The sequence below is a fragment of the Anopheles gambiae genome, chromosome 3, assembly GCF_943734735.2.
Source record: "Anopheles gambiae chromosome 3, idAnoGambNW_F1_1, whole genome shotgun sequence".
Classification (NCBI taxonomy): domain Eukaryota; kingdom Metazoa; phylum Arthropoda; class Insecta; order Diptera; family Culicidae; genus Anopheles; species Anopheles gambiae.
In genome coordinates this window covers 57,615,748-57,759,926 of record NC_064602.1, presented here as the reverse complement: position 1 = coordinate 57,759,926, position 144,179 = coordinate 57,615,748, and the positions used below count along the sequence as shown (strand labels likewise).

Below are 144,179 nucleotides of genomic sequence, written 5' to 3'. Positions count from 1 at the left end.
CTTCTTCTTCTATTTGGCGTAACGATCTACGCGATCATGCCGGCTATATAGACTTTTGAGACTTATTCCGCACCACGCAGCCGGATAGTCAGTCCTTGTTTCGGCCTTTTCTTTTTCAATCCCGTTGGATTATATTTAGCATGTCAGTGGAACAGTGTTCATCATCCGGGTTGCATCCATGGAGGGTTATAAACGCCCTCATAAATTGATCTTAAAATTCTTTATTTTACGATTTTTGTTGATGAAAAGTGTTTGTTTCCTTAACACAACCGAAATAATACTCTTACATTCACCAAAAAGAAGAAGATTCAGAAATAAACAAAACTATCTTTTGTAAATTTTTCGTCTGAGATTCTGTCAAATTGTTAGAGATAAGTCTAACCATAAATTGTCGTTTGTTAACATTTTCTGGCTACATTTTTCTAGGCCAAAAACCTGAGGCTAGGTTAGCAAGTGTTTATGTATGGAATATCCCCCCGCTCTTCCCCACCCCACCACAATATTTGAAAAATGTGCGCAGGTTAAAAAAAGATTATTATTATAGATTAAGAGAAGAGTGTAAGTATGACATAAAATAAAATTTAACATGTTATGCTTAGTCGCGGATATAATGCAATAAAGCGTAAAGCCGAAAACTTATATATGTAAATACCTCAATATCAGCTTTTTTCCTCCTGATTAAAAAAATCATCCTATGGTTTTGCTTTTTAATTGTGAAATTGTATAATGTTGTTTATTGTTTATGTGTAATTATTTTTAGTAATGCGTTTTTTTTTTGCTCACTCGATTTTTTTTTGTCAAATGGCATCAACAGATTAAAAGGTAGAGTGAAATACAAAAGGCCACAGTCGATTTGTGTAAAATGTGTTATCGTTCGTATATTGGCTCTCTATTTCTCTCTGTTTAACCTCTCTCGCGAATGCTCAATTGACGCATGTCCTGCAGTATCCTTTTTGGAAGCTGTGTGTTCTTATTTGATGTCGCAAAGAGCAGATGTACGTGGAATGAAATTAACAGTGATAGCGCTCCGATGAGAGCAAGAAACATTTGTTGCTCAGCTTATACCAACTTTAGTATGGTATCAGGAGCTGACCATTGAGCGTTTTCTTTACGTGCTGCGTATTTATTACGTGAAAGTCTGTTTTGCATTGTACAAGTATTTCGGTAATAATACTTGTTGACAACATTGCCGGTCTTGTAGTCATCGGTAAAGGTTTTGATACCTTCATTTAGTTAATACACCGGTATTTTTTCGTCGTTCGAATGTTCGCAGTGAATTGTAAAACTATCACTTTCCGAAGCCTCTTTGTGTATGTGTTTGTGGTTGTTCAATACATGATTATAAGTGTACCGTAGTGTTAAAAATTTATTAAAAATAGTGTTTATACAAGATTGAGCTAAAACATGTGCTTTTGTTGAGTTTTGTTTGTTATTATGCTGTTATAATGATAACCCTATCATTGGAAGTGTATATTTAGCGAAACATAGTGGAAGCAATTGTGTTAAAACGGAATAGAGTACTCGCGTACAAGAAAAAGGATTATGGTTGAATTACTGTACCGATATGCATTAAAGCAGTGTGCGTGAAATAGGTTCTATTTGATAGAGTAGATGTGATTTACTGGCTTTTTCAAGAACTACAAACCAGATACCTGTATAAGTCTTGTAATATTTGTTGTTCATACGTTGTGTTTGAGAAAAGGTTTCATATATAAGGGTTTTATTTTAAGACACCAGAGCTACCATCTGTCAAGTTGCATTCCTATGGTTACCTCTTATTTAAATTCCGTGTTAATATATGCGTATATATGTAAATATATATATATATTTATATAAATATATATATATATATATATATATATATATATATATATATATATATATATATATATATATATATATATATATATATATATATATGTATATATATATATATATATATATATATATATATATATATATATATATATATATATATATATATATATATATATATATATATATATATATATATATATATATATATATATATTCCTGTTTTTAGAAATTCACATAAATAAGACATATTAAAGCATATTTGATGAGTATGAAAAGAAAAGCATACTCACTTGGTAATCAAATAAAACGAGATAATAATACTGAGTATGTAAAAAGAGAGATTCGTAGTGTAAAAAACTGAGAGTAAGCAGAATACTAGAGAAGAGTGAGAAATCAATCAAAGTTTTCCTGCTCTGGAACAATTCAAAACAAAGCTGTTTTTTAAACATTTGATAACACATTGCTAGATTTTGATATTAAATGCATAACTGTCTAGTGTTGACTGTAAAGTTTTATCATATCATGCCCGTTGAATCTATTGCGTGCTATTTAAGTTAATCAACCATTCACTAGCTTTTGCGGAAGAACTGCACAGGATTTGTTGTTTTTAAGTACTGCGCATAAATTTTACGATGCAAATGCACCGACCTATACTTTTATATACATGTTGGTACTTGGCTTCATAATCCTTGTGTTGATTAGCCTAGTTTATTTTCATTGGCTAGTTATTCGTAATTTATTGACTTTATCACTTATGACGGTGTTGCGTGAAGTATCCGATCCGTTTGATTCAATCGTGGAATAAGTAATAGAATAACAAAACGAGTTGTTACTTAAAATTTAATTGCAGGACAATATATGTGTTATATTTAAATTTATCAACAAATATGCGAACATTTATTTGTATCAAAATGTATCATTAAATATGCTAAAAAAACTTTTTGTTAAAAAATGGCTTTTCTGCATGTATTTAGACAGTAGGAAAGGAGTACTAAAGAGGAATATGAAAAAGTAAAGTGTTTTTTTTCAACAAGTACAGCGCTGTTGTTCCACTAACCAATACAGCTATAAAACAAATAAAGCAGGAACTGTCAGAAATAATAGTATTAAAATGAACAAAATTGCTTCCGGATATTGTGTCTTTAAATAAAACCTGTCCGGATACAAAAAAAACACGCACACACACAAAACCAACGTTAGGAAAAAATAAAGAAATATTCAGCAAAAATTGCTATTTGGTTTCTTCTGTTGTGCACTACAATTACCAAAATAACACAAATTTCCTCGACTTTTCCTATTTTTTTCATGAAAATAGTAGTTTACAAACCTCTGTTTGTTTGTATTTTATTGACACTTACTACGTTATTTGTCGATTGTTATCTTGTTTTTGATGTGGTTTTTCAGTGTGTCTGGAAGCGGGCTTGACCAGAAATTAGTAGAAATTTTATTGCATCAACATAAACGTATTATATGTTATATAGAGAGAAAAGGATGAACAAAAGCAGACATGGGGAGCTTTCACGATACTAGTGATTTAAGCACGAAAATTGAATTTTCAGCTTGTCAGTGGAAAAATGTTCATCATGGAGGTTCTATTAAAGGAGCCAAATGATAGATGTGTTCCGCCTTACAGGGTTTCACACTTTATCTGAAGACCGCGGGACCCCTTCCCGAATCTGTCTTAGCCAATGTCAAGACTGCGGTATGATGCTTGAAAACGTTGATGATACCTGAATTCATAGGATGCAATGCTGAATCTGCGGCACATTTCTCGAAGACTCTGTTCCGCGCCGAGGACATGCGGTCGAATATTTTTTTACGCGTATAACCTTTGTGTACATCAGTGTACTGAAAACACCCAATTATTTTTTTCGTTTCGTTCGCCATCGTCCGACATCGACCGGCGAATCAATGTGCGATATATCTCACATTTCGTGCGGTGTCGAAGTTTTGAGGATCTCAGCAGTCCGTGAAGCCCATAGTATGCACGATTCGCCTAAAAAATAAACTTCCGAATTTCGCTGCTGATGTCATTGTTCGAAGTAACGATCTCCGAAGATAGCTGAACTCCTTTACTACCTCGAGATTGTCGCCGTCAATTAATACAATGTCTTCTAGTTTGATCCTATCACGAGCTGAGCCTCTGTCAAGCAGGTATTTCGTCTTCGTCGCATTGATTCTTAAAGCAATTCTTGCTGCTTCACATTTGAGTTGGGTGTACGCCTCATACATCTTCGCTGTTGTCCTGTCGATGATGTCGATGTCATCCACGAAGCTAAGAAATTGGAGAGACCGGTAGAGGATCGTTCCAGGAGATTCCGTCACCTTGCTTCAGACCCTTGTGAGATTCGAACGATTCCGACATTCTAATTCTAATTCTAACTAATTCTCACCTTACACTGCATCCCGTTCATGGTGGCCATTAACAGCCGGATCAACTTCCCAGGAAAGTGGTACATGGTGTTCCGGTCTATGGTGTCGTTGGCCGCCATGAAGTCGATGAAAAGGTGGTACATGGGGATCTGGCGCTCTCGGCACTTTCGGAGAATTTGCCGTAGAGTAAAAATTTGGTCGGTGGTGGATTTGTCTCCAACAAACCCAGCTTGGTAGCTGTTGACAAATGTGTAGCAAGAGGCGCAAGTCAGCAGAACAGATCTGTGACAGAATCTTGTAGGCGCCATTGAGGACTATGATGGCTCGAAAAATCAAGCAATCCAGTCTGACACCCTTTTTGTTAATTGGATAAATGATATCCAGCTTCCACTCCTCCGGTAGTTCTTCCTGCACCCAGATTTTCACGATCAACCAATTTTGACGGTAAGCCTCTCCGGTCCCATCTTGAAGAGCTCGGCCGCCAGTTCATCACTGCAAGCAGACTTATTGCTCTTAAACTGCTTGATGCCGCCGGCAATCTCATCCAGAGATGTCGGGGCACCTCGTCGTCTGCACCAATGCTGTCGATGTTGTTACTGTTGTGCTGCTGCTGTGGTGGTTATCTTGTTCTGCTACTTGCACCAGCGTTTCTAGCCTCTGCTCCATTCAGGAGTCCTTCAAAGTAGCACTTCCACCTTTCGACCACCTCCCGCTTGTCTGTCAGCAAATTTCCTTCTGCATCCCAGCACATTGCGGTATTGGGAGCAAACCTGCACCGTGCCTCCTTCAATCTCCTGTAGAGCAAGCGGGTGTCAATGGACAAGGAATGTTGCTTCAGCAGCTGTTGCAGCAGCCTCTTCAAAACGGCGCTGCTTGGTCTGGAAGAGCAGGGTTTGCTGTTTCCTCAGTCAACTGTAGATTTCCACAATCTGGTTGCATGGTTCTCGGATACTGGAGCTATTGTTTTTTCTCTCTATCTGGTAAGCAGACAATCTTAAGTTCGACTGCAGCGCTGATAGTTCGTTTTACCATACGCCAGTGGTCTGCGAGGGGAATCGCTGCGATGTTGTTGTAATTAAAGCTATGAAACATAAATCTCAACAAAACAATTATCAAATGAGTATACTTTACCCAAACAGGATTTCGATACTCTTCCAAGTATTTTTTTACAAAGTTTTAGTAAATCGATGCAAAATAAAATCTTTGCCAGTTATGTGAAATTAATAAACATGCAATAGGACCTAACTCCAATAAAACAACAAAATATGTTGCCTACGCTACGATCTCAAACAAAATGTATAGTTGTATCATGTGATTGATGATATTTAGTTAATGTTTATGGTTACTGGTGTCATTCGTGGTGAATGTAAAATAACGTGTTCGTGTTCGATGGTTTATATTACCCGTGTTATACTATTGATAATCTGTTAGTGGCATTTCGGTCCTATGAGTGTAAAGTGTGCCACCTGTATATTGTAATAATTGAAGCTCAAAACTGTAGTCTTGGCGTATAGTAATCGTGGCGCTTATGACCCGTTGGTGGTGGTTTCGAGCATGTAATAATCCAAATTCACACTCCAGTGAAAATGGCAGCATATTGGCAGATGGACGAGGAGTCAAGAGTGCATTTAGTGGCAGAAGCTGTTTTAGCTGTAAGCTATGATTTAATACTTTTATATAATTTTATTTAATTTTGTGTTGACAATTATTATAATCATATGCAAAATTACTGGTATCATTGAATACATTCGTAACGGCGGCGTACGTCCCGACACTCATTTTAGCTAATTTTTCTGACATACTAGATGTATAGTACTTTACCGCGATGTTGTAGGACCGGGCACACGAAATGTGTTGCCATCCCTAGGATTTTGTGTGAGCGCCGCACGTTCCCGCTACGGACGAATTCAATGATACCAGCCATTAACATCACAAAATGTAATACATTAGCTGGCCCAGTAAACCTAATTTTCCTAATACCTAAAACATAATATTAGTTGACGATTAAGTATTATAAGTTGTAAATATAGGTGCCTGAGTACACATATATTTTTTTGTTATGTGTTCAAATCATTGAAGTTTATTAAACAAATAATATAGCACAGAACATAATTTGAAGAGTAAATTACAATTACAGTGGAGCGCCGTTTATCCGGGTACCTTTTATCCGGCTTCCGTTTATCCGTGCTGTTGAGAAATGACAGTTCAATACAAAGGTGACATTGTGTTATGAGGAGGATATTTAAAAAAGCGGTTATAAGAGCTCATTATCATAACAAAAAACACTATAATTCATGGCAAATTTTAAATATTCTCATGGGAAAAACATGAAGATAATAAAAACTGGGTTATTTTTTTATCAAAAAATAGGATTTTTTTAAAGAACTAATCAGAAATTGGTGATAAAATATATCATTTGACTCATCCGTGTTATTCGCTTATCCGGTCGAGGTCAAGTCCCGAGAAGCCCGGATAAACGGCGCTCCACTGTATAATACATTGATGTATTTACATGCTTTACAAATTATTAGTGAATAATTACATTACAACTACGCTAAAAATAATTACATTATTGTAATAAATAGAGAGCTTCTATTAATCTCTAATACTATCTCATGCAATGGAGCGCCGATTATCCGGGTACCTTTTGTCCGGCTCTCCGTTTATCCGTGCTGTTCAAAAATGACAGTTTAATATTAAGGTGACATTGAGTGCTGAGGAGGATATTAAAAAAAACGGTTACAAGAGCACATTGTTATAACAAAAATAGCTGGCACATTTAATATATTCTCTTTGGGAAAGCATGAAGTTAATAAAAACTGACTAGATTTTACCAAAACAGAATACACATTCAAAAAAATATCAGCTATTTCCCAACTGACATTTTCGAGCACGAATAATCGGGAATTCGAGCAAATTCCCTTAAACTGGAGCCTTAAACTTCCCTTAAACTGCACCAGTTTAAGGGAATTTAGAAAAAGTCCTTTAAAATCAAGTGTAATGCGGCTTTTTCGTTACTTTCTTCTAGATTCGCTCGGAAATGACGTTTCCCATCGTTTTAGTTGGCCATGTTCCCATTTTATACTTAAATAATATCTTTTTTTTTTTCATAAAATAACGTCACACAAAATTAGCTTTTGTTTTTCATCAAAAAACCATGACCATCAGCAATGAATGAAAAATGACCTCGACGGCATCGTCCATCGATAGAGGAACGTCTAATTTACGAACGCACCAAATTTTGAGGCTTTCAACCCACTTGATCACATACAAATCCAAAATTTCAAACGTATCTAGTACTAATCGAGCAGATGTGGGAAAACATTTTCGAGCAAATGTCACTTGGGTTGTAATAAAAAATATACTCTGACTCATTATTCGTGTTATTTGAGTATCCGGGCAAGTTGGGATCCCGATTAGCCCGGGAAACGGTGCTTCACTGTATAAATAGATAGGAAACTGCAGGATCTTTGCTTTGCTTTGTGATAATTGTACTGTGCCCGTATCCTCACAGTACCCGACCGTCGAGTGTAAACCACCAGGCATCAAGTGTCAAAGTACTCTATACAACAACAACTGTTGCTACGTGTGTAGTACTGGATTAAGTGGGTCGCAAACGGTAAAGATAATTTTACAAACTGTTGTTTATTCAAGCAGTTTTAAAATTGGTGGTGTCTTTCCGCGTTCTGATTTGCCCTGTTCTCGATCAGCTGTGCGAACTTGACCCTGGTTGAACCGCTTCCTGATTGGTCCTATTTTGGGAGAACTAGTTGTCGCACAAGCTAACCCTGTCGTCCCTTTCGGTGTATCTAGTACGCCATCTGTCGGGTAAAGTGGGAGTTAGGTTGATCTGCTCTTGACATATCGATGTTAACAAACATTACTTTCTGTTTAGAACGCATGTGGTCTATATCGTGCCAACAACAACAATTATGCTTTTTGTATAGGAGTTAGAAAATTGCAATTAAATTAAGTTTAGTTTAATATGAACATTTAAAACCTACTCTCATGCCACCATAAGGTGTGTGCAAAGTTTCGTTGAAAATGATACAGCCGTTTCGGAGGTTGCTGGTAACAAACACCGTGACAAAAGATGTATATACAGCGCCTACCACAACTATATGGACCAAGGACTGTGTAAGAACGAGGTCAAATATTAGCCAAAATCGGTTTGGCCATCTTGGATGCCATTTGACAGCAGAGAGCCCTTAAATATTCATCAAACACTCAAAACTTTAATATTCAGGGTGGCCATTCAACCGGGAAAACCGGGAAAACCGGGAATTAGCCGGGAATTTTATTTTTCCGGGAAAACCCGGGGAAAAACCGGGAAAAACCGGGAAATTCTCCAAAAAAGGGAAATTATCACAAACTTTTGCTATCACTGTTTACCATCGTACTAAGTGCATTTTCAATTAATGTTGAAATATGTTTTGTATATTGTTCCCAACTTACCACAGGCCAGCAACATCACACCAATGTGTAAGGACAAAATTTTCCGTTTCTCACATATGGTACTATATAATACCATATGTGCAATATATGTACTATACTTCTCATTCGCACTGGTGCAATACTTACGTTCACCGATATTGGTTCTTGCACATTTCGGGTGTGGTGTGCTTTATTCGTTCTACCTTGCATTCGTCTTTTATTCAACTCTCGTGAAGTTGCGGTCTTGTCGAATTTAACGGTGGATTTAGTGCGCGATCCCAATTTTTGAACGTAATTGATAATTTTTGTCCCCTTTAGCAATTTTAAGGTTACCCAATCACACATCACCTGTACATTGGCATTTTGCAGTTTGGTTTCGGGCCTGTACCTTCATTCTTCCCGGGTGACTGGGTTCCCACACTGGCACTGATGGTTGAGGTGGCGTCGCTTCTGCAGTCCGATCGTTGCTCCGTTGTTTTATTATCACATAAAGTACACTTCCCGTAAAACATATTCAAGAAAGTGTCCCAAAATTAAGAAACAAACTGAAATCTCCTGTATCTATTTGTGAGGTGCATCATCAGCGTCGTGCGAGTAACAGCATGCATGGCTGCTGTTTTACAGGAAATCCGTTCTTCGCAGATTTGTATGCTTTCTCCAGTGGCTGGTTGGTCCATGACTTCAGCTTTCCCTTTTTTAAGGTTGTGTGATGACATCTGTTAATCAAAAATTGATAGCAGATGAAAAATATCTTTGCCACGGGGTAAAGTCTTTACACGTTAGTGTCTTGATGCTAAACCACTAAAAAGCAATATTCGTATAGCTTTTTTTGTCGTTTTTTCATCAGTTGTTTGCTCATATAAAACTTCCGAAAATATAAAAAATGCATATTTAAATAGCTTAAGATCCATAGTAGCCAAAATAGATCCATAAACGCGAGCGCACGATTGAAAATTTGTTTGTACAAATTTGATAGAAATCATGCCAAAAATGGTTCTCAAATGTGTTGTCACACCTCTAGATTGGATATTATCTCTTCTTCTTCTTCTTCTTCTTTTTGGCTCAACGACCGTTGTCGGTCATGGACTTGACTTTCAGTGACATATTGATCCCCCCATAGCAGGATAGTCAGTCCTACGTATGGCGGCACGGTCCATTTGGGGCTTGAACCCATGACGGGCATGTTATTAAGTTGTACGAGTTGACAACTGTTCTACGAGACCGGATAAATTGGCTAGATTGGATATTATATTGTTGAATAATTCACTAATACTTTTATCCAGTTTTTATGACAAGTTTCCATCGTTCCCGTAATGCCCGTGGTTACTTACCATCCTCTTGATAGCGATTTTTGAAAACGTATTATAATTTGGAATCGAAGTACGATAAAACCGACACACGAAGCATAGTGAACTCCAAAAAAATCCGGGAAAAACCGGGAAAAAACCGGGAATTTAAAATCCTGATTTGAGTGGCCATCCTGAATATTACTAGAGGCATACACGGTGTACGATGCTGTCGCAAATATCCCAAATATCAAAGCAGAGATGACATGGTTTAATAATTTGGGAATAATTATTACAAAAAAAAGATATGCTATTCCGTTTTGGCATATTTGCATATAGACATACGTTCCAAAACGAGCAAGTATAACCCAACTGAAACAGCTTAATACTCTATGTGTTTCTTCAAGACCGATGTTGTTAGATGCTATTTGCTTCTATTAAGATTTATCAATTCGATCAGTTTAGAATTATTTTACCATACTGATTTTAATAATTCGATTTACTTTGTTGTTTTGTACTCAAAACTGTAGTCTTGGCGTATAGTAATCGTGGCGCTTATGACCCGTTGGTGGTGGTTTCGAGCATGTAATAATCCAAATTCACACTCCAGTGAAAATGGCAGCATATTGGCAGATGGACGAGGAGTCAAGAGTGCATTTAGTGGCAGAAGCTGTTTTAGCTGTAAGCTATGATTTAATACTTTTATATAATTTTATTTAATTTTGTGTTGACAATTATTATAATCATATGCAAAATTACTGGTATCATTGAATACATTCGTAACGGCGGCGTACGTCCCGACACTCATTTTAGCTAATTTTTCTGACATACTAGATGTATAGTACTTTACCGCGATGTTGTAGGACCGGGCACACGAAATGTGTTGCCATCCCTAGGATTTTGTGTGAGCGCCGCACGTTCCCGCTACGGACGAATTCAATGATACCAGCCATTAACATCACAAAATGTAATACATTAGCTGGCCCAGTAAACCTAATTTTCCTAATACCTAAAACATAATATTAGTTGACGATTAAGTATTATAAGTTGTAAATATAGGTGCCTGAGTACACATATATTTTTTTGTTATGTGTTCAAATCATTGAAGTTTATTAAACAAATAATATAGCACAGAACATAATTTGAAGAGTAAATTACAATTACAGTGGAGCGCCGTTTATCCGGGTACCTTTTATCCGGCTTCCGTTTATCCGTGCTGTTGAGAAATGACAGTTCAATACAAAGGTGACATTGTGTTATGAGGAGGATATTTAAAAAAGCGGTTATAAGAGCTCATTATCATAACAAAAAACACTATAATTCATGGCAAATTTTAAATATTCTCATGGGAAAAACATGAAGATAATAAAAACTGGGTTATTTTTTTATCAAAAAATAGGATTTTTTTAAAGAACTAATCAGAAATTGGTGATAAAATATATCATTTGACTCATCCGTGTTATTCGCTTATCCGGTCGAGGTCAAGTCCCGAGAAGCCCGGATAAACGGCGCTCCACTGTATAATACATTGATGTATTTACATGCTTTACAAATTATTAGTGAATAATTACATTACAACTACGCTAAAAATAATTACATTATTGTAATAAATAGAGAGCTTCTATTAATCTCTAATACTATCTCATGCAATGGAGCGCCGATTATCCGGGTACCTTTTGTCCGGCTCTCCGTTTATCCGTGCTGTTCAAAAATGACAGTTTAATATTAAGGTGACATTGAGTGCTGAGGAGGATATTAAAAAAAACGGTTACAAGAGCACATTGTTATAACAAAAATAGCTGGCACATTTAATATATTCTCTTTGGGAAAGCATGAAGTTAATAAAAACTGACTAGATTTTACCAAAACAGAATACACATTCAAAAAAATATCAGCTATTTCCCAACTGACATTTTCGAGCACGAATAATCGGGAATTCGAGCAAATTCCCTTAAACTGGAGCCTTAAACTTCCCTTAAACTGCACCAGTTTAAGGGAATTTAGAAAAAGTCCTTTAAAATCAAGTGTAATGCGGCTTTTTCGTTACTTTCTTCTAGATTCGCTCGGAAATGACGTTTCCCATCGTTTTAGTTGGCCATGTTCCCATTTTATACTTAAATAATATCTTTTTTTTTTCATAAAATAACGTCACACAAAATTAGCTTTTGTTTTTCATCAAAAAACCATGACCATCAGCAATGAATGAAAAATGACCTCGACGGCATCGTCCATCGATAGAGGAACGTCTAATTTACGAACGCACCAAATTTTGAGGCTTTCAACCCACTTGATCACATACAAATCCAAAATTTCAAACGTATCTAGTACTAATCGAGCAGATGTGGGAAAACATTTTCGAGCAAATGTCACTTGGGTTGTAATAAAAAATATACTCTGACTCATTATTCGTGTTATTTGAGTATCCGGGCAAGTTGGGATCCCGATTAGCCCGGGAAACGGTGCTTCACTGTATAAATAGATAGGAAACTGCAGGATCTTTGCTTTGCTTTGTGATAATTGTACTGTGCCCGTATCCTCACAGTACCCGACCGTCGAGTGTAAACCACCAGGCATCAAGTGTCAAAGTACTCTATACAACAACAACTGTTGCTACGTGTGTAGTACTGGATTAAGTGGGTCGCAAACGGTAAAGATAATTTTACAAACTGTTGTTTATTCAAGCAGTTTTAAAATTGGTGGTGTCTTTCCGCGTTCTGATTTGCCCTGTTCTCGATCAGCTGTGCGAACTTGACCCTGGTTGAACCGCTTCCTGATTGGTCCTATTTTGGGAGAACTAGTTGTCGCACAAGCTAACCCTGTCGTCCCTTTCGGTGTATCTAGTACGCCATCTGTCGGGTAAAGTGGGAGTTAGGTTGATCTGCTCTTGACATATCGATGTTAACAAACATTACTTTCTGTTTAGAACGCATGTGGTCTATATCGTGCCAACAACAACAATTATGCTTTTTGTATAGGAGTTAGAAAATTGCAATTAAATTAAGTTTAGTTTAATATGAACATTTAAAACCTACTCTCATGCCACCATAAGGTGTGTGCAAAGTTTCGTTGAAAATGATACAGCCGTTTCGGAGGTTGCTGGTAACAAACACCGTGACAAAAGATGTATATACAGCGCCTACCACAACTATATGGACCAAGGACTGTGTAAGAACGAGGTCAAATATTAGCCAAAATCGGTTTGGCCATCTTGGATGCCATTTGACAGCAGAGAGCCCTTAAATATTCATCAAACACTCAAAACTTTAATATTCAGGGTGGCCATTCAACCGGGAAAACCGGGAAAACCGGGAATTAGCCGGGAATTTTATTTTTCCGGGAAAACCCGGGGAAAAACCGGGAAAAACCGGGAAATTCTCCAAAAAAGGGAAATTATCACAAACTTTTGCTATCACTGTTTACCATCGTACTAAGTGCATTTTCAATTAATGTTGAAATATGTTTTGTATATTGTTCCCAACTTACCACAGGCCAGCAACATCACACCAATGTGTAAGGACAAAATTTTCCGTTTCTCACATATGGTACTATATAATACCATATGTGCAATATATGTACTATACTTCTCATTCGCACTGGTGCAATACTTACGTTCACCGATATTGGTTCTTGCACATTTCGGGTGTGGTGTGCTTTATTCGTTCTACCTTGCATTCGTCTTTTATTCAACTCTCGTGAAGTTGCGGTCTTGTCGAATTTAACGGTGGATTTAGTGCGCGATCCCAATTTTTGAACGTAATTGATAATTTTTGTCCCCTTTAGCAATTTTAAGGTTACCCAATCACACATCACCTGTACATTGGCATTTTGCAGTTTGGTTTCGGGCCTGTACCTTCATTCTTCCCGGGTGACTGGGTTCCCACACTGGCACTGATGGTTGAGGTGGCGTCGCTTCTGCAGTCCGATCGTTGCTCCGTTGTTTTATTATCACATAAAGTACACTTCCCGTAAAACATATTCAAGAAAGTGTCCCAAAATTAAGAAACAAACTGAAATCTCCTGTATCTATTTGTGAGGTGCATCATCAGCGTCGTGCGAGTAACAGCATGCATGGCTGCTGTTTTACAGGAAATCCGTTCTTCGCAGATTTGTATGCTTTCTCCAGTGGCTGGTTGGTCCATGACTTCAGCTTTCCCTTTTTTAAGGTTGTGTGATGACATCTGTTAATCAAAAATTGATAGCAGATGAAAAATATCTTTGCCACGGGGTAAAGTCTTTACACGTTAGTGTCTTGATGCTAAACCACTAAAAAGCAATATTCGTATAGCTTTTTTTGTCGTTTTTTCATCAGTTGTTTGCTCATATAAAACTTCCGAAAATATAAAAAATGCATATTTAAATAGCTTAAGATCCATAGTAGCCAAAATAGATCCATAAACGCGAGCGCACGATTGAAAATTTGTTTGTACAAATTTGATAGAAATCATGCCAAAAATGGTTCTCAAATGTGTTGTCACACCTCTAGATTGGATATTATCTCTTCTTCTTCTTCTTCTTCTTTTTGGCTCAACGACCGTTGTCGGTCATGGACTTGACTTTCAGTGACTTATTGATCCCCCCATAGCAGGATAGTCAGTCCTACGTATGGCGGCACGGTCCATTTGGGGCTTGAACCCATGACGGGCATGTTATTAAGTTGTACGAGTTGACAACTGTTCTACGAGACCGGATAAATTGGCTAGATTGGATATTATATTGTTGAATAATTCACTAATACTTTTATCCAGTTTTTATGACAAGTTTCCATCGTTCCCGTAATGCCCGTGGTTACTTACCATCCTCTTGATAGCGATTTTTGAAAACGTATTATAATTTGGAATCGAAGTACGATAAAACCGACACACGAAGCATAGTGAACTCCAAAAAAATCCGGGAAAAACCGGGAAAAAACCGGGAATTTAAAATCCTGATTTGAGTGGCCATCCTGAATATTACTAGAGGCATACACGGTGTACGATGCTGTCGCAAATATCCCAAATATCAAAGCAGAGATGACATGGTTTAATAATTTGGGAATAATTATTACAAAAAAAAGATATGCTATTCCGTTTTGGCATATTTGCATATAGACATACGTTCCAAAACGAGCAAGTATAACCCAACTGAAACAGCTTAATACTCTATGTGTTTCTTCAAGACCGATGTTGTTAGATGCTATTTGCTTCTATTAAGATTTATCAATTCGATCAGTTTAGAATTATTTTACCATACTGATTTTAATAATTCGATTTACTTTGTTGTTTTGTACTCAAAACTGTAGTCTTGGCGTATAGTAATCGTGGCGCTTATGACCCGTTGGTGGTGGTTTCGAGCATGTAATAATCCAAATTCACACTCCAGTGAAAATGGCAGCATATTGGCAGATGGACGAGGAGTCAAGAGTGCATTTAGTGGCAGAAGCTGTTTTAGCTGTAAGCTATGATTTAATACTTTTATATAATTTTATTTAATTTTGTGTTGACAATTATTATAATCATATGCAAAATTACTGGTATCATTGAATACATTCGTAACGGCGGCGTACGTCCCGACACTCATTTTAGCTAATTTTTCTGACATACTAGATGTATAGTACTTTACCGCGATGTTGTAGGACCGGGCACACGAAATGTGTTGCCATCCCTAGGATTTTGTGTGAGCGCCGCACGTTCCCGCTACGGACGAATTCAATGATACCAGCCATTAACATCACAAAATGTAATACATTAGCTGGCCCAGTAAACCTAATTTTCCTAATACCTAAAACATAATATTAGTTGACGATTAAGTATTATAAGTTGTAAATATAGGTGCCTGAGTACACATATATTTTTTTGTTATGTGTTCAAATCATTGAAGTTTATTAAACAAATAATATAGCACAGAACATAATTTGAAGAGTAAATTACAATTACAGTGGAGCGCCGTTTATCCGGGTACCTTTTATCCGGCTTCCGTTTATCCGTGCTGTTGAGAAATGACAGTTCAATACAAAGGTGACATTGTGTTATGAGGAGGATATTTAAAAAAGCGGTTATAAGAGCTCATTATCATAACAAAAAACACTATAATTCATGGCAAATTTTAAATATTCTCATGGGAAAAACATGAAGATAATAAAAACTGGGTTATTTTTTTATCAAAAAATAGGATTTTTTTAAAGAACTAATCAGAAATTGGTGATAAAATATATCATTTGACTCATCCGTGTTATTCGCTTATCCGGTCGAGGTCAAGTCCCGAGAAGCCCGGATAAACGGCGCTCCACTGTATAATACATTGATGTATTTACATGCTTTACAAATTATTAGTGAATAATTACATTACAACTACGCTAAAAATAATTACATTATTGTAATAAATAGAGAGCTTCTATTAATCTCTAATACTATCTCATGCAATGGAGCGCCGATTATCCGGGTACCTTTTGTCCGGCTCTCCGTTTATCCGTGCTGTTCAAAAATGACAGTTTAATATTAAGGTGACATTGAGTGCTGAGGAGGATATTAAAAAAAACGGTTACAAGAGCACATTGTTATAACAAAAATAGCTGGCACATTTAATATATTCTCTTTGGGAAAGCATGAAGTTAATAAAAACTGACTAGATTTTACCAAAACAGAATACACATTCAAAAAAATATCAGCTATTTCCCAACTGACATTTTCGAGCACGAATAATCGGGAATTCGAGCAAATTCCCTTAAACTGGAGCCTTAAACTTCCCTTAAACTGCACCAGTTTAAGGGAATTTAGAAAAAGTCCTTTAAAATCAAGTGTAATGCGGCTTTTTCGTTACTTTCTTCTAGATTCGCTCGGAAATGACGTTTCCCATCGTTTTAGTTGGCCATGTTCCCATTTTATACTTAAATAATATCTTTTTTTTTTCATAAAATAACGTCACACAAAATTAGCTTTTGTTTTTCATCAAAAAACCATGACCATCAGCAATGAATGAAAAATGACCTCGACGGCATCGTCCATCGATAGAGGAACGTCTAATTTACGAACGCACCAAATTTTGAGGCTTTCAACCCACTTGATCACATACAAATCCAAAATTTCAAACGTATCTAGTACTAATCGAGCAGATGTGGGAAAACATTTTCGAGCAAATGTCACTTGGGTTGTAATAAAAAATATACTCTGACTCATTATTCGTGTTATTTGAGTATCCGGGCAAGTTGGGATCCCGATTAGCCCGGGAAACGGTGCTTCACTGTATAAATAGATAGGAAACTGCAGGATCTTTGCTTTGCTTTGTGATAATTGTACTGTGCCCGTATCCTCACAGTACCCGACCGTCGAGTGTAAACCACCAGGCATCAAGTGTCAAAGTACTCTATACAACAACAACTGTTGCTACGTGTGTAGTACTGGATTAAGTGGGTCGCAAACGGTAAAGATAATTTTACAAACTGTTGTTTATTCAAGCAGTTTTAAAATTGGTGGTGTCTTTCCGCGTTCTGATTTGCCCTGTTCTCGATCAGCTGTGCGAACTTGACCCTGGTTGAACCGCTTCCTGATTGGTCCTATTTTGGGAGAACTAGTTGTCGCACAAGCTAACCCTGTCGTCCCTTTCGGTGTATCTAGTACGCCATCTGTCGGGTAAAGTGGGAGTTAGGTTGATCTGCTCTTGACATATCGATGTTAACAAACATTACTTTCTGTTTAGAACGCATGTGGTCTATATCGTGCCAACAACAACAATTATGCTTTTTGTATAGGAGTTAGAAAATTGCAATTAAATTAAGTTTAGTTTAATATGAACATTTAAAACCTACTCTCATGCCACCATAAGGTGTGTGCAAAGTTTCGTTGAAAATGATACAGCCGTTTCGGAGGTTGCTGGTAACAAACACCGTGACAAAAGATGTATATACAGCGCCTACCACAACTATATGGACCAAGGACTGTGTAAGAACGAGGTCAAATATTAGCCAAAATCGGTTTGGCCATCTTGGATGCCATTTGACAGCAGAGAGCCCTTAAATATTCATCAAACACTCAAAACTTTAATATTCAGGGTGGCCATTCAACCGGGAAAACCGGGAAAACCGGGAATTAGCCGGGAATTTTATTTTTCCGGGAAAACCCGGGGAAAAACCGGGAAAAACCGGGAAATTCTCCAAAAAAGGGAAATTATCACAAACTTTTGCTATCACTGTTTACCATCGTACTAAGTGCATTTTCAATTAATGTTGAAATATGTTTTGTATATTGTTCCCAACTTACCACAGGCCAGCAACATCACACCAATGTGTAAGGACAAAATTTTCCGTTTCTCACATATGGTACTATATAATACCATATGTGCAATATATGTACTATACTTCTCATTCGCACTGGTGCAATACTTACGTTCACCGATATTGGTTCTTGCACATTTCGGGTGTGGTGTGCTTTATTCGTTCTACCTTGCATTCGTCTTTTATTCAACTCTCGTGAAGTTGCGGTCTTGTCGAATTTAACGGTGGATTTAGTGCGCGATCCCAATTTTTGAACGTAATTGATAATTTTTGTCCCCTTTAGCAATTTTAAGGTTACCCAATCACACATCACCTGTACATTGGCATTTTGCAGTTTGGTTTCGGGCCTGTACCTTCATTCTTCCCGGGTGACTGGGTTCCCACACTGGCACTGATGGTTGAGGTGGCGTCGCTTCTGCAGTCCGATCGTTGCTCCGTTGTTTTATTATCACATAAAGTACACTTCCCGTAAAACATATTCAAGAAAGTGTCCCAAAATTAAGAAACAAACTGAAATCTCCTGTATCTATTTGTGAGGTGCATCATCAGCGTCGTGCGAGTAACAGCATGCATGGCTGCTGTTTTACAGGAAATCCGTTCTTCGCAGATTTGTATGCTTTCTCCAGTGGCTGGTTGGTCCATGACTTCAGCTTTCCCTTTTTTAAGGTTGTGTGATGACATCTGTTAATCAAAAATTGATAGCAGATGAAAAATATCTTTGCCACGGGGTAAAGTCTTTACACGTTAGTGTCTTGATGCTAAACCACTAAAAAGCAATATTCGTATAGCTTTTTTTGTCGTTTTTTCATCAGTTGTTTGCTCATATAAAACTTCCGAAAATATAAAAAATGCATATTTAAATAGCTTAAGATCCATAGTAGCCAAAATAGATCCATAAACGCGAGCGCACGATTGAAAATTTGTTTGTACAAATTTGATAGAAATCATGCCAAAAATGGTTCTCAAATGTGTTGTCACACCTCTAGATTGGATATTATCTCTTCTTCTTCTTCTTCTTCTTTTTGGCTCAACGACCGTTGTCGGTCATGGACTTGACTTTCAGTGACTTATTGATCCCCCCATAGCAGGATAGTCAGTCCTACGTATGGCGGCACGGTCCATTTGGGGCTTGAACCCATGACGGGCATGTTATTAAGTTGTACGAGTTGACAACTGTTCTACGAGACCGGATAAATTGGCTAGATTGGATATTATATTGTTGAATAATTCACTAATACTTTTATCCAGTTTTTATGACAAGTTTCCATCGTTCCCGTAATGCCCGTGGTTACTTACCATCCTCTTGATAGCGATTTTTGAAAACGTATTATAATTTGGAATCGAAGTACGATAAAACCGACACACGAAGCATAGTGAACTCCAAAAAAATCCGGGAAAAACCGGGAAAAAACCGGGAATTTAAAATCCTGATTTGAGTGGCCATCCTGAATATTACTAGAGGCATACACGGTGTACGATGCTGTCGCAAATATCCCAAATATCAAAGCAGAGATGACATGGTTTAATAATTTGGGAATAATTATTACAAAAAAAAGATATGCTATTCCGTTTTGGCATATTTGCATATAGACATACGTTCCAAAACGAGCAAGTATAACCCAACTGAAACAGCTTAATACTCTATGTGTTTCTTCAAGACCGATGTTGTTAGATGCTATTTGCTTCTATTAAGATTTATCAATTCGATCAGTTTAGAATTATTTTACCATACTGATTTTAATAATTCGATTTACTTTGTTGGCTTTTTGATGTAGCATCAAAATTGCATGTGCGTAGCAAAATATATGGATGAATGGAAAAAATGATTGAATTTTAGTTTAAAACAAAAACAACCAAATTTCCTTTTAACCTTGACCTTTAAATGTTATTGATGTCCTTAACCTTTTAATTAAAAATGTATTGTATAGCAAATACCTGTAAATGTAGGTATTACTTCATTACCTATTTTAAGTGTTTTTCTTTTAGAAGTTGAATAGTTTTACACATTCAATAAACTATTATTTGAATTGAAAATGAGTGATTATTGCACACTAAAGATATTACACTATATTGAATGGATACTTTCAAGTTATGCATATATAAAGTAAGCAAGAAAAAAAAGTATTGCAAGTTATCAAGAACTTGCGTTCCGCGTTCCGTTTTTTTTCTCCAGATTGGCAGGTTCGTTCCGTTCCACAATTATCGGAACTATTCCCATCACTAGTCCCCATGCTTGTGGGTCTAATTTGACTACAGGGGTTTTTAAGCTTAATAATTTATATTGTTTATATTTTGGCAGTATTATTTTGTGCGAGACAAATGAGTTGACGTGATTATTATCCTAAAAACTGGTGACAGAAGGTAATGAAAGCAATAAAAACTTTTTGGTGGCAAGGAACACCGAAACCAAACTGGGAAATACGGAGATACACTCTGTAGATGGATCCCGAATGTATTGTTTATATTTCACTACCTATATCAATTGGAGATGAACCGATGGCATTAAAAACCTTAAGTAAGGGTAATCGGACATAAACTAATCCAGCAACTAGAGAAAGCATTAAAATATTTGAGGAACATGGGTCAACATATCATCCATGTGTTTTGCTTTTAGACGCTCGATGCTGATGAGGCACATCACGAAACCCTGTATCTTGCCAAGACTTGGTCTACTACAGGCGACCCTTGAGATACGATCCCCTCGAGTTACGACGATTCGCAGATACGACTTTGTTGATTTTTACAGTTGAAAGTTATTCTTTAGATAAGTTGGTGTATTTTTTATTTCTTAACCTTAGCTAATTATGTAATTACCGTTACATTAGTTTATTAGTGGACTATATATTCATATATTTATTCATTTATAATCGATATATCGTATCGACTTTCGGAATAAAATTCATATATTTTTTAACATTGTTTAAATAAAATACATAATATCATAGATTTAGATTCTTCAATTACGGATATTAACTTTATATTGATAGATGTTCGACTTACGACTTTTTCGACTTACGCCTTGTTTTGGGACATATTTTCGGTCCCAAATACAGTCGTTTCTCGGGGTCAGCTGTATAATCAACAAAAAGAAAAGGCAATGATATGACATCATTCAGGAATAGAAAAGAGATTCTTTGGGATTAGAAACAAAAAAATTGAATTTTGATGACACAAAGGACCATTTTTTAAACAAGTTCTTCTAACTTGCAACTTAAGTAATTTCGTAATAGTAAGTCCTAAACTGTAATTTGTAAGCTGGAGCAACGTTAGCTGTTAGGCCACTTCCAAACACACACAAAAAAACAGCGTAACGAAAAAGTTTGACAACCAAAAAATAACGCTTGTTATTGTAAACAAACAAAAAGTTAGTTTTGTTTTCCTCAATTTTGGTGAAAATATCACGAATATTTATGTTTAATTTGTGATAAATTGCTGTTTTGCACTGTAAAAGCATGTTAACAGCAATTTCGTTTACATTTCGTTCGTCGACGGGTGGGTGATCGGTGAAACGAAAAAAGGAGCGTTACAATGCGTTCGATTTCATCTGTAATTTTTTTCGTTACGGTGGTTTATTGGTGTCTGGCAGCGACCTTAGTGTCCGATTATCATTAATGCCTTACCCTGCAACCAGACATTCCGAGAAATAGCGTCGCGCTGTAAAGGCCTTATTAGACGGAAGAAAATACTGTCATTTCTCGATTGGGATTTATCTGTCAAACTCAGGCTTTGGCACAAAAATGCCTCTCGTACGTGTAATAAGGCAAGGAAATTGTTCTGTTACCTTTATCATTTATTATTTAATTTATTGATTTTCTTGGCATAAACGAAAGGATCATTCGTTGTTTCCCATTTTTGTTGATTTTATTCATCATTATCAAGAAATTCAATAGGTTCTATCGACATTGACAGTAAAAATCTACTCTGGAGCAAATCGGAATTGAGCATGCCGAATTCCAATGTTCCGCATCTATCTATCTAACGACTTCGGACGACTCCAGACGTCTCCGACTCCGGACGACTCCAGACGTCTCCGACTCCGGACGACCCCAGACAACTCCGGACGACTCCAGACGACTCTGACTCCGGACGACACCGACTCCGGCCGACTCCGGGCGATTCCGGACGACTCCGGTCGGACTTTACGCATCACTAGTTCATACCAAGGACCAAAGTGGGTTTATTATACAGGTGGGCTTATCCCAAACAATTTGACAGCCGTGCTGCAGAAAAATGAAAACGAAATGACAGGAGGGGATTCGATTCTCAATTCTCATTTGTTGATGTATGCGTTGTTGATTTGTTGATGTTCGATTCTATTTAGCGGCCGCGAAATTCCGCCTGCTAAAAATTGTATGGATATGACAGTTCGGAAAAGTTGCCCTTGATAGTGTACATTGGTTTGACAGCAGGCGGAATTCCGTGACCGCGAAACTCCGGTCCGTGTATTCTCGGCCTGAGAGCCCTTTCCGATTCAAATTTTAATTGTGATAAAAATGATAAATCGGTCTGGTCATCACAAGAACATTGTAAATTGGTTATTGAATGTTGCACCAAATGTATTGATGCCTCTTTTAATAATAATAGTTTGAAGGTTTCATAAGCTCTCCAGGACTTTCTGCTGTCAAATTGCTTCCAAGATGGCCGATTTTGGCTAATACTTGACCTCGTTCCTATACACTCCTTGGTTCATACATTTAGGCGTGAAATATTTCAGCCCCTTAAAACTGTTAACAGTAAACCTCTTAATTTTTCAACGTTTTCTACATTGTTGAAGAAACTTAAAATTTGGTAAAATGTTAAAAGTTTCAACACATTTTCTGATAATATATGAATGTAACATAAGATATGTATATTTTCATGATCAATGTATTCATATATCTATAGACTTTTTTAAATCTTCTCTAAAGTGTTCATCTTTACCTACCTTCCCTTGATGAAAATAATAATCATAAATTAATGAATGTGCCGCAGGATGTTTTTTTCCATCCATTTTTTTGTTATAGTTGTTTTAGTATTATAGAAACTTTCTATAGAAAGAAAGAATTTCTCTGGAGTCCTTAATCCCAAGTTATCTAAAATATGTTTTCCAGGTGATACAGACTACATTTCATCGCCTGATGATGCAGGAAATAACTCCTCATCGAATGGTGGTTTACAACACGGAATTCGATCCACATCAATATTGGCAGCAGCTCAGTCTCTTGCCATGGCTCTCCAACAACAATCGTCTTCACTACATCCGTCACCGGATCCCATAACGGCAGATATCATCAATATATGGCTCGATTCCCATTTACCGGTGAGTAATTAAAATCTGAAATTTAGTTTCATTTTGGCAATGTACTCATGATTGTTGTTATCAGTTAAATAATAAAACTCAACTATTTTAATTGCTCAAGTTAGACAAAAATCAATGCATTCCAAAATGTTCATATGATTGTAGCCAGTTGATGCTAGACCATGGTTCAATGAAATACGTAAAAGATTATAATGTTTACATGGCTGTTGGTTCTATGCTACTAATAGGTCATACAGGTTTATGTATGACCGCGTATATTATTTACCTAGAAATAGGATAATATTTGTAATTTAAAGTTTTAGAATCATATATATGAGCTGTGTTTAACTCGTTTTTCCTAAAAAAATATTACTGAATAGCTCAAGAGTTATAAATTATGAATATGAATAACATATAACAAAGTATTGCCCTAATAAACTGCTTTCCATACTTCTATTTCTATTCTCTATTCATAGTGTACCAATCCATCGTTGAATATTTTGAATTATTTCATTCAGTATATCAAAATAATATTTTTTAAAGGCTATTGTAAATTTAAACGTTTAGAGCCTACGGCCCAATGCTACCTTTAGTAGATTGTTTCGCAGTATATTATTATTTTTTCTTTCAATGGAGTGTTAAGAGCAAGATTTTACGGCGATGTGGCCTGGTGCAGCATGAAGGGAATTTTTTTTCTGTTTATTATCATTTTTCGCTACTCAAATGAAGTATTCTTATAATACGAAACGGGGTCAACAGGGATTTAAGAGACCAGTAGGGGAAGTCAGGGTTGGTTCGACACTGTGGGTAAGAACGACACCTCGCCGTTTTAGTATTTATAGAACTTTAAAAAAATGGTGATCTTATGTCTAAATAAAAAACAAAAACAAACACATGGTGCTTCTGATTGACAGCCGATGTGAATTTTACTTCTGAGACTTATGGAATTGTGATGTTTATTCAACAGTTTCCGTGTTAATAGTTTTGTTTTATAAATACATTGACTAGTTCTGTATCAAAAAGTGTAGTTTTTTTATATTAAACTATATAGTACAACATGTCACCAAAACTAATGTGGCCAATGGAGGTAAATCAACACAACATATGGTAGTAGTTTAATGCTCATCTGTAGTATGTCAACATTATATTTATATCCTAATTTGCGATTGCATATTTTTTCTACAGATGTTCCATAACTATGTACGATAAACGTAACAGTCAAGCTGAGCAAACGCTCAATTAAAAATACCTTAGAAGCTATAAGACTGGAAATGTCAATAAACCAAGCAGATTATAATTATGGAATTCAGCTATCTTATCATTACCTCATAGAACGTCTGCCTAACTCGGACACAAATCATGTATTTAAAATAGGATGTAGGATTATTAAAATAAATATTATTACGGATTCCGACGTATTTTAGGCTTATTTTAGGTTTGTGTAGGCTTAACTGAAGAAAACAATTATCAGTACCGTCAACTTGTATGGGATCAAATGACCGATGTTTGATTTTTGGCTTTCGCGTTAGCAGAGAAAATGAAATTTAACACCCTTCCATTTTATGAGAAAAAAAGAAGATTACTCAAAGATACTGGCTGCAAGGTAATTTTTTTAAGTAATTCGAACCACTCATTTCGTAAACTAGATGCTATCATGCTACATAATGAATAAAAAAACTATCTATGTTTACTAATAAGTTTACAATGGCAAAAGTATTGCAATCAGGAGTGAATCTGAAGGTGTCGAAACTACTCCCACTTCCCCTACAGTACTTTAAAAATGTCATGAAGCAGCAGTTATCAAGTACCTCTCTAAGTTCGTAGGCCGTTACGATACCTAATATAAAGCACTTTCTATACGTTTTACTACTAGCTACGTTTAGGGTTTTCGTACCACTGCACAGTGTAGAATGGCTATACAAACGCCGGAATGAAAATCGATTCATACTATTGCATTTTTTCTTCGTTCTATTTGCTTTGACTATATGTGACGGTCCTATAGTACTTGACGACTATACTAAACATAGATACTAAACATTAATAATTATCGCTCACAACATTTTATCATTAAAAAAAAAACATTCCAAAATGAAAATATTAAAAAAAATTAGAAATTATGTTTGGTTTTCGATCATTTATGAACTTTAAAAATAATTTGTTGCAAATTTCTAAGAAATAGCTTAAAAGTATGTACAAAAATATTTTCAACGACACATTGATAATCAAAATTTGACTATTATTTATTACAACATTATGTTGGGTGAAAAAATAGCTCTAATTTCGTATCATGGTATCACTAGTAATTACAGTGCAGTGAAATAATTTCCTTTCAATAAATTACAAATCTTGAATTTTTTTTCCTTAATCTTGAAATATTGAATTTAGAAGTCTTTTATAAAGGGCCCAAAATTACACCGTTTTCGAGCGAAAATAAACAATGTTAAGCTGTTTTTGAACTTTGTTTAACTGTAAGTTAAAATTTGACGTCCAACCGAAATTCTAATGGGTTTCTGAACGGTATTCAATATCAACAAAACATTTACTTTTGAACGTTATTATCGTATATAATCGTACGTTTCTATTGTCCGTGTACGTTTCTTTGGTGTTAATTTCTTGCAATTAAATTAAACCAGAATTAAATTGGTTTTGTATTTGTTTAATAGTTACCGATTAATTTTGAAGGTATTGAGATAAATTCCTTTCTTCTTTGGCTCGACAACCGTTGTCGGTCAAGGCCTACCTGTACCTCTTGTGGGCTTGGTTTTCAGTGACTTATTTATTTCTTCCCATAGCAGGATAGGCAGTCCCTATCACAGAAAAAAATTCTTGAACTTCAGTAAAAGTTAACTGAAGTTTTGTGAAATGCACATTCAGTAATCCTTTCAGTAAAAAGAATGTTTACTGAATCATTCAGTAATGTTCGGTGCTCACCAAATTTACAGCTCGTTTACTGAATCACAGCTATTCTCATATTACTGATTTTTCAGTAATTGGTAGCGATTAAAAAGTGACGAAAACTTTCTAACAAATAGAGATTTTTTTAAATTGATGCGAAGAGATTGCCAGCCCCTCGTTTCATGTTCACACTTATTTTGTTGTTGTTTGATACAGTTGATACCGTATTTGGCGTAACTAGTGTAGCTGGTTCAGAAAGCGCCCACAGACACCATGAAATTTTAGCACCGACAAACCGACGTGACACTTCGAACAAAATGAGCTTCAAAAGTTGTCTCCTGATTTCAAATGAAAATACGTTAAACACTAGCGCCATCTCTATAATGATTCGCTTACTACACTGACACAGAGAAGAAACTGCTAAATCCCCTTTTTGTTTTTCTTCGCAAATTCCAATGCGTATTGTTTAATGTACTTCTCACATCTTTTGCATTGATTTGGAAACTTATAAAATGATTTTCCTGGGTGTTTTGTCCAAAAATTCTCACAAAATCTTGCCTAACACTTTTTCCGCCGTTTGTACTTGGAAAAGTTGTTTACATCGAAGCAGCAGTGAACAGAGCTTACTTTGACAGAAGTGATCGCCTCACTGGTAAATGACAGTACTTTCGTGTGGGACACTTTTTTAACGCCAGTTTCACGTCGGTTTGTCGGTGATTTTAGTAAGCACATTGGATTGTAGCAAAGACGTTACCGCAGGACTCCACACAGCATAACACGGAGCGCAACATAACAATTGACAGCTATCAAACGCTTCACAAAACGCTTGGAAAAGGAGGTAAAGCGTTTCATTAACTGTCGGTCATCGCAGTAGGCTGGTAGTTTTTCTACGAGCAATGAGCGGCCTACTAAGGATATTCAAAATATGATACCAGCAATAAAGCGTTTTCTGAAGCGTTTGGCAGCTGTCAGTTGTTATGTTGCGCTCCGTGTTATGCTGTGTGGAGTCCTGCGGTTACACACCAACACGGTTGCCAATTGTTGCAAATTAATCCCGCAAGTCGAAATATCATCTGAAATTTTACAAGGGTGTCTGTAAGAACCTACTAAATCAACTTTTTGCACATCACGAGCAAGTGGGCACCGCATTGTTTTGTTGTTTGTTGTTCTGACTGACAGGTCGATTTGACAGAATGAATTGCTGCATTTTCAGTCATTTGTTTTACGGATATCCAATGAAACGACTAATTTGACACTTATTTTACAGATTTTCAGTAAAATACGTATTACTGAAATGAATTCAGTAAATTATTTTGCTGAAAGTCAGTAAAACATAAAATTTATGCCGAAACCAGTAAGATATTCTATTACTAAACCGTTTCAGTAAAAAACTTTGTGTGCGTATGGCGGCACGGTCCATTCGGGGCTTGAGCCCATGTCGAGATAAATTATTGGCAATTACATTCTAACTATGGGGTCCTTTCTGTTTTAAGTTCGTAGGCTGAAATTTCAGAATTTCAGCTGTTTGCATTGTATAGCAGTTTTCGAGCAGCTATCGAAGTCGGTACAATAAACAGGTGGCCTTATCCCAAGGTGTATGAATTTAAAAGGCTGATTTTTATCGCATCTGCTTCTGAATCTAAGTGTTTTGTGTATTCGTCAAGCCTCCAGAAAGCTAGTTTGAATAAAAGTTTTCACTCATCCTGTCAAAAAGTGATATTCAAATTTGGTTATGAAAAACATGCTATGAGACCACCTGGACTACATACCCGTCAAACATTGCGAGGGTTGCGAGTAGTATCTTCTCGAAATCTTTTGATATTTTAAATAATCTCTGTTTTTTATTCATCAATTATTTGTGTTGCGGTGTTATTTGTCGAAAAAATCACTGTTTCAATTTTTGTGGATTTTTTCAAACTAAAATGTCAAAATTCAGATGTTTAATATGCTATAAATTGCACTGTTATATTTGCTCTCGGGGTGCTATCATTATAACTGCTAGAACAAAGGGCAAAAAAACTGCCTAGGCTCGCAAGCTCTTTAATGCGAGGGCTACAACTCCATAGCTTCTCCTGTTCTATTCGAGTGTAGTTAGACCTGTATAAAGGTCTTGTTATAAATAAGTTTTCCTCTACTCAATTTTGAAATGAAGATTTGTTAAAATACACTAGACGAACCGACCTTTAGTAATTTGTGAACCTTGGTTCAAACCATAAACCATAACTAAAAAGAATTAAAACAAGTATTAAACAAAGATGAGTTCATCAATTAGATGTTCAAGTTGCAAAATTATATTCACATCCAACTCCGGATTCATTTGCTTCTCGGTTGATGTTGACTCCGAAAGCGAACGGTTCTGCATGTGTTCGGCAAAGTTAAACTCATCTGGAGTCGTCTTGGCTCCGTCAGAATCATTCGAACTACAGTGGAACGACGTTTATCCGGGCTCATTGGTACTCGACCTCGCCCGTATGCTCGAAAAAACGGATAATGGGCTGAAGTATGTTTTTTGATCAATATTTTTAAAGCCTTGTTGTACTTTTTATGTTTTGGTAAGACCTAGTTAGTTTTTATGAGTATGATGTTTGTTCAATGAAAATATTTGAAATATGCCATGAATACTCGTATATTTTATTATTAAAATTTTCTGTAATAACGGTATTTTCCAATATTTCGTTCATCACGCAGTGTCACCTTTGTATTGAACTGCCATTTCTCAACAACACGGATATACGGACAGCCGGATGTAAGGTACCCACATATACGGCGTCTCACTGTACTCCATTAGCTCGGCGTTTTTTTTACCAATCTGACATTCGTTATATTGACGCTTGGGTCGGAATGGATCCGCGTGTCCGAGTTTGGATCGTTCTAACCTTTTCACGACCAAGGGGAATATGTTTTCCCATCTAAAAAAACGTTACCAATTGTTTGATTAATTTGGAAACGAAAAAAATAAACGATTGCCAAATGCGGCAAATCTCTTTCTGAACGAATAAACAAAGAAAAACTATAAAATTTTATTGCGCCAAAAGCAAAAAAATCTTAGGCTTGATATTTTGAATCTTTATTAGACCTGAGGAAATAAAATAACTATGTTTTGCGACGTGTTTTATATTGTATGATTTCCATAATTTTATATAATTTCACAGTAAAGTGCAGAACATTGGCACATCTTATCACTTGCATTAAAATTGAAATATGTTATGTGCAATGTCCATTTATGTTTCACAAGTAAACGAATTTGTTTTTGTGGTATACCATAAATAACTATTAACTTTACTATTCTTAGAATTGAGTTGTAATTTGATTTAGAAAGCAATAATTGAAATATCGATGTAATCAAACAAACTCTTCATTTATTTACCTTTATGGTCCATAGGGAAAAATATATCCCATGAAATAATAGAAAACTTACATCCCCTATGTGTATGTGTAACACTCCGTTATGTTTTCTAGTTATATTTCCCCCAATACCTAACACATCCTGTTGAATTTGTATATTTAGTCCCAAATAGCTTATGGTCCTGAGTACGGTAATTTTTACTGAAAGTATTTTGAAGTTTTGCAAATTTTTTGCCATATTGCAAGTTGTTTAAACTGTAATAAAAAATGCTGCCGTTAAAAAAAGTAACGATTTTTTCAGTCTTTTCTAACAGAACAAACATGGCTAATCAGAGTAACTAAAATAATTCGGGTATGTTGGTATGGGTGTAATGGATACTGTTTACATTATGCACTGTATGCATACATTCTGTTTGTTCAGTATGTGAAGGGAATCGTCTTTGTAAGAACGAAAGAAATATGATATGGTCAAAACACACATGTACATAGGTTTCAATGACAAAAGTACATGTCTAATTATAAATACTAATTATAATATCTGAACTTAACATAAAAAATAGTAAGATATCATAATCTCCGATTGAATAAATTAACTTTTTAAATTAGGAATTATTTTAGAGGTTTAGAGGTTAAGGTTGAAGAAAATAACCATATTGTTGATAACGAGAGTTGTCGAAACATAAACTTTCCTGCAAATAACTCATTTTCTCACGCATGTTTTTGTCTGTTATGCGTGTTTAATGTTCTCAATCCAGCACTACGCAATGCGTGTTCTCTATTTCGCTCTTGAGAACACCCTCGAAAGCAGCATCTGAATTAGTCTCCCGGCTGTCGTCACCATATTCAGATCAACCAACGTTGTTAACTGGTTATTCTCCTCTCCATTTTGGTTGTAAAGTTGTGTCGGAGTTGTTTAAGCGTGCATAGTTTAATTCAATTCTGAAGTAGTATAATAGAGCAATTATATTATGTTAGTCAACAAAGTTATGTGATTGTCTCTATGACTAGTGTGTTTTGAATGCAATGAAAATTGATTGCATATTTAAAGGGCATTTGGTTAATATTGCCTACGTGAATTTTAAACGTTCGATAATCTTTTGTGGATAAAGGTGTTACATGGTGTTAATATTATTGTGCAAGCTGTTTTTTTTTAATTTTTGTTGTAGAGATTCTCATCCACCACTTTTCATTATATGAAAATCATAATATACGTTTACCATTTAGATATGGTTGTAACTATAACATAATATACTTTTGTTACATTGATTTGTTGGTAACAATGGAACAAAAAAATCATTATACTTCTTAAATAATTGCTGGTCTTGTGCGGTTCTTAAAGTACCATATAAATTCATGTTCATGTCGAAACGTCTGGTTACTGGTGAGAATTTCAAATCCAGACGTTCTAAAAATAGTCATTTTAGAGTGTAGTGTCAGAAAAACTGAAGCAATGCCCGCATGTATTGAAACACAAAGACGACGATTTTTATTTTTTGGTTATAAAGATTTTTAAGGAATATTAAAACTGGTTTGAATACATTAAAAACAATTGAAATAACTTTTTTTATTGTTTGGCTCGTGTCAGCTCTTGCGCAAACCTTATCTTATCTTACATGCGCACTGAGCAAGACAGCGTAAGTGATTGGAGATTAAGCGATATTCTGACTTTTTAAAACATATCATATAAAGTATGTGTTGTGTGATTTTTTATGAACTAATTATAAAATTGTGCGTGGAAGATTTCCTTTGATTATAAACATATTATTCTACCGTGAGCGTTGATTACAAATAAATGAATAGTCTTATAAATTTTATGGAATTCTTCATTTGACCTAAAATAAAATCATAGATATTAATTCGAATTAAATCAACTACAATAGTTTTTCAATGTCTGCAACATCCTCCGAGGCGACTTCTTCATCTTCTGGAGACGAAACATCGCACTCTTCTGAAGGTGAAGATGGCATAGTTACGAGCACTGAGGTTTCAATAAGAAGCAAAACTCGCGATGAGGGGATATTTGCGGCATCAATTCCAGCGTTAGAAACAAATGCAGCAAGCTATTGGTTAAAACAGGATGTTGCAACTAACAGTCGTATACCACGATTAAAAAAGGCTGCACTTACAATGATTGATCAAGGTAAGCATTATAAATTTCGTGGGAAAACACAACTTTGCGACCCTGTAGTTTTTAAATGCCAATCGATAAAGCCAACCAGACCGTTTTTCAAACAAACTATATTCAAATTGGGTGAAATCTGTTCTTTGTTGGCAGATTGCGCTTGCGCATCACATTTCCTTCGATATATGTCATCAAGACACTAAAAAGTGTCTTAGAATAGAATAAAATATATCGCCTAAAATGGAAGAGCATGATCGCCTCATACGATAAAAAAGTGCACAGAATGTCATTATTACAAAACTTTGATGAAACACGATTGTGTGTATAGTGTGACACACATGCTTATAATCATTAAAACTGAGTCAGAGAGAGTTCATCGGCGCTCTGCTGAGTTAATCCTAGTTGTTTTGCGTCTTTGCGCATTACGTACAACGCAAATGTATTAATATCACCAGCATGCATTTAGCAGAGAGCAAATATTTAGTTGGAAGTGTGTATTTAATATTTTCCCAATAAAGTGCGGGATTGGTTCATTCTGTGGTTTTCTGGTTACCAACTAATAGCATATTTTTTGGGACCAATACACACATTTACAGTGCAATTATAACGAATACATCGGCTTGGGTTGCGTACTACTACATAAAATTACCCCGATACACAATTCATATCGCAGAAATGTCATGGTATTAGTATTCGAGGGATCGTATCGTTGCTTTCATTCATTTGCAACCCGTAGATTGCAGAGAGATAGCCAGAGCGTTTATTTCTGTCGCTGACGGCGGTCATGTGAGCGCAGCATAGTGAACAACTATTGGTTTTTTTCGACCTGAATAGTGCGAAAGTATCTACGTAAAATAAAGATGATCATGTCGAAAGATCAGTGGTGAAAATAATATTTTAGTGAAAAATGTTCTGTGCGGCTGGCAAACCATACGCCAATACATGCGAATGTAGGCAATTGTCTTTGTAGTGTTGATAACGCATTTAAACGTTATTGGTGGTATCCTAGTGCGAAGGCTCAACATATTTTTGCTCATTTGAGAATATATTTTCGAGAAATTTAGGCAAACGTGGTAACCAACGAAACTATTACGATCCCTAACAAATACTATCCTTACTCGGGATCGATGGAGAATAAGCGATGCGATGAGAAAAATGAGCCATTAAGATCAGAACATTTAGCAGAAGTACCATCATCATCTCTTCAGTCATTTGTTTCATCACGAACACGAAGTCATCCCGTAATATGCGATGTGATTCGCCTTGAGGTTATTCGCGAGCGTAGCAGTGTCTACAGTGAGGATGGCGAGTTCATTGACTTGCCACTGCCGCCTGTTCCACCATTGTCAACTATTTTGAAAGATGAAGTTGCGGTTGATGAAGAGGAAAATCATATAAAGGGCAGCGAAAAATCTTATGAATTAGATGCACATATCAAATCTCCAGTGAATAATTTTGTGGGGCACAGCGAGGCGAGATGCGACGTAGATGTCATTGATATATCTATATCACCATACGATTGCAATCATAATACCGCTAGTGATTTGACACCAAACAACAAAATGCATTTGCGTGTAATGGAAGAAGATGCAAAGTCAATCGACAGTAGTACGGCATCAAACACATTGCGGAAAAGTTCGTGGAGTGTGACTTCGATTGGTTCCACTGGAGCTGAATACTCTAATGACGATTGCAAATCTGGCTGCCAGTCCGACAGTGTGGACAGCGATGAGGGTGATCGACCAGAGGACGATTACTGTGAACATTCATCTGGATATCGTGATAAATCGCCATTTCTACGATCAATATCGCTATCACCAGTAGAACGTCGTTTTCGTAAATTGTCCTCATCTCGGGAGCGTCGACGTCATGCACATGAAGCTGAAGGGAAGCTATTGGGAACCTGTGATGATTGGAGATCTCAACGGTCTAAGCCGTACAGAAAGCATGAAGCAGGTGATGGAAGCATCCACTAATATTTGTTTGTTTTGATATGGCTGACAGGATAATTATTTGGCACAATTGTCTTTTTGTTTTAATTTTCAATGTAAATTTTCTGTTTTGTTTTCAAGTGTCGCAAAAATGGTTGAATATATTAGTTTTATATCTGATTTTTGTAATATTTTACGTTGTCTTATATTTGTTGTAATCTGTCATTTTTGAACTTTTTCATTGTTATGTATGGCAGTTTGGTCGTACATACTTCATAAATACAGTACACATACATAAATACATCGATTATCCGAGGGCGGATTAATCGGCGGGCGTCTTAACCGTGCACATAAATTTGACAGTTGTTCAATCGTATGGTGAACATTTGCAGCGATATTGAAGTTGGTAACCCTTTTTTGTGCGGCTCTCTAGTTTAAAGTAATATTTTCAAACTTCATTTTTGTTTATTTGAATTTTACGCAATTTCGTGGTAATGCAGTATGTTGAGAAAGCAACATGTGTGCAATGAACACATCATAGTAGTCTTTAGAAAATGTTTAATATTGTCAGTCTAGTTTAAAATACATTACATACAAGTTCATTGTTTAGTTTCTGCTCCTCTTTTATTCCACTGTGTTATAACTCCGCTCAACAGGTTATGGGCCCAGAAGTACTGTCGAACAAGTGTTAAGTTTGTGTTATATTGAAGTAATAATCTATCGAAAATTTTAATCTTGAAGAAATACTGAAAACTTATCGAAAATTTTAATCTTGAAGAAACACTGAAAACTTAAATCTAGAAACATGTCTGAATCACACGTCACCATTGAAAAATTAAACGATCAAAATTACGCAATATGGAAATTCAAGATGGAACTTTTGTTAGCAAGGGAAAAGGTGCTGACTGTCGTGAAAGATTCGAAACCAGCAAGTCCCGACGCTGCATGGATTGCGAATGATGAACGTGCTAGGGCACTGATCGGTCTGTCGTTGGACGACAGCCAACTCATCCATGTCATGCAAACGAGTTCATCGAAAGATATGTGGGATGCCCTAAAAGGCTATCATGAGCGTTCATCTTTGTCCAGCAAAATACACGTCATGCGAAAAATGTTTGCCACAAAAATGACTGAAGGTGGAGACATTTCTAACCATCTCAAAGAACTATGTTCTCTGCGACTTCGTTTAATTGCGCTGGGAGAAGAAATGAAAGATCCATCCTTTGTCGCGTTAATGTTGTCCAGTTTGCCAAAATCCTTTGATGGTTTGATCGTGGCTTTGGAAAGTAGGCCTGATGAAGATCTTACGGTGGATTATGTAAAAGGCAAATTGTTGGATGAAGGAAGACGTCGAGCAGATGGTGCAGATGAAGATAAAGCGTTACTATCTGGAGGAAAGAATATCACGAAATTTTGGAAGGACAGGAAACTAACAACCAACAAGGAAAAACAGTGCCATTATTGCAAGAAGAATGGGCACATAAGAAAAGACTGTAGAAAATGGGCTGCAGACAAAAGAAGTAAACTAGATGGTGAAAGCGTCAACGTTGCTAATGAAGACAATCGAGAGGAAGTATGTTTGTTCATTGGAGAAAGAAACGAAACTGGACCATGGTGTTTCGATTCTGGTGCAACTTCTCATATGACGAACGATACGTCTATTTTGAAATTAATAGATAAATCGAAGCAATCCTCGATTTCATTAGCGAACGGAGATTCCATCAAGTCAGCTGGTGTCGGAAGCTGCAAATTGTTTTCCATGGATGGAAACGGAAAACGCAAGAAAGTTTCCTTGGACAATGTGTGTCATGTACCATCTTTGACGACAAACCTATTATCTGTAAGTAAAATTACCGATAATGGATTCGAAATGCTTTTCGATAGGTATGGATGTCGTGTCCTGAAAGGAAAACAAGTATTGCTGATTGGTGAACGTAAAGGTGGTCTGTATTATCTAAAACAGACTGAACAAGCCATGTTGGTAGATAAAAACCATGAAGCTTCCTGTATACACCTATGGCATCGTCGATTTGGCCATCGTGACATAGAAGCCATAATGAAGATTGCGCGGAACAATTTGGGAAGCGGCTTGAACATCAACCGATGTCATGTGAAATCCATTTGTGGATCATGCTGTGAAGGGAAGATGAGCCGTGATCCTTTCCCAAATTCTTCATCTTCAAGGACATCTGGTGTTGGCGAACTGATACATACGGACTTGGGAGGACCGTTTGAAGTATCAACAGCCCGAGGAAGCCGATATTTTATGACTATGGTTGATGATTTTAGTCGGTATACAATTATCTACCTGGTGCAAAACAAGTGTGAGATAGAAAACCGGATCAGAGAATATTGCACCATGATGAAAACACAGTTTGGACACTATCCGAAAGTCATCAGATCGGATGGTGGTGGTGAATACAGGAGCAATTCTTTAAAGGAATTTTTTGTAGATCACGGGATCGTGCATCAACAAACTGCCCCATATTCTCCACAACAAAACGGCGTGGCTGAACGTAAGAACCGGTACCTCGTTGAAATGATGAGATGCATGTTGGCAGAATCGAACATGGACAAGGTGTTCTGGGGTGAAGCGATCACCACTGCCAATTATTTACAAAATCGCTTGCCATCCTCCTTACTGGAATCGACACCTTACGAAATGTGGCACGGAAAGAATCCTTCGTATGAACATCTTCGAGTATTTGGTTCAGAAGCTTTCGTACACATTCCTAAAGAAAAACGGCGTAAGTTGGATAAAAAGGCTGAAAAGTTGGTATTCGTCGGATACGCGGACAATCAGAAGGCCTATCGATTCGTAAACCTGGAGACGAAAACAATTACCATTAGTCGTGACGCAAAATTTTTAGAACAATGCGAGATTGAGAAAATTGGAACAAAACCGAAACCAACGACATCAGGAGGAGTAGTGGTACTGCCACTTGGATCAACTCCTTCATTATGTCGCGCAGAAGAAACTACCACGAGAGAAAACATCGTTCAAATGGAGGCTTCTGCTGAATCCTCCTGCATTAGGGAATCGAACATGAACGATACTGTAGATGAACTTGATGTTACACCATACAACAGTGCATCTGATGGCGAACTATCAGATGAACCAGGGGCTATTGAAATGCATCAAAGTGTACGTAGGTCCACGCGAACAACAAAAGGCATCGCACCTGTTCGATTCAGGGAGGAAAGTTATATGGCGGGATCTTCTGAACAAAACGAAGAACCCAGAAATTTGAAAGAAGTTTTTGTCTGTGCAGCACGCGAAAAATGGATATCGGCAATGGAAAATGAACTGAAATCACACGAAGAAAACGGAACATGGGATGCATTGGTAGAGCTACCTGCTGGCAGAAAGGTTGTTGGTTGCCGCTGGATTTTTAAGTTGAAGAGAAATGCAGCTGGACAAGTAATCAAACACAAAGCTCGTCTAGTGGCGCAAGGCTATTCCCAGCAATTTGGCGAAGACTATGATCAAGTATTTGCTCCGGTCACAAGCCATACAACATTTCGTTTGATGCTCGCTATAGCTTCTAAAACACAGATGAAATTACGGCATTTAGATATTAAAACGGCCTATTTATATGGTGATCTAGATCAGGAGCTTTTTATGCGACAACCACCTGGATACGAGATAAAAGGCAAAGAGCATTTGGTTTGTCGATTGAAAAAGAGTATTTATGGTCTGAAACAATCAGCTCGATGTTGGAACCAGAAACTGCACGGTGTTCTGCTAGAGATTGGCTTCCAACAAAGTGCTGCTGATTAGTGTCTGTACATTAAAACTGAAGATGGAAAAAGAGTCTACATTTTAGTGTACGTGGATGATATGATAGTCGGTTGTGTGGACGAGACTCTCATTGATTCTGTGTATCACGCTTTAACCGAACATTTCGAAATGACGGACCTGGGACCAGTTAGTTACTTTCTGGGAATGGAGGTTAAATATGAAAAAGGTAACTACAGCGTTAGCCTCGAAGGTTACATTGAAAAATTGATTCGTAAGTTCGGATTGAGCGAAGCAAAAACTGCGAAAACACCGATGGATGAAGGATTTTTGAAGCAGCAAGACTCAAGCTCTATTTTGAAAGACTCTACTCAATATAGAAGTCTAGTTGGTGCTCTTCTATACATATCGGTGTGTACGCGACCAGATATTGCTGTAAGTACGGGAATACTTGGTCGTAATGTTAGTAATCCTACTGAATCATGCTGGGTTGCGGCTAAGCGTGTTGTAAGATATTTAAAAGCAACTAAACATTTTAAGCTCACTTTCAACAAAGCTGGTAGCGATTTGATTGGTTATTCTGATGCTGACTGGGCAGGTGATACTATAACAAGAAAATCGACTTCCGGATATGTGTTTTTCTATGCTAGTGGAGCTGTGTCATGGGCCAGTCGCAAACAAACCAGCATTGCATTATCATCGATGGAATCAGAATATATTTCCTTAAGTGAAGCTACTCAAGAACAAATGTGGCTTACTCGATTGATGAAAGACTTAGGAGAACATATTGAAAACCCCGTTAAAATCTTTGAGGATAACCAGAGTTGCATTTGTTTCGTCAACTCTGATAGAACCAATCGTCGATCGAAACACATTGAAACAAAAGAACACTTTGTCAAACAACAGTGTGAATCTAGAAAAATGATGCTTGAATATTGTCCCACGGAAGAGATGGTTGCGGACATTCTAACGAAACCACTAGGAGCAACAAAACAAAGAAAATTTACGGAGATGTTAGGGCTTCATGGCACACGTTGAGGAGGAGTGTTGAGAAAGCAACATGTGTGCAATGAACACATCATAGTAGTCTTTAGAAAATGTTTAATATTGTCAGTCTAGTTTAAAATACATTACATACAAGTTCATTGTTTAGTTTCTGCTCCTCTTTTATTCCACTGTGTTATAACTCCGCTCAACAAGTAAATATCTAGATAAATACTTGATGTATACAAATTTACTATCCAAAATTTTAGAAACTAGCAAATAGCTCCATGATTTTTTCTCAAAATGATCATCAAACAATTTATACAAAACCACACAAAAAACTAGCCTGCGATTTTCAGTCTAGAAAATTTTAGCCTAAAAGCTATACGGACGTCACACGAAGCGTAAACTTTGGCGTAAACTGGATTTCAGCCATACAACCCTGAAATCTTTTGACAGGAAGTTTACGCTCTCCCATACAAATCAAGCGTAAACTTTTTGAGTTTACGCCTAGTGTGACGTCCGTACTAGAATTAGATTCGAGTACCTGCTCGAAAACACTGTTTTGTTTACATTTATCCCAAGGTGCATTAAAGAAATCAGGTGATCGAATCTGGAATCAAAGTGTATGTAGTCCAGGTGGTCTTATAGCATTTTTTTTATAACCAAATTTGAATGTCACTTTTTGACAGAATGAGTAAATCTTTTGCTCCAACGAGCTTTCTGGAGGCTTGACGAATACACAAAACACTCTTAAAATCTGCATTCAGAAGCAGAAGCGATAAAAATCAGTCTTCTAAATTCATACACCTTGGGATAAGCCCACCTGTATATTATACTCCCTCAGATAGCTGCTCGAAAACTGCTATACAATGCAAACAGCTGACAGGCTGAAATTTCAGCCTACTAGCTTCAAACGGAAAGGGTCCCATTATTATAAGAGGCGTACATATTTTTCTTGTAAAATGAACTTAATAACAACCTTCTTGAGATGACCAGACCTTTCATCGATTAAAAACATTAAAATTAATCAATTAAAAATTTGAATAGAAAAGGGCTTTCAGATGTCAAACTGCATGTAACGAACTTTGAGATTTCGCCATACAATTTTTTTTTTCGTTCTGAATTGCGTTTAATTATTTATTTATTTATTTATTTATTTATTTATTTATTCATTCCTTTACTTATTTATGTTTTCTTTGTTAATTGATTTATTTATGTATGTATGTATGTATGTATGAATGTATGTATGTATGTATGAGTGTATTTATTTATTTATTTATTCCATTGTTACGGCAGATGTATAGTCGTATTTTCAGCCCAATAATGCTGATTGACATTTATCTACAGCAAGGCATTTCCTCCTTATCTTATCCCGGGCATACTCGGTTCACGACGATTAACAATTAAGGTACATCTAATGTTCCCGGTTTATTGAAGGACTTATAGGTGTATGTGGGACTGTTGTTTGGTTGCGCTTGTAGGATCCAGGGCTATGGTTTATTATGACTGTTGCAGTTTGCAGTACTTGTAGTTGAGTTGTCTCTGGTAATGTGCTCCATCTCAATGGTTCTTGTGGGGTGTAATCCTTCCTCCACATTTCAGTGCTTCAAAAGAGCTAAGATTATCAGTGAAAATAAAGTCCTGATCTGGTAGTCCCGCTGCTATTATTAAAAGCGCGTAAAAAATTGTCTGTGTCTTCCTCGTGTAGCGTATACAACTCGCCAGGCTCCGATGAGCTGGCCATGATCCATCAGTGTAATACAATTTATTTTTGTGTAAATATCCGTACTTGTTCACAAAAATGCCCGACACAGTCCTCGGGCGAAGATCTTTTGGAATGGTCCTTATTTCCTTTGGCAACGATGAATCTGTACTGACAAAGGAACTGTAGCTTTCAAGACCCGCCATGCAATTGACAGCGATTTGCGAGGGCGCGTGAGGGCTCACACGCCATACAAGTTCACAGCCCCAGAGCCCTCGCATTAAAGAGCTTGCGAGCCTAGGTATTTTTTCACCCCTAGTTTTAGCAATTATAATTACAGCACCCCAAGAGCATGTATAACAGTGCCAGATTTGTAGCATACAAAACACCTGAATCTTTATTTTGCAAAAATTCACAAAAATTTAAATAGTGATCTTTTCGACAAATAACACCGCAAAATAATGTATGAATGAAACATTAAGATTATTTAAAATACCATAAGATTTCGAGCAGATGATACTACTCACAACCCTCGCAATGTTTAACGGGGAAGAACAACACGGTTTATTGCTTGTTTGAAGCTAGGATGCACCTCTAGGGAAACAAAGTCATTATACACGTTAATGACTTTGCTCTTAGAATCTGTCTTAATTATGGCTTTATAATTTTCTATAATCAAGGGATTCGATACTGAGGAACGGACTAAAAGACGAATCGACAGCATGTCAAAACGCAGTTTTAACGCCATCACTCCGGTCGTCACTTTTAGGGATATGTTGTGCGTTGATGCTCCATAGCGCGAGTAGAAGACAACGGTACTGCGATCTCTCTAGTTTGAGAATATTCGCATTGGATACCCAATGGAAGCACATGCATTAATATTCCAAGACGGATAGTTTTGTTATCTTATACAGCCGAAGGACATGTGCTGGGTGTACACCCCACCAGAATCCTGTGACTGTTCCTAAAAAGTTGATCCATTTTGAACCATTTTTGGAGAAACTGTTATAAAGACGAGCTATACGAGATGTACGGCGACTTTACTGTCGTGTAGCATATACAACTCGCCAGGCTCCGATGAGCTGGCCATGTTGTACGCATGGAAACGAACGACCGAGCTCGTAAAGTCTTTTTAGGATGTCCACAAGGTCAGAGTAGGCCGTGGTAGGGCCAAATTCAGGTGGCAATATGGTGTGGAGGCGTCCGGTCGGGATAACGGATTGGCAGACGAAGACGCGAGTCCGTGAGCAGTTTCGGACGCTCCTGAGGCAGGACAATACCACATATCGGTTGTAGCGCCGGATAAGTAAAGTAAAATAGTATTGCCTCTCTGTTGTCGACGGTGTTACTAAAAGGAGCGAAAACTAACATTTTCGTTTAACTATGATAGTTCGTTCAATTACCAAATAGATCTCATATATTGCTTGCGGGCGTGATCAAGTTCAATTTATGTGACCAGTAGCGCTAAGCAGTCATTTGTACTCTTTGCTCTACTAAATTCAAATTGGGTATCTGATCGAAGATTTTTTATGCAAATCATTCATTTGATCGAAAAAGGATCATTTTTTCTAAGAGATTCCTTAGACAGGATAGTAGAGCCAGGGGTCTTCAAACTATGGACTGCGGACCGCATGCGGCCCGTGATGACGTTGTTAAGACTAGAACAAATAGATTATTGCAGGTATTCCCTGCAATATAATAGGATATACGCTATTAATGTAGCGTTAGCGTATCTCGATTATTAGCGTAAGTCGAATTTAGAGGTTTACAGTCAAATTAAAGCTATTTTTCCTATAATTTTACTTGAAGTGGTAGGTTTTTAGCCACTAAATTAGTTATTCAATCTGATTTCAACTGAAGATTACAATATTGTACCTTTTAAAATGGTTTTTAAAGTTCGCAAAAAAAAGGAATTTATTTTGCATTTGACATTTGATGTGTAAAATCAGTACGATTTGCTCGAAAAACTGTCAAATTTAGAAAGTAGCGTATAGCGAAATCGAGTGTATCGAGTATGGCGTATATCGGGAAATACCTGTATTTAAATATTTTAAATCAAAATTTCAATGTTTACTTTTAAGTTTTAAAGAGAGGTTCAATGATAAAATCTGTATAAATTTTATATTATCATTTGTTATTTTCTAATTACAAAGAAATTTAAATGTTCGTCCATTAACTAAAGGTGGAAGTAAAGGGTCAAAATAGCCCGCAACAACGATATTTGAGAAGCAAAGAGGCCCGCGAAGTGAAATCTGTTGGTATGATTCGTGATTTTATGGTGTTTTACCAGGCTTCAAGATGGTGACGACATTCACTTCTCTCCATTCTTGCGGGACGATGTTGAATTCAAACATGAGGTTGAAAATACTCAACAATAGTTTATTGGCCATCCCATTACGAGGTTATGGAGCAATTTGCATCTGACCTGATCCAGGCCTGAAGAAGAATTTCTCTAGGAAAGAAGAGATATAGTTCTAACATCGATAACGGTGCATCGGTGCTCAGGCGCATCTTGAATCTTGCATTTTGCGCACGAACGAAATTGGGACAAAGCTTGTAAGCGAAATCTGCAGGCCAGTCTGCAGAAAAACTTTGGCTCTCATTTATATTTTTGCTGTTTCGCATCCTTTTAGCCATTTCCCAAACTCAATGAGAAAGAAGGGTGTAAAATGTAGACAAACTTGCACTAGAATCCCTTTGTTCGCCCTACACAGATTTTTGCACATTTTCTCGAGACTTTGTACTTTGTTTGTTTGTACTGTGCAAACAAATATGTGTCTGTGAAAGCTTTTAACGCCTTTTAAAGCTTTAACATCTTGGTATTAAACACCGCTTGATCCTTGTCCCACCAATGAGTGTGTTGCTTTTTAAATGTCCTTACTTGATGGGTGCCTCTTGTTTAGGCTGCAAGAACGCAAAGTTAATCACTGTAACAATATTACAAGGTACTAGATAGTATCTTTACCAGTCTATGTACCATCCATCTTGATTCCTTCTCAAGCGTAGAATAGTGCTAATAATGCAACGTTTTTCAATAAGATTGTCCAAAAAATATTACCCCTTTTCAAATCTTGAATTTTTGAAAAAGTGTACAAAATGTCAACTTTCTTGATATGTGTTTCTGAGTCGTCAACTCGTACGACTTAACAACGTGTCCGTCATAGGTTCAAGACCCGAATAGACCGTGCCCCCATACGTAGGACTGACTATCCTGCTATGGTAACAATAAGTCACTGAAAGCCAAACTCACTTCACTCTGTGGGTACAGGCAGGCCTTGACCGACAACGGTTGTTGTGCGATTACAAAAAAACATGGAAATATTTTTTTTAATATCACTAAAACAAATGCTGTTTTCGTTGCAATGTTACTAACTTAAGAACAGAAAGCACTCCTCGCCTTGATATTAAACAAAAAAAAGGTGTATGTGCTGTGAACACAGATTTCGTCGCAGATAAAAGACTCGTCGCTCAGAAACAGTTTCGTTTGTTTTATATTTTTATTATTTATCTCTCAAAAAGTAAAAAAGTGTTTAATGTTTAAAGTGTTTAAAGGTTAGTGAATGCCAAGAAGCGCATTACGATATTTAGTAAAATAATAGCTTTTAAAGTAAATTACTGTAATATGCGAATAAAATCTCGTCTCTTTTAACTTATTTGACGCAATAACCGGAGTTGCATCGATTCGAAAAGCATTTAAATGGTTTAATTAACAAATATGTAATCATGTTACGATAAGAGTACGTATTCATTGTGAATTCGACATACTTTTCGATTGATCTTTTCATGTATAATGTGATGCAATCTTAGAAGACTCGACTTGCTGTGATGATGACTTTACTTGGGTATACGCTCACAACCACCATGAAGCGCCAAAGGCTTCCGTTGAATCTGACCGACGATCCGTTTCACAAACAACAGCAACTCGATCGGTTCCACGTGACCAACAACGTAGTCGAGAAATGTCAATACAAAAAACTGATCAATGTCAATCCACAGCTAACACAATTGGTATCGGGGAAGCAGTTCCTTGTGGCAAGCCACCCAGACCTTCACGGGAAACTGGTAGCCTAGATCGACGGCGGAACTTACGCTCAAGTCGTCACGAGCGAGATGGAAAAAGCCACAGTACACATTCACTAAAAGAAAATTCATCTTCGTCCGAATTTCATAAACACGATTCTATGTCCAGCAATCTCAGTTTAAATTCTAAAGGTGAGCTTCCTTGTACTTGTGCGTTGGCCGTGAAAGCGTTGTATATGTATCTTAATCGCTCAAACTTGCTTTCATCGTTACTTTGAAAAAGATCATCTGCAAGACTCGGGAAGCTTTCACAATTACAACATTAGTGGTAGCGGAAATACACATCAACGTCATGGCTATCCACCTCATCCTCAAAATGCATGTACAAGTCCTAGTATGTGGGAACCACCACCACCGCCGCCATTGTCTCCTTGGGATCCTCAATACTACTGGAATAATCCGCATTGTCGCCACCAAAGCAAAGAAGAGTTGAGATTAATCGACTATCATCGCCGACAGCAAGAATTGTACCAATATGGAAACAGAAGTGGGCAAAGTAGTATGCAGGATTTATCTTGCGCTAGTGGCTGCTGTAATCGAAACTATTATCATCACCCACCTCTGCCGGTTTGTTGCCCATTGGATCATCGCACGCAATGGATCAACGATGTTCAGGTTTGATTCTAGTCAATTGAAAGATAAAAAATAAAAATACATAACATTTTGTACTAACCGTATTTCGTTGAACCATGCAACAGTACAGCTAAAAACCCATCATAACTTTATACGTCAAGCGACATTTTCAAAAAGAATAAATAATAATGAAATTAACTACATAACTACATATATAATTAATAATTTATTGATTTTTTTCTTCTACAGCGCCATGACACTGATGAACGGCTACGACGTTTACAAAAGGACAAAGAATCACTAGCTTTGCAAGTTAAAACACTTACGGAGCATATGCAGACACAATCTACAAAAATAAGTGAATTGGAAAACATGATAAAAGAGAAAAATCAGCTGCTATCCAACGCAGAAGATCTCCTGCAGCGAGTAAGCGTATTTGCAAAAACAGTTGGCATCCAGATTGACAAACAAAAAGTACCGCGATTTTTTACTTTTTTCTGTTTTTTGAGCATAGTATCCTTTTTCTAACTTTGTCTGTCTCTATCATTTTCTATTTTATTTATATATTTTGAATCAACGTTAGTAAACACTTTGATATCAACACATTGATTGAAATTGCACTTATATTTAAATAAATTGTCAGTTTACTACAAGTAGGAGACTGGTATTATTTGCTCATTTGAACAATCGTTTAGATTTTCATAGTTAACGATTTTTTAAGTAATCAGCAGTTATCATAAATACGATACGATGCATTATTTTAGTTTTTTCTTTATCTTTTGGATTGTTATTTGGGCTGTTTTATTATTATTCTTAAATACGAATATCTCCTTTTCACAACATTTTGGGTATATTGCTTGCTTGTTCCTTATATAGATATTTATCATTTGCTTATTTTTTCTTATCGTCTCGTGTTGTTTATTTTCATTTTCCTTTCACTATTTTTTTATATGTTGTCTTTTCTTAATTCATATGCAATTACCGAATATATAAGTTATTTTACCATTTTTATTTTATGTTTGCACAAAAAAAAAACTTACTTGTATCGTACAACATATACTTTTTAATTAGTTACGTGTATCTGTTTTAGATATCGGTTTAAATTATTTATATTTTAGGCCATTTCTAAAAGGCACAACAAAAATGTGTCGAAATTGGTTATCTGAATATTGAAGTTTATGTATTATCATCTCAGTAAAAATCGTAACTGTTGTATAATGTTTGTCAGTTGGGTTGCCAAAATGCATTCTATGATGATATTTGTTCATGGATCTTTATTTGTTTGTTTGTTTAAGTGTTTTATGAATTCTTTACATGCAAATTACCTGAAAAGATGCTTTGGAGTTTTGGCTTATAAGATAACCACTAAACACGTACTAGTAGCGGGTTTGAAGATAATTTGTGGTTAAATGCTGGTTTACAATGTTTCGTTTTTAATTCACTGGTTTAAGTGGTTTGATACAACTCTATAATATATTTGTGCAATTTGGATTCTACCATTTTTCACATTTTTTAGCATGTATTACAATATTCATGTACAGCTAGTTCCCGAGCTTGGCGGATTTCTAGTTTTGTATTAGGCTTTCGCTGAGCAAAATACATTTAAACGTGCGTTTAGATATATCCCTAAATATCGCTGCGATATTATGACATGTTACGATAAGCAAAGAGAAATCCATGCTTAAAAATCAATCTCGCGGTGGATATTTTCTAATCTTGTGTGAGTTTGTGAAAAAAATAGCATTTCGTCGAACCACAACCACACATACATAAATTGGCAACGTAGTATAAGTTTGCTAAGCTAATTTAGGTAACTTTCACACTTACCTTAAGCCATCAAAATGTCACCAAATGTCTAAATGCACAATCAAATTTCAAATTGAAGATACCATGTAAAGTCCGCTCCCAAGTTACGGAGTTAATGCGTCCCGAAAGCATCAGCGTAACTCGAAAATCATCGAATAACATTTCACAAATGAGAAAATTTGACAAAAGTAGTGGTTTACATTTTTGTTTCATAAAAAACTTATTTGTCCTTTTTTACTGAAAACGTGAATTTTACACGACGTTCCGTGACTGAAACTTCCATAAGTGGGTAGAGGTTATGTGGTGATGGTTTTATAAGGAAACTAATATTTATTAAAACACAAGTTAGTAAATTAGATCCGCTGTTATTTGCTTTATATCAATGTAACATAATCTGTCTTATCGCCCCATAACTGTTTAAGGTATGCAAACGACATAAGATTAGTTATCGTTCGCTAGAAGCTATTAGGTGCTACAATACAACGCCCGCATGTACATCACGACTTGGGATTCATGTTGGACAGTAAATTAGATTTTCGTGTTCATTATGACTGGTTATAACTTTTAGCAAAGCCTATAGAATACTAAGTTTCGTTAACCGTCACTCAGATACCATAACTGATCATGATTGTCGAAAAATCCTCTACTTATCATTTGTCTGGTCTGTACTTGAGTATTGTTCAATAATGTTGTAGCACGGGATCAGACTAGATAAATATTTTAATATTGCTAAAAGTAAAAGTATTATTTCTTAAAAGTTTAACAGTGTAAGGTACTGATCCATCATTGGCATAATTAATAGTGTAAGACATTGAGTTGGACCAACGCGCCAAATTTGATACACGCGGATGCTTTCGTAATGCATAAGGCAAAAATTCGGGCTGTAGTACAACTAACAGCTGTAAAATGTAATACTTACGATTTTGGGGTTGATGATTGCATTTGATTGGTGTGTTGTTTGTAGTTTAATTTGTGCTCTACATATTTTCAATTTTAAAAACTGCCTAATGGGTTCAGTTGCATCATGAGGTGTAATGCATAACGCTAGTGAACATGTGATTATTTTTACTGTGCTAACGTGTTTAGTAATGGTTTTAAAATAACGTTTTCTGTCTTAATTAATATCAGGTTGATCGTTGTTGGTAATAAGGAGTTGTCTTTGAAATAGGCATCAAGCTTTTATTCATTGTATATGGAATATATTATAAGGGCATAAATAAGGACGATAGATTTCTTAAATACGATATGCTACCAAATGTTGATTTTGCCATTTAATTTATTTATTTAAACTGAATTCTTGAATACAATTATGTAAAATTTATTTATTTCAATTTATTGTTCAGGCAAAAATTAGTATAGCCTGCATGTTTTTTTATTGCACATTCGCATAGTGCATAAATGGATACTCTCATATTTTCACAAATTATCTGTAAAGGAATTTTACTCAATTCCTGATTGTATTTGAACAGTTTTTTTACGAAACTCAACGCAAAATAAAGTTATGTTTATCATCAACAATACAATTTTATATTAGAAACCGCTATTACACTGCAGATTTTGATCCAGTTCTTGTAATTGTCTTCAATCTAAATTTCTGTATTTACCATGCAGCATATTGTAGAATGTATATCTGCATAACATTTTAAATTATAATTCAATTATTGTATAGTTGCTTAAAGATATTCAATATTGTGGCTATAGTTATATAGTTCCTTACTTATATATGTATGACATAGAAAATATAAATAGCCACCAATATTACTCAACATTATATTAGACCAGCTTGATTGTTACTGTACCAATCATTTTTCAATTGTTTATCATACGTGTCATATAGACGAGAACAAAATTTCGTTAATTTGAGTTTCTCTATGAACTATGAATTTCTTCTTCAGTTTTTTTTTCGATTAGTTGTATCATTATAATGGAATAAACACTAAATAAATTGTTATGTACTTTGAATAATGTCAAATTTAAGATTATCTTCTGCTTAAATTCAACCGTACTAATATGAAAGCAATATCATTGGGTTATATTTTTTATCTCTTCTCAAATACTACACTAACATTTCCCTCCTGTTATTTACTAACCTAATACAATCTATGCAACTAGTACTGCTTTAATAGTCGAATCTGAAATGTTTCTGATTTTGCTTGAAAGATCAATTCATAGCAATTATAAGTAAAATCGTCATAACAAAATCGTAATATTTTAAATGTTCTGTTTTCTTTTCATATTTGCAAAAAATGAAGGAAATGCTTTCGAGATCTTCGCTTGAAACACAAAAATTAGAGCTCATGTCAGCGATGAGTGAGCTCAAACTTCAACAAGCAGCCCTAGAAAGAGAAAATTTGGAACTTCGTACAACTTTTGTAACTAATAGCGTGGCATCTAGCGGATTATTCAATGGAAATCTTGCAAATGGATCAGGGAGTGGATCAGCGATAACAAATGTGCTTAATAACAACAGCATTACGTCTAGTTTGCTCAGAAGACCTCAGATTATTACGAATACTAGAATGGTAGGCATGTCCGCCTCTACTCCAGGAGCTTCAATGATCTCGTCTCCAATACATCATGGCAGCCATGGGAGTTTACAACAAGCAGCAATTAGTCCTATTACTCCGAAGGTAAATATGCGTTATTTTTTAATAGAAAAACTGGATCATTCTTGTTTGATTTTTTTTTCTGTATTTTTTGTTTAACATGCAGACCCCACCGGCATCTTATCGACAACGTATCGATGTTCACTACAGTAGTCTTCCAAGACAAGCCTTTGCTACTACATTATCAACGGTTAGCACCTCCAGCGGCTCCTCAACAGCAACAGATAGTAACGCCAACCCTAAACGAAACGTAGCTTTTGGTAATTGCATCCCTTTATTAGAAGATTATTTTCACATAAGATCAAAAACAGTAGAAGAATCATCACACGTACATCTTTTGGGTGCGAAGAATACAGATGAAAAACAATCAGATCGAGAATCTCTACCACTACCGATAGAAATCATAAATTTCGGTGGTCTTGATAATGTCGATGATAAATGTATTAAAAATTCTTCTTTAGGTAATGTTCGTTCTATCAACAAACGATTGCAACTACCTAAGCTTACAACGTCCAGCTCAATGAATGCTCTTCTGCTAGCCACAGCATTGCAACGCACAGAATCTAATCTGAGACATATGAAATCGGTATCAGCACAAGAGTTAATGTTCGATGCTGCATCCAATGACCACAATGATGCATCTCGAATAAAAGATGAAATGAGTTGTTTAGAAAATGAGAACCGTTGTCACGAACGAGCGAATACTGAACCTCCATCGGCAGCATTATTAGATGACGAAGCAGGAGCATCATGCGTTCAAAACACGAATGAAAATACGGCGACAGAAACCGTGAAAAACTGTGAGATGGAATTAACATCCGATTTCGATGCACTTCTAAACTTAGAGAAAACGTGTGAAATTGCCCCGTTTGATTCAAAGAACAATACAGGACAAATACCCAACGAAATCGATAGACTACGTGGATTTTCAGTACCAAATTTAGGTTTCAAATTTTTACCCCATTTCAGTTTCTGTTTTGGCTTATTTTTTGTGCTTTCTGTTATATTGTTAACTATTGATTTTTGTATCTATATAAGCCTTTGTTGGTGTCAAAACGTTAAGAAACAAAGTTGCTTGCGTTGTTTGTGTTAAAGAAAAATCATAGTTCAAAAACTCAACGTCAAAATGATAACTAAAACATTTTAACACGATTCAATCTAACCCTGTGTGCTTTTTTGTTTCTACACACGTGTTTTGTTTGTTTTTTTTTCCACGTTACATTACTTTTCATTGCGAATTCGTTGTATCTTGTATTTCATATGTGTTGCTGCCACTTTAATTTATCTTTAGAGTTTGATTCGTTATCTCGTCTGATTACTAGGTACTAAAAAAAGTATTACCTTTACAAAATTATCCGATCTTTGTTATGACAATCCATGTCTGAATTTCTCAGACATACCGCATACATCCTTCCTTGTTTGCATTTTCTATTTTAGTAACGATTCATTAACCATATTACTCTAATAACATTGCGATGGTTTTTACAGTGTTTTTATTACGATGTTGTTCTAATTAAGTTTATCATCGGTATTTTCTCATAGCTGATGCAGAAAATCGCGATAATGGGATCTTAGAACACGGTGAAGGTGGTGTGCAGCCCACTCGCAGCTTCACCCCTCAACCTTCGCCATCGCCGTCTATGAGCCACAAATTAAAGAACATTTTTGGTAAGATCAAAAGAAGCAACAGTGGAACCTTGGAAGATATTACAACTCCGGAAGGTGAATTTAAACGTGGAGGAGTTCGTGCAACCGCAGGGGCTCGTCTGGGTTGGAGTGGAACGACTCCATATCGAAAACCTGATAAACCGTTCCGCGAATGGGATGTAGATACAATCTGCCATTGGTTCGAGCATCTGGGTTTAAATATGTATGAGGAAGATTTACGAAAGTGGATCAAATCGAGCACGACGCCTGGAAGCGAATTGATGAAAGCCTCGCCAGTAGATATTGAAAAAGAGTTAAGTTTGCGAAATCCATTGCATCGAAAAAAGATAGTGTTAGCTATTGCAGATATTTCGGGGACGGTGGGAGACGACGGGTTGTTTGAGAACGCTGGAAAGCTGGATTCAACATGGGTAAATTAGAACGAATAATGGAATAGTATCCAACAAATAGATTTACGTAAATTTTTATTTCGAATTTCAGGTCCAGCGTTGGTTAGACGATGTTGGTTTGCCCCAATACAAAGAACCCTTCATGGCGGCCCGAATGGATGGACGAATGCTACACAAATTGACGATGGACGATTTGGGCCATTTGCAAATATCTTCTTGTTTGCACGTGGCCAGCATTCGTCGTGGTATACAGCTTATGCGTAATGAAAAATGGAATCCCGATTGTCATATTCGTCGGCCATTGCAACTCGGATTAAATGCAAAAGACGATGTAAGGTTATGGACTTCGCAAAGAGTTCATGAATGGTTACGAGCCGTCGATTTGGCAGAATATGCCCCTAATTTGCGTGGATCTGGAGTACATGGAGCTCTCATGATATTCGAAGTTAAATTTACAGCCGAACTTTTTGCTGATTTATTGAACATTCCTTCAAGCAAAACATTGTTACGTCGACATTTGGCTACTCATTTTAAGGAGCTTTTGGGTCGAGATATCATACAGGTGAAACGAGAGGCTGAAAATACCCTTGGATTCCAACCACTGACAATTACGGCAAAAATTAAGGTAATTAGCTTTTGTAAGTGTGGAGATCAATCAAATTATTCTAACCGATTCCTATTTATTTTTAGACGCCTAAAAAGTCTCAATTTTCCTTAAAACGGAAAAAGAGCAACAAAGGTGGCAATCTGGGAGGAGATGAATGGAGTGATTATGTCTGCCCAATGGGTGGTTCAGGTCAGGAACATTTACCGCCTGCATCTTCTTCAGCTTATGATCAAACTAGCACAAATCAAGGCAGCAATACTCCAATTTCTGCTCTTTCTGCCTTTACGTCAAATGCTTCTTCTCCTAATACTAATATTGTCACTAGCATCGCCGTAAGTTTTCGTATCTCTACTAACGTTATTTATAATTTATTACATTAATTGTATTTGTATTTGTATTGTACCTTCGATCTGTATCATTGATTCACCGCTGACGTGCAAATATCAAATGTTTTAACCATATATGTTGTTATTTCCGTTATAAATGTAACACATTTGTTGTTTTTTCTTTATTAATTTGTTACTGTTAAATCATTTGTATGTATACTTCGTTTTCCAAGTCGCTAAACATAGTTATTGTCGTATTGTTTTTAATCAAATTCATTTAAACCATTTTAACAGATGACGAAGGATCCCTCAACGGCACCAATTGCTTATCCAGACAGCACAACCAGCAGCATCTCCAGCACAACTACTTCCGGAGTCGGGTTGGAGCTTGCTTCAGTTCAACGTCAACCGTCGAGTAGCGCACAGTTAGTAACAACGCCGATAGTCAATAATAACGGTGTCGAATGTAGAGGAGAAGGAGGTGGTAGCGATTCTCCACTATCAATACGCAGTTCAACTGCTTCAACCTCCTAGCAGAGGATATTTTCCTGTTCCATCTCTTCGACCGCCTCTTCTCCTATACTCAGCAATTTAATAATGAACTACAATCGTTCGGTGACGGCAGATAACGACAATAATTCGGTATGCACAAAATTAACCGACAATGTCATTGCATCCTTTTCTCCAGTTAAGGATGTTTATCCGATAAGTTCGGTCAACCAATCCAATTATTCTTCAACATCGTCGCTGGTATCAAACAATTCTACAACAAAACAAAAATCATCTACGGTAACAATAATCGGAAGGAAATTAGATGCAGTTACACTGTTGTCGGATGCATCCCACAAGCAAGTGACAGATGCTCCTATAGAAAACATTGCATGTAATATTCCTGTGCAGCGATCGGCATCGTTTAACTCCGCATGCACGGTGCCATTGAGCATAAGTAAAACAATACAGGTGAAAAACTCGGCTTCGTTTAGCAATTGCTCCATTCTTGCAAAAGTGGCAAAAAAAAGCTCTGTCTTGGCAACTTTGACCACGAATCCGGTACTTAAAATTACTTCCAACTCGGTGACGAATATTCTAAAGCAGCAAATGACAAACGTATCCTCTGGTTCTGCAAATAGCATGACCAATACGTACAAGAGCAATATCACTGAAACTCTTGCAAATGCTGGCAATAATAACCGAATACTACCTATGACAAATAAATCGGCTAGTGGTGGTAGCCTTTCCTCATCTACTGGTCAGCTTCCTTCGTCTTCTTTGACTTCTCTTTCATCAGGCGCGTCTTCTGTTATGAATGGCCCAGCAGGTGGTCATCCATTATCACTTAATCAATCCATTAGTACGACAGCTCTTTCGCTGGCACAATTAAAAAATAATAGTACTTGTGATTATTACGTATGAATAAGTCAACGGAATATCCGGAATATACATATGCTTGAATGAAAACATAGTTTTGCAACAGCTAATGTATGTCGCAATAATACATAAGTCAGTGTGATTCTATCAGTATGCAACATAAACAAATTTAAATGAAACAACCCTCTACATTCGAGCTATGGTTAAATTTTTGATAGAATGTTATAAAATTGATTCAATGACTAGTGATAATCGCAAATGAATAACATTTCAAGTAGCAAGTTGCAGAAACACACAAAGCGGCATTGTCACAATGTATAATCAACGACATTTGTAGTATGACGAATTTAAAGAACGTTATTTTCACTTATTAGACTGGTACCACTGTGCTGTATGCCGGTAATTGAAACCATTATGGACCAAATTTATTGTGGACAGTCGTGAAATAGATCGACAAAAATATTTTGGAAATGTAGAGTAAACAATAAAACATCGAAGCCGCAAAGTTAGTAACGGTCGTTTCTTGAACGCTCCAATTCTGCATGATACATATTATAACACAGGGTAAAATGAAGAGGTTTCTGGTTTACACTATAATATTAAATTTATATAACAGCATACCATTTGGAGCGATAAAAATTGTGGCATGTAACATTTTACGAAAATATTCCAAGCAGTGGTTTATCAAAACACGACCAGAATATAATTGAAATAAAATATGTTACACGCTAATGAAAGCCAAAGACAATAATCAGCTCTTGCAATCGACACATTGCATATATATAGGACATATCTTCAAGGGTCTGTATTGTCTACTAATGCGTTATATCAATGGTAATGGTTCAACCGTTACAACATGACCAATTTCAATTTTTATACCATTTATTGATACAAATCTTTCAATATCGCTGGGTAGACCTAACAGCTAACACTATATTCTGAAAGTCAAGAACGTTAGATCGTCGAAATTTATTTTGCGTAAACATTTTTTGTTTACAATATTCTGTTCAATATATCCAAGTATCCCAATAGCATTGGAGCAAAGCAAACAACCAAATGATAACGTTGTTACCATTTTTGAATTCATATCCTTATACAAAGCAAATCACAATCATAATCGTTTATCTAGAAAATAAAGAGTAACGTACCATGTGACGGTAGACGCTGTTGGTATTCATACAGAAGCTTCTTTTGGTACGAAGCATATTATACTTTCGTTTTTATATCATAGTTTTTTGCAAACACATAGCAAAGCAGGAGTATAACTAACCTTTGAATACATGGAAAAATACCATTCATTGAAAATAATATAGAAACATGTTTATATTCGACTATTAGGAAATTGGCATGTTAATGTTAATTAACGTAAATCTTAGAACGTTCTTTACTGCAACAAAACGTATACATTAAAATATATTCATAATAGAACCAAGGACATTACTAACAACTGACGAAACCTGTCTATAGAATTATCAAGGAACATTTGCAAATTATGAACAAATTCAAACAATTAGTTGAATGGTACCGGTGAGATATAGAATGATTCTAAAATAATCCCGTTGCACATGGACACGAAATGCCAAGTCACTTTAGAACGATAGTAAACAAAATAAGTAAACAGCATAAAATAGTCGAACCAGAACCTGTAAATTCTGGAGTTATGATTCGATTCCCATCGAGACCTTAACCTCGTACAAAAGACTCCTGTTAAAGACCTGCGTAAGACCAGACCTGTATGAGTCATTTGAGCCAAGGTGCAGAAACATAAAATAATAAACATCAAGAAACATAAAATAAATAGGTGTTCGTCCTTAGGAAAGGTAGGAAAGCAGAAACATGAACCACCTAAATCAGTTAAAAAATTGATCAGTAACGTGAAAAACGATTTATAAGCGCCTAGCAAATTCAATCATTCAACCAAGTAGCAAATTGGCTTTGATGATATGAATGCTCATGCAAAAATGACATGAAATGTTAATAAAATGAAATATTGGATAATTTTTTTGTGGAAATTTTTTGTCCTGTTTGATAAATATATGTACGAAACAATTAAGATAATAACCCCTTTTTAATGGTGTTTATAGTGTGAATTAGATTTTGGTGTACATATTGATGGTGTTCAGTTTGTGTTGAAAACTTAAAATATTAAAACAATTCAACATACCGAATTGCTTTGAATTACGGATACTTGAAATATGTTTGGCATGTAATATTTTCTAACTGGTTCAAATTTAATCGATCATACCTCTGTTTAACTCACTTTACAGAAGCAGACGTTCTAATTTTGAGGATAAAAAAATATGATTACAATAATTTTACTCCAAAAATTTGAAAACATCTTGAATCTGCAACGTTGTTTTGATTGATATTCCGGACAGTTTCGAGCTCATATTTCAAATTACGGGCGTTGTTTGTTATGAAATTCTTTTATTCGGATCCTACGTTATGTTTCTTAATTCTTCTTTGACCTTACTCTGTCCGCATCCGTGAGCCAACAACCACGTCTGTCAAAAGGCCTGCCATCCTAATGTCATAAACGTCTGTCATCACCTAATTCACAAAACCAAAACCTGTTGTGTACGAAGAATTACTACGCGAACGATCCCATCTGAACCAGGATTATCTTCGTAGGTTCTGGCTAGCGGCCACTCGCAGGGAGCAACGATATCCTCCCTCGAGATCACCATTTGGCCGACAGCCAAAGGCTGAGGAATTAGAATCCGTTGATTTTTGTTGTGTAGCTCACACAAATACTCGGTCACCCATCTCTTCCAGTGCCGCTGCACTATCTGTTGAAGTAGTTGAAATTGGCGCATGTGGCTCTCAGGGACATCTACAACATTGTTATCAGGCAGCGTCATCAAAGCCGTCCCGATGAGAAAGTGCCCCAGTGTTAGGGCATCTACCTCAGTAGGATCCTCATATAAGGGAGTTAAAGAGTGGCAGTTCATTTCTGCCTCGAATTGCACCAGCACTGTCGCCATCTCCCCAAACGATAGACGTTACTGACGAAAAAGCTTTCGCAAGGTACGTTTAGCCGACTTGACTGCTGCCTCCCATGACCCCCGAAATTAGGCGAAGGCAGGAGTATTAAGTGCCATTCTACCTTTGTTAATAGCACATTCTGCCAGTACGGCTTCCTTATGATTCGGATCATTGAGAAGACGATGCAACTCCAAGCCTCTACGCGACATAAAACGATTTTTTTTAATTTTTATAAAGTTACATTTACAAACAGAGAAAAAGGAAATCAAAGCTGTTTTAATACTCAACTAAACTTTAAATTTATCGCTTTTTCTTTAATTTTCTTATATCGTTATTTATTTTGTGTTGTATTCTTTTAAAGTATTTTTTTATAAAGAAAAGAAAAGCTCTCTTTTCTTCTTCTCTGAAAAGAAAGCAGCTCGCATCCACATGCTACAGTATGAAAGCCGTGGATAACTACAGACGACTGAGGAAACAGCAAACCCTGCTCTACCAGGCTCTACCAGGATGCTCGGTCCCTGGCTGCAGCCTCGCATCCATGCAGACACCCGACCTCCGTCAGGTCTCACTTCACCCGGTCCAGTCATCGAGTTCGCTGTGCTCCCCTGCGCCTTATGCCGAACGGGGGATCGCTGTCTAACATCTTTTTGGTGGGACACGAGTCCGTCATCCCAATGACATGCCCCAGCCATCGTATCCTACCAGCCTTCGCCACCGTTAGGATGCTCAGTTCGCCGTACAGCTCAGCAAGCTCGTGGTTCATCGTTCTCCTCCCAAATCTAATGCTCAAACACACCACCAAAGATGGTCCGGAGGATGCGTCGCTCAAACACGCCCAGAGCGTTTGCATCCTCCGCTCGGATGGTCCAGGACTCGTGTCCATAGAGGACCACTGGGCGAATCAATGTGCGATATATCTCACATTTCGTGCGGGCTTGAAGTCTTCTGGATCTCACCAGTCGGTGAAGCCCATAGTATACCCGATTCCCCTGCACAATGCGTCTACGGATTTCGCTGCTGATGTCGTTGTCCGAAGTAACGACCGGCCCGAGATAGCAAAACTCCTTTACTACCTCGAGACTGTCGCCGTCAACTAATGCACTGCTTCCCAGATGGTCTCAGTGACCGGCAAGCAGGTACTTCGTCTTCGTCGCATTGATTCTCAATCCAATTCATGCTGCTTCGCGTTTGAGTCGGGGGTACGCCTCACACACCTTCGTTGTTGTCCTGCCGATGATGTCGATGTCATCCGCGAAGCAAAGAAATTGGAGAGACCGGTAGAGGATCGTGTCACGGATATCGTTGTCTAGCCCTGCGCTTCGAATGGCACCTTCCAAGGCAATGTCGAAGAGCAGACAGGAGATTCCGTCACCTTGCCTCAGACCCCTGTGAGATTCGAACGATTCCGACGTCAAGTATTCTCACCTTGCACTGCATCGTTCATGGTGGCCTCTAACAGCCGGATCAAATTCCTAGGGAAGTGGTACCGCTGCATGATGCTCCATAGCTCCTTCCGGTCTATGGTGTCGTAGGCCGCCTTGAAGTCGATGAACAAGTAGTGCGTTGGGATCTGGCACTTTCGGCACTTCTGAAGGATCTGCCGTAGAGTGAAAATTTGGTCGGTGGTGGATTTGCCTCCAACAAACCCAGCTTGGTGGCTGCCGACAAAATTTGTAGCAAGGGGTCTGTAGAGCAGGATCTGGGACAGGATCTTGTAGGCGGCATTTAAGACTGTGATGGCTCGGAAATTCAAGCAATCCGGCCTATTGCCCTTTTTGTAGATTGGGGGAATAACAGCCAGCTTTTACTCCTCCGGTAGATCCTCCTGCTCCCAGACTTTCACGATCAGCTGATGCATTTCAACGGTAGGCCTCTCCGGCCCCATTTTGAAGAGCTCGGCCGCCAGTCCATCGCTGCCGGCAGACTTATTGCTCTTAAACTGCTTGATGGCGCTGGCAATCTCATCTAGAGATGGCGGGGGCACCTCGTCGTCTGCGCCGATGCTGTCGCTGTTGTTGCACTTCCACCTTTCGATCACCTCCCGCTCGTCCGTCAGGAGATTTCCTTCCGCATCCCGGGACATTGCGATTTTAGGAGCAAACCCGCTCCGTGCCTCCTTCAATCTCCTGTAGAACAAGCGGGTGTCCCCCGACTGAGAAAGCTGCTCCAGCAGCTGTTCGTCTGACTCTTCAAAACGCTGCTTGGCCTGGTAGAGCAGGGTTTGCTGTTTCCTCAGTCGTCTGTAGTTCTCCACGGCTTTCATACTGTAGCATGTGGATGCGAGCTGCTTTCTTTTCAGATAGTACTCGTCTGCACTCTTCGTCGAACCATTTTTTTTCTCTATACGTGGCAAGCGGCCGATCTTGTCTTCGGTTGTAGTGTTGATGGCTCGTTCTTCCATTCGCCAGTGGTCTGCGAGGGGCATTGTGGCGATATTGCTGTCGGCCAGTAGCGCTTCCCCGAGCGCTGTCGCGTACCGCTCCGCTACATCAGCACACTTCAACCGGTCCAGGTTGAGCCTTGGGGTGGGTTGGTTGTTAACCATGGAGAGTTTCTGGCGCAGCTATACCATGATCAGGACATGGTCCCAGTCAACGTTTGCGCCTCTATACGTTTTAATGTCGATAATATCCGAGAAGTGCTGTTTGTCAATCATAACATGGGACTTTGAACCACCTTTAGGGTGTCTCCAGGTGTAGCTAAGGCTATTGATTATACTTTGTAAGTAGACTGATTTTAACAATGTGTGTGATTTTTATTTGATGTTGTTGTCTTTCTGTCAGGAAGGGTCATAATAGAACCATAATGCATGAACGAAAACGTCATTACGTCAAAAAGATGAAGGTCTTTTTACTGCTCTTACTGTGCACACGGTTACAATAGGAAACCATTGGAAAACGTTATCTTATTCTAAAAGTTTAAAAGAAATGATCAATTTTTCAACAATTAATGGACATTTTCAGGTTTTTTGTTTCGGGATATTTGTCTATTTTTATTATTCCATCGCATTCGTGATTTCACCGGGTACGCTGCTGTGCATTGAGGATGGAATATTATTAATTAATGTACATTATGACCCAACTGGTTGGAAGGCGATCGCGTTCGACGACTATACGGTTGGGTTGTTTGACAGACGGTGGATGTGATGAATAAAAAAAGGAATCCGGAAATATAAAGGAAATCCTCATAACGAGTTTTATGTTTAATGTTGGATTCAGCGCATTGTGACAATTCAAAGGAAAGCAACGCGTTATGCTGTAAAGCTCCTCCAATGGAGACATCGTGACGTACATCCCATTAAAGCCAGTCGATGTCTACTGTTAGGTATAGAGCCACTCTCAACAATCATTTCTCCCAACATACTCAGTGCTGTAAATGTCTTTGCTCCGTCTAGAACTCTCAGGCAAAAACAAAAAATACGCGCATCTTACTACTTCGGGTCAGTCAGATCTGATGGACATGACCCATCACCCCAGTCGCCTTCAGTCAAGTTTACAATATGTATGAACTTAGTATGTCTTAATCTGCGTTCCCTGAGCGTTTGCGTGTTCGTTAAATTAAACTTAACGTAACGCCCCGTAGCTTGTAAGCGCCTGGTTCATTGTGACTTTCTCTATGTCAGATAAACAAGATCAATAAATACTAAACACTAATCCGTTCCAATGACTCACTCGTTATGCGTAAAGCACTTTTTGATACAATTTGTATGAAAAGTGAAATAATTGGTTCCAGGTCAAGAAAAGTTTCAGAAAGGATTTTGTGAATTTTTCAAAAAGCGATTTTTCTATACAAACGCATGCTTTTAAATAGCACTGTTAGCTAACTATCGAGCATTCAACTAAAAATCGTTCAACTATTGAATTTATTGATGCATTGATCAATTCTTAGAAACGAAATTCTCGCCTTCACGAGTGAGTAGATCAAGAATGCATGCAAGAACACACTCATCAATACACCTCACACGTGTGACACACGCTTGATGGCGTAGATGTACATGTCTTGCACCCATTGCATCCATTTTCATGGCAAAAAACGATGGAAAAACTACTTAATTTTAAGATCCGGCATGACCATTCCCTCGATGACTAAAAAAGCTTCCACCAGCATCCGCCAGATGCGCTAGTGAAAATCGAAATTACACTAGCGAGTTCGGACAGTGTCCCCCGGCCGTTATAATTTTGATAACATATATTTGGAAGATTTTTAAGGGCTTTCCTGAACAGCAAAACAAAAGATAGGAAGAGAATACATTTCACAAAACGTGCGCAAAAGCATAGACCTAAGGCGCAGTTGTTGTGGCCCATATTGCCCCAGTGTTTTGACGTATCACAGTTTGTTTACATATGCCCATTTTACCCCAGGGCTATGCCCATTTTGCCCAAAATAGCTTCTTGTAAAACGTCAGCATTTATTTACCACTTTTTTCTTGTTTTTTTTTTTAAATATTTTCATTGTAGCAATTTTATTCTAAAGATTGATGGTGGAGGCATACAATAATGCAAGAATAATTGTGTTTTGTGACATATTCAATGCCCATTTTGCCCCGCTTTCCCCTACACTTTGTTTCTTCCTCTTTTCGATTTAAGACGTTTTACGGACGTCACACAGGGCGTAAACTAAAAAAGTGTATCTTTGATTAGTATGGGAGAGCGTAAACTTCCTTTCAAAAGATTGTAGGGTTGTATGGATGAAATTCAGTTTACGCCAAAGTTTACTCTTCGTGTGACGTCCTTATCAAATTGCACTGGATAAGTCCACCTGATCAAGGTGTTATAAATGACAAGGTGAAGTTGTTCAGAGCAAAAAGGCCTTTCTCGACTTGACATATCTCTTCCATGGGCTCCGGTATAAAAATCGGGGAGGGCTGGTGCGGGGTAATGAAATGTGTATGCAGAGAGTGACAGTTGTCCCCCACAATGTCGCCCAGCAAAAGCGATAAAAATCAACCTTCTAAATACATTATCCTTGCACCTGATATATCAACTCACTTTGGTCAACATAAACAAACATCTATTTCGATGCACGTCGTGATGCGTCTGTCAAAATGATTTAAACATATCGGGAGGAAATTGATATTTAAACGTTAAAATGTTTCGGGCGCAGTTTTGTGCGTAACTGAACAGATCCCATAGAAATCTTCATCCATCATGGCTACCAAAATCGGAGTTAAGGACTCACCTGTAGTTTATCTAGGCACCTTGGTGCCATCTTTGATTTTGGTAGCCATGATGGATGGAGATTTCTATGGAGATTGGCAGATTGGGTGTTATTGTTTCTAAGAACTTTGTATGAGATGTTGGCTGGTATTATTGAATCCGTTCGTAGCGGCAGCGTACGTCCCGACACTCATTTTCCTAACGTATTAGATGGTAGCTACAGTTATTTACCGCGGCGTTGTAGGACCGGGCTCAAGAAATGTGTTGCCATCCCTAGAATTTCATGTGAGCGTCGTACGTTACCGCTACGAACGGATTCAATAATACCAGCCGTTGGGTATCTTCGGAAATGCGGACGGAAATCAAGATTTATCATAGTACACTGAACGGACCAACCTGTAGTAATTGATGGACCTTACTTGGCACGTTTTTGAAATGAAAATTGAAATGACAATTTTCTTAATAGGCCTTGCCTTGCGTTTTTGTGTTTTTTTTTCAAGATCCGGGTTTCCGGGACTGTATAATTATTTTATTAAAATCCGTTCGCGTACTTTGATGGTTTTATATAATGTTATATTTCAGACTGTGCTTCAGTTAGAATGAAATTAACATATATCATAAACTGCCAATAGCTCAACCAAATCAATATGTAGTGCAGTGTTTATTCTTAGTTTGGTGCAAATCGAAATCGTTAAATAAAAATAGAAGATCTATATGAAAAATGCCATTTCAAGGTGAACAGCCAATACCTGCGTCCATAGAAGCGCTAGGATATCGATGGATAAAGCGAATAAGTGAAGGGGCATTTTCCAAGGTATGGTATCTCGATTACACCAAAGTACTTCAATATAACATACAATTGTATGCTTTTAGGTACATCTTATTGAATATCATAACCGAGCAAACAATTGTTTCGAAACGTTGGCTTGTAAACTGATTGATACAAAGAAGTGTAGTGAAAAGTTTCGAAAACGATTTCTCCCAAGGGAATTAACGGTACTGCTCCATATTCGTCACCCATACATCATCCGCATAAATGCGATTATCAAGTGTCGCAACAAAATTTGCATCTTCATGCGCTACGCCGAAATGGGTGACATGTTATCTTTCGTGATTGAGCACGGACCACTCAGAGAGACCCAGACACGCATCTGGTGTCGACAACTTGCTTTGGCTGTTCAATATCTACACGAATCAGGCATTGCCCACAGGGATCTAAAATGCGAAAACATTCTGTTGTCAGCAAATTTGAACGTAAAACTGAGTGATTTTGGATTTGCTCGGTATGTTACAGAAAAAAACCGACAACCGCAATTAAGTACAACGTTTTGCGGTTCGTTCGACTATTCAGCGCCTGAGTTGCTGAAAGGAAAGCCGTACAACCCGAAAGCATCAGATCTATGGGCATTAGGAGTTGTATTGTACATGCTGCTTAACAAATCCGTACCGTTCAAGGGCAAAACTCGGCAAGTGTACGAACAACAAATGGCCCGTGCTTGGAAGTTCCGATCGCGTGTAAATGACACATTGTCGCCGGAAGTAAAAACACTGGTGCGAAGTTTACTCGAACCCAATCCTTTGATTCGATGGACTGTCGAGGAAGTGCTGGTTTGTGATTGGTTGATTCAAGATCGTCGTTTGAGATCGTTGAACGCTGAAGAGTTTTCCGCCCTAGCAGAAGCAAGAATTTTTGCAAGGTCTTCCGCTGATATTGAAAGTGTTAAAGAAAAACTTCGTTTGATAGAGCACGCCGACCAATCAGTCACAGTGATAAAATCAACTGGATCAAATTTAGACACTCGAAATCATTCTGATTCGTTATTGTCTATGCAAACTTCAGTGCAAACTAATACATCAGGCTCCAGAATAAAGGGTAGTAAATGAATGTTGAATGGATTCACGTAGACAATTGTTTACACAATATGCAATCCTCAGAAACCAATATCAATATGTAAGGGCTCAGAAATCAATTATAGCAAAATAACAATCCTATTGTTGCTATGCCCGTAATGTGAAATCTTTTACAGGGTTTACCTAGCCAATCCGGCATCGTCAAAGCCATCTTCAATGACAGTGCCTAATTGAGGGTTTACGTTTGCCCGAAAAAGTGTTTACGGCGACCGATAACGCTTTGACGACGCCCGATTGGCTAGGTAAACCCTGTAATGCGCGGCTACTATGTGCAGCGAAATGAACTATTTGACAGGAGTAATATCTGACAGCTACAGCTAAGGATTGGGGGAGATACAGCATCACTAGCGGAAATTCACTTCAAAGGAATATCTTCTTTAGTAGAACATTCCCTAATTGTAAGTTATTTAATGGATAAATCGCGATTTCTTAAGGCCGGGCTACATTGATCGTACTCGCAAGTGTAATTTCGATATTCACTAGCGCATCTGGCGGCGACTGGTGGAAGCCTTTTTTGGTCATCGAGGTGCTCTTGCCGGATCTCAAATTTAAGTAGTTTTTCCATCGTTTTTTGATTTTCACTAGCGCATCTGGCGGCGGCTGAACGAAGCATTTTGCCAAACAATGTGGAGCCGCTCCAGAATATATGTTATTTTTCTATGTTTTTACTTTAACTGGACTGAAAAAGCTTTCTAAAAGATAGACAAACATATTGTGCAAGTATTTCAGCCGTTTTCGCATAAAAAACGGTGTAAAAACTAATTAATTTTGAGATCCAACACGACCATTCCCCCGACGACCAAAAAAAGCTTCCACCAGCCGCCGCCAGATGCGCTAGTGAATATCAAAATTACACCACGGAGTACGATCAATGTAGCCCAGCCTTAATAAAAATATACTTTGATTCATTATCCGTGTTATTCGAGTATCCGGGCGAGGTCGTGTCCCGATTAGCCGATTAGGACACAAAAACATAGGAAATTGAATTCCCCAGCTATTGAGACTATAAAACAAGCTCAAATAATGAATTAAATGCGTTTCCTTCTCATTCCCCGCTGATCATTATTTTTCACCGTAAACAAAGCGCGAAATTCTGAAGGGAACGAAATGCATGCCATATTGTTGAAGCGGTTCAAGTTTACCGTTTCAATCGGGCGAAAAATTTGAAATTTACCGTTTTAATCTCTGAACGTTCTGTCTTTTCGGAAAATTATTTCACCGTGAACAATGTCAATGGCTTGAATCCATGTAGTGCAACATAGGTTTCTTAAATTATTTTTAAACAAACCAACATTATCTGAAAACACGATTTAAATATATTTACAGGGTGTACGGGCTAAATTGTTATTCGATTGCTAAAAGTTGTGCGAACAAGTGTAAAAAATGTCTAGCTCCGTAAATATGTGGAATTCGGAAGGCGGCGATGTGTTCGCTGAACACCGTAAAAATGGAGACGGTGGCCAATGGGCCGCCGTACGTTGGGCAGCAGGATTCTGCACCATGCCATACGGCCGTAAAAACACGCCAATGGCTCACAGCCAATTTCGACCGATACACCAGCACCGACGTTTGGCCACCCAGCTCCCCTGACCTTAATCCTATGGATTACTTTGTGTGGGGCACAGTTGAGCGGGACACCAACAGGGCGTCCTGCAATACCAAAGCGGAGCTGGTGGCCAGAATAAAGGCCGTATTTGCGCCCATCCCCAGAGACATGGTTGTCCGGGCTTGCGCGCGGTTCTGGAAGTGGGTGCAGGCGGCCATCGACGCGGAGGGGGGGTGCTTCGAATAAAAAATGCGGCAAACATGGTAAGCTAAACTTTGTAGATTTTTTTTTTATATTTAACATAAATTTGATTAAAATTCCTTTCCTATCCCCTCAGAAACTGTCAAATTTTTCTCGAACACCCTGTATAATAACATGTTGTTATAAAATTTTAGATTAGTATTTAACATTTTATTCATTCAATTCATTATAAAAAATAATTGAATAATATTTATCTACTATTATATTGCATAAGTTCATTAATACATTTTTGAATAATGTAAGTACTAATTGAATGGAAATGCATTTAAATGATCCTCCAGAGTCCTATGTATTAGTGATGGGAAAAATGAAGTTTTTGTCGGAATCGATTCCGGCTAGCTCCGCAGTTTTCTGGAATCGGTTCCGGAATCGACTCCGGAATCGGTTCCGGAATCGGAGTCGGTTCCGGAATCGACTCCGGAATCGACTCCGGAATCGGTTTTGAAATCGAAGTCGGCTCTCGAATCGGAAATGGCTCATAAATTAGAATCGGCTACCAAACGGAGTCAGTTTCGGCATCGCCATAAAAAAAGGCGTTTGGGTCCAATCATACTACTTATTGATAACCGCAAAAATCCAAATTTACTTGTAAAAGATCCATTCTCATGGAGATTCCCGGACTGATTTCGCTCCGGAGTCAACACCGGAATCGGCTCCGGAGCCAACTCCGGAATCGGCTCCGGAGCCAACTTCGGTATCGGCTCCGGAATCGGCTCCAGAATCTTCTCCGGAATTGGCTCCGGAATCGGCTCCGGAATCGACTCCGGAATCGGCTCCGGAATCGGCTCCGGAATCGGCTCCTGAATCGGCTCCGGAATCGGCTCCGGAATCGGCTCCGGAATCGGCTCCGGAATCGGAATCGATTCCAGCATCGGAATCGGCTCCGGAATTGATTCCGAACACGGAATCGGAATCAGGTAGGTCCGATTCCGAGCTCCCACCACTACTATGTATGGCTGATATGGTCCTAACGGGTCTTGGTTGAATTCCTGCCCAATTGACATTTTCGAGCACGAATAATCGGGAATTCGAGCAAATTCCCTTAAACTGGAGCCTTAAACTTCCCTTAAACTGCACCAGTTTAAGGAAATTTAGAAAAAGTCCTTTAAAATCAAATGTGATGCGGCTTTTTCGTTACTTTCTTCTAGATTCGCCCGGAAACGATGTTTGCTATCGTTATAGTTGGTCATGTACCCATGTTATACTTAATTAATACCCATTTTTATAGAATAACGTCACATAAAATTAGCTTTTGTTTTTCATCAAAAAACCATAGTCATGAATGAAAAATGAGCTCGACGGCATCGTCCATCGATAGAGGAACGTCTAATTTATGATCACACCAAACACACTTGATCACGCACAAATCCACAATTTCAGGCGTATCGAGTACTAATCGAGCAGATATGGGAAAACAATTTAAACCAAATGTCACTTGGGATGTAAATATCTCAAGTGATAAAGCAGAGATGATATGCTTTAGTTGTTTGGGAATAATGAATGCAAAAAAGATGTGCTATTTCGCTCTGGCATATTTGCAGTTTTACGTTCCAAAACCAGCAAGTGCCTCTTAGTATTATAAAATACCATTCACATTTTTGGTTACAGAAGTTTACCGTTCAATTTGCAAGTGTAAACGACATTTTTCGTTACGGTGTTTTGTCCAGTCTGTCTGGCAACGGCTATTGAATGACTATCAGTTTCCTATCTATATATACAGTGAAGGGCCGTTTTTCCGGGAAAATCGGGATCCGAACTCGCCCGGATACTCAAATAACACGGATAATGAGTCAAAGTATATTTTTATTACAAATTCCTGATATTTTTTGAATTTGTATTCTGTTTTGGTAAAACCTAGTCTGTTTTTATGAACTTCATGATCCCAAAGAGAATATTTGAAATGTGCCATGAATTAGAGCGATTTTTGTTAAGACAATGTGCTCTTTCAACCCTTTTTTTTGTTTTTTCAAATGTTCTCCTCAGCACTCAATGTCAACTTTGTTTTTAACTGTCATTTTTCAGCACGGATAAACGAAGAGCCGGATGAAAGGTACCCGGATAATTAGTCGATCTTACTGTATTGAATAGTGTCCTGGGCATTAACATCCAAACGGGGGCTTCAAAGTTCAATTTTTAAACTGACGGGGTGTCTAACAATCCACTAACAAGTATATTTATAAAAATAGTTCTAGTTCAAATAGCAGGAACCTTGTATGATAAGGAGAACAAAGAGATTTATGAGACCACCAAAAACAATAACATAATGCAGTGTAAGATTACGATGAACTGATTCTAGCCTATTAATTTAATATTTTTGTTGTCCAAAGGATACTAGAAAAATTCTACAATAGGAAGAACAATAGCCCAATACAGAGCTTTTACTCTGAATGGATTTTTGAAGTCTTTAGTGAACACACTAAATGAACTTTAATGGATGGAAATCTTTGATGACTTCATATTCATTCTGAAAGGTTAATCTGCTATATAAATGAACGCCTAAGTCGTGGATCACATTTATACGCGGCACCGAGTTATTATCAATTTTGTACACATCAATTTTGATACATCAATGGAGACCGTGTAAGTCAAATTCGTGTAATTTTGTTTAACGTGATAGGTTTTAATGCTACAAGTTCTCAAATGTGCAATCCCTTCGCGCAACGCTTTGCTGCTACTTTTCACCTGCAGTTCTCTATCTCCTTCCCGTCGGCTTGCGAAAAATTGGGACTTTACATTTTGCTCCTGCAAATGCGAGACTAAGAATTCGCTGGAATAATTAATTCCAGCTCAAAAATATTGATAATCAAAATGACATCAATGTCAACTCTGTAATGGACCCAACCAGGAAGGAGTTCCCTTTTCTTATCATCAGTATGTACTTCTCAATGTTGACTGAATTCTAACATTCAAAACAAAAAACTGCTAATAGTTCATAGCAAATAAAAACTGGGTAATTTTTATCAAAACATACGATTTATTTCCAAAAAACATAAGGAATTTGTGATTAAATATATTATTTGACTCATTATTCGTGTAATTCGCATATGCGGGCGAGGTCAAGTCCCGATGAGCTCGGATACTCGGCACTCCACTGTATTTGATATAATTCTGACTGTATATTGTTGAAGTTAACAATTTATTTAAGTATACTATGAAATACTGTTGTACAATTGATCGTAGTATTCCATAAAATTGTGTTAACAGAATGTAGTTAATAAAATGTTCATTCCTCTTTCAACCATCAAACAGTAAAGATGTTTTAGCTCTGTTAATATATATTACAATTTTCGATGAACTTTTGCACATCTCTTTGTTCATTGTGCTATATTTGAAGGGTTTAAAACTGATAGATAATGATTCATGTTCATGAAGTAGTTATGGTCAAATGGTAATGGTATAATGTTTGTACCATGGTTGACATGAGTTCAATTCTGTTTTTATTGTTTTCATTGATGATTTAAAGTTTCTGATTTCTTTTTAAAACATCCAGCTCCAGTAACTTCAGACCCCTTTACTCATTGTTTGAAATGCGTGTTTTGTCAATTTGTAATTTTTACTGTTTTATTTATTTCTTTTAATTCATTTAGTATTAGTACCCCTTCATACAACAAAACCAGCAAATAGCACGATCATGAATAATAATATGGTGGCGCAACTGGCAAAGTGATTCCAAGTAGAACTAGCGATGTGGTTGGTAGCATCAAGGATGAAGCATGAGTGTGAATTGGAACATGAGGGGAGGGAGTGAATCCGGATCATTTCTATTTTTAGTTCTTTTTAGCATGGGTTCTAGGCCGGTCTCGTAGTACAGTCGTCAACTCGTACGACTTAACAACATGCCCGTCATGGGTTCAATCCCCAAACAGACCGTGCCGCCATACGTAGGATTGACTATCCTGCTATGGGGGGGAATCAATTAGTCACTGAAAGCCAAGCCCACAAGTGGGTACAGGCAGGCCTTGACCGACATCGGTTGTTGAGCCAAAGAAGAAGAAGAAGCATGGGTTCATCGTCCACGTGTGTTCACTATCCCTGAAAATGGTCTGTATTTCGTTGATGTTTTCGAGGATAATTCGTTGACGAATTGTCCCCGAAAAGACCAGTGAAAACCAGCGTGGTCGGGAGCTTGGGTGAACGCTTTTTCATCTAACTGTCGAAAACAAGTTTTCAAAATGGTGCACCAAAATTGAGCTATGCATCGACCTCTGTATTATACAGACTTTTTTCTAAGTCTGAGGTCGGAGATCGGAGGTCTGTTGAATGAAACAAAATGATGTAATGAAAGGCACTCTGATAAGATCCTTTCTTTATGTATGATACCGTATTTTATTCGATTACACTGCTCCTTGCTTGCTGACTGAACGGATTCAATAATTGTTTCCTAAATATCAAATTTTGCTAGGGAACTGTGTTGTTGTTATCCAGTAATCTTCAAATCATCATTTTAATCCACCTGGCAGTCTGGCAGTCACTTAAGTTTTTTTTGCTTCTTTCTTCGTGCTACGCCTGAGTAAAACCACATACTATTTCTGCGAGATACTGTTTAAACTTGAAGGCATACGAGATTTTGCTATGGAACAAACTATCTAATTGCGTGTTGATGTATTGAGGAGGAAGAACACTATAAGCCCATCTGATATATACACTCACTTTTTTTTTAGATTCTGAAATCAGTTGTCAAATTAAATGGGACGAGGCCACCTGGTCATACACTTTGGTCAAATATATACAACTCGGATGAGGAATACTGTTCCACTGACAGGTTGAATTTAAATTTAATCTTGTTTTCTAAACAAACGTAAGGTGTGAAATTTAGGAATATCTTTGAATCACTTGAAGAGTTAAACACTCAGTATGATCTAATTTCTTCTTCTTCTTCTTCTTCTTTACCACAACAACCGTTGTCCGTAAAGGCCTTTACCACTAGTGGGCTTGTCTTTCAGTGACTGATTGATTACCCATAGCAAAATAATCAGTCCTACGTGCACGGTTCATTCGGGGCTTGAATCTATGGTGGATATACTTTTAAGTTTTGGGAGTTAACGACCGTACCACGCGTCCGACATAATCTGTTATCGGTTAGAAAATTATCATTTTACCGGAATCATTTTTTTTTTGCAATTCGGTATGGCGTCTAACAAAACATTTATAAAAATGTAGTATGAATATGATACAATATTTGATTCCATTCTCGTGTGTCTGATCTTACATTAACTATCTGGAAATATACTAATATTGTAAAATAGTGTAGCCAATAAGAAATATATAGAAATACAATAAAAGTAACTAACTTACAAAATATGGTTAATAATATGGCTGGGGAGGAATAAAAGAATAAAGAACGATTAAAGGAAATTGTTGTGTTGAAAGATGCTGAAATTGTGAAGTTATAAAACAATACAGAGAAATTATTTTACTCCAACAAGCTCCATACTTCTTTGTAGGCAATGCATATAATTTAGTGATATAGAGCCTACATTATTGCCGCGTGGAGTCGCTGGAAATGTATGAAATTCACAACAAAGTCAATTAAATTTTATTATAATAAAGTAGTATGATCAGCATATGGGCACAATTGCACTAATTTTAAAAGTCCAATACGTTGACTTTGGAATACGTAAAGTCTTGTAATAAATCATAACCGCTGTTTAAATGGATGGTTATTTCATAAAAATCAATACAAATAAAATCTTAGTCTAAACCATTTGTGTCATAAATTGTTTGGAACCAAGTTTAAAGAAAACATGGCTTCAATTCAATAAGTAGGTGAGTTACTTACGCGATATAGTGCGTGCGAGAGTTTATATTCTCTCATCAGCTGCACTTTCGCTTTCATGAGCACTCATCGAATAATTTTCCCCACGTGCTCACCGTTCAACCCCAAGTTGGGGAGCCGGTGAGTAGCAATGAGTTAGTTTTGTGTGTGCCATGAGTTCTCGCGGCACGTTGAGTGCTTGCGCTTGTTGGTTTCTGTCTGGCATCGAACAAGATCGTATTTCAGTTCAATTTTCCGTTTCATGATGCGCACATAGTTGGTAGCGCTACGCAACATTTCGGGAAGCGTATATGAAAATCAGTAGAAGCTTGCAAGGAATCGTTTAAAAGTGATAAACGTCAACTGGGTCAACTGGTATTCTCTTGTGATTATGTGTACGTAACCAACAGTGGAAGGAGTCAGTCGTGCTATGATTGAAAGAAACAGTGATCATACATTCTAGCGGCACGCCAGAAAAGGATACAGTGATTATGGAATGTAAATTACAGCATCTTAAACTCGATCAGCAGAACATTTTTCTTATTGAAGCCAGTTAATTGATTTCAAACAGCTTGTTGTGGAAAGCTTTTGCTCGACTGTCAGTGTGGTTCAAGCTGGAATGTATGGAAAATATCCTCAATTTCCATGGTGTGAATCACTACTCGAATCCTGCAGGGCCAGTACTTGGTTGCCAGCAGGAAAAGTATGAGAGAAGCGAAAAGTGTGTGTGTGTGTGTGTGTGCGAGGGCTTCAAAGTGCGGTTGCATAGATGGTACACCGTAGAGAGAGTATTTCCTCGCTCTTATTTTAGGAAGTACGGGTTTCATTTCTAAAGGATACACGAGACAAACTATTCGAGTGTCGCCCGTTGTAAAACGAGGGTCGATCCGAAGAACGATTAAACCTAACCCACCAAAAAGCTTCCAATGGGGGATCCTTAGGATGCAGCATTCATTTTCACTTTTTGATCATCGTTTTTTCGTTAATTGTGCACAAAGTAAATGTTTGTGTTTCAACAATTCAGTGCGTGTTCTACAAAGTTTTCCTCGCCAGACTTCAGCTCAAGCGAATTATGCTGTATACGTTCCCGATACCGAAAAATGTATAGTGTGTTTATTCGCTGTATGCAAGTTTCGATGTGATAGAAAGGAAAATAAGAAAAAAAGATTATTCTCGAACATATCAAACGAAAAATGCCAGTGAAATGGAGAATAATCTTTAATATTCGTGCTTTCCTTTCGTTTTATAAAGGAAGTACACGAGTGAAACATGAGTGAAATAATCCGAAATAACATGAGTGTTAAAATAATCATAAATGTGAAAATATTCAGTTCCAGTTCTATAAAAGATGAAGAATTGTATCGATTTGAACCAATCTCACGCCATTGTGCCGCTGTGGAATTTAATAGATCATTTTGTGACTCTCCTAGTTCGGGTGTGTAGTTGTGAGCACAAAAATAGCTATGTATGAAATGTCAGATATCTGGGAATGCGTCTGTGTGCACAATCCTAACGCAACGATCTGACAGTTCCAAATGCTAGAGAGAAAATATCCTCCAAGAAAACTTCCAAAACTGAAGTAAATTGAGCGAAGCTTTGAAATCGTGCCGAAAAAACAGACACCAAAACTCCCAGTTCGTTTAACATTCCAGATGAATTAGATGCTTTGTATTTAAACAGTTCATTTGGATTTTGCAAAATATAGTATAAAAAATGGCATACAGCGCAGATCTATTCAGGTATATGGATAGTGTAAAGGGAAAATATACGTAAACAATAACGTAAAAGATGAGATATAGTTGAATGGAAAGGGGTATAGAGCTATTGTGTAATAATCTACAGGGTGAAAGTGTCTAACAGAACCTGAATCTTATATTCTAACTAATTGAATAATACTTTTTGCCACATCCAGTCAATTTGAGTAGATATTGCGGGAAATTCAAACCCGTTCACAAAATAGCTCGCGTATAATTATTAACAATCCCACTCAAATAGGGCGGGCCAATACAGGATTGAAGAGCTCTCCTTCAAATTCCTTGTGCGCAGTAAACATCTTTATTTGCTCAAGTAACTTTTTGCGAAAATTTAAATGTCGTTTTCTTTCTTTAATAATATTATACATTACGATTATCGGCGATGAACTGCATATGGATTGTGTAAATCATGCAGGTATGCAAGTCGCCAAAACAAAAATAGTTCAAGCTGGTCTAATAGTGACTAAAAAATCTCTGTCAAGAGGAGAGGCGTTATAAACATCACTACGTATTACCGATATCAATATATAAAACCCTTAAAAAATAAAAGGTGTGTGAATGCATTGTGACATTGGAAAAACAAGATTATTTTGTCGTAAGGACTTCAGTCCAGCATATGTTTTGTGTGTGTCTGTGCAATGAGCAATCAATGACTTTGCCAAAGAGCCATTAATATACAGTGATGTATTTATAACAAATTTCAATGTGAGATGAAAGCTGGAGACCATATCAAAATTACAAAATGCGAATGTTAGATTGTTGTATTCAAAAGGTGTGAAAACAAGAATATGTGCTTAGCCGGGACACAAACCATTACCAAGCTAAAAATAATTCGGCATTTTCTACTCTCTCGAGAGAGCTTTTTTCGGAAGAAGTCATAAACACTAAGCCCATCGAATATTTACTGAAAAATGTTGTTACCTACGTGTTTTATTTTGATTAAAAAGTGAAGAACGAAACAGGTGAAATTAAGGCTATATTTATTGCAAAATATAAATTGTGCGATCGATAACATAATTACCTCTGGGATCTGTGATATCAATATTAGTCTTTTGCTCGGTTATAATATAATTCAATGTGACCCATTCTATTTAATGTTGTTGACAAAGTTATGCTTGTGAATTCCGTCTATTTACGTAGTAAATCTATTAAAGTTGTCAGTGAAAACCAGATTGTACAGGATTTAAGCTGCAGTGCAGTGTTCGATTGATTTTTTTTTAATAATGTGAATGAAGTGCTAGTTATTCAACGCTACCAACCTTTGATTAGTTTTGTTAGTTTTAACATCACGCTCTACCAACAATGGTACTCCCATTCTGTTGCACAAAATACTAGTTCAGCGTTTGGATTACTTGATGTTGCAGAAATAATACATTGTCCGTCATGTGTTATAAATTATGCATCAAAGTGGCGCTCGTACTTAATTAGCTTTATACGCAAATGGTATTAGCGGATCGAGTGATCTATAAGACTTAGAGAAAAACTTATTGCTGATCTTCATGGTGAAGGTATGTATTATAAACAGCTTTTTATACATGTTTGCTATAGTTTTTAGTATGAAAAACATATTTTTTACTAACTATATTTTTGTTTTCACGTTTGGTCTTTTTGTTATCATGCATTTTACCAAAGAGTTTTTAAACCGTTTATTAGATCCCCCGAGATGACAATCTGTACATTATTTTACTCCTTTTATTTTTCCTCCAAAGTGGGTATGGAGTTAACGTAATTAGGACTGCCAGCGCCGTAGTGGAGACATCTGGAAAAGTTTGGTTGCTTGATATTCCATATAAAACCAAAATTTGTAGCCAATTTTTTCTATATGAAGTTTTACGCACATGAGCTGTCAAACGGCGGCACAGGCATCCCCAATACAGTGAAACGCCGTTTATACTTGTACCTTTTATTCGGTCATTCGGATAATCCGTGCTGTTGAAAAATGACAGTTTAATAGAAAGGTGACATGGCGGAGTATTTGAAAACCATTTTCAGAGCGCATTGTCATAACAAAAAACTCAAAATGCATGCCATTTTTTTGTTCTACAAACATAAAATTCATAAAGCTGGCATTTTTTCCCGAAACATAATGCATGTTTTAAAATACTTTAAACATTTGTGGTAAAAACATTCTTGGACCCATTATCCGTGTAATTTGAATATTCGGGCGAGGTCGAGTCTATATGAGCCCGTATAACTTTCCGCTGTAGTTAAAACACAAATTTCTTTATTGAAACTGTTATTGATTAACATATGGAAAAAGTTAGATCTCAGTATTTTTTTTAAATAATTCTTTTTATTTTTTATATAATAGTTGATCTAGGCCTGGCTTAGCCATTGATGCTTATGTCTTACGTCTTATGAGCTTATGTCTTATAATAAGCTATCCAAGGCTTGATACGTTTTCTTTTTTGTACAAATTCGTTTGTACATGGAGCATAAACCATAAGAGTTTTAAACTTATGACGAACATATTTTAAGGTCGTACAACTTGACGACTGTACCAAAAGATCCGATATTTTTTTAATTAAATATTTGAAGCAATTTTAAATTATTTCACGCCAGAAACATAACATGGCAGTATGTTTTCTAATAGATATAATATAAGATCATCAAGCGGCATGATTATCCTCGTCATATTAGACGACATGGATTTTCAGTCCCTTGGTATTCGGCTATGGTATAGTTTTGTCAATCAATACAATACGGAATACGGAATAATTGTAAGGGTTTTGATAACCCTTATTTATCTCAATACCTTGGTTGCTCTGCATACCTTCATAATACGACTGCACACATGAATGGTTTATGAATGAATGGAAAGGAAAGCAAAACAAATTAGAGCAAACCGTTCTGACCGATTTTCTCCTACGGAATCGTTTGTGTTTCGCTCCAACAAACGGCGGTCATCATTTATCCCACCCCAGCAATTAATTCAATCGCTCTTCGCTTCAACCTAAAACACAGTAAAGATCGATGCGATGTCAATTCCTACACAACTGTTTTCGCCTCACCAACAAAAATCGTATTTAGTTGGTCCCTACCGATCGTCCCAACGACTTGGGCTGTATTTTCGATAATCAACACCCGAGTGAATATGCGTTACCACCGATAGCCGATGGGTGCGACGTAACCTCTGTTGTTTTTTTTACATTTGTATGTAGGGTATAGGATGATCGTGTGGTAAACCAAAACTCTCTGAATGACAAGGCTCAGTAAAACCGCCTTGTTCAGCGCGATTTTGCGTGGATTATCAGCAAAAGGGAATGAAGACGATGAAGATGAGGTATTTGATGTGGGTTAAAAATACAAAGAAAACATAAATGCTCAATCCTGAGCAAAAGCGTATCGGGAAAACAAGCGAAGTCGCCGAACGAAGGGAGAGAGTACGGAGCATTCGGTCCGTGTGTTGCTGTAGAAGCGAGAAAGCGGCTAAACCGGCGAACAAGAGGCAGTGGAAACAGCTTTTACATTACTGACCTATATTTGGCCGTACGCACTCATACCCGCGCAAAGCAGACGAACACACAGAGCTGGCACAGCGCGCTTAGCGCTCAAAACTTAGCTCGTTCACGTGGATGGAAAGAGAAAATGAAATAAGCGAAGAAATTAAAAGCGTGCACAATTAAAGGAAAATACAAACCGCCCATAATGTTCATTTACACAAGAACGCGCCAAAATGTGCACATTTACAAGCGCTAGTATTTTTTTCGAGCCCATAATAGTGTTGTCTACTTGACTGCAGTGTCAATGCAAAAAAAACCAGCATTAGCGCAATAATGGCAAACATGCCAAAGGGGTGGGGAGGGCCGAGAGGGCCACGCAGCGCAAGGTGTGACGGCAAACGAATGAAACTTGGTACGAGTCGACGACCGACCGAGATCAAACTCCCCCCTAGTACGCTCACTGATGTGCAGGCGATACTCACGCGCATTGAGTGGGGTTATGGTTTTCGCTGTGACCTGATTTGCCTCGTGCGCTCAGCGCACAAACGAACATTACGCCATCCTCTTTCGCCACAACGGCAAGTTGCTTAGGTTAGGTCTTCCAACTCGCGCTACCCTATTGGAGCTCACGCTTCTTACCCCACCTCGGTTAGCCGGCACTCGCCTGCAGCCGTGCTGCCTATTTTGCTTGTTTGTAGCGGCAGCACCCTTTGAGTGCAATCCGCATGCAGTGTGGACAGCGAGTGAAATAGTATGCACCCGATATTGCCATATAGTGGTGTTCCAGAAGGGTTGTAGGTGAATGAAAACAAGCTCACCAAATCAATCCATACTCCGCCACTCTTTATCTAGGCCACTGAGCGTGAAATAAACACACACACACACACACAAATGCAAAAAGCGTCTGTTGGCTTATGGGCCATATAACGCACGGCAATACGCGAATGCGTAACACGAAATCAAAGCCACGTGGAGAGCCCAAATGGCGAAAGAGGCCTCTAGGTGCCACTCATTTCGTGCATTAATGATCGCAGCTTCCACCACAGTTTTTCACAAGAAAGATTGTGAAGTAGGTGAAATAAAGCTGAAAAGTCGGTCTGAAGCTGATAGTTGCGGTTGAATGGATAAATGATGCCATGGAAGAGTGGCGTTCGCAACGATTGTGGGCGACTTCTCCGACATTGGAGAAAATGCGTCAGATTATGACAGGTCAAAATACAAACGCGATCTTACCGGTCGCGAGCGCGGTGCATTATGTAATGATGTGTCGAACAAATTGGAAACCATTTTGCTGCTGCTTGTCCGACTGCTTTGCCGTGTGCCGTTTTCTAAGTTTCTCTATTTCTCTTTCTGAAGTTCTGTTTTAATCATTCGCAGTGGTGACATAGGAGCTCGACACCAAAAGAGTAAGAAGGAAAATAAATGCATATCGACCGAGAGATAGAGATAGAAAAAGAGAAAGGGAGGATAATAGATAGAATAAAAGAGAGGATGTGTGAGAGGGAAACGGTGTGATGTGTTGAAAATGATTGTAGCAGCCGTGGGAGTTGGCGATAAAAACTTCTGGTTCTACAACTATTAGTGAAACCGAGAGTGTACAAGAGAAAAAAGGCAGAGTGAGAAAAACATATATTTAGGGAAGGAAAGAAGGGCGACGAACGATACAGAAATAGAGAGAGAGAGACAAAGAGAAATGTGCAAGTATGGCAAGCCTTCGAGCTGCCACGAGACTCTCCTACTTCTTTGGCTCCTGTACTTTGGAGCATTGCATATTTCAACCCATGCTGGTATAACATTTTACAAAGGTGTTTTCGTTCAGACCTGTCAGCGTTTCTAGCGACCTTTTACAAATCATTCAGCGCATAAACCCACACACACACATACACACATTACATAACTTATAACAAGCGCTTATAGCGGCATTCGATATAGGAGGAATCGTTCAAAACCCCTCCATGTTTCGATGTGTTTTTATTATCTCTTTTCCTCCCACTGTCTTTCGTTTGTTGTCTGCAGGCAAGTGGCGCTGGATCGTTGACCTCATTTTGCCAGACGTTCAGTCGCAGCCACCAGTGGTGTAAGAAACACGAATTGTCGTCTGGTCATAGGAAATCGACGATGTTTAGATTACATATTTGAAGCAGCAGGTGTTTGGAGAAAAACTTAACTATTCAGGTTGATAACTCGCTCAACGTGATAACTATTTTAAAAGAAAAAGATGTACTTAGCTGCAATGTAGTTAGCTGTAAATGTTTCTATACTAGCCACTCGTTATAAGCTTTGTTGTTACTTGTAAAAATTTACATAATCATAGTAACTCGACCAGGCGGATCAAATCTGTCTGAGTAGTAGTAGTAATAAGATTAACTAGTACTTACTGTTACATAATATATTATTTTCAGCTTGAAAATAAATCAACGGGCTCAACCTTTATCTTTTTTTCATTTTGTAGAAGAATTAAAGCTTTGCTTTGTTTAAATGTTTCACTTAGATAATAATGTGAAAATTGAAACATAAATTGGTTCAAAAATTGTCTAACAAAAACCTAATTTTCGGAAAAAAAATCCAAATTGGTAATGATTTTAATTTTTCTATTATGTGCACGCTTATACATTACATTACGCTAAATGGTATGCGTAGTTTAAAATAGGCAGCGTTTTAGACCACAAATTACTAGGCGTCTCCATAAATTCAAGAAACGAGACGCTCTCTTTCATTGCTCATATTCGGCTGGTCCTTAAAAAACCAACAAATCGTTGAGTGTAATCGTTAGAATCTTCTCCAGGCTCGGTAGCGATGACCAGGATGTAAAGTGTAGCTGCACGTCACTTTCTCTGAGGGTTTTAACGGGTTCTTCGGGTCGAAAAAATGTCCCAAAGCATTCGCCAAGGTGTATGTCGAAAAAGTCGTTATAATATATAGCGCGTGGCCACGGAGCTGAAAAAATGTTGAAATTTTTTTCAACTTTGTCAAAATTGCTTGTCAATTGCAAAAAAGAGCTTTTCTCGTTGCTGCACCAAAAACATACACAAGAGCGACAAAAAGCTCGAACATCTGAATATCATCGATATTTTGTTTAAGAAACACTAACTAGGTACATAAATCAATTAGAATCATGCATTTTAGCATTATTATCATAACAATGGGTCACAACTGCGCCAAATAGCTGTTTGTTTACGCTTTTTCACGAACGTCAATTTTTGTCAACTTTTGTCAACTTTTTTTCCTGGCTGCTCCAGGCCACAAAATTTTGACAAAAGCTCAAAAAAGTGACAAAAGCTCCCATTTTGAAAAAATTGTCAGCATTTTGTTACTCCCGTGGCCTTTCGCTTATACAGTATACAACCGATGTTGACGGGTCAAAATCTATGAGACTGTTTTTTTAATAATGTTTTTTAAATAACATAATGTTCGTTTAATGCATTAAAGTACATTTATTTGCAGAAATCGTTTACACTAGAGCTCTCCAACCTTTTTAGGGTTGCAGACAACTTTTTAGTATTTACTGCGGCCCACATCTATTCAGAGCATACACTTCGTAGACATAATCAAATTTTTGCTCATAAATATGTTTAAATCTTATTCTAGACATGCCTGTTGAAAATTGAATCTTGTTTGTAAGAAAAAAATTCATAACCTGTATAGTAATAAGCTGTTATTGTTGAAAAATAAATTGTTTGGCGGACCACGTCTGTTAAGGTCACGGTCCATAGAATAAAGATTAGTGGTGTATACGTTAGAAATTTTTAAGTTTGGGTAGTTAAGAATCTTCAGAAATGTGTATGTAACCATTATCAGTGAGAAATAAAAAAAAAAATCTGAAATTCTTCTAAATAACAGCTCAAAATTTTTTTTTCATAAAACTATTCATCTCTGTTATTCAGATGTTATCTATATAGATATAGCTTATATATGTATACATAAGCTGCCCCGAAAATCTTTGTTATTCCCAAGTAACTTTGTCTTTGCTTGTTTGGGATATTTGCATGGGTAACACAGTGTGTCAAAGTGCTGTATACAATAAAAACAACAATCCTGCTCAATGGGAGTTGAAAAATTGCTATTGAATTAAGTGTAACATCTGAAAACCTAATCTCATGCCACCATAAGGTATGTGCAAAATTTCGTTAAAAATTATGGCAACCAACACCGTCACACGAAATTCATATATAAGATATATATAAGATATAAGACATTAATATGGATATTTATATATACAGGGTGGCATCGTAGAAGTGATACACCTATTCGAGTACCCCTTTTTTGTGTTTTCGGTCACTGTGTGTCAAACTCGTGGGCATATTTTGACAGCTTAATTTGTTTACTATTTATCGTGAAAAACGTACACTTAGTGCTCACTTCAGTTTTCTCATATATTATAATGGATTCAAGTCGAGAACAAATAAAAAATATTTCCGAAAAGGTGACCAAATCTCGCTTGTTGCTGAATATGCACGCAGGCCAAAACATCATCTTTTCGGACGTAAAACTGTTCACTCTGGAGGAAACCTTGAATAAGCAGAATGATCGTATTTCTGGGGCATGTATTCGGGATATAACAGCCGATAAAAGAACAGTCGAACGGTATCAAAATACGTCAGTCGTGATGGTTTGGGGAGCTATCTCGGCCAAAGGGAAGTTTCCGTTATTTTTTATCGACAAAGGCGTGAAGATCAACAAGGAGTACTATTTAGAACACGTTTTTCAAGGCCACTTGAAACCATACGTTAAGAGGCTGTTAGGCAACGACAACTTTTGCTTCCAACAAGCTTCAGCTCCAGTCCATAAGGCTTCGATCGTTCAGAAGTGGTGCAAGGAGCATTTGCCATGTTTTAACAGTGCATCGGAATGGCCTGCGTCGTCTCCAGATTTGAACCCGTTGGACTTCAGCATATGGGGATACATGCTTGGAAAGTTGGGCGACGTCAAACATTTCCATTTGGACGGATTCAAGAAACGGTTGTTAAAGATATGGGATGAAATGCCGGATGAAGTTGTGCGTGCGGCCTGCAACGATTTCCAAAAGCGCCTACGGGCGGTTATAAAGTGTAAAGGTGAAAGATTTGAAATAAATTTAGTGAAATGCAGGTTTAATACCAATAGAAGCTATTTAAATCGATTCTTAAGAGAAATCAAACCTGGTGTCAGTTTATATATATATATATGTCAGTTTATATATATATATATATATATATATATATGTATATATATATATATATATATATATATATATATGTATATATATATATATATATATATATATATATATATATATATATATATATATATATATATATATATATAAATCTCGTGTCACGGTGTTTGTTACGAGCAACTTCCGAAACGGCTGGATCATTTTCAACGAAACTTTGCAAACACCTTATGGTGGTATGAGAATAGGTTTTTAGACTTAAAAATCGTTCAGATGTTACACTTAACATAAGTTAATAATGATTTTCTAACTCCCATACAAAGAGCAGGATTGTTGTGGTGTTGTAACAGCACTTTGACATTTGGTGTGAGGTGCCTGGCGGTTTACACTCGATGATCGGATTCTGAGGGGATACAACTATCCCAAGTAACAAAGCAATAATGGAATATTTTAGTTTTTTTTTAATGAAAAACTCAGTTTGTCGGGCCAGCTAGTATATATATATATATATATATATATATATATATATATATATATATATATATATATATATAGATATATATATATATATATATATATATAGATATATATATATATATATATATATATATATATATATATATATATATATATATATATATATATATATATATATATATATATATATATTTATATATATATATAACAACAAACGTTGAAAATATAAATCATTTGTTCTTAACCTTGAACTACAAATGAGTTCTGGTATCCAAAATAAACCAGTTCATGTCATCTAAAATTCCAAAAATAACCCATTCACAAAACTATCTCAACTGTGTACGAAACCACTCTATCCATTGCAACATATACATACCCCCACTGCTGACTTTGAAAAGCACCATCGGGACTTTGGATGGCAGGGAGTAACAGAAAAGAAAAGTAACGAAACCATTACCATCAGCTGTTTTCAGTATGCAATGCATGCGATGCTGCAGGCACACAGGCGATATCACGAACCGCAAAGTGCCTGCTCACACTAGCGGTGAAAAATGTGCACGTCTATAATCGTTCATTTGGCGAATCGCTCAAACAGGTTTTGACCATGTAGTTGTAAAAGTGCACGAGTCAAAACATCATGACGTCACCGTAGTGAACATTGCCTAAGAGATCGAGCACTCGATACCGAGCCGGCTTCGAGTGTAGCACGATACATTCTAACATAGCTAAAATGAGTGCTGCACATGCAAACTCCCAGAGTGGGGAATTGAGTAACTCAGTAGTGCTACGCAACTGTGTGATATATAAATGATGCTGCCATTTTTGACTCTCCGCTTTCGTTCGCACAACCCACTGATTGAAGGTTCGTTGACCTCATTTGGGTATTTTTTGCTTTCATTCTTTGATAAGTTCTTACCTATCTGTCCTATCTTATTCGAAGGGTATTTTAGTAGCTTTGAATTTGTTGTCTTCCTTTTCATTTCATTATTTAATTTGGTATTGTATCGTTGAATACAAATTGATAATATATTGTAAATATTAAATGATATTATAAATTGCCTTGTTTTGATATTACAAACCGTACAAACACTTGTAAATTTGTAAATGCACAAATAAATATTCTGGAGTTTTGTTAACTATAATTGACGAATAAGAGAAAGTGGTGTTACGGTATTATCATATTTTTTTTTATATTTTGTTTCTGCCATTGTAACTGGGACAACCGGGAACCTCCGGGAGAAAGCCTGTGATATGCCAACGATCAGTTCCGGACCGTATGGATAAAAAAGAGAGTGGTACATCACTATCATACTACACGTACGACGGGTACGAGGCTGTTGGTTATTTCGCAAAACTTGCGATTATTCAGGGCGTGACGCTCATCACCGATGAGATCTTCTCGTAGACCTCTAGGCACAGATTGTGGATATTAGTTGATGGACAGTTTTGTTGTTGGGGATCTATATAATAGTTACGGTTTATACATATTGAATTTCTGTTAATAGTTTCATATTTAAGATTATAAATATATGTATATATATATATATATATATATATATATATATATATATATATATATATATATATATATATATATATATATATATATATATATATATATATACTATATATATATATATACTATATACTATACACATATATGTTAAAAAATACATATATCTTTACATATATATTCCTTAATTAATTTAATTCATTTATTTATGAAAAATTTCCCACAAATATACATGAAAACTACCTTAAATGATTACAACCTGTAAAGCAAATGCATTATTAAAACCTTCAAAATATAGTATATTATCATTACACATACAAATATGTGAGAAATATGAATAAAGTTGGGCTAATTTCAAGGAGAAAGTTTTTTATGATTAGAATGGAACTCGTTAGGAATATTTACTGATAACTAGTAATAATCATCATCGGTGTTACCACTTACAGTGAAGAAATCATCTTAGAGTGTGGCAAACAGTTTTACTCTCGTTTCAATCCGGTATTACCCCTCCCCTATCAACGGGTAGCTGGCTCCATAAGTCTGGAGATTTAGGGCTCGAGCCATTCTCGGCTTGTTTCTCTGCACACAGCTGTAGAAACCGGTTTGTCATATTCACACGCACAGACACCGTTTTCTGGCATCCATTTGCGCAAACGTGCGAGGCCTACAGGCAGACGGCAGCTTAACTCACTTTCGCTCCATTCATTCAACGAGCGTTGTAGTAAACCTCGGTGAACACTCCGGTCAGCCTAGATGACGCTGTGGCGTCACGATCGTGTCCCTCACACATATATTTTGCCGTGGTCGACCGTCTTAGCGCTCTCTTTCAGTTTTCTATTCGGATACACTTAGATAAGCCACATCGGATCTATTCAACGGTCTGGAACATTTTCCCCTGTTGACCAGTGTCTTTTCACTACTCTGCTGTTATTTTGCTCTTGCAGACAGCAATACAGCAGTCCATTAGCCTACAGATAGCCCTGTGTCTTGCTTTACGCCAATGAGTATTAGTTGCCGCATGATGAATTGAACAAAGAACACAGCTCGTCCCGGTGTATAACGTCACGATGAGTTCGTTCACAGAATACTACAGTGAGTTTTGGATTCTGATCGTCATAAAGATGTGTGTGTGCGTTTTTAATATGTGTTTCATGTCGCAAACTTTGTTTGGGTAAACATTTGTTCGCACTATAATGCACTAGGAGAGGCAGAACGAGATACAATCTATGGGCAAAAGAGATCGTACAATGACACAGAGATGGTAGGCAAGAGCGAGAGAAATTGACCTTATTTTCTATTTCTGTGCTCACATGCTTCAGCAAGTATTCAGTGCTGTTTTAACTGCACGTTATGTTTTCATTCTGCACCGGCCCTCTTGCTTTTATGTGGATCTTTGATTTGTCAAAACAACGAATTTGTTCTTGGGAATTATCACCATAATCAATTGAATATGTGAATTTGAAAAATTAGAATCACGAAAAAATGCGATGAAAACAAAAGCGAAGCTTAATAAAAGAAAATATTATCACTATTAAATTTCTATTTAAACTGAAGCATGCAAATGAAAAATACATCAAAAGCGCATAAAAGACGGCGGAACTTTTAACGTAGTAGCTCTTTGCTAATTTAAATAATTTCACCAAATTTTAAAAATCCGACATCGTGTCCCGAACATCAATTATCCCTCTGGCATCATATAATATTCATGCTCATTTCAACTGCAATGGGTTGTTGGAATGAATCCGGAGACGATTAATTAGTGTAATTGTGTAGGGCACTGCCAAATCCTTCTTACTTTTTTGGTTGCCATTTGGAATACGAAGAAAAACGTTTTATTTTGTTTTTTTTTCAGGATGCCTTGTTTAACAGGTAAAGTCAGTTTATGCGTAAATATTTGAAGTTATCATGATTGGTTTTATTTGTATTTGACCATCCTACACAAATCATAAGTCTTAATGAAGGGACATTTTGACCTGAATAAAATAGAAAAGGGTTAAGATGAATAAGAAATGATTTATTTTCCTTTGGGTAATGCGCCTCGACGTAATTGAATAATATACTGTGAAATGGTAACGATTAGATGACCAATGCTTGACGGTTTGCGTATATGTTTGCAAATGAGCAAAGGTTTTTCGGTGTTATTATTTTTTTTTCTTTTCAAAGTTGAAATACTTTTGCTAGTTCTGTATCTGTCATTTGACGATGCTTACATGTATTTGAAGTAACGCGAGTCAATAAGCAAACAGTCATTTTGTTGTTGAAAGATGACCGACTCATTTCTACTAAACCATAAACGAATATAAATTACTAGCATAATACCCAACGACAGCGAGAAGAAAGTATTTTAAATTACTATGTTTGGAAAATACATGTTAGGAAAATGGTAAAGGACCGTCACACAACCTATCTCAACACTTTTATATAAAATTTTAATTTTAGAAATAAATGTAGACTATTTATTCCATATGTTATTTAAAACATGAATAAAATGAATTTCATGGTTTTCGCTCAAAATACATAATGCTTCATGTTTTTTTTTTTGCTGGTTTGTTTTATCCAGTAAATGAATATATGATATTATTTTACTTTTTAAATAAATGTTCATTAAACAAAAAGGCAATTTATTTTCAATTAGACAATTGATGTACATTTTCTAATTAAACTTTAAAATTAAGAAACCCTTATATCTACGAATCCACGTATTTCAGAGACTTCTATTCCAGGCAACTGGGCTACAAGGGTAGCCAGCGACCTTAGAGGTTTATAACTTATAAATGTGAAATCCAACATTGGGACCCTTTCTGTTTTAAGTTCGTTGGCTGAAATTTCAGCCTGTCAGCTGTTTGCATTGTATAGCAGTTTTCGAGAAGCTATCTAAGTCGGTATAATATACAGGTGGGCTTATCCCAAGATGTATGAATTTAGAAGGCTGATTTTTATCGCTTCTGTTTCTGAATAAAGATTTTAAGAGTGTTTCGTGTATTTGTCAAGCCTCCAGAAAGCTAGTTTGAGCAAACGTTTTCACCCGTTCTGGCAAAAAGTGATGTTCGAATTTGGTTACAAAAACATGCTATGAAACCACCTAGACTACATACACTTTGATTCTATATTCCATCACCTGATCTCTTTTATGCAACTTGGGTTAAATGTTTGTAAATGTAAATGTACTCGAATCTAATTCTAGCTTTGAGCCTAGAATAATCTAGACTGAAAATTGCAGGCTAGTTTTGTGTGTGGTTTTGTATGGATTGTTTACATAATTTCAGTCTCCAACTGTCAAACTCCATACAATAAGCTGACTAGAATCGTGAAGGGCCCCATTGAAAAAATATTCTGTTGAAAATTATAAAAGAAAATTTATGCAGTTTCTACATCTGTTCATAAATTGGTTAAATTCGCTATCGTTTATTACTAATTCAGCCAGGCCTTATTAAGGCTCATAAACTACCTTACGAGTTCACGACCAAACTTTACAAGCCGACAGCTATGGTCGCCTTTGTAGCGGTCTAAGAGAATATCGATGGTGAAGTGGGTGGTGGGAAGAAAGAATATCAGGCTAAGATTACATTCCTCCTACACTATATTTGTAACAGCAGCAAATATTTTTATTTTTTATTTTGGCTCAACAACCGTTGTCGGTCAAGGCCTGGCCTGTATCCACTTGTGGGGATGGCTTTCAGTGACTTTTTTTAATTACCCCCCATAGCAGGATAGTCAGTCCTACGTATGGCGGCACGGTCTATTTGGGGCTTGAACCCATGACGGACATGTTGACGACTGTACCATGAGACCGGTAGCAAATATTTATATTCTGAAAAAAAAAAATCGTTGATGAGGTTTTTCTGTCGCTTTTGTTTGATCAGATCAGTTTTGAGCCGTTATACCCTAAATTGATAAGGTTCTCATGTCAATTTAAAAATAGTTTTTGAAAATCTTTTTACATATTTTTGTTCGCATTTTAAAAACAATCATTACACGCGAAAATAAAATTGTCTTGAATTTTTTGTTTTAAATTTTGATAAATACTCTTATAAATTTCATAAAACCTTAAAAATAAATCTTAAAAGCACTTTTTAAAAATCGTCAAAACTTATGTTTTGGCAAAACTTTTCTAGAATATATTATTAATATTTTTGAACGATTTTTAAATGCGTTAGCACAAATAACCTGTTTTTCGAAATGTATAAAGATATTTGGTATAAAGGTTTTGGTACGACCATAAATTTGTTTTTTCGTAATAAGTCGTGTAAAAATGTTGTAAATGTAAATGTTGTAAAAATGTAAAAAACTATACGAAGATATAAAATAGTATTCTACACAACTCACACATTCACTGTTTTTATCTATCTATTCCTTACAAATAGAAGAAGCGCTGTAGTAAAAGAAGTGAAATTTTAAATGTAGATTAACATGTAACGGACTCTATTTGGTCTTGGATATTATCAAAAGTTGAATCAATTTGCTTACTTATTTATTTTACTATCCGGTGTGCAGTTAATAGAGTACACTCACTCACATAAGCTCTCATAAAACAAGGATATGTTTAGCGCTCCAGTAGTTTGATAGATTGATAAGTTCTTAAAACTATCCAAAAGCTAACTATCCAATTGCATGGTACTAATATTAAGCTGGGATTGGCCGTGTCTCACTTTTTTATTGTTATTTTTTAAGTTGTTCAGATTTAGCTTCAGGAGAGACACAATGTGTTACCGCAACAAATGGAGTAAATTTTTCATAAATCACTAGAGTGGCTGTTATAATATGTACACCATTGGATTTCATCTTCCCGGTCCATCCAACGTAGATCTTGTCTAACTTGCAGCATCTCTCACTATTGCCTTAAATTTTAACCTCCACAGCGAATGATGGCCGTCGATTGTTATGTAACCGTGGACGGGTATAAAAAGCCACACTACTACATTCACAGAGTATTTGCCAAACTAACCCAAAGAGCTTAGATTCATCTTTGCTTAACTGGGACATTTCATTCGGTATGGGAGAAGGCTTCATGGGAATAGGCGAGGAATGGTAGTCCCGGGATCGTAGGCTGCAGCCGGTTTCTAATGACCCCCATAACCACAACAGTGCTTCCCCCTCCTCCACATAGCTCACTAGTTCACTGGGTTGGCCGGTCGGCTGCTTGGTCGAGTGGCTGGAAAGTATGTCACGAGACTGCTGTTAAAGTTGCTGTTGATGGGGAAACAAAAAAATGCTCTTTCAGCAAGGGGCATGAACGGCTATGAGCGAAAAGAAAAATATGGTACAAACAACAGGAAAAAAGAGATCGATAGCTCGATCATGAAATGAAATAGAAAACATCTCAGGGATCATACGATTGCAAAATCGCCATGAAAATACTAGCGAATTTATGGTTAATAATTCCATAAATGGCTAAAATACTTTAAACATATAACAAATTGCAAATAAAATAATTGATTATGCTAAAAGCGTTGAAAATATTATGTTTTGAACACTGTTAATATTCCAAATAATTGGTAGTGTGTGTAGGAAAAAAAGATGAGCTGATCGTCGTGTAAACTTTTTTCCAATGTATAATTTAATATTTTTTTTTGTACAACACCACGATAGATAAGCATGCCAGACCGTTTGATCACCACAGATGCACAAATTTCAACGCTTACAATGATAGAACAACGATCTAGTCAATTCATGGTTTTAAAGAATTGCTTGCACCAGAGCTGCAGGGTTGCATAGGAGGTGTGAAATATTATCGTTGAAGCCTTACCTGATCGCCGATTCCTGAACACACTGAGGATCAGTCGCTATTTTACCTCCACCTTTCGAAATCGGCCCGAATCCAAGGAAATCGTTTTCCTCCCCTTTCCCATGATTGGTGGCCTCCAATCTGAGGAAGCCTCCATTTCGAGCGTTTCGGTCTAACCTAATAAGGCAAATGTGTGTTGCGACCCTACCACTGTTGCGGTGGTTCGTCATTTTGATTCAGGGTGATGGTTCCTCGGGTTCTGGTTGTTACCGTATAAAGCAGTGGAAATTATGTTATGGGAACATCGTCCATCACCACTGGTTTACAAATTCTTAGGGCCCCGATGGGTTATACCTTGCTGTGGCTTACAGATTTCAGTGCTAGCGTTGTGCCACCGCTTTAGTGCAGATGGATGAACATTATGGATCTTGAACAGCATTGTTTTCGGGTTTTCATTCGGTCCACCTACATTTCAAAGTTTGAAACGAAGAAAAAAAAACAAATTTAAGCTGCAATAGCCTACCACTGCAGCCGGTTTGATTTTGAATTTTTTGCTGGAAATACGGTTGCGAGTTTTTCAGCACACCGTTACCCTTTTTGTCATCCATTCACTTGGATCAATGAACAAAAATCAAATATTAAGAAGTGAAACGAAGCATGCAGAGAATTTTTGAAATTATTTATGACCAATATGAAGCTCTTCATTATAAATTTGTCAAAGCCTGGAAAGGCAATCGCTGTTAATCAGACGTTTTTTTTAAAGATTGCATTGTTTTTTTTTAATTCTGTTGTATGCGTCGTAGTGATTTAAAGCAGTTGGAGGAATAATTGAAATACATGTTTCAAGTTTGATCAATTTATTATATGTTGTGATGTTCGGTTCATTCAATACTTAAACTTATGAACAAAATGTTCTCAAGTCGAACAACTTATCGACTGTATTATCGGATTGGCTTGTAAAATTTTAAAACTACCTAATGTTTTGCAAACACAAATAAAATTGAATAGAGTTTAGTTATGAACAAGCTATTACAAAACATAATGTAAAGTACCTCCTCATGACATTTGCATTTAACTAAAAATGTTTAAAGAATATCAAAACGCTATTAGGCAGCAAAATGACAAAAAACTAAATCAATGTGAAAACCTTCTTCTTCTTCTTCATTGGCACAACAACCGTTGTCGGTCAAGGCCTGCCTGTACCCACTAGTGAGGTGAGCTTGGCTTTCAGTGACTAATTGATTTCCCCCCATAGCAGGATAGTTAATCCTACGTATGGCGGCACGGTCTATTTGGGGATTGAACCCATGACGGGCATGTTGTTAAGTCGTACGAGTTGACGACTGTACTACGAGACCGGCTCAATGTGAAAACCATGTGTCAGAAAAGAAAAAAGTTTAAAATCTTGATATGTGTGGAAATATGTTTACCACAATATTAACATTTTAATTTAAAGTTTAAAGTTAAACAAAAGTTTTTCTCTTTAAAAAAAGTCCATGAATTAGACACACGTAAACATTATATCTACGTAAAAAAAATTGATTTCCTTTTTATACAAATTCTATGTAAAAGATCCTATTGACTGGTAAAATTAAGTAAACCGCTAAAATCGCGTCAACCTTTACCTAATAAAAAATTGAGATAATTTATCTTTCAAAACACTTGCACCCTAACATAAACAGTAATAAGTACGTAACATGAACAGAGGGTATGTTCCTAGCTGCGGGGTATGTGCGGAATCAAATATTTGTTTTGCTTCAATTTGACTTCAAATCATAACCAACTTCAAACTCGTACATACATTTTATAAGTGTTGAAAAAAACGCATGAATAATTTTGAACACTTTATAATCCTTCTAATTTCACGATGGTAATCAACAACGAGCGCATTTGAAATAGCAAAAATTGAGTTTTCGATTACGACGTACTCGTTAGTCTTCTAGTAAGTCTGTATAACCAAACAGGCAGAAGAAAACCATGTGATTTAATTTATATCATCCTATTCTCCTTTCATTTAATCCATAATTTGTGATTTAATTTATATCATCCTATTCACCTTTCATTTAATCCATAAACATTATGTATATATTATTATATTAAATTCCATTATATTATATGCATCTTTTTTGTATAACAAGGAAGAGTAGATTAATATTCTATATTTGTGTTATTATTTTTAATTGTTTTAATGGGCTTTAGATGAGGGATAATCTTACAATCGCATTTTTATCAAGATTTTATCACCAAATAGGATGTTACAACAATCAGCAAAAATGGTAAGAAAGTGTTGTTTGTAGTTCATACAATGATGTCAAGCATTCGATGAAGCAATGTGGCTAGGCAGGGTTAGTCGCAGAACGCTTGAATTAATTATTTGAATTTCAGTTAGTTATATAAAACTATATTAGCCTTTTAATATTATACTACATATCCTGGCGTGTTTATCGTGGTCACCTTCGCTATTTATCTGTTAATGACTGATCGACACAACTGCATTTCTGAACCTTCTGTCCCTCCTTGTTCCGTGTGAATGCAGCGCGAAAAGATGGTTTATCAATATGGCACAAACATTGACGAAAAATGTGCAAAAACTGGATAAAGTAATTTTATATCGATATACCGTTAGCACCATCTCACGTAATGTCCAAATTTCGACCCGATTTGCGACGGAGTCTTTCTCTTCAACTTACCAGAGCAGATTTGATCCTAAGGATCATGCAGTTGGAAAGAGAATAGCGATCGAATATTACACCGAGCCATAGTACCAGACCTTAGGCGATGTGTGAATAGCTATTGTGAATCTCTGTGGAAATAATAAAAATAGAGTAATGGAACAACTTAAGGGCTGGGGTACATCGTCCGTACACGCTAGTGTAATTTTGATTTTCACCAGCGCATCTGGCGGCGGCTAACTAAAGCGTTTTGCCAAACAATTCGGAGCCGCTTCTGAAAAAATGTTATTTTCCATGTTTTATACTTAAACTGGACTGAAAAAGGTGTGTGATTGATGGATAAATATGTTGTGCAAGTTTTTCATTTTCGCATTAAAAACCATGAAAAACCTACTTAAATTTGAGATCCGGCACGACCATTTCCTCGATGACCACAAAAAGCTCAAAATAATCATCGCCTAGTAATGGCTAAGACCCTAGCCAGTTTTTCAGCTGCGGCAAATAAGGAAGACAAGAATAAATTGTTAATGTTTGTGTATTCCCTAAACATATTACAATCAATCGCTCTAAGATGTAGTCTCTTCAAGATGAATTGTTTCTTTAAGATGAACATTTTGACGGTGCGATTCGGCAGCTGAAATTCTCTAAGATGACAGTTCAGTCTCGGTGACTATTCACAAAAATATTGGTAAAAGGATGCCATGTGGTTTCTTGGATACTTCATGGCAACACTTGCATTAGTTTTCCTCAACATAAAGATATCTCTTAAGGTGACGGTTCCTTGAAGATTCACCTTAGAGAGATTTCACTGTAAGTTAGTTGGCAGGCAACTTTTCGGATTCAAAATTGGAGGATGACACATCTAACTGTAACTGAGGGAAAAATCCTGTTGCAATATATAATCTAAGTATTATTTATTTGTTCATTTATTGTTAAAATTCAACAGATCATATGTGGCCTCCTTGAGGCAATATTAATTTCTAGTGTTTTATTTGATTGAATTCGTGAAGGGCATGTTGTTATGTTGTGCGTGTTGACGACTGTTCCGCAATAATGAAAACGTACAGTATTACATACTACTTTTTATCAACTCATTGGCTCATTTGCGTGGTAGCTCACTAAAACATGTTTTCCAGGATTTCAACAAGTTATCAGGGGAAGTAAGACCCACTCATGAGTTCCGTAAAGGAAATAACGATTTTGTCGCGCTAACGGCTCCAAACATCCTGTGTGCTCCTGGGGTTACTAAAGTTCATTGTCCTGATAAAATTTCGGGATTCTACACAGCCTGCTTTGGTTCCCAGACAAGACGCGTCGCTCCTTCCCTTCCTTCTTCAACTCGTCCTGTTCAATGTCAATGACTTGCGTTCGTTGCGTCGATGCGTAGCACAGAGTAAGGTCAATGTCCCGAAATAAGCTTGTGTTATTCGGGAGGCTCCCGTTTTCTACGTACAGTACATAATATACAATCCCTTGAAGAGGCTTTTTCGGTAGCCTGAACCGAGGTCGCGCATGCAAGTTGAGAATGTTCGTGAGAGAGCGAAAATACTCACGCATTTTTACGCATTCAGGATGTAGGGCTTATACTAGAGTGGGTTCACTGACCGGATCGATGATTTTGCTCCAGGAGGAACGCAATAACGTTTTTCCTTCGCTATGTATATTTTCCATCGTATTGATTTCTTTATGTGGAGGCTTAGCGAGCTTGTGGGGTGCCTTCAGTAGCGAATTTTTGATGTAGTCCATCATTGTGATGTTATAACGAGATTTTGTTGAATGAAAAAGGGCGAAATTATTGCGTTTTATGATATCATATCAACTCTAGCTGTGCATATATTATTTAAATCTTGTTTGTATGTAATCTTACATCTAAGGGTTATACAGGAAATGTATCATTATCACATTATCTAACCCGTGTATTATCATTTACAGGCTCAGTATTATCAACTCATTACAAAAGTCATGTTTGATGTGTAACGAAACATTCAGCATTTGTGAATACAGTGAACCCTCTCTTATTTGACACCTCTCCAATTTGAAAAACCTCTCTTATTTGAACATTTTGTACAGTCCCTTGATTTCCAGTACATTTTTGTTCCTCTAATTTGGAAAACCTCTGAAATCTGTGTCCCTCTTATTTGTGTACACACACATTTTAAAGTGGTTAATGTTCGTTGTTATAGCTTCTAATGACATTCGTGTATTGAAAACAAGCTTAATTCTTTAAGTAATTTCCATGCCGGTGTAAAGATAATACAATTAAAACACTATTCCCTTCTCACCCCCAAACTGTATATTGTGTACTGCATACTATGCCAGAATATTGTATAAAAAATATATTCATATTCATATTCATATTTGTGCATTTGTGAATACAGTGAACCCTCTCTTATTTGACACCTCTCCAATTAGAATAACCTCTCTTATTTGAACATTTTGTACAGTCCCTTGATTTCCAGTACATTTTTGTTCCTCTAATTTGGAAAACCTCTGAAATCTGTGTCCCTCTTATTTGTGTACACACACATTTTAAAGTGGTTAATGTTCGTTGTTATAGCTTCTAATGACATTCGTGTATTGTAATTTCCATGCCGGTGTAAAGATAATACAATTAAAACACTATTCCCTTCTCACCCCCAAACTGTATATTGTGTACTGCATACTATGCCAGAATATTGTATAAAAAATATATGGTAGTGCAGTGCACATTTGAATGCTAGAACTGTTTTTTTTTTAATATATTAAAGGTGTTTCTGTACTCTAGAAGGCTCTGATGACATGATATTTTTTTTATTATTTCACCACCGAAGTTTTGCTTCAAATCACCACCAAATCAATTTCATCGATAATTTCCAGTAATCTGGTCAAGGTGCATTGGAAATACAGTAGTGTTCGCTAACTGGATGCTTTTTAACTGACATGTTTTTTAACTTGATGTTCGCTAACTGGGATGGTTCCCAGTTAAAAATGACTAAAACGACAAACGTACAACATCCGGCATCCTACGTATGATAACGAAAAAATAAAAACAATGGGAATGGTTTTTATTTGATTGCTTTGATGGTTATAATTTTAATTTCAATTTTTTTCATTGATACTTCGTCCCCTGACTGGAAAGCAAAAATATTCCAGTTAGCGAACATTTACGTACATGGGGAACAAGTGTTTTATCTTGTTTTAAATTTCGAACAAATTGAAACTGAACTGAAATTAATTGTTGTATATTGCATAATAAGAAGGTTTGCTCCTGTTAAGTATGCACAGGCTGAATGAGCAATGGCGTATGCATGCTAATCAATCCTAGCTAATGTTTGAAAATGTAATAGGCATTATATAAACTAATACAACATTAGTTTAGTATTATGTTCAAATCAAATCGCTGGTATCTTGAAACATCGAAAAGTTGTAACGCAATGAAATAAAGACACAGCTCTAAAAACAGTAGCAAAATGCACCGGTGGCATAATGCACCGTATGAAAATTATTAAAAGCCTTGAAATAAATCCGTATGTATTGTAATTTTATATTGTAATAGTTTTTAATTGAAATTAATATTTTCACTATTTATAAAATATAAAAAATATATATAATTTAATATTAAATATTAAAAATTGTAACTTTTACGTTCTTTTCAAAATTTGTCGATTCATTAAATAAAATGGTCATTACTTCAGTTATCGTATCCTCTGCGTCCTGCGCATTGAAAAGTTGACAGGTTCTTAATCTAAAGCGACAACGATTATTATAAAGTAACATTATAAATATAAATAGTTTCATGCTTGATCGTGACTTCTAAACCGCACTTTAAAATTTTAGCAATGCACACAGCAATAAAATTCAATAAATCAAATTGTTACCACATCAACCAGCAAGCCAAACAAACTTTAAAAGGGAATTGATAGAACCCGGATCAATATGAATATCAAAGAAAGATGAAGACCTCTACGATGTAGACCTAGATCAATATGCTAGATAACGTGCAATAATATTGTGATTAATGTAAACTTTTTGGCGACTGTTACATTATACGACAAAAAATATAACATGTTTGTTTATTTGTATCACATGATAGCAATGATTTTACTAAACCTCCTACTTCATTCATTTTTTGACAACCTGTGTAATGTGTCTATTTCTTAAGGTTTTAATGTATTCTGTTGTGCTTCGTGTGTCCGTTGACCACATATTTAGCCACATTTGGTGATGGAAAGCGCAAAGCTGTTACACTTGACTTAACGCTTTTCACTGACCATCTATCCAGTGCCACGCATGTAATATAGACCTGACCAAAGTCCATGGCCGGTAACAGCAAACTCCTTGTATGTATTGAGGCTTTCGCACAGTGTACCGTCGTCGTCTAAGAGAACGCCTAAAGTGAGGAAGCCTGACTTAACCTGTACTGAACTTAAAGCACAAGCCCTGGAGATACCTTGTCTGTATGTGGGAGCTTTCGACATAGTCCTAAATTAGAGCACAAATGCCCAACGACTATGGACGCAATGACGGCGATGAAGGAAAGCACGGCTACTCGTTCCATGCCATGGACATTTTCACTAAAGGGTCTGAGGCAACACCGCGGTCTACTGAAGCAATAGAAGTTAGTAGTGCGTGCGTGCTGCTTGCCGCAATGGATTGCATTATTTTTTTTTTTGTTTATAAATATACAAACTGACTCTCTCCTTTCTTTGCGAAGGCTTTGGAAAACTGTACCCCTCCATATCCAGTTCATCGTCGTTGAAGTGAAGTTCCCATTTTTCATCACCATGGACGACGCTTGTGATTTCTACTGCTAGTTATGCACATTTTTCATTTTCTTCCCCATTTCTCACACAACCCAAGCCTCGCCCGGCGCAGATAACTATCTGAAGCTTTTTCTTTTTCTTCTTCTCTTCTCTTTTATGTCAGCCCGAGTTGGTTGACTGGATGGCTCCTCTCGTTGGAAATACTCCAAAGAGTAGGAAAAGTGGCAAGGGTAGGCATGCACTAAATACACGGTGTGAATTGTGAAATAGCTTCATCGGTCACTAGACTGGCGCGACTGCGGCTATGGAGTGGTGCATGGTCGGCCAATCTGGCTACTATCAACAGCAGCCAATTTGCCAGTGTTGGGGAGAGCGGCAGAAGGTTGATACACTATGTTGAAATCTCGCTCCTTTACCAACGTGATCATCGCTAGCGGTGCCATGGCTTTGGCAATGTTATGAGCCTTCAAGGGAGGAGGAAACTGGGAAAAGAATTAATTATGAAAACCAAACGAGGACAGGTCGAACGTGTGCATCAGACCTCAGTAGCACAGCATGGTTGCGCTGGAGTCATTGTGTGGCAATGGTTTCATTGAACACAACACACCTAAACCCTTGACTACATACATTCTCATGCAAAACTATCAACAGCTGTTTGGCTGCTTCGAGGATCGCTCAACTAAATGGGATAGACGGTAAAATTAGTATTTTTTTACATGCTAAGGATGTTTTTATATGATTTTTGAGGTAAATTCTTCTGCAACATCACAAAATCAGAGAAAGTTAAATTGCAATTTCTCGTTTATGATAGTAGTAATATGTTGTAATATGTAATATGTTTATTATAGTAGTAATATAATATGTAGTAGTATATGTTTATATATATATATATATATATATATATATATATATATATATATATATATATATATATATATATACATAATTTTTTTATGTATGTGTGTATGCTTGTATGTATGAATGTATGCATGCAAAACGTGCTAAGTTACGCATATTTATATTTTTAATTTTTTGAACGATCGCTGATATGACTAGAGCGCACACTTGTCTGAGTGCACACGGTTCAGCGAAAGGCCATGCTGTTTTGGGCAAGAAGCAGGGCGATTCAAGCAACAGGTTGTTGCACCGAACTAATTGGGACATCGACGCAGCACGGTGGTGCACAGGCGGACGTATTAGTAGCACTCAGTAAAAGCAATCGCAAGTAAACGAAGGTGAACGGATTATGAGACAGCACCTGTTTGCCGGTGGGCTTTAAGGCGAGAAATGTGTATTTAGACAATCATGACAAACACAAACGCAATTGATGCGTCAGGCGTGAATGGGATTAAGTTTGTAACACACATAACGATATTCAAAAATCTCTCTGTGCTTAAGATAATTTGGTCTGCGTGCTCGAATGCTAGGTAGGATATTTTATAGTCTCGTTTAAATACGATAATATTTATTTAATTTACCATAAACGTATCATGTTACCTTAAATACGTACTTGCATTTTAGCTATGTTGATTAATTCAATTGTTCAATGCAACCGTTTAACGAAGCCAACAATAAACAAAACGCATCGCCATTACAGGGTTTTCCAAGTCACTTTCGAATGTAAACATTGTTATTCACCGTCTGCAAAATGTTATTCCACATCGTTCTGACATTTCATTTTCATCATAATAATTTTTAATATCTTCAGCATGATTTTCAACACTTCAACGGGCTTAGTTTATCGTAGCTTTTTCACCGAAATTTGAAGATCACGTTTTCAGTTGAAGTGTGTAAAAAAGTGCTGAAGAAAAAAATGAAAAAGGCATATTTTTAGACGGCTTTGTGAGATAAAACTTATTATTTACACACACAAAAATCGGCAATTCGACAAAGGTTCTAATGAATGGACCGTCCTCCCGTAGCAAGGATTGACTATCCGGCTACGTGGTAATGAATTAAGTCTCGAAAACCTATTGGCCGACATGTACGCGAAACTGTATATTTTAAAAATCGTCTAGAATTGCTAATGAACCTTTAAACGGGTTTCAATATTCGGTGTAATTCATGTTTTTCTAGTATTTAATTAATGTGCCTGGATGAAACACTGCTGTAACGAGTTCTTTTGCTTGTAGGAATTTCTATTACACTGTTCTATTATTATTAAAAGTTTATATTCGAAAGGAAAATTATGTGTGTATAACACCACGGATAAACCTGGCTGCCTATTCCTTCCTGTAGATTTCATTTAACGGCCAAAGTGTAACTGTGGGGATAGTAAATTATTGTAATATATAAATACCAATGGGAGTCTTTTGGGAAGCTCACGTCAGTACCTCCACCCTACAGCTGCGATGTTGGAGAAAGCAAGGCTAAACATAGGTGAACTACTACCACAATTCAGCGTGCGAGACGGCTGCACCTCGCCCCCAATTTTATTGCTGGTTCCATCCACCGGATGACTGCTGGTCTGGTTTTGTTTTCGTTTGACTATGCTGCACCGACCGACTCTTTGCCGATGTTGGTAGGATCCGATTCACGCTTCTTCATTGGAAATATACAGCATATGTTTCATTAAAATGTTGACCTAGTCCGCAATAGGTGACCCGTTTATGAGTGGACTCGTTTAATGTAAAAGCGCTTGCTGGATAAGCAAAAGTCCCACTGAATTAAGAAACTACCGCAACCAAACAATGTTTATATGATTATACACGAATTCCAGTCGATAAAGTGTTTTAAAATAATTTATATTATGATATTCTTCTTATAGAATGGATTGAAATGATTTTTTTTAATTTTTTTCCAACCAACTGAACAACTGTCCAATGTGAACATTATTCACCACTTGCAACATGTTTTTCAACTGCTGTCTTTATTGTAGTTGCATCGCAATAAATTTTCAGTTCTTCCATATTTTCAACAAAAACAAAAACGCTGTTTCCAGTCCATCAAAATTCAGTCCATCTTTTAGCGTTAAAGAACTGAAAAATCTCTACCACCACTAATGCATTCGCAAAACACTATTTTTATTTGTTCTTGCTATCGTAATATTGTTATTGTGGTACGCTTGATCTTCTTCATTTCAGATGTGATTAAATCAACTCTCGATTTTATTCCATCTTCAAACTCCAGACCAGGAGCTAGACGATTTCACTGACCCCATTATAAATGCAGGGGTTCATGAGCTCAGGAGGCTTTTGGTCTAGTATACACGTTGTGCTCGACATACGATATTGATGCGTTCCGCAAAGACATTCGCAATAGTGATGGGAATGTTCGGAATCGATTCCGGAGCCGATTCCGATGATCGAAACGATTCCGATTCCGGAGTCGATTCCGGAGCCGATTCCGGAGTTGACTCCGAAGCCGATTCCGGAGCCGTTTCTAAGGTTGACTCCAGAACCGATTCTGAAGCTGACACCGGAGCCGATTTCCGAGTCGGATCCGGAATCGATTCCACGATCAGAATCGGCTCCGGAATCGGAATTGATCTGGGAATCGCAATTTGCCCCTATAACGGAATCATAATTGACTCCACAATTATAATTAGCTCCGGAATGTGAAGTACTTCTTGAATTGAAAAAAAAAGTTTTAGGAGCGAAATTAGTCCGGGAATCTCCATGAGAAAAAAAAGATCTTTGACAAGTAAATTTTAATTTTTTGCGGTTATCAATACGTAGTATGATTGGACCCAAACGCCTATTTTTATGGCGATGCCAAAACTAACTCCGTTTGGAAGTCGATTCTATTTTAAGAGCCAATTCCGATTCGAGAGCCGATTTCGATTCTGGATCGATTATATATATATAAATCTAAATCTAAATCTATGTATATAAATCTATAAATCTATACATATATATATATATATATATATATATATATATATATATATATATATATATATATATATATATATATATATATATATATATATATATATATATAAATCTCGTGTCACGGTGTTTGTTGCGAGCAACCTCCGAAACGACTGGATCATTTTCAACGAAACTTCGCACACACCTTATGGTTATAGTATGGTTTAGAGAGGCTTTGGCTCCTGCGGAGTTCTTTCGCCTACACACCTTATGGTGGTATGAGAATAGGTTTTAAGATTTAAAATCGTCCAGATGTTACACTAAACTTAATTTAATAATGATTTACTAACTCCCATGCAAAGAGCAGGATTGTTGTTGTGTTGTATAAGGCACTTTGACACTTGGTGTGAGATGCCTGGCGGTTTACACTCGATGATCGGATCCTGAGGGGATACGGGCACGACACAACAATCCCAAGTAACAAAGCAATAATGGAATATTTTAGTTTTTTTGGAATGATTTAGTTGGCCGGCTAGTATAGTATATATATATATATATATATATATATATATATATATATATATATATATATATATATATATATATATATATATATATATATATATATATATATATATATATATATATATTTATATATATATATATATATATATATATATATATATATATATATATATATATATATATATATATATATATATATATATTACATTGCATTAAAAAACTAAAAGTAAGACTATAGTTTATTGTCCAAACACTACTACATTAAATATTTGATATTATTCGGATTGCATATCATATTTTATAAATGATTTTATAAATGATGTTTTAATTCAATAAAATGGAAATTCTTCAACACCAGTATACTTTTAAAAAAATCAAATGAAGGAAACTGCGTACTTCGTATTTTGAGGACTATCTGTATAGGCTCATTTGCTTATGTAGTGTTGTGTATTATTTTCAACACGCCACGAGCAGAATGTGTTGAATATTATCTGTTATTGAAGAACAAGAAGTTATTGTGATTCAAGTACTATATGTGACAACTGTTGAAAAACATGTTACAGGAGGTGAACCCTGTAACACTGATTCCACACGACACCTTTTTTTTCAAAAGTAGCTTGCAAAACTTACGATTCTCGCAAAAAAAAACTCTCATTAGGAAACAGTGCTACCGTGTGCCCAAACAAACTGTTAAATAGTGTTGCGCCGTGATCGATTAAATGTGACCGTGCGGACACAAAGGTTGAAATCAAAGAACATGTAGACCAAGTGATCTCATAGCGTGTTTTTTATAATCAATTTTGAACGACACTTTTTGACAGCATGGGTGAAGCCTTTTGCTCGAAGAAGGTTTCTGACGACTTTACGAATACATAAAACACTCAATATCGTTCTAATCACTAAGAGTTCTTCATAAACTTTAAGGATATTAAAATTTTTAAACTAAATCAAATCTTACTTAAAATCCATTTTTGTTTTGTGCTGTTATGCACAGTGTTCCGTTCTTATGGATATTCATTTGCCTTTTTCGGTCGGAAAGAGCTTTTATTATTCAGAAATTAGTTTTCACTTTAAATGGGGCAAGACCACCTGGTTTCTATACTCTTTGGGTGAAATACACACTGAAATGAACTATTAGACTTGTGAAATATTGGAGGTAAGGTATATCTCTTACACATACTATCTCTTCATTGACTTCAAAGCCGCATATGATAGCATAGCCAGGGTGAAACTGTACGACGCTATGAACTCTTTTGAATTTCCGGCCAAACTAATAAGGCTAGAATGACTATGACCAACATTACTTGTCAGGTATAAGTGGATGGAAAATTCTCAGGACCTTTTGCTACCACCAAAAGTCTGCACCAGAGGGACAGGCTTGCCTGTCTACTATTCAACCTGGCGCTAAAGAGGGCTATCCGTGACTCGAATCCCCAGATCCTGGCATACACTGATGATATACAGTGAACCCTCTCTTATTAGACACCTCTCCAATTTGAAAAACCTCTCTTATTTGAACATTTTGCACAGTCCCTTGATTTCCAGAACAATTTTGTTCCTCTAATTTGGAAAACCTCTGAAATCTGTGTCCCTCTTATTTGTGTATGGTGTTGCCATGGTTATTGAAAGATGTATGCTCAAATTGGCAATCCTGTTCGCAGTTTCCTATAGCAACAGTAAAGGCTGCATACTAAATGTTCTGTCTTTTTCTTGTTTGTATGGACCTTTCATTCACTTTCAACCTCTCTAATTTGAAAACCCCTCTTATTCGACAGTCCCATCGCCTCTCAAATAAGAGAGGGTTCACTGTATACCTCATTGGTCTGCGGCTCTCCTATGTAGCAGAAGCCTACCAAGGGATCATGCAGGCGGCAGAGAACCTCGAATTCTAGATAAATGAGGCAAAGACCAAACTGATGGTGGCAACATCAGTGGCCCTACCAATAAATAATCAGAATCTACGTAGGCGTGACGTACAGATAGGTGAACGCACTTTTGAAGTCGTCCCACAATTCACCTATCTATGGCAGCGATTTGCGAGGGCGCGCGAAGGCTCGCACGCCATACAAGTTCACAGCCCCAGAGCCCTCGCATTTAAGAGCTTGCAAGCCTAGGCAGATTTTTCGCCCCTAGTTTTAGCAGTTATAATTATAGCACCCCGAGAGCAGCTATAACAGTGCGATTTGTGCCATACTAAAGACCAGCATTTTGCAATTTTATTTTGAAAAAATCTTCAAAATTTTTAATTGCGACATTTTTGACAAAAAACACAGTAAAAAAATAATTGATGATTAAAAATCAAACATTTTTTAAAATACCATAAGATTTCGAGCAGATGATACTACTCGCAACCCTCGCAATGTTTGGCGGGATACGTGAGTTTGGAATAGGTAGTGTGAGTAAGTAGCATGTGTTTTTTATATGAAACGTTAATTTTGGTTATAGTTTAACTTCTTCTTCTTCTCTTTGCGAGGTTATATGCGGATCGGCTTCAGAGTCCAGCTTCCTGGGAATATAGTTTAACTTAACCAGAATTAAAATATTTTCTGTTTTTACTCTTTACAAATTTATAAATTCGGTATAAGCCGGACAGTGCTAGCGATTTGATTTTTTTTCGCAGGGCAACTAATTTCAAATGATCTTTGTTATTTTTTTATGAAAGCGGGAGAACCTTTTTTTTAATGAAGAGCGACGAACGTCTGGTCATTAATGTTAGCGAGCAAACCTCATGAATCCCGCTCTTCTTGCCCATGTCTAGTCTGGGCGCATGGATTGGATTTTTGTTTCAGTCATTAAGAGTTAAAAAAGCATTGACAAATTCTATAACGGCAAAGCTTTGCGCAAATGCTTTGAAGCTTCCCGACAGGTACTTAGGCAGCGCTATAGCGTTAGTATCAGTACCATTTACCCGTCACTCTGGGACCAATCGGAAACGACATCGAAAATGAAAAAAAATAATTTAACTTAAAAACTAGGGGGAGGATAAAGGGTAGAAACGCAAGCAAAACATTTTTTTTTCTTTGGCACAACAACCGTTGTCGGTCAAGACCTGTCTGTACCACTTGTGGAGTTGGCTTTCAGTGACTTATGGATTACCTCTCATAGCAGGATAGCCATTGATACGTATGGCGTCACGGTTATCTTGGGGCTTGAACCTATGACGGGTATGTTGTTAAGTCGTGCGAGTTGACGACTGTACCACGAGACCGACTATTACAAACCAAACAAATGGGAAAAGGATTATGGAGAGGAGGAAGAGGTGTAGCTCCGAAGACGTGAACAAAAACAAGACACATATACATTATCGAACACGTGGTAGGGATCTTTGAAATCTGATAATGCCTTTTAATACGGGTCATTTGCACCGAAGCGAGTATGACGGGATGGAATATAAAGCGGGCGTCTGTCACGCAGACGACGGGATCGAGCATATAACGGAATAGAGGATAGGATATAAGAGGATATACAGTGGCCGGCAGAATAAAGTGGCCACTACTTACAATTTTACACTTTTTTCATTTTTTCCGTGAAAAATGAAGTTATTGTATTGCTTTATTTTTTGAAACATTGTTCGTGATATGCTTAAGAATGCGCAGTACCATAGCATGACAAAAATGAGAAGTTTGCTTCAAGAAATAATATTTTTTCCAAAATTGATCAAAATCACTGTGCCAAAATAAAGTGCCCACTTTATTCATTCTACAGAAAATATTTTTCTGAACAAATATAACACCAAACTTATAATTTGTATGCGTTCCTCTCGCATTCTTTACATGTTCGATGATCTTTGCCATAATTTATTTTGTTTTTATCTGCACATATTTGGCATTGGTTCTTCCTAAAAGTATTTCAGAGCTTTAACATATTTTGTTTTTCTTAATCACGTCATTTTCACTACATTTGCATTAAAATTTGCACACTAAATCGCGATTGAATTTAAATTAAGAATAACTGGGAGCCATTAAAAAAAAAATTATTCGATTTGATTGAAAAAATAAAATAAAAAATTCTTCGTGTATAACATGAGTCGTCTTCCTGTTGTAACATCAATTTATTTACTAACTCCGTATTTTTCACAGAAAACAGATAAATTCACACAGGATGCTTGTATAGGTATTAGCTTTCACTATGCCGTCGATTCAAACCATGCTCCCCACTTCTCGTATAGAAATCCCCTCCCTGGTCATCACATTGCACTCTTCATACATATTGGTTTGTTGGATCGCGTCTACTTATTTTTGAACATCAGTTCTAATTTGGACTCATCTGTCCAAATACCAGTTTTTCATCGATCTAACGATATATCAGCATGTTCTTGATCATATTGAAGCCAATTGGCTTTGTTAGTCTTGCTGTAGCTCGGGCGAGGAACTTGAAGGACGCTACATCTAACGGGCAGTAAATTACGAAAATTGCAATGTGATAGCTAGGGGGTGTTTCTCTTTAGGAGTAGCAGGAAAACTGGTGTGAATCGAAAGTACAACGATGGCTGATACCTTTTTTAACATTCTTCATCACTACTTTGGGATATTTCTTTTAAAAAAATAGGGTTTGAAAACTAAAAACATGTTCCTACAGGCTAACATCTCAACACACACAATCAATACAAAAATCATTTCTCAACTAGTATCGTATAAAATACCTTGCATGTCCTCCATGAAGTCTAAATTTTTGTTCCATCGAGAATTTGTGGCAGATTCTATGTACGAAGGTGGATAAGACTGGTGTCACACACATATAAATTTAAATTTAAAGCTCTTAATAACGCTTGAGAAGAACCAGATGCAAAAACTAGATGCAGAACTAGATAAACCTTTAAAAATTAGAAAAAAAATACGCCAACGATCCTCGAACATGTAAAGAATGCGAGAGGAACGCGTATAAATTATAAGTTTGCTGTTATATTTGTTCAAAATAAAATTTTCTGTAGAATGAATAAAGCGGGTACTTTATTTTGGCACAGTGATTTTGATCAATTTTGGAAAAAAAATTTTTTTCTTGAAGCAAACTTCTCATTTTTGTCATGCTATGGTACTGCGCATTCTTAAGCATATCACGAACAATGTTTCAAAAAATAAAGCAGTACAATAACTTCATTTTTCACGGAAAAAATGTAAAAAATGTAAAATTTTAAGTAGTGGCCACTTTATTCTGCCGGCACTGTACATCTGTTCCAAAGAACAATCCTTTTGTTGGTATATTTTTTGAAACTAACATAAATGTACCCATAAGGCTCATAAACTTATTCTACACAATCGTACATATCAATCGAGACCCTTAAGAATCATTGAATCGAATGCAAGCTCAGTCGTATTATGGTTCGATTAAATTCTGAATATTAGCATAATTTTGTGCACACTCGATTGCACATTCTGTATGGAAAAATAGATTTGCGTCAACTGTCTACAAACGAAAAAGGTCATAATCATGCCACCATAAATGATAATAACAGTGATTGTAGCCAAGTTGGAATTATTTGTACCCCACATTCTGCAAGACGAATTAATGTACTCTCCAACCTCTCCAAAAATCAAAACCAAAATTATACGATTACGCTTAAGCCTAAAGGATTTAGATCAAGGATTAAAACATTCGAAATGCCGAAGCCTTGCAATTCAAAGCTTATTAATCGATAAGCTCACAAAGTCCTCAATTTCTCAATTCGCGAATCATCTCCCTTCAAGTATCAAAAACAGATTTGCCGATCTGTATGGGATCACACACCACGAATCTTCGTCAGATAAAATTATCGTAATTAAAAAAAGTTATTCGTAAAATACGGGTTCTTGTTATAAGAAATGAATACACCACCAGAACACATGGAGCTTGGAAAATAGCGAAAAATAATGTTTAAACACGTGTTATTACTATTTTTCTCTTGATCTGTCAAAAAATTGCAAGCAACTTTTTTTGTTATTCATCCAGCGATGGATAGCTCGGATTGCTTGAAAAAGATTCACTACAGGCTGCTAGACTTCCCCTACTTCAGTGAAAAAGTGTGTTTGACAGTTATTTTCTGGCAGAACTGCCGTAAGAGAACGCAAGTAATGAAAAATTTCCTATTTTAATAATAACATTGAAAGTACATTTAACATTTTTTCTTATATAAAAATGAGCACATATAAAAATATCATCGCGAATTTGTACATAACAAACGATTCCAGATAAGAAGCGAGTAGTACAAAAAGTCAATTTGTTTAACAATAAAAATCTAAAAAAGTATTTTACATAAATATTGGGGTATATTTTTCAATCTCAACTTTGCGGCCAGCGAATCATTGAAAATTTGTTCTTGCGGCCCTCTGATGAAATGAGTTTGACACAGCTGCACTAAAAGAAAGGATATTCGATTCTGATTAGATTTAAAAAAAACTGAAACTGATTTTAGAAAATGTTTCGATTTTAAAAAATATTGAAATAACGCATTATAGAAAATTTCACGAAAAATTTCAATGGGGCTCTAATGCGGGCTTAAGATACAGGATATTTAAGATGAGTTGTTTCTTTGAGGTGAACATTTGGACGATCCCGTCATATTTCTTACATTTTATGTCTCTTAACGATGAAAGCAAATTCATATGGCTATATGCAATTTTTCAACCCAAATTCTTTAAAGCTGGAAACACACGAATCGAGATTTCGCCGATTTTCTCTGGTGGACTATTTAATGTGCCAGGATGATATATGTATTTGATAAGACTTGCGAATCAAATTATTTATTTCACATAGCTTATGCAAAATTAAAAAAAAAAACAACATTCGTAACTCCACACGAGTTTTCAAACAAATCAACTAGAAAAAGCACAAATAATCGGTTCACGATACCGCGAAAATCTAAGGAGGTATCTCTGCGAAACGACAGGCACGATGGGAGGCACGGAAATTTGACAGCCTACCTGGTCTACAATTGTTATAAACAAGGCGCGAATTTCGCGGTACCACGACGATCTTGGTTCGTGTATTTCCAGCCAAAGATGATTTTTTGAATGACAGTTCACAAAAAATATTGTTCAAAATATACCAGGGTTTCCCGTGGTTTCTTCAATACTAAATAGCAACACTTTCATTAGTTTTCCTCAACATCAATATCTCTTTAAGGCCTCAAACACACAGAGTTTCCGCGGGCGTGGAAACGCGTATAACAGTTCCGCAGAGATACACAGCATGAGCATTTCTGCATTTCCGCAGTAACGCGTTCAAACGAAATTCATTTTTATGACTAGATTGTTATACGCGTTTCCGCGGCCGCGGAAACGTGCTTCGTGTATTTGAGGTCTAAGTTGACGGTCCCTTGAATATTAGCATTAGGGATTGTTGTGTCCGCACAAATGCAAATGATTACACAACTATACGGCAAAAACAGAACATGTATTTATTATATTTATTATCTTAGGTAATATTAGGTGTGCATATAAATAACTATTTTTTTTCATAAGTTTATTTTTAATCGTGGCATTTTTATTTGTAATTTTATTTGTATTTTTATTTGTAAATTGGGTCAATCAAAGTGTTGGCCACTGTTATTTATTACTTTCCTCCACCTTTCGGGTAAATCGCGGATTCCTCTTCGGAAAAATGATACGTTTTTCGAGACAATCCAGGTGTCCAACCAATTCTGGATCTGTTCATAGGAGGAGAATTGCTGGTCAGCCAATCCATGTGCCGGAATCGGAAACAGATAGAAATCTGATGGTGCCAGATCAAGTGAATGCGGCGGATGCGGTAAAACCACCGACAAACCGACATGACACTTGCGTTACAAAACTGTCCTACACGAAAGTACTGTCATTTGCAATGAAGGCGATCACTTTTGTCAAAATGAGCTCTGTTCGCGGCTTCTTAGATGGAAAACAACATTTCCAAGTACAAATGGCGGAGGAAGTGATAAGCAAGATTTTATGAAAATAATTGGACAAAATACCCAGAATTCACATATTTTCACATATTGGGGGCCTTCACGATTCTAGTTAGTTTTTTGTATAGAGTTTGACAGTTGGAGGCTGAAATCATGTAAACAATCCATACAAAACCACACAAAAAACTAGCCTGCGAATTTCAGTCTAGAAAATTTTAGCCTAAAAGCTAGAATTAGATTCGAGTACCTGCTCGAAAACACGGTGTTGTTTACATTTATTCCAAGGTGCATTAAAGAGATCAGGTGATGGATTCTGGAATCAAAGTGTATGTAGTCTAGGTGGTCTCATAGCATTTTTTCATAACCAATTTTGAACATCACTTTTTGGCAGAACGGGTGAAAACTTTTTCTCAAACAAGCTTTCTGGAGGCTTGACGAATACTCAAAACACTCTTAAAATCTTCATTCAGAAGCAGAAGCGATAAAAATCAGCCTTCTAAATTCATACACCTTGGGATAAGCCCACCTGTATATTGTACTCACTTAGATAGCTGCTCGAAAACTGCTATACAATGCAAATAGCTGATAGGCTGAAATTTCAGCCTACGAGCTTCAAACGGAAAGGGCCCCATTATCTGACTTTGCGGCATCCTGGACAGTTCCCTAGATCACTTATCGGAAAACATTTTCCCGCAGCGCTGAGGACACTCTTCAGCTAGTATCCTGCAAAAAAAAAATAGACCGATATCTTTTAAAATCTCTGAATACCATCAATAAGGTATGAATGAGAGAAAATGTATGAAATGTATGTGGTCCACTGAAAATTGGACAGTCTTCATTTCATAGCAAAATTACCACGTAGCATGCCAATATTGACCAATATGAATCTAGGATCATTTGATATCAGTTATTAGAGGTCCATCGACTAGATTGGGTGATCTTTAACTTGCCGTTAAAGATCTAATTGTCTCAATGCTAGTGAACATTATTCGGATAGAATAAATTACTGCTTTTAATTGCTTAATTTTTTTTCTCCAGGCTTAGTAACAGAGCATGTTTGAATATGTTAATAAAGGTAATATTATCCATCTTTAGTAAGATAATGATGAAGACTTTGAGCCATAAGCCTTTACCTTTGATCAACATGTGACTTTCTTACTAGCATAAAGCCCATCGAGATTAATTAATTACAACTGATAGCTTTGACAAGCCCTACTACCATTCTGGCTTTTTTTTTTCTTATAAATTGATTACATTTACGCAGTCTTAAGCTTGATAGTTAAATAATGAAACATAAATGAATCATAGTTTTTGTTACAACGACCCACAAAAACGGATGTTTTTATATATTTCTCCACATTGTTATGTCATATCGTCAAGATATCCGAATCACTTATTCGTTCCCGCCTTTTAATTGTAGTATTAAAGGAATTATGACGTCAAATATAGTCCGGAGGATGAATCGTTCAAACACACCCAGAGTGTTTGCATCCTCTGCTCGAAAGGTCTAAGACTCGTGTCTACAGAGTAGCACAGGGCGGATCAATGTACGATATATCCCACATTTCATGTGGTCTCAAAGCCTCCTAGATCTCAGCAATCAGTGAATCCCATAGTATGCACGATTCCCCTGCAAAATACGTCTTAGGAATTGTTCGAAGTATCGGCCGTCCCAAGATACCAGAACTACTTTACTACACCGAGGTTGTCGCCGTCAACTAATACACTGCCTCCCAGTTGGGCCCTATCATGGGCTCAGCCTCCGGCAAGCAGGTACTTCGTCTTTGTCGCATTGATCCTCAATCCAATTCTTGCTACTTCACATTTTAGTAGGATGTACGCCTCACACACCTTCGCTGTTGTCCTGTCGATGATGTCCTTGTCTTCCGTGAAACCAAGAAATTGGAGAGACTGGCAGAGCTTCGAATGACACCTTCCAGAGCGATGTTGCTGGAAGAGCAGACAGGAGAGTCAGTCACCTTGCCTCAGACTCCTGTGAGATTCGAACGATTCCGACATCAAGTTTGACACCCTCAATTTGTACTGCACCCCATTCATGATGGCCTCTAACAGCCGGATCAACTGCCCAGGAAAGTGGTACAGCTGCATGATGGTCTATAGTTTATCCCGGTTTATGGTGTCGTAGGCCGCCTACAATCAAAATAAGGCAAAGCGTCTCACATTAAAGCTCGAACATGAAGTGGTGTGTACTCTGTTGTGTACGGGCCGGGACATATGAGGTCGATGAAATCGTGGTGCGTAGGGGCGCTCTCAGAACTTCTGGAGGATCTGTCATAGAGTGAAAATTAGGTCAGTGGTAGATCCGTCGCCCTTTTTGTAGACTGGATGAATGATATCCAGCTTCCACTTCTCCGGTAGTTCCTCCTGCTCTCAGATTTTTACGCTCAGCTGATGCATTTCGATAGTAAGCTTTTCCGGCCCTATCTTGAAGAGTTCGGTCGCCAACTCAACACTGCCAGCAGACTTATTGCTCTTAAGCTGCTTCATGGCGCTGGTAATCTCATCCAGAGATTATTAGATGGCGGAGGCACCTCGTCTTCTGAGCCAATACTATCGCTGTTGTAACTGCTGTGTTACTGCTGTGGTAGTTGGCATAATCTGCCACTTGCGCCAACCTCTCCTGCATCTGATCCATTAAGCACGTGTCCTTAAAAGTAGCACTTCTACCTTTCAATCACCTCTCGCTCGTCAGTCAGGAGACATACTTCCACATCCCGGCACATTGCGGTTTAAGGAGCAAACCCTCATCGTGCCTCCTTCAAACTCCTGTAAAGTAAGTGGATGTCCACGACTGAGATGGCTGCTCCAGCAGCTGTTCGTCTGACTCTTCAAAATGGCGTTTCTTTTTCGTGATTCATTAATATTCGCATTATTCGCATCAGTTCTTTCAAATGCACCTTTCGCTCTAGATTCATAATCATCATGATTTAACCGGTTGCTATGGATCGCAATCGATGATAATAGGCCTTAGCACCATTTTTCGATCTAAAAACTTCGATCGATCCGGCTGTCATGTTGGTGTCATTTGACACTCATGTCCAAAGTGTATGAAGACCACGTGGTCTCGTCCCATAAAAATTGACAACTAATTTCGGAATCAAAAAAAGCTCCATTTGACAGAATGGGTGAAATGAATTTCCATAGGAACCGTTCGCTATGTTCTTAGCAACACATACGTAGTACACATTGGTGTCCTCATCGACGTCATTATTTTGATCAAAAAATGGATTTTAATTAGTTCAGATTTGGTTTAGCTTACAATAAGAAATATTTTGAGTGCTTTTTAAGATATTTCAGTGCAAATAACGAAGATTACAAGATTATTTGTGTATTAGGCAAGTTGTCAGAAAGCTTGTTTGGGGAAATGTTTTCACCCATGGTGTCAAAAAGTGACGTTCAACTTTTGCTATGAAAAACAGGCTATGAGACCACCTGATCTTCATACACTTTGCTCATGTCGCCGCCAAGGTGTTTATTTTACTGGTGTTTTAGAAAACTAGTATACCATTGCACTCACAGGCAAAATGAAATTGTGCTAAAAAAATTCTATCATTGCGCTTTGTATGGGAAAATAAAATCCGCGACACATTGAGCTGCGAAAATTATCGTATATCAGAAAGATTACATAAATCTAGGCTGATGTTTTTAAAAAACGTAATGTAAAAGCAAGTTAGTAAAAGTTTTGGTTCTTTTTCAATGTTGTGAGTGATAAAAAATCATTTATTGGTTATTTAAAAACATGGATTTTCTGTCTACCTTAAAAGCTGAACTCGATGAAAAACGACTTCATGTCGCAGTAGGAAAGAAACAGTTATACTAGCAGCATGAGCGCTGTCAATATGCCACAAAACACAATTTTTCGGCGCACGGCGCAATACGGCGCGACGTTTGGGGTCCCATTTTCACGAAATATGAGCGACCGGCAAGGGAGGAGCGCATCCAGACCAGCAGCTGAACGGGCAGTCCAAGCGTCTGAAGCTTCGCGAGCAACAAGGCGTATGGAACGTTGTCAAGGCGTCAAGGCAGCCTTGATGTCCGTGTAGACCTCGTCGATCTGTGCGCCGGCATCGATGGTCCTGTGCCAGAGGCTGACAAAATCAAGCAGGTTGGTGGTGGTTGAGCTTGGGGATAAATCCGTGTTGTGCACGGCAGATATAATTCGAAGCAGCGGCGAGTAGTGGCTCGTACACTAACAGCTCGAAAACCTTAGCGCAGGCGCTAAGCGACGTGATGCCGCGGTAGTTACGAGAGCTAGATTTGTCCCTCTTTGTATGCACTGGAACAAACCACAATGTCTTCCGGCAGGCAGACAACGTGTAAATTTACCCAAGTAGCTATAAAGCGGCTTCCGTGGAGACATATTGCCGTCCTACCATCTTATCGTACTAGGTATCAGTTGTTATGGCTTATGGATTTCAACTCTTGAAAAAAGTAGAATGGTTGCCCAAGGAATTTTTATGTTTAAATTGTTAACTGGAAAAATCAATGTACCTCTATTGCTAAGTAATGTTATTTTGTATGTTACCATCTTTTCTGTGCTAGGGATCCGTTATTATTGAAGTCTAAGAATTTAATTTGTATTCAAATGTTAATGACTTGTCCTTTAGTATCTCGAAATATACAAGTGTCATACGAGACTGCATTGCGTCTAATTTTTTAGGAGCCCATAGTTTATAACACATTAGTTGTAATTGTGTATGTAGGCCATGGAGGCTCGATACCTTAATAATAAATGATAATAATAATGGCAGGATAGATCCTCAACCTTACCGAGTCACAGAAGATCGACGTCAGGATAGGTGCAACCGCAGCACTGCAGCGCTTGAGAAGGCGGAATCCCGTACGGTCCCGGGGCAAGCGATGGTTTCAGGCGGCTAATCGCTTTAGAAACCGAAGACTCGTCGATTAACGGCAAACAGGGGGTCATGGCATCAATCGGAACGTTTGCTAGTGCATCGATTATATGGCTCTCATCTGTTACCGCCGGAGAAAATGAGGCCCGTGAGGCAAAAATGTCACAAACTGCGAACGGGGTATGACCGCTCTGTCGGTTGTAGCTGACGAAGGTGGGGAAATCAGACGATTTTCGCCTAGCGTCAACAAATTTCCAAAGCTCCCGAGAGTTTCCGCGCGAGTGCAAAGCCATACGGCACACATACGCCCGGTAGCAGTTCCGATTGTATCGCCGATAAAGCGAGTGCGCGGTGACCTAGACGAGGCGAGACATCTTCGAACCCGATAGTCGCAATGTGCAGAGGCCTTAGCTTTTTTTTTAGCCTTTGTAAGTGCCGGTCACCCCAGGGAGGGACTCGTTTCAGACGCTTGAATAGTGTACACGCATTCAACGTTTGCGACATGAACCGTGCCAAATCGTCAACGGCGAGCTCAAGGCAGGTGTAGCTGGAACACTAATGAAACCCTTCTGGCCGCGTTAGAGAGGAAGATGCTCAAAAAGATTCTTGGCCCCGTATGTGTGGAAGGACAATCCGCTATGACCCGGAGCCGTTATAACGACGAGCTATATGAGATGTACGGCGACCTCACTGTCGTGCAGCGTATCAAGCTCGACAGGTTCCGGTGGGATGTTCATGTGGTACGCATGGAAATGAACGACCCAGCCCGTAAAGTCTTTTTAGGCCATCCACAAGGACAGAGCAGGCCTTGTAGACCTAAATTGGGGAGGAAAGATGACGTGGAGGCGTCTGCCATTAAATCGGGGATAACAGGTTGGTAGACAAAGGCCCGAGACCAGGCAGGCCAAGACCGTAACAATACAATACAATACAATACAATACTTCGCTACCGCAGCTGTAAACATGTTTTTAGGCATGTGTATGAGTACTGATGACTAGTACTGAGTCAAACGATTCATTTCTCGACGCAACCCGGATTCGGATGCGAGTCTATCGGAATCGATTCCGACCCAAGGGTGTAGCTTGAGCGTAAGGTCAAAATCGAAATCAAGTTCGACCCGTGGTACGGGACAGTCGGTGCAATGATGCATAAGTGACATCGACCCGTTGGTGCAGCGAGTTCCGGCCGGGCCTTGAACCTACTTTGGCTCGACCAAAGTCGCTTATGCTTTATTGTACCTACTGCCCGCGAACATACAACGCCCACGGGCCTACCCTTGCCGAATGCAGAGCCGATAGCATACGATTATATCTTCGTCATGCACGTAAGAGGGAAAGGTTTATACCATGAATGTACCCGAAAGGTATGCATGCTTCACTCATCAGGATCTAAAGGCAAGGACAAGGCAATCACAGCGATAGTTAACACAACTATTCGGTTCGGCCCGGTAAACGTCGGGTGGGCGCCGGAACGCAGAGGAGCAGACTTTTTCATGATTTTGTACCACTTCGGCTATTTTGGACCTCATGTGTGGATAATTTTGACAGTCACCTACGGAGAAAGAAACAAAATTTTTATGGCAAAATTAACTATCGGAGAATTTTTTTTTGTTTTAGAAATACTAGCTTACCATGTATTTTATTCATTTTATTCAAAATATTCGCCCTCACCTTCTATTACGTTCTCCACCCGTCTCCGGAACCGGGAACAAGCCCTGGCGACAGTTTTGCAGGGTAGGGCACCGAAAACGGACCTGATTTTCGCCATCAGCTCCGCCTTGGTGTTGCTGGAGGTTCTGTTGGTGTCATTTTCCACCGCGCCCCGCACGAAATAATCCATTGGATTAAGATCCGGGGAGCTGGGAGGCCACACATTCGGCGCGGTGAAGTCGTTGAAATTAGCCGCCAACCACTTTATCGTTTTGGAGGCTGAATGGCACGGAGCGGAATCCTGCTGGAACACGTACGGTCTGCCGTTGGCCACTCTCGTGATCCAAGGCTTCACGACGGTGTCCAGCATGAGCCATTTTCCTCGTAGATGGTGCCACCCCCATCTCACGTGCCAACGGCCGAATTCCGATCCCCGGATTTTCCATCACACGCGCCTGGAGGTCAGTCAGGAAAGCGTCGGTCCGCACGCAATCCCGCCGCTGAGAATGTGGTTTTCGTGCTGCCAAAGCTTCGTCGTCATCGCTGTATTCTCCCAGCTCACTCCGGATCGCCTTCATCGTGTTCAGCGAACACTGCACGCACTGCATGATGTCGCGGTTGTCGCGTCCGGCGCGGATCATCATGATGCATGTGATCCGCTTCCACAATGTACTCTTTTTTGGCATTTTTTTATCACGGGATGTTTTCGCTGCTTGTTCCGTACACTTTTAGCTGTCGAATGACGTATTGCTTGTTTTCCTATGCCAACTCGATCACGAGTTATAAACAAAAATGAAACTGTCAAAATTATCCCGAACGCCCTGTATATATCAAGGTGGATTAAAAATATCAGGTGGTGGATCAGGGCCTTTGGGAGGTCGCCATAGTTGAGGGACTTTACGTCATTTTAGAACCGTTAACCATTGGTTTCCACACACAAAGCTTAGCAAATAGAACAGATTTCTTTGTTATTACAGTAGAACGTCGATTATCCGGGGACGGATTTACCGGCGGGCGGCTTAACCGTGCGCATAAATCTGGGACTATACAGTATATTTCATTTTTTCTATAAAATCAATAGACACACAAAAATGCACATACAGTAGAGCGTCGATTATCCGGGCAGCTCGGGACCGGACGGTTGCCGGTTAATCGATTTGCACGGATAATGGTCCAAGAAATGTCAAACGCATATAAAACATATGAAATTCACTAGTTTTATTATTAATTCACCTAGAATCAATCGATTAATCGTTAGTAGAATATTATTTTAATCAATAACTGTAGGTTTAACAACTGTTCATGAACAAAAATGAATTTCGAAAATACCCCTAGTGTTGTGGATGATAGGCGACCCCTGTTCTCACCGCGCCAGTCGTCCTGTCGATGGTGGAGTCCCAGGGAGGATGCCAGTGTGCGCACGCACACTCCGGCGCATCCATAAGCACCGCACGCATCAGTGTGTGGAACAGCCGATAGAGCAGGAGCTCTCGGCAGGGCACGCGGCCCGTTTACTGTGGTTGTATAGTGTTTTGTATGTTTTATCTGTAAATATAAAACGTTCTGTTTGTGCCGTGTAATACTTCAATACTGTTAATTATTTCATCTGCTCGGACACAACACCTAGACACTACAGAGCTGCACAAGAAACTGGTTACCCAATTGACTATCGCTGCAAACTTTCGCCGCACGTATGAACAGCTGTCAGATTTATGCGCACGGTTAAGCCGCCCGCCGGTTAATCCGTCCCCGGATAATCGACGTTCTACTGTATTAACAAAAGATTTGATGCTTTGTTTATGCACGAAATTTAAAATCATGTGAGTAAGAGTTCTAATTTCACGTAAATTGTCCAAGCGGCTCGTAGATAATGAGGAATCAACGTGAAAATTGAAAAAAAAAAATGATTTCTTAATTTTTATCATCAAAACTGTCGAAAACACAATGAATTATAGAATAAATTCACGGAATAACACGAAATAACACACTTTAATCCATGTTTTAAGGTAAAATAAGAACTCGCGAAGTCCAAAATATATTTTTAAAGAATATTTTATCGAAAAAATGGGGTGGATAAATTATATGAACAAATTTAATAAATGTAAACAAAGTTTGAATCCTGGGGACCTTACGTCAAGTGACGAATTGTCAAAATGCACTAGAGTCCACCACCTGATATTTTTAAATCCACCTTGTGTATATATGCTCCCCATCAAATCTTTTCTAACAGAATCTTTCAAATCCGATCGATATAGCAGTGGAGTGGAATGAAGTTTGCCGCCATAGCAACGTGGTTAAAATGTCGAGCAGTGGGATATGCAGTTAAAAATTTCATTTCAGTTAAAAACATCCGGCCCGATTACAGCCCGATAGCCATATCCACTGCTCAACCTCAGTTGATTTAACAGTGGAAAACTAAATAATATGAAAAACATGTTTACAGCAAACAAAAAAGGATTTTTTATCGCTGTTTGAGTTATTTGAGATGTTTTATCACTCGATATAGCTAAAATATTCATGTTAAGAAAATATAAAAGTATCTGTTTTAATAAAGAATCAAAACACATAATTTTAGGTTTAATCTTTATGGTTCAAGCTAAGAAATGAGAAACCAACAAAAGAAATCATTTTTTTCTAATCCTTCCCTTTTATCCAACCTTATGTTGAGTACGTTCAGTTGACATAAACAGAAGACCGTTATCAAGAAACTTCCAAGGCTACCATTTACATGACACCAAGGTGGGTGACGGCTGGTTAGAATCGGATTCCGACACATGGATGTAACGAAATTGAGAAGACCCATAGGATAACTAGGTGCAAGGAAATATAAGCAACTCCTATCCGATGGAGTGGCGAGTGCCGGTCTGAATGTTTTCTTGCACCTATCGAAGATGTTACGCCTACTTGTACCTTACGGACTGTCCCCAAAAACTCCGCTTCCAACTATTAGCATTCCGCGTCCTATTATTTCTTAATTTTGTACTAATTACATGATAAATCGTATTTGTATTAACAATTTTGATTACATAATGCCAAGAGCATGTGATACCAAAATATTAACATTTTTTTTATTTTGAAGTTACAAGAATAGTGACATTATTATAATATTTATTGTATTCTTTATTTTCAGGAGCAGTAAAACTCATATGATTGAATTAAGTACAAAATAGCTGCCAATACGGCAGGGGGAATTGTAAACTACAAGATATACAGATTTCCAATAATTGTGCCCGCTGCCAATCTCGTCTCCTATCTGCTCAATAAACGCCACAAAACGAAACGTTCCGCGAATAAACGGCGTCGGAGTGTCCGTGGACAAACCCGAACGCCGTGTCTTGTTTCAATATTACCGATGTCCACTAATGAGCCGGACTCGGCTGGAACATCTTCACATGGACTAAGACGCCGCACAACGCAAGGTCTACTAAAGCACGCGGAAGCAGCAGCTACATCTACAGCCTCTGCATCGGAAGCAGAAGCCGCGGTAGCCGCTTTGGCTTCAATGATGGAACCACCAGCCAGCATTATTATGAAAGCTGCTGCAGCAGCGGCGGCGGCAGCTGCTAAGGCTGCCGCCGGATCTGTTACCACTAAAGAGGAACCGGATTGTGGGGAGATAAACGATCGTGTCGCATCTTCAGTTGATTCTAGTATGGACAGTAGCGCGCTAGCAAATTGCCTTTCGAGCACAATCTCATCCTTACGTAGTTCTGGGAATTGTAGCACTGGAAATGGTGGTGGAGGTGGTAATATTAGTGGAGGAGACGACAACTTGTCAGACAATTCAGAATCTACATCTGGAGCAACGACTACGACGTCGAGTACCGCAGCAGCTCAATTATTGGAAAATCTCAAACATAATCTGAACCATCATAACCACAACAATAACAACTCAAGCGTGATCAACAACAATAATCCACTTCACATCAACAACAATAACAACAACAATGGCAACCGTAAGCTTTTTGAATGTGATGTTTGTAATATGAAGTTCTCCAATGGAGCAAACATGCGCCGGCATAAGATGCGCCATACTGGTGTAAAACCGTATGAATGCCGAGTATGCCAAAAACGATTCTTCCGTAAGGATCATTTGGCGGAACACTTCACGACGCACACGAAAACCCTACCGTACCATTGTCCAATTTGTAATCGAGGGTTTCAACGGCAGATTGCAATGCGTGCACATTTCCAAAACGAACACGTTGGTCAGCACGACCTCGTCAAGACCTGTCCCCTATGTAGCTATCGGGCAGGTACGATGAAATCACTGAGAGTGCATTTCTTCAATCGGCACGGTATCGATTTAGATAATCCGGGACCTGGAACGCCGTCGTCATTGCTACTTGCCCTTGATCAACATAACCCGGCAAACTTGTTGCCGGCGGCACTGGCAGCTATGAACGCTGTCAATGCCTCGTTTAGCGATGGAAGTGCAGCAGCTGCGGCAGCTGCAGCAGCAGCCGATTCTATGCAGCGATCAATAGACAACGGCACACCGCCAATGCACTTTCTAACCCCGCATGTCGAAATCTCGATGGACAATGCGGATGATGACAACAGCTTACCACTTAACTGTAGTCGTGACGGCCCCACCGGTACTGGAAATTCCGCCGGAAATCAACAGGAATTACACCAAGGGAATAGATCGCACAACGGAACTCCTTTGCTGCATTCAAACGGGCCTAGCCCTGGGGGCAACAATGATCGCAACACACCGACAACATCATCTACATCTGCAACGATCTCTTCTGCGCTGGACATTCATGCAATTGTGCGGCCATCTAATGGTGGAACACCAAATGTAGCGTCAACTGGATCTCCGGTTGGTTCGCCTCATTCGGCAGATTCAAACGCTCCTTCCAGTTCCCAATCTTCATCGTCGTCGACGACTAATACGATGCTTCCGACATTAGTACAAAGCTCAAGGCATATTATTTTTGATAACCCTATTACACCATCGATTAGCTTAATACCTATAAAGCAGGTAAGTCACAATATCATTTTCTTGTTTAAATAGTTTATTGGGATGATTCTAAACAAGGTAACGGGTAACATTGAACATAGTTTCTGTGAAAGTTATGTTGACATTATCTTTGTTAATTGATTAAATGGTTCACTCAATTCCAGAAAGGTGTTTTAGCATGGATTTGGTCAAAAATTAGAACAAAAAAATATATCAAGACAAGATTAATCACCACAAAATCAAAAACCTTCACGTATTTCACTTTAAAAAAAAGTATAATTTTAAAAGCACTACAACTGAGCGCTTCTTACTTACTTCCTTATCCGGCGCTACAACCGCTTTGCGGACTTGACCTGCCTTAGAAGTGCTCGAAACCGCTCATGGTCCGTTATCCCTGCCGAGGCGTTCGGCCTCTTGCCATCTTGCCACCTCAATTTGGGCCTACCATGCCCTCCTTGTGGACGGCCTAAAAAGACTTTACGGGCTGGGTCGTCCGTTTCCATGCGAACAACATGGCCAGCCCACCGGAGCCTGGCGAGCTTGATACGTTGCACGACAGTGAGGTCGTCGTACATCTCGTATAACTCGTCATCCTCCATTGTCCTTCCACACATACGGGGCCAAGAATCTTTTAGCATCTTCCTCTCGAACGCGGCTAAGAGGGTTTCGTCATATTTGGACAGTGTCCATGTCTCAGAGGCGTATGTGAGTACCGGTACTATATATGTACTATATATTCCCAGCTTCGACCGTCGCGACAGGTTCTTTGAGTTGAACTGACTTTTGAGGCTGTAGAATGACCGGTTGGCAGCCAGCATCCTTGCGCGCAACTCAGCTTCCATGCTATTGTCGTTGCTGACCTTTGACCCCAGATAGGTGAATTCTGGGACGACTTCAAAAGTGCGTTCATCTATCTGTACATCACGCCTACGTAGATTCTGATTATTTATTGGTAGGCTCGCTGATGTTGTCACCATCAGTTTGGTCTTTGCCTGGGTTATCGTCAATCCGAGGTTCTCTGCCGCCTGTACGATCCCTTGGTAGGCTTCTGTTATCTGCGCGTCAACGTCAGCCGTAGTTTTTCGCGGACGACCGGTCGACTTACCCGTAGCTTCGCTACGAATGGCGTTGTCCACAATCGTCCGCGAACGGCCGAACGCCTTGCAGATTGTCTTTATTGGGACGTTCTCACGAAACAGCCCCTGAATGTGTTTCCGCTCCTCTGGTGTGCAGTGCTTACAACGACGCATGATGATTTTGTGGATTTTTTTAACAGCAACCTTACACCTTGACCACTGACTGAAGAATGAAGTGCAAAACGATTTGGCTCTCGTTTTATACTGCCGCGATACGTCATCGGCCCTCGTAACTCAGGTTAGTAGCACACCAAAAATGGGAGTATAAAAGGCAAAAATTGGTGATTGCAACTTTAGTACGCCTCGCACTCTTGCCGATGACACATCCAGCGCATGCATTGAACCAAAAACAAAAAACTATTTTTATGTCCAGCGGTGTATATATACGGAACAAACAATTATTTTTGACTTTATTGTTGAAAAACAAAATACTAAAAACTTCAGAGCGGAGACTCTTTTTGTACTCGTGAGCTGTTTTAAAAAATGAAATTATCGCTGATATCGGGAAATTAAAGCGCTTCAGAATACTTCCGACTATTACAACGACTCCAACGGCTCCAACCGGCTCCGTCGGCTCCAACGGCTCCGGACGGCTCCGACGGCTCCGACGGCTCCGGACGGCTCCAACGGCTCCGGGCGGAATCGACGGCTCCGGGCGGAATCGACGGTATTCGGAATCGGAGCCGGAGTAGCAATGCTTCCGCTTCCGAATTCCGATTCCGTAAGCGTGACACCCTGGACATTGACCAGTGGTAGCACAACTACCACGGCAAGTCCAGCGGTCGGCACGGCTGCCCACAACAGAAACTGAGCTCAGTTTCGAAAGATTTGAGAGGGTTAACACACCAGTTTATAATGCCAAAAATTCGTACAGTTACCCTACGTCTGGTTTAAAAGAAACACCAACAATCTGAGTCTACAGACCCGAATCTAGTAGCCGTTGATTTTAATCAGTACACAAAAAATCCCATACAGAATATAAATTTATTGCATTTTTTATGACACTAGTTAATTTGACACGGTTAAAGAGTTATGCAAAATAATTTAAATAAATTCCGATATTGAATTTATTAAAAATTGATATTACTATACAATGCGTACAAATAACATTTGAAAATACAACGCAGATTACAGGTGCCTTAGAATTCCAAAGGACATATTGGCTGGAATTATTGAATCCGTTCGTAGCGGCGTCGTACGTCTCGACAGTCATTTACGACCTAACGTACTAGATCAGACATGTCAAACATACCTATTTTCTGACTTTGAGACTTTCTAGCAAGTTCGGAAACCATTTATTGGAATACCACTTTCTTCATTTCATTGATGAGGGTACTCTTTAACTGCACTTTAAGTTTAACTACACTTTAGCTACACTTTAACTAACTTTAACTATGTAACTTCGGCAAAAATCTCAAGAAACCAAGCACTTTGAAATGGCGTGAATTGTATGAGGTCGACTGTAAGATTAAAGTATTTTTTCCTTAACAAAATGGCCATACAGCTAGCCAACATTTACCGATGTAGTGCTAAAATGTTGAATTGAGTACTTGGTGTGTCGTCGTGTGTAAAGGCGATATACGAGTTTTAAAGAACTGTCCAGGTCCAATAAAATTTTCGAGTAAGAGTGACCACCAGTGAAGTACAAAATGAGTAAATTCCATGAACTTCTTTTATCATTATAATGTTATTTCAATGTTCCCTTATTTCTACAAAATGAAAGACGTATGGTAGGCAACTTGTCATGAATAGCTTTTTTGGAGACTTCGAAAAAATTTAGATAAGAATCTAGGTCCAGGAATAAGTCTTTAGGTATTTTCGCAGATCGAAAACATTATCCCCCCTTCTCCCTTTACTGCGACCCGCGAGAATATTTTCAACCGTAATCTGGCCCGCAACCCAAAACGAGTTTGAGATCACTGTACTAGATGGTTGCTACAGTTATTCACAGCGGCGTTGCAGGACCGGGCTCAAGAAATGTGTTGCCATCCTCTGAATTTCATGTGAGTGCCGTATGTTCCCGCTATCCGTGTATCCCTTATCCCTCTCAGAAAGGAAGAGAAACAAAAATTAATACAATTTGGAATAAAAATTCTAGTGCACGTGATGCAAGAGTCCATAAGGACCTAAGTTACTATAATTTTTTGGCAGACAGGCAGAAAGTTCGTTCCCGCTACGAACGGATTCAATAACACCAGCCATTAAGAGAAACTTATTTAAAACTCAAACCGATCTAGGAACTGATCCCAAACCCATGTCGATCCAGGAAGTATACATAACTTATACCGATGCTGGAGCTGATTCCAATTTCATGCAAATGCATGATGTTATGTTGTACTTCAGGTGTTTCACAAGATGGTGTTATAAGTCCTTTATTTTTTGCTTTATAATTAATAATGATTGTGATATATTACCTCTAGATGGTCATCTTTTGTATGCGGATGATATTATTTTTCCATCTGTCTCTTTGCTTACTGATTGTGAACTTTTACAGCTTTACCTGGACTCATTTTTCACATGGTGTTCAACTAATGTTCTATGCCTCTGTCCTGATAAATGCTCAATTATTTATTTCTCTTATTCTCGTTCCCCTATTTGTTTTAATTACAAGCTCTTTAATATTTCCTTCCTTCTTGCTCTTCTTGTATTATATTCCCTCCGCACAACTTCAGTGCGGTGGAGAGGGGAGGAGGGGGATGTTCTGGATGGTCTAGTATAATAGGCATCCTTGAGTTTTGTCCATCCTGTTTTACAATTTGTGAACCTGTCGAAACTACATTTATATGCAGCATTTTACCTTGCAGTATTCTTTGACTCCTTTAAAGCCTGTTTCATCATGTACCTTTATATTTAACTTTCTGTTAGTTTTCTGTTCCCAACAATCAAAAAGCCACTTCACAACACTTCTTCACGACGCTTTAGCGGTCAAAATTAAGTTAAAATTTGAAAGAAACGAGTTGTACAGATTTTTTACTAGAAATTTGGGCATTAAGCGGAGTACATTGTCCGTACTCGCTAGTGTAATTTCGATTTTCACTAACACATCTGGTGGCGGCTGGTGGAAGCTTTTTTTGTCATTGAGGGAATGGTTGTGCTGGATCTCAAATTTTTTTAAGTAGTTTTTCCACCATTTTTTAGTGCGAAAATGGCTTAAATACTTGCACAACATATTATCTATCAATTACAAAGTTTTTCCAGTACAGTTTAAACAAAAAAACATGGAAGAATAGCATATGTTCAGAAGCAGTTCAAAATAGTTTGGCTAAATGCTTCGGTCAGCCGCCGCCAGATGCGCTTGTGAAAATCAAAATTACACTAGCGAGTACGGACAATGTACCCCCCGACAGACAAAGAGAACGAAATTTTCAGGCGAGGGGTAGGTAGAAACACGCGGTGGGGGCCCGGCCCAAGATCGGATCCAAAGTCCGTTGTTTTGGGCTCGAAATTAAAAATGGCGGATGGAGCGCTACCACGGAGAGAATGCGCTCTCTTGCTTGCCTTTAAAATACACGAGGCGCTCTCGCTGTAAAGAACGCTCGCTCGCGCTGTTTCATCGTATTTTCTTCATACCCCTTCCTTCCCGTTTCTTTCGGCTTGCGCAGCGCTGAACTGGTACCCCCTCCCACTTGATTCCAGCGAATTGCGCTGCGCTGGACTGACACCCCCTCCCGCTCGTTTCTTTCGTAGCGCGCTGTGCGCTTTCCTTCATTCGGACTTGGTACACCCGAATCAAAACAAAAACTTGAACACATCAAACTTGGTTTATATTTTATCACTTTTATTGCAAATAAAGGGGCATTTTCACACATAGCTTCACACAATCTTGCCACAAAATCACACAAATTCTTAATATAAAAAAATCGTCGTATTTCAAAGAGCCGTCAAACTGCGTGGATCCCGTTGTTGATGTTCGATACAGCAAAAATAAACATTGAAATAAAGCAGCGCATATCACACATTTAAGATAAATGGTGAAAGAAAAGCGCAGCTTCATTTCAATGTGCACAACACTTCAACACTTAGCGAAACTTCGATCGCCCGGGACTTAGGCTAACACGCGCGCAGCCTTTCACGGCGAACGCTTGAGCTGAACTGACGATTTCGTGTGGTGGCAAGAAGGGGAGCGCACAGAGGAACACTCGCTGCACTAGTGCGAGCGAGACACCGATACCCGCATGCCGCTGCGAGAAAACCAAACTGAGCGCGCAGGCTGAAAGTGAACGCACACATTCACACATGTGTAATTGTGTGAGTGCAAAAACTGTGTAGAAACCAAAACACGCTCGCGCCTCCGAGCAATTCCGCGAATTTCCAACCGTCTCCCCATGCTTCTACATGCCCCTCGCCTGAAAGTCGCACACTTTTTCATTCTCATTGCTAGTAGGGCCTGGCCTTTAGAGGCTAAACACGAGTATTTTGATTCTTCCCACAAACACTACATGCCATTTTGGATACCACATCTTGAGTTGGTCTTAAGTCTGCAAAGCCATTTTCGTAACATTATACCACGAATCGCTTCTCTCATGGTTCGGATGTTGTCGCTCAGGCTTACAGGGTTTTCCAGGAGTTCTCATAACTGTGGGACACTTTATTGACTCCTTCTTACGTAATCTAAACTTAATGTGATGGGAATTGGACTTTATAGCACCCTTGTTGGACAAATCCGATAGGAATTTACAATAGGAGCTGTCCAACAAAGGTGCCGTAGAGTCTAATTTCCAACCAATGAAGTTCACTTCGCATAAGAAAGAGTCAAGGAAGTGTCCCACAACTATGAGAACCCCTGGAAACCCTGTATTATATGAGAGCACAAGCTAGCGAACGCGTTGTGTTTGTGATGGTGGTAGTAGCGCGAACGATAGGCGGCAACACATAAGTGGATTGGTGGATGTTAGCATCCTGTACGTTTCTAAGCGCCTAGGCTCCGAGGCGCAAGTGAGTGAGCACGCTACTAGTTTGTGATTATGGTAGTAACGCGAAATAGAATAGACTGTACGGCTCTAAGCGTACCTAAGTATCTGATCTTAGTATCTATTGTAAAGGATCGCGTTCGATCTTCGAAATAATATGTTTCCCTTCGTCCTCGTCAGGACATTTTCGACTAAGGGCAGGAATACGGAATAAAACCTAGTATGCACCACACCGAATTAGAAATAATATTTAGTGTCAGGGATAGGTGTCCAGGGCGCGGTATTAGAGGATCGCGTTCGATCCTAGTGATATATTTTTCATCTCACCCTATTAAGGATATTTTTCCTAGAAAAATATGTTATCCAGCGCTAAAGATACACGTTGTGAAATCATCCCTTTCCTAACTGAAAATAAACCAAATGAGCTAAGCAAGAGAAACGAAACGCAATATATTATTTCACTCCAGAAACGATATAATCTACGAAAGCTTATTGATCCGCCATTGGACCCCTCCAGTGGTCATCCTCATCGGACACCAGTAGGCAGAAAGGTGAAGTCGAATACGATCTCTGCTCGCTCACTCTCTACTCGTTGAACTTCTCCTCTTGAAAGTTTCTATGGTAAAGGTTCTCCTTCCATCTGCATAGCCCCCCGAAAGCCTGGGGAAATTAGCTGGAAGGCAGACGCTGTGAAGCGCGAACTTTTGCCAAAGGGATCTCGAAGGCGGAGTTCCTGGCGGTGTTAGTGGAGCGGGGCTTACTTTGAATTGCTGCTCGTCTCCACGGCGGACCCTGGCACCAGCTACCTTTGCGGCTGGTCGGTGCGGCCGGGCAACAGATATCCTTGTCTAACCCCGCGCTTCGAATGACACCTTCCAGGGCGATGTTGAAGAACAGATAGGAGAGTCCGTCATCTTGCCTCAGACGTGACAGTGAGTTTCGAACGATTCCGACGTCAAGTTCGATACCCTCACCTTGTACTGCATTCCGTTTATTGTGGCTTCTAACAGCCAAATCAACTTCCCAGGGTGGTGGTACCTCTGCATGATGTTCCATAGCTCGTTCTGTTCTATGGTGTCGTAGGCCGTCTTGAAGACGATGAACAGGTGGTGTATATAGATCTGGCGCTCTCGGCACTTCTGGACGATCTGCCGCAGAGTGAAAATTTGGTCGGTGGTGGATCCGTCGCCCTTCTTGTAGACTGGATGAATGATATCTAGCTTCCACTTCTCCGGTAGTTCCTCCTGCTCTCAGAGTTCGGTCGCTAACTCAACACTGCCAACAGATTTATTGCTCTTAAGCTGCTTCATGGCGCTGGTAATCTCATCCAGAAATTACTAGATGGCGGAGGCACCTTGTCTTCTGAGCCAAAGCTGTCGCTGTTGTAACTGCTATGCTGCTGTTGCTATGGTTGCCTTATTCTGCCATTTACGCCAGTCTCTTCTGCCTCTGCTCTATTTAGGGGTCCTTCGAAGTAACACTTCCACCTTACGACCACCTCCCGCTCATCTGCCAGGAGATTTTCTTCCGCATCCCGGCACATTGCGGTATTAAGAGCAAGCCCGCTCCGTGCGGCCTTCAACCTCCTGTAAAACAAGCGGATGTCCTTTGACTGGACTAGTTAATACAGCCTTCTTTTTATATTGCTGTATATCATTCCCTCTTCACATAGGATTTGGTCACTAATCTTGGCTGTATATTGATCACATAGGATCACTAATCGAATGAAAAATAAATTTCCTTAAAAACGTGTTTTGATTTTATTTTTTATACGCAAATTTTGAACCATATTGTAATGAAAAATAGCTTAATATATTGTAATGAAAAATAGCATATGAAAAATATCAAATCTTTACAATTTTTCGGGAAAACAATGTAAGGTTGCACTAATGTTATTCTATAATTATATAGTTATTCTATAATTATATAGCATATGAAAAATATCAAATCTTTACAATTTTTCGGGAAAACAATGTAAGGTTGCACTAATGTTATTCTATAATTTCCTGTTTTAGGAACCAACAACGAACGATGAGTACAACGATATTAAACCAAGAAGCAGTAGTAGCGCCGAACCACCCTCTTCGAATATCAGTCATTCATCGGAATGTGTAACTCCTTCGTCTAGTTTGACATCATTAATCAAGGTACAGCATTTTTATTAAATATCAGTTTGAGGTTTCTTTGATACGTGTAGGCCAATTGTAAGATACGATGTGGCTTACGTTGACATTCCATATGTTGCTACTTTTAGATTAGTTATTTTAGTGTACGGACAATGCCATTCATTTCTTTTGTCTGATAAACTTTTGTCTTTTAAAGAGCTAATATTGGCTAATCTTTATATGACTTTTATTCATTATTTATGTGTCGGCAGGTCCTTATTGCAAATTAATGTATGACCTCAAATGTGATTAATTATTTAATATTTCAATTACGATATTTTTGTAAACTTTGACTAATAAAGGACAAAATTTGATAATCTTCTATTTCAAAAACTATATTTACTCTGAAAGATTACTTGATGAATGGCATCACAATTAAGTTTAACTTGAGAACTGGCTACGTTATATGAAAACAAAAAAAATGTGAGAAAAATGAGTGAAACCATCAATTAAGGGAGCCACTTTATATAGACGTAGATTGGCAAGAAATAATATAAAAAATACTGATTTCCTAATGAAACATAACTATCCGTTTCAGGTATCACCATTGAAGTCATTGTTGCGAGAAGACCTAAAGCGAAGAATTTCGGCACGTGCCACAACTCGTGCAACCAGGAACGGAATACTGGCCAGTAGTTCACCCATTCCGACTAGTAGTCCCATTCCAAATAGTTCAAATACTGTTACTCCTGGAGCTACTCAGGATAGTGGCAATGGAAGCAACAGTTCGAGCAGCTCAAGTAGCAGCTCCAGTAGTAGCTCTAGTAGCAGCAGCAGTATAGCCGCTATTGCTGCCGCAACTACCTCAAATGGCACCATCACCTCCACCGGACAGGAAACCGACCTACTACTATCCCTGACCACCAAATCGACACGAAACTTACAGTGTCTCTTTTGTGGCATCGAGTTTCCGGATCAAACTCTTTATTTTCTGCACAAAGGATGTCACAGTGAAAGCAACCCATGGAAGTGCAATATTTGTGGAGAGCAAATGAACAATGTGTACGACTTCAACTCACACTTACTCAGTAAAAGTCATCAATGATGTTAAGCGAGGGAAAGAGAAACAGTTTACTGGTGATGTTTCTCTTTTTCTGATCGCTTACTTATCATTGAACTATCGTAAATCTCACGAATCGCCGTAAACTGTCGAGGGCTACCTTGATTAAGAAACCTGGATAATGGCTTCCCTTCCAAGAACGCCTTGAAACGGTTGGAAATGCATCACTAGGATCTACTACCATTGTACAAGAATCGTCCAGCGTACCTTTGTGTGTTGTACCATTAGTAGTGCCGTACTACACATATTACGGCTGTGTGACTGCGTTCTGTAGTCCACATTTCTTCAGGTTTCAGAATGATACAAGCAATGGGTAAACGAACCAATAGTAAAACGAACACGTGCCTACGACACATAGCGATGGCAACAAGCATTGTTATCGTTATTCTAGTAGGTAAAATTTGGCAGATTTACAGTCCGTCCAGTAGCCTTTAAAAGGAAATAGCAAAATCGAAAGCAAATAGGGAAATTGATGTGTAATTTGAACATCCTGTACGGTGTAATGCAAAGATAGATATTGAATTCAGAATGGATAGTAGACCATATATGAAATGCATGAAAAATTGCTTAGTGGAAGCCTCCAAGGACTCATTATTTTCTTATTCAAAATAGCATCGCACAGCATCGAGACTCTGAAACATACAGATTATAGCCAAAGCACAAATTATATGAAGCAGAAAAAGAATAGTAAGTGGAACGAGAAACAGCAACAGGCGATTGAATCCGTTATGTCTGTTAGTGGAGCCCGACTATCGCTTTTGTAACTGTTATATATACAACACTGCAGTTGATTTTGCAATATCCAGTGACTCAAAATCACAACGCCTAAATTACTATCGGGCCAGAAATGTAGCCATATTTTTATGGTTACTAGGAAGTTTGCAACACCAGTAAACCAACTGCAGTGATTCGTATTTTATTTTTTAAATTCAGATTCTTTAACATTCTTCGAATCATGAAGCTGATCAAGTAGAATGGATAACCCCTGCGAGGAGTTAAATCAGAGTACGTAATAGCTGACAACTTCGATATTTGAATCAATTGCACAGTAATGATTCTGACCCTGGGACAGTAAAGAATTCAATTCAGGAAATCATCATTTATAAATTTTAGTACCACCGTGGCGAAACCGATTTCACTGTAAATGAAAAAAACGAAAAATTCAAAGTAGATTACAATGTTTACTTAAGAAATATCCTTTTCCTTGCGTCACAAACCCTTACATATAGGTTTTCGGTTTTGTTTGTTAAGATGTTAGAGGATAAAAACAATGTTTTGTTGAAAATGTTTTGTTTGCTATTGTTTTTTTTTTTCAAACCCATGCTAATATGTATGATCCCCATACAAGCATCACCATGATTAGAAAAGCAAAACATTCAACACGATACAATGTAATACAATTAGTCTTTTAATGGTCGGTTCTGCACAAAAGCTCTTAAAAGGATATTAACTAAGTGTTTGTATAAAGTGTGATTCCTTTATCCTAATGCGGGCTGAAGAAGGTGTAGTATATAGGTGTGTAAGATGTGTACGAAGGGATGTGGATTGTACATATTTGTGTGTGTGTGTGTGTGTGTGTGTGTGTGTGTGTGTGTGTGTGTGTGTGTGTGTGTGTGTGTGTGTGTGTGTGTGTGTGTGTGTGTGTGTGTGTGTGTGTGTGTGTGTGTGTGTGTGTGAATGTGTGATATTAAAGATGAAATTTATATTTTGCTTCTTTTTTGTTACTGTTGTAGTATGGTTTGTGTGTTCTGCTTTGTCGTTTTTTCTTGTCTGTTATAATCTGTAATTTGCTTCAAATAATTTTCGTTCAACATTTATGCAAACCTGCTTAAAAATAAATAGTTCATTGTACTTTTTGGTTCTTGAAATTGATTGGTTCTTGACTCCCATTATTATGTAAGAAACTAGGATAGCTGAAATCAGGAAAGGAAATATGTAACAGAAATATTGTTCAAATTTTACAATAGAACAGTGTTGTTATACCACAATTGAAATTGTGGATTATATGAGCAACTAAACAGGACAAAAATATAATTATATTTATATAAAATCTTGTTGTTATTATAAAACGTAACTCATAGAAGAAGTATAGCAGAAACAGAGGTAAAATCATTGATACATATTTTTCTTCTGTAGATAAAGATCTAAAACAAATTAAGTAATCCAAGAAGTGTTATTTTCGTATTTTTATAGCTGCATGTTGAATAAACAAAGGACGACTTCTAAAGCAAAAATTCATCTCATCACTCCCTCAAACTTGTTTCAAACTAAATTGGTTCAACTACTCAGCACCTACCTTCACTAGAATATAGTGATATAGAAATATCAAACTGGCATGGAAACAAAACACTTAACAAGCTGCTTGTTGTGAATGTGAAATGTGAATTATTGACCGAAAACTATCCGGCGATATCGACCATAGACAAATTAGCAAATCTTGTTGCAACATTTCATTCATTCATTTCATGTAATTCATTTCATTGTTCAAATACTTATCGAGGTAATTTCATGGCATACCATTCTTGTGCAGCTGTGTACGAATTTCTTATTTATACCCTATCAAAAACAAAAATAGTTGTACCAAAATCTGTATTTTTGTTTAGTATCGAATAAAACATCTGCAAAAGCATTTAGAAAAAAAAACAATACAACGACATAAAAAACAACTTGCTTGTGGGTCAGTGTTAAAAAGTATTTCTAAAAAAATATTCATGCTCATCAAATTTCAAAGGAAAACAACAGCTGTTTTTGGTTTTTAAATAATTCTGGAATGAATAAAACCACGTGAAATGTTACGAAACTTTGTAATATTTTGGGGCAACTATAAAAAGTACAACAAACTCAGAGAACAAATCAAGTTTAAAGAAGAAAATAGGTATTTTCTTAAAACTAGGCCAATAGTTAAATAGTAAGCTGAATAAAAGAGTGAAACTATTTTAGTATTCTCCCTCTGTACCTTAACCTTAACTCACTGTAAATGAAATCTAAAAAATACGGAAAAATTTAACATATTCCATATTGAAACATTTTACATGTTTTAAAATAATTATTCGGCTACCCAAAAAATCACACCATGGATAAAGAATAAAAATGAAAATGGTATGAACATAATGTACTTGATGAAAGAAGAACAACTATACGGCTTGCAAACTCAACTATAAATAAAACATGAATTTCATTTCAAAGATATAATTACTGGGGAACTAAAAGAAGTAAATAACCAGACTATGTACAAAACAAAATTTTTAATTTAAAGTACAGTTGATAAATGTCTCTCAAAATTGTCTTGGTTTCTTCAAAGGGGTTTATAAAAAGATTGAAACACAAACCAAAATTAACACTTCAAGAGTGTGCAAAACAAAAAGGGAAAAAACTAAAAATCCGTAAGTTTAAAACAATATTGATATTTGCAAATACTCCATGACCTACCCATGATGTATTACAAGCACGATTAGTAGGCTTGTACCACCAAAGTAGTTCCAAATAAATATGATATGGATATTAAATTAAAAAAAATGCTATTCGAAATAATGCAGCTCAAGCAGTAGTAAAACATTAACAGCAATTGTCTTCTTATTGCTTGATACAAATAATTCATCTCAACTTAAAAGTTATATCTTTCAAAAATCTTGATATAATTCTGATCTAAATGGCGAATGTTTCATTCCTAAATATTCAAAATTTAGCAGTACTCTGATAAACGTTGGAATATGTACGGAAAAGACATGTTGGTGCACTTCTTTCTTCTTCTCACGAAACAAAAAAAAAACAAAATACATTCATACCAAATCCTATTCAATTAAAAATTCTAGAATGTTGTGAATTTATTCACTAAAAATATTCAAAATTAATCAATTTGAATAAATTTCCATTTTTTCTACAGTTCAATTTGTATATAACACGCGCATTTGCAGTTTGATCTAATGGGCAGCTATATCAATCAATCTTTAAAAAACAGTTACCGTTGTGCACCATGTTGCAAGTCATATTTATGTCAACATACACATTTGCAAATGATATGAGTTTTGCTAAAGAGTAAACAACTTCAAAAACAGCTGATAGACTGTCGAACAAAGCTGTCAACAGCATTACCTGAGTGTTTTTTTATGAAACAAGAAATGATATGAATTTCAATTAATTATATATGATTTAGTGCGCTACAGTAGCGGTAAAGAAAGAGAAAAAAACGACAACATAAATGACCGGTACTTTGACATACAAAACACACAAATATTAAAGCAAGATCATGGGCAAAATTCTACAATAGCTTCAATTTCCATCGCAATAACTATAAAATCAATAGACAACGCAGATTAATCAACCAAAAAGGGTGCCTTTAAACAAAAGCATGTATAAATAATGAAAAATTGATATAGTACACAAGCTATAAAATCATATTATACTTACAAATTTTATTTATAAAGAAAACAATAACTTGCTTCACAAAACACCTGGTTGATGAAGTAGGTTTTATGGTTAAATGTCCAAACTGAAAGAAACGCAGGCAACATACAACAACAATAGCTTAGACAGATAAAATTCAAATAGATGGGCAAAATAAAATATTTTGACGCGGATACATTATAAGGCTATCATATAGATTGAACCAAATCAAAACAGGCAAACGGGAATTAAGTGCAAAATGAAACAAAAATAAACAAAGAGCGAATTATAGTCATGCGAATATGAAGAATGGCAACGAATAGCAATTAAAATATTCTGTTGGTAATGTGAACAAATTCGTAGATAGACAAATGTATTTCGAATTGACATAGGAAGAAACAACAAAGCACTTAGGCGTAATGAAATTAATAACAACAACAGAAATTCAACATTGTTTCTTTTAATCAAACCGTGCAATGAACAGTTTATTGTTGTGAATGCCATGCATAGTAAAACATATAGGACCGTGAGAGTTGTGTTGTAACTTAGTGTGAAAACAGTGAATAGGCATAAAGGCTTATGTGATACAACATATACCAGGAATTATGGAAGAAGGAAGCAAGAAAATAATATATGCGGCAAAAGCATAAAATTAATAGTATATGGAAATGTTTTAACACAAATTCAGGCCTTACAAACATAGCAGACATAAATACAAGAACAACCCAAAACTTTCATCAATCTTTTCATTATATCTGCTGAACAAACTAAGCCATACGGGATAGTACATACAATTGTGCCGGTGTAATTGACGAGAAAGTGGAACATATGTAAATTATAAACTTTAAAGTGAAACCAAATAACTCATGCCGTAATACCTCAACATACAAACAAAAATGCATACCAATGCAGATATTAAAACGAACCAGAAAGAAGAAACTGAAAGTGAGATAAACTAAACGGAATGAATTAAAATTTTACCAACCTAGATCATCAAAATAATGTATAATTATGCTGGCGATGAATTCAACCCAAAAACTACAATTATAGTTTTTGCAAACAAAAAAAACTCCTCTACACGTACTGTTTATGTATATCACCAGGAAACGATCATAAAAAGACATTACATAATGATCTTCAATGTTTCTCGTCAATGAATGGTTTTCGAAAACACTATTCAAACAAAAAAATAATTCAACTCAAGCTAAGTAACAGTGATTAAAAAGCACACAAAAAGCCACGATAAGATGTGAACAATTTAGAAATACAATTTTTAAGGCAAAACGGTGGCAAAAACAGACGTAATTATTACATTCCAACTTCATGTGATTCAAAGAAATGTTGTTTATAGGTTGTAATACGTGCAATTATGTTATATGAATAGAATTACAGATACAGATACTGTTTGTTTGTCTTGTAGGAGAATGAAGGTTTTGAAATAGCTGATTAGATTGCTTGGTTTATTATTTTGGTGTTACTTTTCTGCACTGCACGTGTATGATACTGCAGTAAAAATTGCGCCACTGATGTGTGAATTATTATTCTTGTGTTATTTTGTTAATTACGTTTTGTTACATTTCCTGTTGCTGCGATGACCCTACAACGTAATGCGATGTCCCTGTTTATTTTTCTTCTTATATTGTACATTGAATGCCAATAATCTTTAATATTCTATTAAGTAGCTTCCTCATTGCGATTGATAAACCTACAATTGTTTTGATTTTGATTTGATTTTTTTTTTATTAGTTTTCACTGTGATGTTTTGCTCGTGTTAACATAAAATGGAACAGTAATATGTATGATTTGGTACCTTTTTTTGGTTTTGTTTGTGTGAGTTTCATTTTTTTTTTTTATTAAGGCCCTGTTCTTGTCGATTTCATCAACATAGGTGAAAAATGAAGTATTGTTGACTCCTGAACATTATGAATATGAAGCACACTGGATAAATAAAAGTAACCATAAGCTAGAAAGTTATAAGCTTACGTAAAAGCATAACAAAAAAAAAGATATTAGCGTGTGTGAGTTTTTGTTACTGACAAAGCAATTAAAATAAAACAAATCCTTAGTGAACAAAAATGTACCTAATTGAATGCTAGCCGAAACGAGAAAAAGCAGAACACAAATCCCAATATATTTATGTAGTTTATACAAGCTCATGTAATGTTATAGAAAGATGGTCTTAGCACAATAATGTTGCTCTGAAACGCAAATAACAAACAGCGATTATTAACAGAACAGATGTGGGAATCGCAATTAGTAGAATTGCATAAACCTACGTCATGAGGTAATGCAATGCCGTACATACACAAATTCTATGGTACACCATTCTAAAAGATACGCGTTATATAAAAAATTGGACACATGCAAGTATATAGCACACACAGCACACACACACACACACACACACACACACACACACACACACACACACACACACACACACACACACACACACACACACACACACACACACACACACACACACACACACACACACACTTATATATATATATATATATATATATATATATATATATATATATATATATATATATATATATATATATATATATGTATATATATATATATATATATATATATATATATATATATATATATACATATATATATATATATATATATATATATATATATATATATATATATATATATATATATACATATATATATATATATATATATATATATATATATATATACAAATACATCCATTGTTTACACATGCTGAAAACACATGGTACTCCATGAAAACACTAAGAGTCGCATATGATTACTATTAAACGAAGGTGATGGTTCAAACTAAGAAACAAATGAATTGTGAATTTTGAAAGTGGAGAGTAATACAAACCTACAGTTATATTGACTTATTAATAATATTAAAAATATTTTCAAAACTTACAATAAACGTCGGTTTCCAAATTAATATTTACGCGTACGGCTTGCGAAAGAAAATGTCCATCTTTATAAGCGAAAGGCCATGGGAGTGACAAAATGCTGACAAATTTTTCAAAATGTGAGCTTTTGTCACTTTTTTGTGCTCAAAATTTTGTAACCTTGACCAGCCAGGAAAAAAAGTTGACACAAGTTGACAAAAAGTGACAAAATTTGACGTTCGTGAAAAAGCGTAAACAAACAGCTATTTGGCGCAGTTGTGACCCATTGTTATGATAAGAATGCTAAAATGCATGATTCTAATTGATTTATGTACCTATTTAGTACTTCTTAAACAAAATATCGATGATATTCAGATGTTGGAGCTTTTTGTCGCTCTTGTGTATGTTTTTGGTGCGGCCACGAGAAAAGCTCTTTTTTGCAGTTGACAAGCAATTTTGACAAAGTTGAAAATTTTTTCAACATTTTTTCAGCTCCGTGGCCACGCGCCATATGATAAGGATTTTATTACACACATTGGACCAGAGCATGGACTCCGTTCGCCGAAATCCGTTCGCAGCAACACCCAATCTGCACTCATTTGCATTCATGAGAGAGTGCCGTCACTCACTTTTCATTGAGAAATCCGTTCGTTCCCGTTTGTATGGGACGAAATTCGCGAGGTTTTGCGTCGCACATTCTTGTGTTGTACGCTCCCCGCTTGGCAAAGAGTAATTCAATTTTGTGCCTCTTACTACACCTAGCCCTTACTTTGAAGCAATCGTGCGACACACTCGCCTTCCACCCATGACCAAACGCACCCATTATCGAGGTGTTGACCAAAATTTCGCTGTGTGCATTAGACACACACTCGCTCCTCCAGCCCTCCACAGCTCAACGCTCCCGCCGTTCCGATGATTGGAGAATTTTCGTTCTGAGTGTGATACCCTGAAACGCAAGAGATGACATTATCAGCCATAGCATGGACTCCGTTCGCCGAAATCCGCATTATGTGAACGTTCACAACTTCACATTCGCCAGAACGAATGCAAAGTTCATTTGAAAACGATCTGTGCCGGGTAATGCAGTGAAAATCATTTAATGTTAACAGAAAAGTGGTTAGGTTAATCGCGAAAGATGTCAACGTTGGCGTAAAAGCAGTATTTTAGTGTTAAATGGTCTACGGGTAAGTGTATGCATAAACAGAAGAATATTCCAACAGAATTTTATATTCTAACAATAATGCTGCTTTTAATGTTTTCTTATTCTTCTACAATGTTCCATCACACCTTGCTATTTCATTACCAAAGCTGCTAATAGAAAATCAAAGCAGGTGAAACGGGCTTACGGAGCGGCCGTTTAACTTACAACATCATCATGATCGGTAAGTTTTAAATAGTACTAGTTTTGTACTGCTGCCATAACACTCTTCCACGTCGAGACTTCATTCGCCTTAGTAAAACCGTCATCGCCAACAGCTGGAATGGTTATTGGGTTAGCAGCGGCCGCTCTATCCTGAGAACCATCAAGGCCATAACACCACCACGGTGAGACCACCCATTACACCAAGACCAGAGAATTCTATCACGACTTCGGCTTTTAAACACCCGGCTCACCCACACCTTTTTATCACACAAATCCAGCCCACTGCTTTGCAGTTTCTGTGGCGTCAACATCAACGTATGCCATATCTTAACCGAATGTCTTGGAAACACTGGGTAACGTATCACCTGCAATTTTGACCACAGCATCGACACTATCCTCTCACCAGACAGCAATTACTAGCGAAAAAAGTTAAAATTCCTTCGTATAACAAGCCTTTATAAAGAACTTTAACCAAAACCCCATGTAAAACAGACCAACATTCTAAATAAAATCTACGGATAGATTTAAGTAAACCGAGACTACCGAGTAAGTATTTGCAAGCTGCAAATGGCATGCAAAGAACAGTGTTAAATTTTAAGTTTTAGAATTAATCAACGGATTTAAAGAGGCAATTGAGGCCAATCGGCTCAAAGTCTCTATAAAAATAAACAAAAAACAAAACTCACGCTAGGTCGCTCATATGGCTTTAATTAAAATGCTATCAAGCCAGACTTCAAGCCTTCATTTCGTGCGACATTTTGCCCTACGGGTCATTTTGAAATGAGTGACGAACGAATTTCGGCGAACGGAGTCCATTCTCTGGTCAATTTGCTGGTATCATTGAATCTGTCCGTATCGGGAACGTACGGCACCCACTCGTAATCCTAGGGATAGGAACGCATTTCATGCGCCCAATCCTTTAAAACCTTGGTTTTAATAACTTTTGTGTGGTCAATGTAAATAGAAAGAAAGTTCGACCGATCGTACACTTAATAATTACTATATTCACAAGTTAAAAATTGTACGGATCATAAAATTAACACGTTGACGCACACTGAACGATACGACGTGGGAGCGCGCTAAGGGACAAGGTGCAAGAGAGCGATCGACGGCCCGAGGCCTTCGTTTCCGGGTAGTGCCGAAGGGAGCCGAACGCGTACTTCAGCACCCGTTACTTAGCAACAGGCCTGAGTAGCAAGGCTCTGCGCTCAGTGCTCAAGATATCTATAACATCTTCCCTTTTTAAATCAGCCGGTACGCGCTGAATCTACGAAGCAGTCTTATAGCTTTTGAAGATCGTCGTGATAGTCGAGTCTGCTCGAGAATGTCTTCTACAGCACCCGATGGTGGATGGTCTGCCTCTCCTTGAGCTGCCGGGGATGATGTTGTTACTTCTGGTTGCGGCACTGATACCAGCGCCACCGGCTCTAACCCCAGAGAGGGGTGTTGCTCTACCGGCAAACACCACTCGTCCATCAGTATCTGCAAGGGCAATTGCTACTGATGTTGATCGCGCGAGTTATTTTTCTTTCTTCGATGCTAGAAAGAAGTGAACCTTTCGAGTGCTAGAAACCAACTGACATTATTTTCCATTATTGTTACCAACGTTTAATGTGACTGGTTGGCTAACGGTATCGATATGCATATATCGATCCGCATATCGATACCCAAGTTATTCAACCCGCCGCATCAGCAGTTTGATGCCGTTGTGCTAACTCGCCCTTTCTTATGTTGTTGACGTTCCCGGAACATAGCTACGGTGTGGAAACGTTGTGTAGGCAGGTTTTGCAGGTGCGATCGTCAAATCAACTCTAGCTTTTGCTTTTCTTCTACATATCAGCAAAATTACAATGCATATGACGAGAGGGATCGACGTTCCTCCAAAAAGGCTTATGGATGGCCAGGTGATGGATAGCGATTGGTTCTCTGATATAACGAGAGCTCGCCTATCATTTCTACCACCTTCGATGAGAATTGTACATCATTTATCCATACGTCGCATGAGTTTGTTCTGACGACGAATGATCCCTTTAACGTTCTATTGCTGGTTCCGCAATTGTTGAAAAGCAAGAAATTTTGGATTGACTTGATCCACACGGCTTGTTCGCCTACTCGAAATGCTTCAAATGCACGTGGCTGTTTTGTAAAATTGCATGAAGCTTGTTGTCTTCTAATTAACCTTGGTACACATTCTGATCGATCTTGATTGACTTCACTCATGGAATATACGTATTGATTGAGATTGTTTACCATGTAGCTAATGTTTCCGTTAATGACGTATGATGTGTGGTCCAGGTGAATTCGCCCTTGATGGTACAACACAGGATAGATTTTGACTTTACGGAAGATTCTGGGGTCGAGTTTAGGGGTTTTCAGTAGCAAAACTATTTTGCGATTATTGGTGTCGATTGAGGTTTCGATGAACGTGAGAGCTTCAGTTTTCGTTGTGAAGGGTATGTTTTCAGATTGTAAGTTTTGTTTTTCCATTGGGTTATTTGTATCGTATTGGTGTATTTGTAAATGTTTTTCCAAAAAAAGCACATCAATGTGAGCAATTAGAATTAGAAACAATTTTTTTTTATTTTGGCTTGCATTTTGGGCAAATAGTATTTGCGTAAAATTTGCGACTTATTTTCCTGGGTTCCACGGTGTGCCCTGTTATGCACTGCCGTAATTATATTCATCTGTAGATTTTCGTCCGATACATCTTCCAGGAGCTTTTGTATAAAACGGATTTTAAGGAGTTTCTGATTTCCATTAAACTTTCTATAAACATCTTGAAATTTACCCATAATTTCTTTGCTCGTTAAAATACCGTTTATTTTTCGATTCCGTGCGTGGCTGTCAAAGCGATAAGACGTGTTGATAGCGCTCCAAGTGTTTTTTTTTTCAAGAAGTGATGTCGGTATCTCGGAAAACATTCCGAGTAGATTTCTCACAGGTCCCGTCTACACCAAAACCAAGTGAAGCCATAAACTTCATTTGGTCTCGTTTAGGCACGGCCACGGAGAAAATTGTGCGAGTGCAGTGCAAAGGAGCTTTAGCCGCTGTCTTTATACAGATGGAGGATGAAGCTTCGGCATTGCGTATAGTGGAAGAAAACGATGGTAAGCACAGCGTCCAGTGCAATGGAAAGGATTTTGTAATCCCTTTCAGTATGGACGACCAGTCAATTATCGCAGATGTGCCTGATAAGGCCATTTCCCAGTTTCTCGGTAAGTACGGGGAAGTGCGTGAGATTCGTGATGGAACCTGGAGTCACATATACCCGTGCAAAGGCCTTCCCGATGGCAACCGATATGTGACGATGGTTTTAGAGAAACCTATACCATCGCACATAACTATACACGGAGAATATACGTACGTTACGTATCGAGGCCAAATCAGAATATGCCGAAGCTGCGGAAAGGCACAGCATCATGGGAAGACATGTTCTGATAATAGAAAAGAATTTAAGAAAACGGTAAGTAACGTTCAAGATCGACTTACAAATCACACCAGCGTGGCAGTGCAAAATAAGCCCGAAACTTCTGCGGCTCTTATAAAAAATCCGACAACCGTACCAACACCCACGACACCGGTGTCATTAACATCAACGTCGCTGTTGGCGCCAACGTTGTCACTCAGACCAACGTCGCCGTCAGTGTTATTACAAACACTGCCTAATACGACAGGGCCCATAGCAGCGCTAGCCAAACCTGTCGCTTCGACATCTGTTGTGGAATTTAAGGCTCCACACACACCGTCACCCAATCTCTTCCTTACCAATACCGCACTAACTAGTGCGGCTATTGTAAGTAAAAGAAGAACAGACGATGCATCCGACAGCGATGCTTCGACCTCTTCGCTAACAAGTGTACATAAACGCAAGCCTGGACGACCACCAAAACAAACAAAAACAGACGCGCGATTAGCGTATGAGTTACCACGAAATAATAGTGAGTAATCAACTAAATGATAAAAATACTCCAGTGGAACTGCAGAAGTGTCCTGCATAAAAAAGATATGTTGAATGCAATGCTATCTGAGCAGGACATTGACGCTTTCGTTTTGTGTGAAACCTGGTTAGCCAAAACTGATAACTTTTTTCTTTCTGGATTTAATATAACCAGATCAGGGCGAGATGATGGTATGGGTGGAGGCGTACTGGTGGGTGTTAAAAAAACCCATTCCTTTTATAAACTCTCAATTCCTGCAATGAATTTGATCGAAGCGACTGCGATTCAAGCCAAAATAAAAGGTGAAGATATTTGTTTGGTATCGATTTACATAAAACCATTAACCAAAGCAATTGAAAACAATTATATTAGAAATGAATTAGAACATCTTGCTACAATTTTACCAGCCCCTTTTGCAATTTTGGGTGACTTTAACGCACACGGTCTAGAGTAGGGCGGATTGCGCAACGACGCCCGTGGTGAAATAATCCGTAACTTCTGTGATGATTTTCAACTATCTATTTTGAATACTGGTGAAGCAACTCGAATCCCCAAACCCCCGGCAAGGCCAAGCGGCTTAGATCTTTCCATAGTTTCCGCAACACTCGCTTTAGATTGCACCTGGGAGGTCATTCAAGACCCTCAAGGCTCCGATCACCTACCAACTTTGACAAAAATGTTTAGAGGTAATAGTACGGAAAATAATTTAGATTTGAAACACGACCTTACACGCAACATAGACTGGAACAAATATGGGGAGCTTATTAAAAAATCATTTGCCTCACACGATACAAATAACCGAATGGAAAAATATGAAAAAATTGCAGCTTCCATCCTCCAGTGCGCTTTAGAATCCCAAACAAAACCTAACACTAGCAAACATAAAAAAAGCAAACCTCCTACGATATGGTGGGATACCAAGTGCAGCGAGATGCACAAGAAAAAATCCTTAGCTTTTAAAGAATATAGTCGGGTAGGTTCCACGTCACTGTACGAAAGATACCAAACTTTAGAAAAAGCTTGCAAAACCTACTGAAAGCTAAGAAAAGAGGGTATTGGAGGAGATTTATTAACAGTCTCACCTCATCGACATCCATGCGTGAATTATGGACCACAGCCAAACGAATGAGAAACAGCACAATAACCAACGAGAGTGAAAAGTTTGACGGGTCTTGGCTAGGCCCATTTGCCCAAAAAATTTGTCCAGATTTTGCTCCACCCTCAGAGTTTTCTCAAACCTCTCCTGGCTCACATCCTGAACTTGATACTTTATTCACAATGAATGAATTTAAATTAGCATTGAACAAAATACACAACACCTCACCTGGGTTGGATCACATAAAGGGAAAACTGCTTAAAAATTTACCAGACTTTGCCAAAGAACAGTTACTCGAACTATTTAACAAATTTTTAGAAAATAATATTGTTCCCCCTTGCTGGCGAGAAATAAAAGTAATAGCCATTCCAAAACAAAACAGCACGTCAACAGACTCACAAACTTACTGGCCCATCGCTATGTTATCTTGCTTAAGGAAAATGTTCGAAAGAATGATATTGCCTAGGTTAGACAGCTGGCTGGAAAACAACCAGTTGCTATCCAAAACACAATATGGCTTCCGTAAAGGGAAGGGCTGCAATGACTGTCTTACATTACTTACAACAGACATTCAGTTAGCCTTCGGTCGTAGACATATTCATATTCATATTCATATTTATTTGTCTGCCTTTTGGTTACACAGAATTAGAAAAAGCCGGTATTCCTCCCAAACTCAATAATATATTGTACACATTACTGTCTAAAAAAATAATGCACTTCAACAACAATTTTCTAAATTTTAACAGGACAAATTACTACGGGCTACCTCAAGGTTCTTGTCTTAGTCCTTTGCTTTATAACTTTTACGAGCGCGTCTCAGAGATTTACTGCAGCTTTACAAATCAACAATCCTATCTTCCCTCGAGTATGGCTGCATATGTT

At 37.7% G+C, this 144,179-nt stretch overlaps 3 protein-coding genes across 49 annotated transcripts in view; all 3 read left to right on the top strand.

Moving 5' to 3' along the window:
- The window catches only part of LOC1272699 (liprin-beta-1), a 61,113-nt gene extending 5,523 nt beyond the window's left edge, over window positions 1-55,590 (top strand). For 10 of the 38 annotated variants that reach the window (XM_061662854.1, XM_061662852.1, XM_061662849.1 and 7 more), the window contains 9 exons: window positions 23,247-23,455; window positions 45,058-45,282; window positions 48,867-49,244; window positions 49,327-49,480; window positions 49,682-50,164; window positions 50,763-51,298; window positions 51,369-51,902; window positions 51,968-52,216; window positions 52,505-55,590. In XM_061662854.1, coding sequence (XP_061518838.1) covers window positions 23,247-23,455; window positions 45,058-45,282; window positions 48,867-49,244; window positions 49,327-49,480; window positions 49,682-50,164; window positions 50,763-51,298; window positions 51,369-51,902; window positions 51,968-52,216; window positions 52,505-52,744 — 3,008 coding nt within the window. In that variant the 3' untranslated portion in view covers window positions 52,745-55,590. Of the gene's footprint in view, window positions 1-15,180; window positions 15,341-23,246; window positions 23,456-30,469; window positions 31,815-31,924; window positions 33,753-39,909; window positions 43,708-43,962; window positions 44,368-44,458; window positions 44,851-45,057; window positions 45,283-48,866; window positions 49,245-49,326; window positions 49,481-49,681; window positions 50,165-50,762; window positions 51,299-51,368; window positions 51,903-51,967; window positions 52,217-52,504 lie in introns of those variants that run through there. The other 28 variants (XM_061662862.1, XM_061662860.1, XM_061662861.1 and 25 more) reach the window with 22 other exon arrangements.
- Window positions 55,591-62,116: 6,526 nt separating this feature from the next.
- LOC4577667 (testis-specific serine/threonine-protein kinase 3) lies at window positions 62,117-63,619 on the top strand. Its single transcript, XM_001230820.3, has 2 exons — window positions 62,117-62,533; window positions 62,593-63,619. The coding sequence occupies exons 1-2, from the start codon at window positions 62,441-62,443 to the stop codon at window positions 63,601-63,603; spliced, it is 1,104 nt and encodes a 367-aa protein (XP_001230821.3). The 5' UTR covers window positions 62,117-62,440; the 3' UTR covers window positions 63,604-63,619.
- Window positions 63,620-71,426: 7,807 nt separating this feature from the next.
- LOC3291069 (uncharacterized protein DDB_G0271670) lies at window positions 71,427-134,162 on the top strand. 10 transcript variants are annotated; one of them, XM_061655895.1, is made up of 5 exons: window positions 71,427-71,567; window positions 74,087-74,454; window positions 118,517-120,373; window positions 128,414-128,545; window positions 129,102-134,162. In XM_061655895.1, exons 3-5 carry the CDS (start codon window positions 118,739-118,741, stop codon window positions 129,606-129,608), a joined length of 2,274 nt encoding a protein of 757 aa, XP_061511879.1. In that variant the 5' UTR covers window positions 71,427-71,567; window positions 74,087-74,454; window positions 118,517-118,738; the 3' UTR covers window positions 129,609-134,162. The 10 variants fall into 10 exon arrangements, with proteins under 10 accessions (XP_061511879.1, XP_061511878.1, XP_061511877.1 ...); XM_061655894.1 differs by having other exon boundaries at window positions 74,056-74,454; XM_061655893.1 differs by having other exon boundaries at window positions 71,427-71,587; window positions 74,101-74,454.
- The last annotated feature ends 10,017 nt before the right edge of the window (window positions 134,163-144,179 follow it).

Bases quoted from the DNA above. Each gene is read 5' to 3' on its own strand.
- LOC3291069 (XM_061655895.1), top strand. From the start codon at position 118,739: ATGTCCACTAATGAGCCGGACTCGGCTGGAACATCTTCACATGGACTA. The intron at 120,374-128,413 runs GTAAGTCACAAT...TTCCTGTTTTAG, and splicing joins GCTTAATACCTATAAAGCAG to GAACCAACAACGAACGATGA. The intron at 128,546-129,101 runs GTACAGCATTTT...TATCCGTTTCAG, and splicing joins GTTTGACATCATTAATCAAG to GTATCACCATTGAAGTCATT.
- LOC4577667 (XM_001230820.3), top strand. From the start codon at position 62,441: ATGCCATTTCAAGGTGAACAGCCAATACCTGCGTCCATAGAAGCGCTA. The intron at 62,534-62,592 runs GTATGGTATCTC...GTATGCTTTTAG, and splicing joins GTGAAGGGGCATTTTCCAAG to GTACATCTTATTGAATATCA.